Genomic DNA, 127,142 nt, shown 5'->3' on the forward strand with positions numbered 1-127,142 from the left:
CCCGCCCCCAATCTGCTTTAGCTCAGATCTCAAGTTTAATGGGGAGAGGGCACACACACATGGCCCCAGCAACCACCGGACTCTCCTGGCTCACACCCTCCCTCCCCCTGAAAACTGAACCTAAACATAAGAATCTCCCCCACACCCACACCCAGGACTAATCTATCTTGGCCTCCTGGGATTAACTGAACTCACAGGTCCATAAAACACTTCCGGCGCAGCCAGAGAGGGCCACCGATCTGCAGAAACACTTTCAAACTGTCCGACCACACCACGTGGGCCTGGAGTTGGAATGAAGCTGGTGGACAGAACTGAGAATCATGAGCTTGCCAGGCGGGAGGAGGGTGGCTTGGTTCTGGGAGATGGAGCTCAGTAAAAGAGTGCAGTTGTACTAAATGACATTGACCTAGGGGTAGATAGGTGCAGGCAGGAGCCTAGAAGATTCAACCTAGCTTCTGGCTGGCTTCAATGAGGAAGACAAATATCCTGAAATGTTGGGAAGGCGACAGCAGTCTTCCTGAGAAGCCCTATGTTAAAATACTTTGTAAGTGTGGCCCAAACCTGTCCACTTGTGTGTGGTCAATACTCAGCCTCTCTCTTTTCTGGAAAAGCCTGTGGTTTGCTGATTTCAAACCAGTAGAAAAAAAGCCCTTCCTCAAATCCTTAGAAGAATAGGAAGAGATATAAAGTATCCAAAAGTAGCTTGATACTTCAAAACCTTTTGTCTGGTACTTTTTAAAAAATTAAGTTTCTGAAACAGTGGGCAAGTCATTAGAATGTTCTTTAAAAAAAAAAAATCCCTGTCAAAAATTAGGGCTAATGCCCTGTGCTGGTGGCTCACACCAGTAATTTTAGCTACTCAGGAGGCTGAGATCTGAGGATCATGGTTCCAAGTCACCCTGAGCAGAGAAAAGTCCGTTAGACTCATCTTCAATAAACTACCAGAAGAAAACTGGAAATGGAGCTGTGGCTCAAGTGGTAGAGCACTAGCCTTGAGCACAAAGAGCCTCAGGACAGCACTGAGTTCTAGCCCCAAGACCGACAAAACAATAATAATAATAATGGTAACAGGAACTGTAAGGGTCATTGAAAATAGGTCAAATTACATTTTAAGAAGAGGGAAGAAGAATATAAATTCAAAGTAGCTTCCCGGAGATGTTCCCTTCTGTTAGTCTAGAGAACAGATGCCAGTAGGTAGACCCCCCCACACACACACACGCATGAGTGCACACACACACACACACACACACACACACAGAACCCCTTAAGTAGGCCCCACTTAGTCAGCTAAGTGCAGGTGATGTTGGTGGGTGTGGACAGTAAAGAAGGGAGACCATTTACTTGCTTGCAGTGAATATAAAAAAAACAGGCCTAGGTCTGCCACAGACCCTCGGCCCGGCACCGCTTAAACAGTACACCACCCATTATGACAGCCCCCAGGTGGTGCCCAGGCATGGAGGCCTAGGCTGGGCACTCACCCAGCCTTGGAGATTTCCATCAGTGAGAGTAGGAGGGGAGTGGCTGGGTTGCAGCGCCAGGCCACCCACCAGCCTTCTTCTCCCCTACCTGGCTCTTGGGCCTTCGGCTTAGGTTAACCAGCTTCCACCCCACTGGGCCCTTGGTGCTTCACCCTCCCTGCCCCGGTACCCAGGCTAGATCCCAAGCAGTCCAGGTGCTTCTCCCGTGTCATTCATTTCGCCGCTGTGCAGAAAGCCTGTTTACCTCCCCGGCCCATGGAGACTTGATCAGCGTAAAAAGCCCCTACGCCAGCGCCGACCAGTAGGGGGGGATTGTCCTATAGATTATGTCTCCTGGTTTTTGTTTTGTTTTGTTTTGTGTTTTTTAAGCCAGAAGGCTTGGTTGGAGTGGGGGGTGGGGTGGCGCGTTGCTGCCGTTTTTTTTTTTTTTAAACCCCGTATTCGAAAGAGAAACAAAAGCCTTTTAGGAGGGAACAAGGCTGTTTTTACATATAAAAAGTGCAGCGAAATACCAAGGGGCTCCCAGCCCTGATAAACTAAGTGGTTGGCTGATTTCAACAATTAGCTGTTAATCTGTTATCTCTGATCAGCAAACAAGTTTGGAGGCTCTGAAGACACTGAATTCCTATTCCTGTCCACCCACTGTCTAGGGCTGAGACCAGTGGGACATTTGTGGTGCTCTTGCTCTCTCCCAGTGCGAATCCAGCTGTGCAAATATGGGTCTCCCAAGTTGAAGCGCAGGCTTGAACCACAGAAGATTGTCTCTCTTCATCATCCTTTGGAGCCTAGGCTTGTCTGGTTCCGATTTCTCCAAATTGGCGTGCATCCCCTGAGTTAGCAGACCTCCTGATCTTACATTTAGTGGGCCTCCAATAAATGTGCAATGAAATGAAAGTGAGGTCTGTAACGCAGCCTGATGTGCGGTCTCGCCCTTGGAAGCCCGTTCAGGTGCCCAGAGCCCCTGGGCTGCTGTAGCCTCGTAGGCAGCTTCGCCCTGAGTGGGCCAGGGCGGGCGGGGGAGGCCAGGAGGCACGAATCGCCTGGAGCCTGCACGATGATAAATATTGCGCAGACAGCCCATAAATAATTTGCATTATGTTCAGCTGACAACGCAGGGCGATTAATTTTAATAGCTACATATTTGCCTGGGCTGCTGCTTTCGTAGGCCCGGTAATGAAAGGCGAGAGGCTGCCCTGGCTCTGTGCTTATGGTCTCAGAAGGCAGCCAGGAGGATCGGTAAGGCCCAATTCAGTGTCCTCTCCAGGCAGCGCCCCCTCCCATCCCCCTCCTCTCCCCTTCATGCAGTGTAGAGGTGGGGTGGGCATCTGAGCACACCTCCCTCACCCAGGCCTGGAGCAACAGGAGCCATCATAATGACACTGCACATTTACCTTGGTGGGGAGTGCCACTTGTGGACAGACAGACCCTCCCCGCAGCAATGGCTCCCATCCAGACTTAAGCCAGAATTTGGGAAAGGATTTCAGGGTCCACTTTGATTTGCGGGCATTTATCGCAGCCAATTCACCAGTGGGCCGCAGCTTCCCTGGGGGCTCCCCCCATCCTCCCCCGTTGGGGCAAGAGACTAAACAAAGCCCAGCCTGTCCAAGAGTCTGATCGAGAGTGGTCTTTCTGTGGGACACCCCCCCCCCACACACACACCCTAAAAATGCTTCCACTAAAATGTTTCTACTTGCAAAAGACGGCACGGGAAGAAGGGAATGGTTTGGGGAGGCTCTTTTAAAGCGGGGGGAGGGGAAACGCAGCGAACGAGGCTTCATTCGCTCAGCGGCCCGCCGCGGTCCCGTGGTGGTCGGGTGCGCGCGTGTGCGTGTTTGTGTGTGCGTTCCGATGACAAAGCCCCGCCACCGCCAGCGAAGCTCCCCGCTGCTGGAGCCCTGGTGGGGGAGGGGATCGAGAGGATCGCAGCCCTCGCCGGCGTAGGTGGGGAATCAAAGCTATCCTGGAGAAAGAGTTCATTCATGAGCCATAGGAGGCTCCCCGGCCCGGCCAGGTGGAGCCTGCCGAAGCCAACACCTGTGTATTTGCCTTTTTGGAAACAGGAGAATGCATCGATCATTACCATATTTTAATTGCCTCTCTCAAAGGTCATCTCTAATTATGGGTTGCGAGGAGGGTTGGCCAAGGGGTCTGTAGCCCTTTATTATCCGTGTGTCTGTGTCTCTGTGTGTGCGCCGGGCGCGCGCGCGTGTGCACGCGCGCGCGTCGCCGTTGAGACAATGCTCTCAGCTCTTATCGAAATGCCAATTCGAGGGTGTCCCTGCGCGCCTGCGAGACGATCACGACGTGCTGGATCCACGCAGACCTGGCACAATGAAAGGCAAACAGGCGGCGCAGGACCGCACAGACCCACGGGTTTTCTTTTTAGATACAGTCGTGCGAACGAGACGACAATAATAAATAACGCGCAGCAGGATTAAAACGCATTTTCATTTCTAGGACTACGGATTGTATTGAGCCCATTCGATTCCCCAAGACCTTTCTGTGCTCACGTGAAGTTCTGCATAGGGACAGGTGCAGGCCACAGAGCGGCTTGGGACTGCCCGGATTAGCAATGTTATTTTCATATTAATCTCTTCCCTGGGTTCAGCCTGGTTGTCAATTATAGCGATGTGGGATATCTTTAATGATGTCTGTTTTATGGGAACCAATACCAGGCTAGTTGAAAAAGAAAAAGAAAACAGAGGGTCTTTTTTGAACTTTTAAAAGTCTGCATTTCCTTAAGCTTTTGTTGTTATTGATGATGATGATTTGTTTTGGTTTTGGTGCTAGGGCTTGAACTCGGGGTCTCAGCACTGTCTGTGAGCTTTTTCTTTTTTTCTCCAAGCTAGCCCTCCACCACTTAAGCCACAGCTCCACTTCTACTTTTCTGGTGGTTAATTGAAAATAAGAGTCTCATGGACTTTCCTTGCCTGGGCTGGCTTTGAACTATGATCTCAGCCTCCTGAATAGCTAGGATTACAGGCATGAGCCACGGGGTGGCTAGCTAGTTTGTTGTTGTTTGTTTGTTTTAAAATCACTTTTAGAAAGTTGCTGCAAAAGCCTGATTGAGAGCAGTTGGAAAGTAGATGGAGGGTCAGGGGTTTTATTTAAGAAGGTATCTTGGAGACGACGGGGGTGGAGCTCAGTGAAGAACTGTTGGACTGGGGTGGGCAGCAGCCTCTGTGAACTTGATTTTCTCAAAGGAGACTGACTGGCCTCTCTGAGCCACCAAGCCTTTCTTTGTTTCTGGGAGTCTGGTACAAGGGAACTAGGGGTCAGGCGCCTTGGAGAGTTGGAGGGTTTTGTACTGGCTCTGCTTCCTGCCTGCCCCCCACACCTGGCCTCCTGGTCTGACCAGCAGCCAGCTCTGCCTGGAGGAAGGCAGAGCCAGATGACTGGTCCAACCCCCCAGAGACTGCCTGGCTTTCTCCTCCCCTGTAATCATAACCAGATGCGCTTGAGCGCCTTTCATCAGAGGAAGCCCGAAGCCCTTTAACAGGCTTCAATGAAAGCCTTGAAGGGCCTACTAGCCTGCTCAGTCCAGGTTCTGTGCCCATTTCCCAGCTGAATCAGCCAGGGGCTGCTGGGAAGGTCTAGCTCCTCCCCTAGTATGCCAGAGGCCAAAGAAGTCTACCAACCAAGACAGCCTGTCCATGGCAGATTGGGGTGCCAGCCAGGTCCGACATCTGTTAACAAGAGGAAAAAAGATGCTAGGCACCCGTGGCTCACACTTGTAATCCTAGCTACTCAGGAGGCTGAGATCTGAAGATCATAGTTCAAAGCCAGCTCGGGCAGGTAAGCCTGTGATACTCTTACCTCCAATGTACTACCAAAAAGCTGGAAGTGGAGTTGTAGTTCAAGTGATAGAGCGCTAGCCTTGAGCACAAAATATCAGGGGAGATCATAGGTCTACTAGAAAGTTCTGGAGCCAGCTATATTTGGGCTGAAGATAGGAGCTCTGTTCCAATGGATATTTAGCCTTTGTGAGTCTGGGTTTCCTGATCTGTAAAATGGACACGAGAATGCCTGTGGCATAAGATTAGGTAGAGATGAGATGACAGCATCGCATGGAAAGCACCAGGAAGGGAAATAAGCTTTTAGCAAATGTGCCAGATTTGGAAGATTTGGACTGGTATTATGTGAAATGTTGGAAGAAGATCTGTGTAAGGCTCTAGCTTGGCACAGGTGTTGCTGACCTGGAATATGGGTCAGAAGAAAGACTTGCTTCAAGGGCTGGGAATATGGCCTAGTGGTAGAGTGCTTGCCTCACATACATAAAGCCCTGGGTTCGATTCCTCAGCACCGCATATATAGAAAAAGCCAGAAGGGGCGCTGTGGCTCAAGTGGCAGAGTGCTAGCCTTGAGCAAAAAAGAAGCCAGGGACAGTGCCCAGGCCCTGAGTCAAGCCCCAGGACTGGTGCAAAAGAAAAAAAGAAAGAAAGAAAGAAAGAAATAAAAAGAAAAAGAAAAAGAAAGAGAGAAAGACTTGCTTCAAGACTAGTGATGTGGCCAGGCTCAGGTGTCTCATGCCTATAATCCTTGTTACTCAGGAGACTGAGATCTGAAAATCGCAGCTTGAAGCCAGCCTGGGCAGGAAAAGTCTGGGAGACTCTCCTCTCCAATTAACCACCCAAAAGCTAGAAATGAAGCTGTGGTGCAAGTGGTAGAGCACTAGCCTTGAGCAAAAGAGCTCTGAGACAACTCACAGGCTTGGAGTCTAAGCCTTACCACTAGAAGAAGAAACAAAAAACCTCGGGATGTGTGGCTCAGTGGTGGAGTGCTTGCCTAGCATGCATGAGAGAGGCCCTGGGTTCAACCCCCAAACCAGCAAAAGAAGACTCCTAAAATGTGTGAGTTGGAGCCACAGGACCTCACTGTCCAACCAACAGGCATTTAGCCTCAAAGCTGTAAACTTGTGAAACTCTGCTAGCCTTCGGTCTCAGCCTCTGGAGAAGAAGACAGAACCCAGGCCCTTGGATTTCTTCCTACAAGGCAGAGTTGTGGCTAGGCCCTAGTAGTACACTCAGGGCCAAGCTGCAGGAGATAATCCCAGTGGGTATTTGCTGTCTGTGCTCTGGGAAAGAAGTGGCCCCTTTAACCTTGACCTCTGTTTGGTATGGCTATATTTTACCTTTGGCAAATCCATCCTGTGACATTTAGAAGGGCAGGGAGGGCCTTGGGGGCTGCCTGATTCTCTTTACTGCTTCTAGTCAGGCTTACTCAACAGTCTCCCCACCTATCCTTCCTCTCCCCATACTCCATTCATTCTCACCCCTATGCCTACCTCTACTGTTTGATGGGTTGTTTTTTTTGTTCAGTACTGCAGGCTGCTTTATTGCCAGTATTGGGGATTGATCCTAGGGCCTGTGTATTACACAAAGCAAAAACTAGCATTCCAAGCCCCCCCCCCACTTCTTTTTAAACAGATAAGATATATCTCTATGTTGCCCAGGTTGGTCTTGGACTCCTGGGTTTGAAAGATCTTCCTGCATCAGCCTCATGAGTAGCTAGATTTACAAGTGTACACCATCAAGCCTACTTTGTTCTTCTTTACTCCTTAGCTGTCCTTCCTTCTAGTCTTTGCCTGGGCTGGCTTCAGACTGTGATCCTCCTACCTCGCCTCCCAAGTACCTGGGATTATAGGAGTACACCACTGTGCCCAGCTCTAGCTACGGTGTGTGTGCGCGTGAGCCCATGTGCTGATACTGGGGCTTGAACTCAGGACCTGGGCACTGTCTCTTAGCTTTTTCACTCAAGACAGCCATTTTACTACTGCCTGAGTCACAGCTCCCCTATGGTATTTTAGTGTTTAATTAGAGATAAGACTCTCAGGTACTTTCTTGTCTAGACTGGTTTTGAACCTTGCCCCTCATATCTCAGTCTCCTGAGTAGCTAGGATTACAGGTATGAGCCGCCAGTGCCCAGCTCTGGCTGCTCTTCTTATGTTTTGGTTTTGCTTTGTTGTTTGTTTGGAGGGGAAGAACCTGGACTCTTGCTTTTCCTTCTTCAGTTTCACATCCCAGATATCCTGCAGCCCCTCTTCAGGTCTTAGCCAAGAGGGAAGATTGAAGGTCAGTGTGGCTGGACACCAGGGCCTAGGGGCCGGAAGTGTCTTTCTCTGAGATGGAAAAAAAGATCAGGATCCAGAGCAGACAGACCTGCCTGGAAGTTGTGCAGATAAACCTAGTAGTATAGTAATGTGAATGGAAAGTCAAGAGCCAAGAGTGTGAAGAGTCAGACTATTGGAGGCAAGGAATTTTTTTTTTTTTAAGTATGGGACTTCTAGAGGAAGAAAAGAAAGCTGCCAAGCCTTCCACTTCCCATTCCTCCCTATTGCTGATGAGAACCCTTAAGGAGAGGCAAGAGACATGTGGAGAGGAAAAGAATAGATGGGAGAGCAAAAGCAGCTGGTGGAAATGCTTGGCCCCTCTGTTGCTCCCTTGTGCATCTGATGTAGGCCAGTTGGAACAACAAATAAAAGCCTTGTAGCTGATCCATCTGGGGAGAGGGAGGGAAGTGTGAGGTTGGATTTGAAGCTGTGACAATAAAACAGCAATGGGTGGGGTCCTGTGGTAGTGCACATCTGTAATCCCCTGGGGCACTGAGGAGGCTCAGGCTGGAGGACTGAGAGGGAGGCCAGCCTGGGCTACATAATGAATTACAGGCCAGTCTGGGATATGTAACAAGATCAGTCTCAACAAAACAAACAAAAACCCATTGTGTTACCGAAGGTAGAGGGTTTGAGTCATGTTCACAAATTTCCTGCCCTCCATTTTGTTTTTTCCCAGTATTAAGGATGGAACCAAGGGCCTGACATGTACTAAGGCAAGCACTGTATTGCTGAGCCACACTCCATCACCACCACCACACTTGATTCTTCACTTAGTTCACCTTCCTTCATGCTACCAAAAAACCGAAACAAACAAACCAACAAAAAAGATCTCCCTCTGGGCTCTGGTGGCTCAGGCCTATAATCCTAGCTACTCAGAAGGCTGAGATCTGAAGATCATGGTTTGAAGCCAGCCCAGGTGGGAAAATAACTGAGATACTTATCTCCAATTGGCCAACAAAAAGCTGGAAGGGGAGCAGTGGCTCAAGTGGTAGAGCACCAGTCTTGAGTGAAAAAGCTAAGGGAGCCAGGCACCATGAGGCTCATGCCTATAATCCTAGCTACTCAGGAGGCTGAGATCTGAGGATCATGGTTCAAAGCCAGCCGGGGCAGGAAAGTCTGTGAGACTCTTATCTCCAATTAACCACCACCACCACCACCACAAACAAAAACAACCAGAAATGGTGCTGGTAGAGCACTAACCTTGAGCAGAAGAGCTCAGGGACAGCACCCAGGCCCTGACCATGACTGACCAAAACAACAAAACAGCTAAGGGACAGTTACCAAATCCTAAATTCCAGCCCCTGATCTACCTATAGTATGTCAGCGACAAGGGAAGATTCTAGCAATTTAGTTCTTCACATGGACTTTGTGAGTGTGGAATTTGATGCAAAGACTCAACAGCTGGAGGCTTTCAGTCAGCTTGAAGCTTCTTCACCTATTTGTCCAGCTGCTGGCTGGGTCTTGAGCTAAGTCCCAAGGCATAAGCCCAGGACTCTTGTGGGCTCAGGCTTGCTCATATAAAGATGTCTTTGGGACACCAAAAGCAAATGCTCCAGCCACTGAGGCCTACCTAACCCACTCTCAGAAGGCATGCCCCATCACTGGTGCCACATTCACTGGATGTTAACTGTGGTCACCACCCACTGAGATTCAAGAGGAAGGAAAGGCTCCACCCCTCTTGGGAGGAGCTTGTGGACATTGGCCAGTGGGAGGAGTTATGCCTGGCACTCTTGAGAGCTAAGCTTAATTAGCAGTGGCGCTAAACAGAATACTCTCTGTTATAATAAACGCTTATACCCTCAAGAGACCTCATAAATTATATGGGGGCCAAGGGGAAGCAGAGAGCTAAAATTAGGCCAGGGTAAAAGAAATAGAGCTATAAGGCAAATATAGATTTTTATGAAAAATAGAAAATATCAAAAGACAGCTCTCTCAGGGACCTTGTCAAGAATAAGCAAGACTTTGGAAGAACTGAGCAGTGGAATCAGATGGGTTTTCCACTCTTTAGCATTGAAAGGGAAATGGGGAACAGATGAGACTGTAGATTTGTCTGCCACCATCCTTCACCTGCCGTTTTGGGGGGCAATCTACTGCAAACCTCCATTTTTCCGGACAGTGCTATTCACACTATTGCTTTACTACACAGGTGCCCTACCACCTGAACTATATATACACCTAGCCTCATTCCTGCTTTACAAATTACTTTTCTGCCCCCTCCCCCATCAAATACACAAATATCTTTATAGAGTACATAAGAAGGAATGTAACCAGTGCATTTCCAAAAGTAAGTGTGTGGGGGGGGGGGAGGGTAGAAATGATTTGAATATGGAATCTTTGTGCCCTACCCCCAGATGCAGTTTAAAATATCCAGCAGACATAGTGTTGTGACTAAAAGGGGCCACTACATCTCTAGAACCCCAGTTTCTTATTATCCTTGTCTCTAACCCCTGAATGGAGAGTTTGACTTCTAATTTCATGCTAGGGGTTTCACAGGCAACATAATTGTATTTGCCTCTGCCTTTGATCTATTTGATCTGCTATTTCATTGTGGCTCAACTAGGAGACAGAGATAGAAACGTGGTGGAAAAACATGATTTTGTTTGGCTTTGGAATTGGCCGTTATTATTTCTCTGGCTCTCTTAAGATGACGCACCTTCCCTAAATCTGAAATCAAATCATTTCCTCCACTTTCCATGTCCAAAAGGTAGTCATGTCTCCTTTAGGTCTTTCTCATCTTCCCTCATGAAGATTATATTTCAGCAAGGCTTTGGGGGGCTGCTCACATTTTACAAGACAAGTTGTAATCCCAGAATGAGTGGAGAACCCCTGGGTAAATACTGTCCTCAACTTTCCCTTGCCAGAACATACATGGTTCACCCTAGCCTCCCCTCAGTATTTCAGACCAGCCAAGAGGAATCCTAGGCTAGAAACCTAGATTAAACAGGAATCTTGTGGAGCAGAACTAAGCAGTACTCAGGGAGTAACCCCTGAAAATAAGCTTGCTTCCCAGGAAGGCTTACCATGTCGGGTTGTGCCGCTGGTACACTGTACAAAGATCCCCAGCCAAGACAGAGGGTGAAGGCTGGAGACCAGGCCAGTGGTATCACCTCTCTTTCCCACAAAGCCATCAGATAGGCTAGTGGCAGCTTGATTCTCAGGGCAAAGGAAAAACAGATGCTTCCTTTGATCAAGAAGCCAGGAGCCAGTGGCTCATAGCTGTCATCTTAGCTACTTAGGAGGCTGAGATTTTAGGATTATGGTTCAAAGCCAGCTGGAGCAGGGAAGTCTATGACACCTTTGTCTCCAATTAAACACACACACACATACACACACACACCACACACACACACACACACACACACACAGAGCGCCAGAAATGGAGCTGTGGCTCAAAGAGTGCTAGCCTTGAGCACAAAAAGCTCAGAGACAGTGCCCAGACCCTCAAGACTGGCATCAAAAAAAAAAGGGGGGGGGGACTAAAAGAAGAACAGAGAAGGTGACACAGAGGCTTGAGGTCAAAGGGGCATCTTGAGAGCACTGTGGCCAGCTCAAGGCTACAAAGCAAGAGGCTCAGATACTTGTTCTTTGTTTTGTCATCTTGAATCTGCAGGTGCTAGTGTTTTCAAGTTACCAGGCCATTCCCCAGGCTTTATTTGGAGTGTCACCCTACCTATGTGTCTTGTTTAAACAGCAGAATGAGATACTGCGGGGGGGGGGGGGGGGGGTCCAGTTCTTTGACTTTGAATGTGAGGAGTTTAAGGTACATTGTTAACTACCAGCCTTTCTGTACCTGGTATGGGTTTATGACTGTAATACTGTAATGGGTAGTACATCCTCATAAGCTACCTATGAGCTAAAAATAACACAAAAAGCTGGGCACCCGTGACTCATGCCCATAATCCTAGCTACTTAGGAGACGATATCTGAGGACTGTGGTTCAAAGCCAGCCCTTGAGCAAAAGAGCTCTGCAACTATGGCCAGGCCTTGAGTTCAAGCCCCACTACAACAACTACTACAAAAACACCGAAGAGCTAGAGCTAGGGGTGTAGCTCAGTGGTAGAATATTTGTCTACCTTGTTCAAGGTCCTGGGTTCCATTGCTAACAGGTATGGAGCAAAAGGACTAATATTTAAAATACTTTGAGAAGTATTTTCACAGTAAAGTCCTAACTGCCTTGTCTCCTGAGAGGAGCAAAGCGAGATGACTGCTTTATCCTTTATAAGCAGGAATCGGCCAGGAGCCAGGAATTCATTCATCTTCCTCCCTGTTTGGTGACTCTTTTTTGAATTCCTTTGTACTGAGGGTGGAACCCCAAGGCTTTCTGTATGCTTAGCAGGCACTTTACCCAGCCTATCACCCTGTTTACTTCTTCAGTGTGGACTATCCCTCCTCCTCCAGGACTTTGGGCAAGTTGGATTGAGTATCTTGAAAAGACATTATAGTGATGGGGAAATCTCTGTTTTACTCTAAGTGTTCTGTCTGTGTCTGTGTGTGCACGCATGTGTGCATGCTGGGGCTTGAACTCGGGCCTAGGGGCTGTCCCTGAGCTTTTTTGCTCAAGGTTAGCACTCCACCAACTTCAGCCACAATTCTATTTCTGGATTTTTTTTTTGGTAGTTTATTGAAGATAAGCATTTCATAGGTGTTCCTGCCTGGGCTGGCTTTGAACTATGACCCTCAGATCTCAGCCTCCTGAATAGCTAGTATTATAGGCATGGACCAGTGGTGCCCAGCTTCCCAGAGTTTCTTTTCTAATCACATATGTATCATTCACTGTTGAAGTAAATGAGCTTCAGTGATTGTATTTCCTTTTGTATGATTCTTTTTCTCCTTGGTGTTAATAATTGCCTCTTTTTTCTTTCTTTCTTGTTTTTGTGTGTGAGAGGGAAGTATTGGGGATTGAATTGAGGGCCTTGCAATTGCCAGACAGGTGCTCTACCAATTGAGCCCCACCCAGTGCATTGGGGAGCCAGGTTTAGTGATGCATTTCCACACATGTATATAAAGTAGAGTCATGTTTTATACCTTCTACTTGTGCTTCCTCCTTGGCTGGGATAGCAGGCACAAGTCAAACTGCCAGCCATGAATTGGGATGGAATCTCAGGAAATTCCTTTTACAAGGGCAGGCCCGGAACTTCTATTCCTCCATTACTTGAGCACTATCCCTGGTTTGTTCGTATGCACTTTTTTTCTTTCTTTCTTTCTTTCTTGGCACAAGTACTGGGACCACAAACTGTTGCTCAGCTTTCCTATTCATGTCTGGTGCTCTACCATTTGCATCACTGGTTAATTGGAGATGGAGTCTTGCCAATTTTTCTGCCCAAGATAGCTTTGAACCTAGATCCTCAGGACCTCAGCCTCCAGAGTATCTTGAATTGCAAGCAAGGCCCCTGCCTTTGGAGGGCTTCTCTGGTTTTCTTTTCTTTTTTCTTTCTTTTTCTTTTTTGCCAGTCCTGGGGCTTGAACTCAAGGCCTAAGCACTGTCCCTGGCTTCTTTTTGCTCAAGGCTAGCACTCTACCACTTGAGCCATAGTGCCACTTCTGGCTTTTTCTATATATGTGGTGCTGAGGAATCAAACCCAGGGCTTCATGTGTAAGAGGCAAGCACTCTACCACTAGGCCATATTCTCAGCCCTTGTCTGGTTTTCTTAAACTTTTAATGAAGCCTGGCTCTGGTGGATCACGCTTGTAATCCTAACTACTCAGGAGGCTGAGATCTGAGGATCCTGGTTCAAAGCTAGCCCAGGCAGGAAAGTCGGTAAGACTCTTACCTCCAATTAATCACCAGAAAAGCTGCAAGTGGCACTGTGGCTGAAGTGGTAGAGCACTAGCCTTGAGCTGAAAAGCTCAGGGACTGCGCCCAGGCCCAGAGTTCAAGCTCTATGAAAATTTTTAATGAAATGTGGTGGCAGTTTTTACTGATTTTGAATAAAATTCTATTTGGATGGTAACTTGCATCTGTACCACCTAGCTAATCTCAGGAACTAAGAAGTGAATCTGGAGTGTATGATTTGGGGTATTTTACTTGAATTAAATGAACTTTCACCATTTTCTTCATAACAGTCCATTAGAAGTAATGATCTGGATGTTTGGAACTATCCAGCATTAGGAATTTTTTTTTTTGCCAGTCCTGGGGCTTGAACTCAGGGCCTGGGCACTGTCCCTGGCTTCTTTTTGCTCAAGGCTAGCACTCTGCCACTTTGAGCCACAGCGCCCCTTCTGGCTTTTTCTATATATGTGGTGCTGAGGAATCGAACCCAGGGCTTCCTGTATCTGAGGTAAGCACTCTACCACTAGGCCATATTCCCAGCCCCTAGGAAATTTTTATCCTCTCCTCTCAGAACCAAACCTACATTTTTAGAAATAAAAGTTATTTAAAAAAATTGACCCTGGGGCTGGGGATATGGCCTAGTGGCAAGAGCGCTTGCCTCACATACATGAAGCCCTGGGTTCGATTCCCCAGCACCACATATACAAAAAATGGCCAGAAGTGGTGCTGTGACTCCAGTGGCAGAGTGCTAGCCTTGAGCAAAAAAGAAGCCAGGGACAGTGCTCAGGCCCTGAGTCCAAGGCCCAGGACTGGCAAAATAAATAAATAAATAAATAAAAATAAATTGACCCTTCTCCAGGTCATTTACTGTAGGAATTTTTTCTTTGATTTAGGTTGATCTCATATTGTCTTTGAGTTTTAGTCACTTGAAAATCTGCTCTTCTACCAAGACTGTAAACCACTTGAGGGACAGAGGTATGGGTGTGGGTGTGGGTGTGGGCGCCCACTGGTACTGAGCTTTGAACTCAGAGCCTGGGCACTGTTCCTGAGCTTCCCCTTCCTCCTCAAAGCTAGCGCTCTACCACTGAGCTACAGCTCCACTTCAGTTTTCTGGTGGTTAATTGGAGACAAGAGTCTCCTGGACTTTCCTGTGACAGCCGGCTTGGAACTGGGACTCAGATCTCGGCCTCCTGAGTAGTTAGGATTACAGATGTGAGTCACTTGCGCTGGGCCAGAGATGTTAGGAAAATGGAGGCGAACAGAAAAGGAATAGGCCGGACTGGATCATCAATAGGGGAGGACTGTTTATTGAGGAACAGCTAGGGGGCACGGACCTTCCGGCAGGGCAGGATTAGAGGTTCTGTGAGGGGGTGAATTTGGCTTATATGGGGTCTGAGCAAGGAGGCAGAGGTTAATGAAGGAGCCACTAGGTCTAGGAAGTTGGTGGCTTTTCCATTTGGCCCACAAAGGGTTGTTTACAGCTGGGCCCAGGTGAATTGCCCTGCCTGCATATCAAGGCAGGCGCATATTGAGGTTTTGCCAGGTGTCTGTATGGCCTGGGACAATAGGGTGGGGGTCAGTCCTTCATATTCCATCTTTGGATACATAGAAAAAAATGGGCCTAGAGGGGAGAGGCAAGTCCTTCAAGAGGTATCTTAAAATAAAGAAAAAAAAACAATCACTTAACGTTTGGATGCCCCAAGGTCCTAACCCAGTGCTTTGTCTTTAGGAAGCTTCCCCTAAATTCATGCGAAATTTTGTATTTAAGGGGAAAAAAAAAAAAGAAAAAGTGGACAAATGAAGTTGCAGTCATTTCCAATCCCGCCTTGAGAAGCTCCCTAGAGCTGCCTCTGTTTACTGCAGTTGGGGAGAGCAAGCTCCAGTTTCGGGGCTGTGATAATACATTGACCATCCCGGGAGTCTGAGAACAAGAGATTGTTTCCCGGAATTCAAATCCCCTTTGGCGATTCGGAGAGACGACTGCAGGCCGCGCTTTTCCCCAAGGATGATCGCTCTGCTAGCCCCAGCCCGGGATCAGCGCAGCCCGCAGCAGGGAAAGGGAGCTCCGGAGAGAGCGGGCGCGGCGCTCAGCGCGCCCCCGACGAGCCTAGGAAAGGCCACCACTGGCAGGCCTGCGGCTCCACGGTGCCACCGCCGGGGGCAGCGCCGCCCGCGTCGTCCGGGTAAGATGGCGGCTGTCCACGCTTGAGCGAGAGGCGGCAGTGGCGGCGGCGGCGGCGGCAGCCTCCAGGGATCCCCGGCTGGGGGATGGGGGCAGGCGGGAAACGTGTGCTCCCTTGGCCCACAGGGATCCTGGTGGCACAGTCTGATCGTGTTCCCAGGCAAACCTCGTGCCCAGCGACCCACCTGGACCAGTCTTGAAAGAATATTTCATCAGCCCTCACACTCCAAGCTTCCCATCTCTAGGTGGTGGGGACCAGCCCAGGCTGAGATTAAGGCTTTAGCCGGGATGTGTTCTGGACTAGACATGGGGGATGGACGACCTACAGGGACCACTGACTGACCTCAACCCAAGCCATTTTTCTTCCAGCCTTGGGACACCTTTGGCACACAATTCCCGCATACCAGTTGGTGCAGGGAGGGTTTCATGGTCTATTTAGATACAAGGGTCAGAGCTCTTGAAGACAGGAATGTGTTGGGAAAATCTGGTGTGCCTGCTTGTGAAATCCCTAGTATTACTTAGTAAAGGCTACAGAATGTGTGCGGGGAGGGGCATTGCGGGGGCGCTTTACTTTTGCAGACATCGGTATGCACACTGTGTTAGGCTGCCTTCCTCCTAGGACACTCCGAAACCTTAGGTCCAATTTACCAGAAATGGCATTGATGAATGCAGTGCATTCTGAGTGATCTCCCGCAGGGCTGCGGTTGAGAGGTCAGTAGAACCCCCCACCCCTCCCCAAGGGAGCAACTGATGCAGGTAGAATCACAATGGTGAGAACAGAGAAGTACCCAGAAAAGCTTCCCCTTTACCCTTTGTTTAAAAAAAAGTGTGGGCTGACACCTCCCACCCACTCCAGGATCCAACTAAAGTTTTCGTGTTGCAGAGCAGCTCAGCTTGAAAGACTGAATGTGAACTTTTGGGTTTTGTTTTGGTGCAATGAAATCGTTCTGCATAACATTTACACCCGCATGTAATTCTCCAAGAAAACACTTCCACTATCCTCCGGAGCAACAGCCATACCAGCCACTCTTTCTGCAACCTTTCTTTTAATTACTTCTCTCCATCCCCAGTAGAAGCAGTGTGCCCCCCACCCCATATACACATTTTGTTCAAGTACTGCAATAAACCCGAGGCTAAGCCTAATCCTCCATGGGCCTGACCTTCCCCAAAGTGAGCCTGGAGCCTGGTGGACCCTCTAGGTCTCCTAACTAATTCCAGCCACAGATGCTTGGTTTGTTTCATGTGTGCTTTCTGCCATTTTCTGTATACTTTGTGATTTTCAGACCCAGTGCTTCACTCCCCCCAAAAAAAATCATATACGAGAAAAAGTTCAAAAACAGCCCCTTGGAGCCAGGCTTTTGTGGGGCTTGGTTCATCCCACCACCAGAGGTTACCACTCATCAAATCCTCTTCTAGGGCCAGCTGGGATGGTCTGAGTTGCACCCACTTTCAGCCCCCACGCCCCTCGGGGAAGCGCAGTAACCTTAAACAGCACGGCAGGCGGCTGGCCGAGCTGGTTCAGCGACGAGTCCCTGGAGACAGTGCCGGGAGCAGCAGGCCCCATCTGCATGGCAGCTGAACGAGTTAAGCTGCCCCAGGCAGGAGGAACAAGCGGTCTGGGCTGAGGCCTAGATGAGAAAGAAACGGCAGGAACCCTGGGAAGCCTATTCTTTAGGAACCCCTAGATGGCACGATCTGAATCCCTCATCTCAAAGTGCTGCCAGAAGTCCTGAAGACTCCTATTAAGGACTGGGGAGATGAGGGCTCCGAGTGAAGCTTGTGCTAGAAAGGTGTTGGAGCTTTTTTTTTTTTGGGGGGGGGGGTGGACAGGACTGGTCTAGGGCTTCCCAGTGAAGGTGCCCCAGAGCCAACCTGAAGCTAAGGCACTCCATCCTAGGGCTCTAGTTAGCCAAGATGGATACTGGCAGGCATAGGAGAGGCCGATCTCCGAATAGCCCCTGCTACGCTAAGGCTACATACTACTTCCCCCATTTGCTGTGCTGCTTGATTCTCGGTCTCATGTGGACCAGAATCTGGGCTGTGTGGGCCACTGCTCCCTGGACAGCTGGGCTCAGCCACACCCAATCCTGCCTTGGCTTCACAAAGGCCTTGTGCGGCCTGGGCCGACTAAGAGCGGCCAGGACTCTCAGATCTTTAATTACGCTTGGAGCCCCTACTCTTCCCCTCCCCTCCCCATCTCCTGCTTCCAGCCCTTTAATCAATTTCACGATATTAAATATTAATTTCCCGCCAGCTACGCTTTCTCAGAGGAGGGGGAAGGGACAGGCAGGGCAGTCCAAGGAAGGGATGGCTTTGCAAAGGGTGTGATCAGGGTTAACTGGACACGGGGGACACGTGGACTGTGACCCACACGTAGAGCTCAGAAGCCCAGGGTTTGTACTCTGCAGCTCGTTGAACTTGGAGACTTATGAACGTGAGGGTGCAGGCTTTCAGGAGGGGCATTGAGGTGCACAGAGTCAGGGTGTGCTGGGAGACTACTTCCTGCTCTTCGCCTCCCCCCCACCCCAGCCGCGAGTCAGCCTCACGCGGGCCGCAGCGCGCAGCGATGATGGATCGCGCCTGGCGGGGGTGATTTGGTGTTGATCGCACATTATCACTGGCAGGTTAGACTGGTTGCTGATGGACGACTTCTAGCGGCGGCGGCAGCAGCGTCTTCAAACACCGTGCCTGGGACTTGCACGTTCTTCGAGGGTTCCCCCCCCCCCCCCCCGCCCACCACACCGTACACCTCCACTTCCCCCACATCGAGAGACTCTGGGGTCGCTCTGTGCCTGAGGCTGCCCACCATAGTGTTGAGCTGATACACGGGCCGCAGGCCAGGAGAGAAGGGGAATCAGGACGCCTTTCCCACTTCCTCCCATTTATTTTTCCCTGGCCGCCTGCTCCCCCACCCCTTTCCTGCTTCCAGATCGAAACCTGAAGGGCTTAGGTTACTCTGCCAGTGATTTCCTGGTGGCCCGGCCTAGGCCGCGGGAGTGCAGACAGCCATCTCCGCCGTTCCCAACCCCGATCCCCAGGCTCGCGGCAAGCCACGGTGCTGCGGTGCGCCCCTCCTCGCTTCTTTTTCTAAAGTGCCTGCAGATACAAAAGCGGTTTCGTAATGCCTTCCGTCTGCGAGAGCCGGAGGACCTTGGCTGACCTTTCGGAAACTGATTGCAACTGCCTGTTAACAGCCCCTACTGACCGCACTGAGCGGAGCGGAGGACAATCATTTAAGTGACAGACGGCGAGGTGGCCCCGGCTCAGTCGAGCGGCCTGGTTAAGCTCGCCCCTCCCCCTATCCCCCCAACGACTCCCCCAGCCTCGGGTGCACTGCGGGCCGTGCCGGGCGCTCGGGCGAGTTGGGAGGGCGCCCCGCGCGCGTGCGTGGTGTGTGTGTGTGTGTGTGTGTGTGTGTGTGTGTGTGTGTGTGTGTGCCGGCGATTACCGGCCGGCGGGTTAACCCTTGGCGGAGCAGCCGGCCCTTTGAGGCCGAGCGCTACCGTCTTAATATGCCATCTGCAGAAGAGGAATTAAAGGGCCGCCTTCTCTGACTTTGCCTAATGGGTAAACTGTCCCCCCTTGGCGTGACCGGAGCAGCGCCCCTGCTGCTTCGGGAGGGGGGTGTAGGTGGAGAGATCGCTACTCTCCGATCTTCTGCCTGGCCCTGTGTCCCCTCCCAGCGCTTCCCTCCTTTCCCTGCACAGACATAAGGAACAGCCAGGGGATCGCGTAGACGGTTCAAAGGCTCCGGGAGATTCGCGGTGCGGTGGACGTGGGTGTTCCTGGTGTTTTCTGTTTGGGAAACTAGAGAAAGGGAGGTGGGCCCACAGAGAGAAGACGAGGGGAGGCTGATAGGGCACCTCGGGTTTCTCTCTCTCTCTCTCTCTCTTTCTCTCTCGGGAGAGATCGCCAGCTGCTCTCCAACAGGCAGCGCCCTGAAATCTATTTAAAGAGAGGGAAAGGGGAGGAGAACAAAGGGGGAGGAGGGGGGCGGCGAGCGGAGCCTGGGCGAGAGCGAGCGAGCAGGGAGGATCCGCCGCTCCGCGGGCACATCAAGCGCTCACATCTGTACACTCCGCGATCGATGGGGAGAATGGATAATATTTGTCAGCTGCAGACCTTTCTCTTCCCGGTTCCCGGGGAGGGGAGGGGGCGCGGGAGGGGGAGGGGCGAGCAGGCCTGGAGAGAGGCCGCCTCAAGGACAGCGCACTTCCCGCGGCAGCCACACGGAAACCCAGAGCCACGGAAGCCAAGGGGATTTTCTCCCCCCCTCCACTTATTATCATTATTAATTATTTTTTATTATTCCACAGCAGCCAGCGAACGCTCCGCGGCGCCCCTCCCCCGCTCGCCTGCCGCCTCCCTTTGTTGATTCTCAGCTGCGAGCGCGGCGGGCCCGAGCCGCCGCCGCCGCCGAGCACGATCTGCTCTTGCGCCCTCGGTCGCAGCTGCGGCCCAGGAAGCCCGGGCTGCGTCCCCGCCCCCGCCCCCCACGGCGCGGCAGCCCCCCCCCCCCCCGCTCCCCGCCCGCCTGCTCGCCCGCCCGCCCGCCCGCCCGCCCGCTCCTCCTCCCCTCCGCCCGCCACAAGGCCAGCCCATTCTCTCCACCGCCTCTCGCTTCGGCTCTGCGTCCCCAGCACCGAGCCGAAGCGCTGGCTGCTGCTGCGACCCGGAGCCTCGGGCCGTGCGGGGGCCTTCGCCACCCCCTTCCCCCCACGACTGCACTCTTGATGCCGCACACATGGTCTTCATTTCGCACACTAGAGGCTTGCTTCCTCTCGGCTCCTATCCTCGGGGCTTTTTGGAGTGAGGAGGGAGGTTTAGAGGAAGTTAGAAACCCAGCGAGCCCTGGGGAAAGGGGGGAAAACCCTAGTTGGCAGTCGAAGTTTCGAGGCGGAGGGGAGCACCCTGCGGAGGATGGGGCAGGGCCAGGGCCTTCGATGCCCTTTCTTGCCTGGGATGCTGGAGGGTGAAATGGGAGGGAGGTGGCAATAGAAGAAACGATCGCAAATTTCCATTCGCTCGTCTTCCTGCTTGCTCCTAACCGTGAAGGCAGCACCGATCGGGAGTCCTAAGCTGGGCAGAGGTCGGATGGGGGCCGATGGCAAAGGTAGTCATCAGATGAAACCAAAGATATTTCAGTGCCCCCCCCCCAACCCTGGGGCCTTTGCCCCTCACCCCAGGCTGAAAGCTCGGAACTCTCACCCTCACAGATCCTACGGGCCAGCTTCACTGCGTACAGAAAGCTCTAGTTGGGGGCTTACAAGCTTCTTGCCCTCCCTCCCTCAGCTCCCCCCCCCCCCACGATGTCCTGCGATTCCGGGCCAGCCTGCGGCGGCGTCCCCGACTGCTCCGCGGTCTTGGGCAGGGCAGGAAGCTGGCACGGCCGCCGGCTGGGCAGGCGCCACTTGGCCTGGCCGGCTTCTCGCTGGAACTGGCGCGGCACCTTCGCGCCGAGTTGGGTTCCCGAGTCTCCGGCCCGGTCACCCTGAGCTGCTTTCTCTAGGCCCCCCACCCCCCACCCCGACTTTGTCCATCGGCCACTCTCGGAAGTCTCTCGGTGTCCTCCCTCCCTCTTGGCTTTTCCCCTCCTTGCTCAGTCTCTAGAGCTCCGTAATGTAGTCAACCGCCCTTCCCGAGATTCAAAAAGAAGTTTTGTGTTTCCCCGGGGGCAGCAGCCTAATGCTTCCCTTGTTTTCCCGAACAAAGCAGACATTCAGTGGGGAGGGGACAGGCTGATTATTCTTTCTTCTCCCCCATAGCACCCCGCTTCTCCCCAGGTTCAGAAAACTCGCTTCAGGCCCAGGTGGCCAGGCGGGGGTGGGGGTGGGGGGAGTGCAGGGTGATGATGTTTTGGTGAGGTTCCCACCGCGAGCTGGGAGGGCGCGCACGCGGCTGTTTACTGGACAGCGTGGGCCACCAACGGGCTGCCAATCCCTGGGAGGTGCGAGGTGGCCTCAAACCCAAGGCCTCCAATCTCCATCCGAAGGAGGAACCCAGCCCCACAGATCGTTCATCCACCCCCACCCCCACCCCCACCCCCCCAGCGATTGTGTATCCAAGGGACTTGGAGGGGGGAGGTGGTGAAGAGATCACTAGGGGCGCTCCAGGCAGTCCGTGAGCCTGGGTACCGAACACGAACACCCCGCCGATCCCTCCCTCGTTCTAGTTCTCCCGCCCGAGTGAGCACGGGACTCCACGCTGGATCTCGGAGGCGCGTCTCCCTCTGGATAGTGCTGTGCAGACGCACCTTGCCCTCGCCAACCTCCCTGGTGGGGCTTCTTCCCACCCCACTCTACAGAGACCGCGACTACACTAGGTGTGCCCCACGCGCTCCTGGCCTTGTCGGCGGCGCGGCGCTGCCTTTAGATCCCGCTCCAGTTCTTCCCCTCTCCCCGGCCTGTGGCCGGCTCCCGGCGCCTCCAGCGCGGCCTGAAACTTGATCCCGTGTCGGAAGGACAGTGTGTAAACACCAGGCGCGCTCCTAGAGCCCGCGGGAGGGGCCAGGCCTGGGCCGCCCGAGCTGCTCGCAGGCCCCGTGCCTCCGCCCACCCCTCCTGCTCTCCCTGGGCACGATCCGGCCCGACTGCCGGCTCGATCTCTGTCTTTCCAGTTGGCTCAGCTAATTGGAGCCGCCGCCACTGCGGCGGCTTCTTGTTGAATTTTCTCGATCGCTAGCGTTCAGTTGTGGCTGCCTGTGGCTCCCCTTCTCCCCTGCCACGGCTGTTATCTTGGCCAGCAACTTGTTGGTGATGGGACAGTCCCTTCGCTGACCCTGGCCTTAGGCTCTATGTTTACCCCAGCAGTGAGTGGGGGTGGTGTTCTGCGGGGGCGTGAGGGGGCAAGTAGAGTCTGATCAGAACTGTGAGGATTCTGGCCAGGATCTGAGGTTCCTGGTCTTAGCCTGTATTCTTCAGGCACGAAGCCCTTTTTCCTCATAGGCTTGCACTGGAGGTAGTGACTGTTGAAAAGAGCTCCAAGAATAACTCCACTAGTAACTTGAGTTTGTTCCCGGAACACATTACAGAAGGAAGAGGTGGTAAAGGCAAGAACATCTCCACATCTGGGTCTCCCATCCCTGTCTCTACTTCAGCATTTGAGACTTGGTGTCTAGGTCATTCCTGTGGCAGAAGTCTTCCTCCCTTGAGTCTTTCCACCCAAATGGCACAAGGTCCCCCCCCCCCCCACCCCCTTTGGTTCAAGTACCAGGTATATCTGGGAGATGAATTACCTCCAGTGATTTCTGGAGATACAACTCCATCCACCAAGCTAGTTTCTCTCCCAGAATTCTCTCCCATTGGCTGTAGCTTTTGAAACTATTGTGTAAGATGTACGTCGGCTGGGAGTTTTGATAGTGGGTTTTCAGGTCCAGGGTTCAATGTTGTCAATGTAGCCGCAACACCACTTACCTCCCCAACTCACCTCCCATCTCCCCGGCCCCCATCCCCCATCCCCCTCCCCATCTGGGAATACACACACACACACACACACACACACACACACAATGCAAACTGCCAGAGGGCTAGACCTGTGCTTTACCAGAAGATCTGCCATAGGCAGAGAGTGGCTGCTTTTCTCTGTAGGTCCTGAGAAGGATGTCTCTTTGCTTCTCTGACAGCTGGTAGGAGACCACAGAGAGGAGGCCATAGGCTCCCATTAACTGTCATTTCCCAACACCTCTCTTCTTCACTTCTTTTACCCAAATGAGTACTATATGGTTTTTGTAAAGTGTCCTTCCAATCTATTTATACCAGAGCAAGATTTCTCACTCAGTCCATATTGATTTAAGCTATGATGAAAAGGAAATCTATAAAATTAATAGTTTAACCTGGTGTCTAGCATGGCACTTTAGTAGGTCAAGTTCAGCTAGTTTTTTTTGGGGGGGGGGGGGGGTTTGGCTTCTGAAGTCCTCTAGGCCCTTCCAATCAGATAACCTAAGCATGTCTCGCATTGTCAATTCCTTTTTCTTTCTGTAGCAAAAAAAAAAAAAAAAAGATTCCTCAGAAAGATGTTATACCCCTGCCCTGTCGGTCTGCAAGAGCCTAGTTCTGTTTAGGGTAAAGTGTATTTCTATGTTTTGATAAAGAAGAGTAATTTGTGCTCCTCTTCAGGCCTGAAAAGATAATTATGCATCCCGAGAGCTTGCTGTCTCCTGACAGTTTAACAGACAATCAGGATCCTGGCTCTGGAACAGAGGTGCTTCAGCTTCTCAGTCTCCTTCTTGCCCTTTGCCCTCCATATCTCCCTCCTCCCAGCCACCCATCATTAAGCCTGAAGGTTTTCCTTCTGAAGGCTTGGTGGTGCCTCAGAAAACCCTGAGAGTCAGGCATTTTCATTTCTGTTACTGTGTAAAGAGTATCCTGAGCCACTGGGATTCCAGCTTCATCTCCCTAAAAGCTTATGCCAGCATAGCTCCCTATGGGAGCTGTGGTGATGGATGTCCTGAGGCCTAGGGGAAGGAGCCATCATGGTGGGAAAAGTGTTGAGTGCCTGTATATGCTAGTCCAGAACCAAACCAAAGTACGAACAACACAAGCGAAAGTAAAAACATGGCAAAGATGGCTCATATCTGCCATCCTAGTTACGCAGGAGGCTGACAGCTGAGGATCAAGGTTCAAAGCTAGCTCAGACAGGAAAGTCCATGAGATTCTCATCTCCAAGTAAACTACCCAAAAAGCCAGAAGTGGCACTGTGGCTCAAGTGGTAGAGCAAAAGAAACTTCAAGTGATAGAGCACTGGTCTTGAGCACAAAAAGCTCAGGGAAGGCATCCAGGCCCTGAGTTCAGGCCCCAGGACACACAGACACAGACAGACAGATAGACACACACGTGCACCTGATTGGTAGCCTGTTTAAAAATGAGTACTCATCTCCCCCCCCCCCCATGCCTTTGGCTTGCCTTTAGCTTAACTTAAGAACAGTGCCATTAGCCGGGTGCTAGTGGCTTGTGCATGTAATCATAGTTACTCAGGAGGCTGAGATCTCAGGATCACTCTTCGAAGCCAGCCAGAGCAGTAAAACAACCATGAGCCTCTTATTTCCAATAAACTACTCAGAAAAAGCCAGAAGTGGCACTGTGGCTCAAGTGGTAGAACAAAAGAAACTTAGAGACAGCGCCCAGGCCACAAGTTCAAGCCTCAGGGCTAGGGGGAAAAAGCCAGTGCCATTAAGCAGATCAGGAAGCTGAGATGTATCCACTCTTGCTCACGTCCCCTGGCGCCAGGCTCAGCTTGGCTGAACTTGCCATTCTAGTCTTTTTAGAGGAGCTGGTTGTGTTCCAAAGCAAGCAGGATTGCACTGTGCCACCTCCCCAGGGGTCCCCAGCTATTGATTTTTAATATCCGTATTCAATATTGTGTATTAAATATTGAATCCACGCACGAGAGGATGTGATGCAAATCACCAGCCGTGCCTGAGACTTTAATAGTTGTTTTATTGCCCGGAAACCACAGTTGGACTCAAGGCATCCTGCAGCCGAATTGGGGAGGGGGGGGGGGGGTGACAGCTGGGAGGAGAGCTGAGCAGAATTGGGCTCTGCTGAAGGCCCAGGGAGGCACTTGACAGGCCTGCATCCCAGCACGCCAGTAAGGGGGGGGAGGGGTCAGCAGTTCCAAGCTGCTGTATAAAGAGCAAGGACTGCTGTACAAGGCCTGGGCAGAGGAAGAGGTGTGGGGCTGGGTCCTTCCTTCCCGGACTTCCCTAACTAGACCCTCCATGCAGATACTCACCCAGATGCACACACGTAGCATTGAACAGGAAAAGTGAACTTTGGCAGGAAACCCCAGACCTTAGGCCTCCTTCACCAGCTGAGCAGTGTGGCCTCCATACAGATCTCCCTTAACCTCTGGGCCCCTTGTCTCCCCCTTTGTTGGTGGAGGTAATGCTATCTGCTCTACCTCCCCCACAGCTGGGTGGTGAGGCTGGCGCACAGGAGATAATATTCAGGGAAAGGCTTTTGTCAACTGTCAGCCCCACGTAGTAAACAGGCTGAGGGATTAGTGCTGGCTTTCCCATTATGCTCCCCCTCTCCTGCAGGCCACGTTTCCTAGCTGCCTTCTTTTCCAACCACAGCCCCTTCCCCATGAAGGACTATGCCCCCCAACTCCCCTTGGTCACCTCAGCATTGCCTCCAGGTTCCCTGCTCTGCAGCTGTTCAGCCCTTTGGCGAGACAGTCATATTTGGAAGATACCCAGCAGAGTGCAGGGAAGGCTAGAATAGGCTGTTGTGTATGTGTGCATGAGGGGGGTAAAGGAGTGTGTGCAGAGCCAACAGCAGTGGGGAGGGAGGGTGGGGCAGGATGTTTAGCTTCATTTGAGGGAGGAGACCCCCCCCTTTCCGTGGCTGCTGCCTGGGGGCTGCAGAAGAGAGCAAAGGCTGGGGGGGGGGGGGAGCATCGATGGGCCCAGTGTCCAAGTGGTGGAAGAAGCTGAGGAAAAGCTGTGTGATTCCTGTGCTTCTCCCTGTGGAAAAGCCAGCTTGGTTCCTGATTGCTGTGAGGTCAGAGGTGGGTAGTGCCCGAAAGGTGTTGCCATGAGGAAAGCCCAGAAGAAATTCAGTGGGCCGTGGCCATACTCTAGAGCCTGAGGACACAAGACTAGAGACATTCGCTGCCTGTAGTGTGCCTTGCTCCAGCTCAGAGGAAGTGTGAACTCCTCTCAATCTACTACCTTTGTCCAGAGCTCTGGCAACTGTGGATATCTAAGAAGTCTGGACCTGGGGAGCCTGCCCCCCCTCAACTGCCCCAATCTGCAGGAAAGACCCAAACAGACACTCCTGACCCGCCCCAACGGGACAGAGAGCAGTTTCTGGAAGCAAGCCCTGCCGAGTCAGTGTGCGCGTCCCTAAGGCACAAGCATGGCCTATGGCAGGCAGGGCCTGGCTGCGCACGCCAGCCTGGGCGCTGGGGCTCAGGCGGCGGCGGCTGCTGCCTGCGTTTCCGGGTCTGCGGCTGAGCCTCGCTGGCTCTCTCCGCTGGCTTTGTCTTGCTGCCAGCTTCTTGCCTGTCCTCGCCAGTCTCCTGGGTCGACTGTGCTTGCTTTCTGTCTTCCCCAAATGTGCCTTTGCGTGCGTGTGGTCGTCTTCCCGCAAGACCTGGCCTCTTCCCTTGGGTTAGGGTCTCTGTGTGTCCACGTTTTGCAACCCCCCCCCCCCCAGCTGATGCATCCAGAATTATGGGGACTCCCTGGGACAGAAACATCTCGGAGGTTCTGATTTTCGTTCCATCAAAACAAACTCTAGAGAGCTTGAGGATAGATGTCTCAAGACGTTCCTGCCTGCTTTCGGCCCTAGAACACAACTGGACACAGGGGTCTCTTTGCAGAGTGGGGGGGGGGTAAACACTTGGGCCGCTGACCTCATGGTTTGTGGCGCTGTCCCAACTATCAAGAGACCTTTGTCAACTGCCGAGGAGAATTTGAACACACGGTTCTACCGATGGCCTGAAAGTTGGCATGACACGTGGGGTGGGGTGGGGGTACCCAGGGCATACAAGCGCTACTGCCAAACGCAGAGTCTCGATGAATTATAGCTGCCACAAAACGGAGGTGGGATGGGGGAGGGGATCGGAGCCTGAAAGCCAGTGTGTGTGTGTGGGGGGGGGCATAGAACACCCTAGGCCTCAGAGCAGATGAAGACACCCTTCTGAGCCCATCCTCTGTTACCCTCTCCCACCCTCACCCGCTCGCCGCCGGCGTCGGCCTTTGCAGGCGGAAACACGGTCCAACTCCTTGAAAGTAAACTTGCCGCGAGGGGCGAGGGGAGCGTACGAGGGAGCGAGCTGGTGGGGGGTGTCTGCAATCGGGGAGGCCGAGAAAGCTAGTGTCAAGTTTCAGCCCCTAATGACACTCGTTGGCAAGGTGCCAAGGCCCTGGGAACAGCAGTGGGGGCCGGGGACGTCGCGGGGGGGGGCAGGGGGGGAGCGGCGTTCGGTGAGAGAAGGGACCACGGCGCGGGGCCCAACTTGCGGAACCACGAGGCGCCCACAAGGGCTGGGGGGGGGGGGAGGCTGCGGGGGCGGGGGGCAGCGGGCGGGGAAGCGGTGGGGGGGGGTGCTCCGAGAGCCGCCAGAGCCGATCGGAGCGCAGGCATCTTCCGCAATCCATTCATGCACTGAAGCGCGTGCAGAGCTGCTGCTCGCTGCCATTGTTACTCGCGGGCGGTGTGGGAGCCGAGCCTCCACTCTGGCGAGAGATAAATGGCCTCTGACAGCCCCTCCTCGCCAAGAGAGCTCCTCGGATTTCACCGCGCGGGCGGCTCTCAGGTCTGTGCCTCGCTTGCTTCCCGGTGAGAACCTTTAAATCAGCCTCCCTGCCCTCCCTCCTCCCGGACGCTGCCCCCCCCCCCCCCACAGCTTCTTGCCAGCTCAGGCCCGGTCAGGCCCCCCCCCCCCCGGCGATCGGAGCGCAATCTTGGGTCTCCTCCCCACCCGGAGGGGAGGGGACGAGGTGGGGGCTCCGGGAGGACCCAACGGCCGTTGGGGAGGGAGGGGGGGAGAGAAAGCAGCTAGCGCCCCCCCCCCCCTCCGCTCCGGCTCCGCGCCTCCGCTGAGCGGAACCCCGCGCCCCGCCTCCGCGCCCACAAGATGGATCAGGCTACCGTGCGGAGAGCGGGCTGTAAATATTTAAAAAGTCTCTCGCGCGCCGCCGGTAATGGCTTTCGCAGTCGGAATGTGTGCTGGGGGAAGAGGAAGGGCGACGTGTGTGCTGTGTTAGGGAATTGTTCCTATGCTTCCTCTTTAGAGCTGGGGTGGGTTGCCTGCCAGGCTGCCCGATTTCCCGCCGATCGTCTCTCCGCCGTCGTGGCCCCATCGTAGCATCCAGAAACCACTGGTCGATTGGGGAACTTGACGGAGGCCCAGTGGAGGTGACCCCAGAGCCCTCCTCCCTCTCCGATGTCTCCCAAGGTCTTTGGGGGTGGGGGGGGGGCTGAGACTACCTTGAAATCGCGGGTTGCAGGTCCGCTTCTCAGAATGAACGGGGGGGGGGAGAGCGGGGAAACTGCCCTCCCCCGAGAAAACTCGAGGGGTTGGGGCCCCTCGAGTTTCCGTGGTCACTAAAACCTGAACTGGGGTTTCTGCTGCGGGGACACCTGGGCCCTGTAGGTGCTTCTGCTACCCTCCCCCCCAAGTCCTTAACAAGCCTTGATCTACTCTAAAGGAGCCCCCCTTCCCCTATCTGAATCTGAAAGTAGCATTGTGACTACTGGACGAGGAGGTGCAGAAAGATTGGGGTGCGGAGAGGCAAAGCGCCTAGGCATAGTGGAGGTCACATGTGGACGTGGAGCGGGTCGTCCGCTTCCCTGGTTAGTGTTGGGCCTGGGATCTTTAAAGGCCGAGCCTAGCCGATGGGAGAGAGAGGTAGGGGAGGAGTACCTAGGCTTCTCTGCTGGGTGAGGCTTAATGGCCCACCACTGAGTGTATGCAGGGGTGAGGTTGTCGCCTTTGGCCGCGGCTGCTTCCTGGGAAGGGGGAGGGGCGGGGGCCACCAGTCGCTCCGAGGTGGGGGCGGGCCCGTGCCTGGGGTTCTCATCGGGGAAGGTTGGAGGGGTGTGGGCCAAGACTAGGGCTGCCCCCTCTGCCACTCCCTATTCTGCCAAACTCTGAGACCCGCCAAAGTGTGGGTTCGGATTGCGTGTCCGGGCGCGTCAGGCTGCCCTCCACGTCCCAGCGCGTGGAGTACCAGATTCTGGCAGCTCGGGCACTCCGCTTCCAGGGGCTTGTGTTGCGTCCTTCTCGCTTGTTTGTCTCGTGTGAGCCTCGTAAACCGCCCTGATTTATTACCCAGACTAAATGCTTAATTTGTGAATATGAAACAGATTAAAAAGGGCGGGGGGGGAGGGGACTTGAGGTCGGCATATTTTAGCAATCAGACCAAAGCAGCCCGGCAGATGTTTCAAATTTGTCGACATTTTCAGGCTCATGTGGAAAGCCAGCCAGAATGGTCAAGAGGTCCTTTCTCCTTCCTTCAATCTGAGAACTTGGCAGTGATCAAAAGGATGTGATTAGTAGCTACAGAAAAAAGACACCAGCAGGCAAGGAGTTAACAGACCGGGCCCTTTACCACCAAGATTGGGCTAGGGGGTGGGGTCACAAAGGCAAACTGGTCACAAAGGCTTGGAGGGGGCCTAGCTAAAGAGGCTCAAGACTTCAGAGCCAACTCCGAAGAACAAAGTAGAGGGTCCATTAAAAGTTAATTCAGTAAATAAACTTTAGGGGTGATAAACCAAAATAAGAAAGATGTCCATTTCAGCTTAAAATAGCCATCAGATAATAGAAATAGATAGCTTTGATGTGGTGTAAACTTGCTTTGGTCACCACAGTGAACTACCCACAGCAGCCTCAGGAGTACCCGGCCCTTTGAAAAGACCCACGTGTGCAGGCCATGCTTTGGGGGCGTTTGTTTTTTGGGGGGCAACTTCACACATCAAAGGCAAAGGCCAGCACAGTCTCCTTTCCAGGTGCTCAGTGAAGCAGATACAATTTCTATAAATTGGCCTTCTCCTCTAGGTTTTGATTGATCATCACCATATGAGATTATTGAAAGTCTAATGTCTTATTTCACTTTCTCCAAGGGGTGAGGAGGGGAACAGTTTATTGGAAGTCAGGCCACGTGAAGACTCCGTGTTGTGCAATAGCAATTTCCATTAGCCTGGATTTATCAGCCTCCTGAAACTCCCATGCTTCTCTTGCCAGTGCCTTGTACCTCCTCCCCTCCCCCTCCAAGGCTCATCTTCTGTCGCTTTTAACAGGTACAGTCTCAACTCGAGCCTTCTGGAACCTTCCTAGTGGGAAAGAGAACAAATGTGGCTGTTGACTGAGCAGAAGGCAACAAAAGATGTATTTTTTAACATATTTATTGTAATGCAGGAGTCTTCCTTGGCCTTTATTTCGTACTCCAAATTTTTTAGTTCCCCTTTGGCCTCAAGACCATCTTTCATTTTATTAAAGTTGATTATGGTTCCTCTGTCTTGTCCCATGCCAGACAAAGGCTTAGGGAAAGTCAAAGAACGCGTTAATTATATGTTTCTTGTAAACTGACTTTTCATTTCCCCCTAACACATTTAGTTGGCTTAGTGTTTAGTTTAACACTCAATTGCTGCAAATATGCTGCTTAAAAAATGCTGTCTTTATTAAAACAAATAAATGAATTCAAAGACCTTTCTAATTTCAACTCGCATGGACTATGGAAACGGAAGAGAAAAACGGAAAGCCAGAGCAAGTAAGAGGGAAAGGTGGCAGGGGAGGCTCCAGAGAAGAAAGAGACCAGGAAACACACACACACACACACACACACACACACACACACACACACACACACCCCCCATTCCTCTGCCATCCCTCCCACAGTCCCGTTAAACTGGTCCATACAATTGTCCCTGGCTGCGCCCCGCAGCTCACCAGCCTGCCTGGATTTTCCATCACTTGGTGCCTAAGGCGATCATTAACTGAGGATGGACAACCTCCTCTACCTGCTGGCAGCCCTTCACTTACCAGCCAGGGGAGCTGGCTGCAGGCTTCTGCATTGGGCCTGGGCCCCATTTGCTCAACCCAAGAGGGGTCCTTGAGTTTTTGCCCCTGGGTGCATTGGTGCCTAATTAAAGTCTATCCAGAGCGCAACGTGCAGTAAATATACGTAAGCTGAGAGGAAGCTGTGAGGAAAAGGCAATCATTACCTAGGCAGAGAAAGTGACTTCTGAGAGAGGGGAGAAAAGGACCCCTCTGATCATTTTGTTTACCTTAAGCAGAGCCCGGGCGCACATTAATGCTGGGGCTGAATGAAATCAAGGAGCAATGGAAATCAAGGGATGGGAGGGGGCGATGCTTAAGCCTACACAGAGCCAATGGCACTATAGGTAAGAGTGCTGTCTACCATAGCTCCAGACAATGCTGGCTGCTGAAAAATGACCTGGATCTCCTTGTGGCCTTAGGGTTCTTGCTTGTGTGCAGTACCATTGCGTGCCTGAACTGGAGTTGTATGAATGGGTGTGAGGACAGAAAGAAACAGATGTGTTCAGAGCCCAAAGACTAGGTGTGTGTTTGAAAGCTAATCAGATCACAGAGGCACAGAAAAGCAGCAGCTGAATACTTGGGCTCCAGCAGGATGGGGGTAAAGTACCAGCTTGCAAAAAAGACTGCATGTGTCATAGAAGACTTCTCCTTCCCCATATGTATTGAGTCCCCCATTGAGTGCAATGGGGGAAATTGGTTAAGAGGCAGAGAACAGTAGCTTTAGCAGTCAGAGAAGAAAGTGACTTCCTTTTTTTTTTTTTCAGCCTGTCCTGGGGCTTGAACTCAGGGACTGGACACTGTCTCTGAGCTTCTTTTGCTCAATTCTACCACTTGAGCCACAGCGCCACTTCTGGCTTTTTCTGTGTATGTGGCACTGAGGAATCGAACCCAGGGCTTCACGCCCGCTAGACAAGCACTCTACCACTAAGCCACATTCCCAGACCTTGGGGTCCCCTTTTGCCCACAGCCTGCATGTGGGCTTATAGGAAGGAGGTCCCTGTTAGCCTCACCCCCTCAACCAAGCCTGGCCTGAGCCAAGTACTTTTCTTTCAGATTGTGGTCCCTCCATCTATTCTCCAGTCCTTGGAAAAAAAATCTGACTTTGTTTTTCAGGCAGGCCTGGAAGATTATTCTGATGCAAATTAAGGAGACAGTTTTTGGGTTTTTTGTTTTGTTTTGTTTTAAAGCCCAAACCCACCCTGCTGTTCTTTCTAGCCCTGGACAAACAGAAGAGTAGAGCTTAGCTCCCCAAGTTCCTGGACCAACGCAGCCTCTCTGGGGGACCTGGTCTCCCTTAACAAAACAAACCCGAGTCTCTCCAAGGTTTAGCACTGCAAGGGGAGTCTACCAACAAGGGGGGGGGGGGTGCTGACTTAAGTGGCTCCCCTGTTGCAAGCCCCTCCCCTGGATTCCACCTGTCCCATGGGGTAGTCATTCAGTGTGATCACAGGTGCCCTCCCTCTAGCCATCTGGCCTGGGCCCAGCCTCTACTCTCTCTGGAACCTTCAAAGCACATTCCTAAACACTAAGGGAGCACTGTGGGGGAATGAAAACAAAGAGGCCCAGGAGCACTGCAGCAGTTCAGCTTACAGAGTCTGTGGGCCAACAGGGCTGGCCCAAGTTCAGTCAGACTTCCTGGCTCAAGGCCAGCCAAAGCTGGCAGCATGCCCTCTCCAGTCCACTGCTCAGGCCCCCTCACCCCCCAAACCTGAGCACCCCTTCCCTAGCTAGTCCAAGCCCCAGGAAGCCCGACTGCCCCTCAACAGCTCTCTGTCTTTTTTCCATTCAAGTTCAGGTGACATCGTTCAGAAACGAGTGAATGGCCCCTGAAATCCTTTCACCCAGAACTTTCTAAGAGTGAGTGATAAGTTGCCAGTCGTCCCAGAGAGAGCTTCAGCCCCTCTGAGTGGCCTGGTGAGCCTAGGAGAATAGCCTAAGTTCCCTGCCAGGGAGCTTGAGGCCTTGGGTAGCCATGTTGGGCAATTGTCAACACTTAGTCACTATCCTTTCGTACTGTAAAAGTATAATTGATCACAAGACTGAGCATGGTGATGCATGCCTCCAGTTACAGGTCACTCTAGGCTACATAGTAAGTTCAAGGCCAAACCTAGGCTACATGGAGAGACCTTATATGAAGATTGAAAGTCTTTTGGATTTTTATGCCCTAGCTGATTTTCCCCTATCTTCACCTCCCTGGTGATTTTTATGCCTATGCTGATTTTCCCCTATCTTCACCTCCCTGGTGACTAGAATTACAGGCTTAAGCCACCTTGCCTGGATTTGCTCAGTTTCTTGCTTATCATTCCCCAAATGTCTAATTCAGGCTAATTGAATTTTTTTTCCACTACTGAGGTTTGAACTCAGGTCCTGGGCACTGTCCCTGAGCTTCCTTTGCTCAAGGCTAGCACTCTACCACTTGAGCACAGAGCCACTTCTGGATTTTTCTGAGGAGTTCATTAAAGATAAGAGTCTCACAGACTTTCCTACCTGGGCTGGTTTCAAACCATGATCCAGATCTCAGGTGCTGTCCCTGGATTTTTGTACTCAAGTCTATTGCTCTACTACTTGAACCACAGTTCCATTTCTGACTTTTTGATGGAAAATTGGAGATAAGAATCTCATGGACTTTCCTGCCCTGGTTGGCTTTAAACCACAAACCTCAGATCTCAGCCTCCTAAGTAGTTAGGATTATAAGCGTGAGCCACTGGCGCCTGACTTTGTTTTAAATTAAAAATGTTTATCTGCAAAAAGTTCAAACCCACCAAAAAAAATGGAAAGACCAGTACAATGAGCATCTGTATTTGAAGGCAGATTTTCAAAAGCACTATATTTATTCAATACGCCTACCATTGGCAACAACTCAAAAACCCTTGAAAGATTGAAATTAGTTTAACTTCATTTTAAACTAGTACTTAGAAATAGTTTACCCTCATATATAGTTGTGTATCACCCTTCCAGCCCCTAACATCTTATCTATGTGCCTTGTACATAACAGGCATTCAGTAAAGCTGCTATCTTCCACAGGGAGACTATGTGGCAGTTAGTGTGGAGGAAATAGAGGACCTGGATTCAAAACCTGCTTCCACCACTTGAAGAACTATGCAACTTTAGGTGGTTGCTATCAATCTGGATTGCTCTGTCTTTATTCTGAAAGGGAGGCTAATAATACAACCTACTTCTTAATGTTAGGAAGAATAAATTTGTTGGTGGCTACAAAGCACTTAAAATAGTACCTTGTATTATACAGAAAGTGTTTCTTAAGAGTTGGTATCAAGCTAGCTGTAGTGGTTGTACAAATAAGATATTGGGCTTCTTTTTTTTTTAATTTCTTGTTTTGTGCCAGTCACTGAATGGTTTTTTTTGGCCAGTCCTAGGCCGTGAACTCAGGGCCTGAGCGCTGTCCCTGGCTTCTTTTTGCTCAAGGCTAGCACTCTGCCACTTGAGCCACAGCGCCACTTCTGGCCATTTTCTGTATATGTGGTGCTGGGGAATCGAACCCAGGGCCTCATGTATACGAGGCAAGTGCTCTTGCCACTAGGCCATATCCCCAGCCCCATCACTGAATGTTTTTGCTCAAGGCTAGCACTTTACCACTTGAACCATAGCTCCACTTCTGGCATTTTGAAGAGTTGATTAGGTATAAGAGTCACATGGACTGTCCTGCTTAGGCTTGACTTTGAACCAAGATCCTCAAAGCTCGGCTTCTGAGTAGCTAGTATTATAGGCATGAGTCCGTGCCTGGCTTGTTTTTTGTTTTTGTCTTGGTGTTGGTGGTGCTGCTGGTTCTGGGGCTTGAACTCAGGGCCAGGAGGCTGTTCCTGAGCCTTTTTTTTTTCAAATCTGCTCAAGGTTGGTGTTCTACTACCTGAGCCACAACTCCATTTCTGGCTTTTTTGGTAGCTAATTAGAGATTAAGAGTCTCATGGACTTCCCTGTTCATGCCTGGCTTCAAACCATGATCCACAGATGTCAGCCCTACTGGGTAGTCAGGTGAGCCACCAGTACCTGGCAATCTTGGAATTTTTAGAGGAGACTGGAAGAACCCAGGAATGTAGCTTGCATTTGTGTGTGGTCCTGGTTTTCATCCCCAGAACCCTAGACTCAGGCGCTGGGGGGGAGGAGATGAGGACACAACATCCATGAGGAAAGTCCCTTGCCCCACATTTTCTGACTAGTTGAATACTCTGCTGATTAAATAATCTTAGAACTGGTCAGCTAGGTGCCTGTGGCTCATGCCTGTAATCCCAGCTACTCAGAAGGCTGAAATCTGAGGATCACAATTTTTTTTTTATTAATTGGACATAAATTTTTTTACAAGGTGTTGTGCAAAGAGGGTGCAGTTACATAGTAGGGAAGTGTGTACATTTCTTATGATATCTTACGACCTGTTTTTCTATCCCTTGTCTAGGTCAGGTAGATATACAATACAATGTATCAAGAACATATACAGTATTCACAGACTTGGTCTCTACTGTCTCTCCATCTCCCTTTGTTAACAGTCATATATCAGGGAGATCATGCCCCTTTGTTTTCTGTGTTCTAGGCTTGTCTCACTCAACATTATTTGTTCGAGTTCTGACCATTTCCCTGCGAATAACAGTATTTCACCATTCCTAATCGCTATGTAGTATTCCATTGTGTATAAGTACCATATTTTTTGGATCCATTCGTCTGTGGAGGGTGAGGATCACAATTTGAAGCCACTGTGGGCAGGCAAGTTTGTGAGAGTCTTTTATCACTAATTAACAACAAAAAGCTGGAAGTGGAGCTGTGCCTCAAGTGGTAGAGTGCTAGCTTTGAGCCCCAAAGCTCAGGAATGGTGCCTAGACCCTGAGTTTGAGCCATAGGACCAGTGTGGCACATGCGTGAGTGCACATGCGCGCGCACACACACACAGAGAACTGGCTGTGGATTTTTTTTTTTATTGTCTTTTCTCTTTTGGTACTTAGGATGGAACCCAGGATGTTGCACTTGCTAGGCAAGCACTTTGCCACTGAGCTCTGGCTGTGGCTTTTATATGCAGTTCTAGAATGTTCTTCATGGGGAAGCTTGGCCACACAAAGGCCCAAGGCACAAAGTGAAGGCTCAGGTGGGACAAGCAGGTGGGTCCTCCAAGATTTCCCACTGTCTAGCAAGCCAGAGGGTCTTGTGGAGCCCCTCCTCACCCCCCAACAACGTTGTTCAGGATGCTCTTCAAATGGGAAGCGTGGACTGGTGGATTTCTTAAGCGCCAGAGGCAAGAGAGGCTTAGGAAAGATAAAGGAATTTGTTTGAAGGTATACTTTGCTCTATACTATAAAATACCGCGCCTAATGTTAGGCTTTGACGGCTGTAATATCTGACCTTGACATTGTGGTGTTTCTGCCATATAATTTAATTAACGTGTGATGCCGGCACAATGCCAGAGTCAAACGTTCTGTCAGTTCTTGGAAACCACATAAGTCCTTTGAAGTCCTTTCCCCTCCCCCCCTCCCAGGGAGCTGACACATGGACCCCACTGGCCAAGCTTGAAGATAGCCCCGGATGCTATGCGCAGAAATCACATTCCTTTGCACTTAGATTGCACATCCCTGGCCACCCGACGTGGTGGTTTGTCACCATTCTGGAGGCCCGCTGTGCTGTCTGAGGGATCCGGCCACCCTTAGTGCTCCTTGGGGAAGAGGAACTCATGTTTCACCAGGAACAACATTCAGAGATATCCTGTTGGTAGAGATTTCTCGACAAAATGTGTTCGGATTGGGCTTGGTTGTCATGCCTGTAGTGCCAGCTATGGGGCGGTGAGGCAGGATCTTGGGGGCTAACCAGGGCAGCATAAAAGACAAGAATAAAAAGAACAGTTTCTACTTTTTTATTAGGCACATAATTATTTAATAAACTCAACACACTCCTACCAATGGTTTGGGCAGTGAACAATGTCTTGGACGCCATAAAAACTGCATTTTACTGCCAGGTGTGGTAGTGCACACTTGTAATCTCAACCAGATAGGGGGTTGACACAGGAAGATCCTGTGTTTGAGACCATCCTTAGTTATGTAGTAAGACCCTATGTTATTACTGTTTTTAGTTGTTGTGGTTATCATGATTACTTTTCCTCCCTCCCTCCCTCCCTCCCTCCCTCCCTCTCTCTCGTTCTTTCTTTCTTTCTTTCAGTATGGGGAATTAAAATCAGAGCCTTTTACTTGATAGACAAGTGCACTTGAGCCACATCCCCAATTCAAAACTCTGTTTCAATAAGATAAAGACAAAAAGGCTGGGATGGCTCAAGTAGGAGTCAAAGGTAGAAGCCTCAGGTTAAGCCCTGGTACTGGACACACAAAAAACAAAAGCCTCCATCACAGAAGAGAAGAAAAATATATACCCGTTGTGTGTCATACCCATAATCCTAGTTACCCACAAGGCTGAGATCTGAGAATCATAGCTCAAAACCAGGTTGGGCAGGAAAAGTCATGAGACCCTTCTCTCCAATTAACTACCACCAAAAAACAAAACACCCCCAAAAAGCTGACTTAGAGCTGTGGCTCAGGTGGTAGAACACGAGTCTTGAGCTAAAGAAGCCCAAGGCCCTGAGTTCAAGTCCAGAACACACACACACACTCTCTCTCTCTCTCTCTCCCCCAGACTCTCTCTCTCACTCATACACACACACACACACACACACACACACACACACACACACACACACAAAGGTACATGAGAAGCAAGAGTGCAAACACAGGGACTCTTAGGTCGGACTCAACTTGTCCTTGTTACTTCTTCCTGCCTCTCCATGGCTAAGAGAAGCTTTGCAAAGCTCCCCTCCCCCTCCAGAAGGGCAAACTGAACTGTTGTCTCTGCACAATAGATATGGGTGCTGGGCAGGGCAGGAATTGGGAAGAGTAATAAAATAGATCTTTACCTATGACATTTATGCATACAAATACATATTTCAAATGATAAAACCCCCTTCAGTGGAATCTTCTGTTTAGATTAAATTTTTATAAATCTAGGCAATAATGACATATCAGCATCCCTGAAATGGCTTCTTTTTATACCAGAGGCTTCTGGATCATTGCTACCAACCTCAGTGAATGTAGGAAGATGGGCTACAAGCCATCCCTCATCCTAGGAGAGACCCTGGAACGTTGGTGGATAGAATCTGTCTTCCCTTTGAGCTTCCTAGGCAGAGACGGGTGCAGGTAGGAAGAGTAAAAGCGATGCCACACCTAGCAAGGGTATGTTTTTTATTTTGCTGGCCCCTGAATATACCTTGGATGGCACAACTCTGAGCCTTGCTTTGCTGCCAATGAGTCCTTCAGCTTATCTCCCTGTTTCACGTGGATCCATCACAACATTGTATCAGGGAGTTGAAGATTCCAAGTCCTCTTCATAACTTTGTGCCTTGTGTGTGCGTGCGTGCGTGCGTGCGCATGTGCAAGCGTGCATGTGTCCACACTAGTACTCGGGGCTTAGACTCAGGGCCTGGGCACTGTCCTTTAGTGCTGGCACTCTGTGGCTTGAGGTACAGCTCTACTTCTAGCTTTTTGCTGGTTAATTGGAGAGAAGAGTCTCTCTGATTTGTTTCCCTATTCTGGCTTCAATTCGTGATCCTCAGAGTTCATTCTCTGTAGTAACTAGGATTATAAGGGTAAATCACCAGCACCTTGCTTGGAGATTGTCATTATTTGTGTGTGTGTGTGTGTGTGTGTGTGTGTGTGTTGTCTGTGTATACTAGTGGTACTAAGGCTTGAACTCAGGGCCTTGTTTTCACTTAGCTATTTTTGCTCAAGGTTGGCACTCTACCACTTGAGCCATACCTTCACTTCTGGCTTCTTGCTGGTTGATTGGAGTAAGAGTCTCAGCAACTTTTCTGCTCAAGCTGATTTTTGAATGAAGCTCCTCAGATCTCAGCCTCCCCGAGTAGCTGGGATTATGGGCATGAACCTCCAGTGCCTGGCTTGTCTTTCCCCACACCCACCCCCATGCTGGTCCTGATTTAAACTCAGGCCTGGGCACTGTTGCTGAACTTTTTTCACTCAAGGCTAGCACTCTACCACTTTGAGCCACAGCTCCGTTTCTAGGTTTTTGGTAGTTTGAGGTAAAAGTCTCACAGAGTTCCTGCCTGGGCTGGCTTCAAACTGTGATCTTCAGATTTCAGCCTCCTGAGTAGCTAGGATTATGGGAGTGAGCCACCAGCACTGGCTTGCCGCGTCTTTTTTTTTTTTTTTTTTTGGGAGATAGGTTTCACTTATAGCTCAGGCTAACCTCAAACTGGTACCCTTCTGTCTCACCTTCTCTCAGGTGCTGAGCTCACAGGCATATCTCCTTTTCTTACCCGGACTTTCTCTTCCTGTCATTGTATACTGTAGAAAAGATCTCTGAGTGTCTCCTCTCATTCTGGACCTCCCTTCAAAATGAATTCCTCCTGGGCTCTGCAGTCAGCCAAGTACTGGATCCTGGCCCTTCCCTTTAGGAAGGAAAGCTTGCTGTTCAATTGATTCCGACAGTTAATGGAATGTAATCACCATTGCCCAGAGTGATTGCAATCAAAGGAATGGACTGTGAAAATGTAAGGTGGGAGAATGCAGGTATACATACACCTTGTAAGCGGGGAGAATTGGGCATTGGGACAGATGTGGGCTTTGGAGAGACCCTGTTGCGGGGGGGGGGGGGGGGGCGGTGGTCAGGACACTGATGTAGGAGACTTTGGACTCCCATATTCTCCAAAGGTGTGTGAGGTGACCCTTCTGGTACAGTTTACCCTAGCCTAGAACTGGAAAGGGAGCTAGCTTTTACACCTTCAACCGGGGATGGAGGGTGGCTGGCTATTTCTGAAATTGCAGCTTGGTTTCCCATCCCATTGCTAATCCCTCAGATTTTACTGGGTCCAATTTGAATTTATGGGTGAATTTCATGTTTGTTTCAATTCTTCCCTAAGGTTTCAGCCTGCCTGCTTGCTTGCTTGTCTGCCTCCCTCCCTTCCCTCCCTTCCTTCCACTTTCTTCTCTCCTCCTCCTCCTCTTCTTCCTCCTCCTCCACCTCCTCCTCCTCCTCCTCCTCCTCCTCCTCCTCCTCCTCCTCCTTTTCCTCCTCCTCCTCCTCCTCCTCCTCCTCCTCCTCCTCCTCCTCCTCCTCTTCTTTTTCTTCTCCTTTTGGTTTGGTCCCAGGGCTTGAACTCAGGGCCTGGATGCTGTCTCTGACCTCTTTTGCTCAAGGCTCCAGAGTTGTACTACTTTGAGCCACAGTTCCACTTCCACTTTTCTGGTGGTTAATTGGAGATAGGAGTCTCATGGACTTAACTGCCTGGGATGGCTTTGAATTTCCACCCTCAAATCTTAGCCTCCTGAGTAGCTAGGATCATAGGCATGAGCCACCAGCTCCCAGCAGCTCTAAGTGTTGAGTAGCTAGAGTACAAGCATAATCCATGGTGCCTAGCTTTTTTTTCTTTCTTTAGTGGTGCTGGTGATGAAACTGGGCTTTGTCATGCTTGCTAAATACATTACCACTGAGTTACCTCTCTATCATAATTTTTTTAGTGTGTGTGCCAGTACTGGAGCTAGAACTCAGTGCTGTTCCTTAGCTTTTTCACTCAAAGCTGGTGCTCTACCACTTGAGCTACAACTCCACTTCTGACTTCTTGGGAATTAATTGGAGGTAAGAGTCTCAAAGACTTTCCTGCCTGGCTGGCTTCGAACCATAATCCTCAGATCTCAATCTCCAGAGTAGTTAGTATTAGAGGCGTGAGCCACTGATTCTTGAGTGAAAAAGCTAAGGGACAGTGCCTAGGCCCTAAGTTCAAGCTCCAGTACTGACACAAGAATAAAGAAAACAAAAAAGACTTCTCTGATATTTGGGACAAGAAAGTCTCATTTTTGCTGGGCATGGTGCTAGGGGCTTCAGTCTGTCATTCAGGAGACTGAGGCAAGATCACTGGAGCCCAGGAATTTGGAACCTGCTTGGGCAATGTAGGGGAAGATACTATATTAAAGGGGTGGGGGTGGGGAGGAAAGTCTAACTTAAATGCAGCCTGGTGCTGGGCTCATGCCTGTAACTCTAGCTCCTCAGGAGGGCTGAGATCTGAGGATGGCAGTTCAAAGCCAGCCTGGGCAGAAAAGTCCTTATGAGACTCTTATCTCCAACTAACCACTCAAAAACCAGAAGTGTTGCTGTGGCTCAAGTGGTAGAATGCTAGCCTTGAGCACAAAGAGGCTCAGGGACAGTGCCCAGACCCTGAATTCAAGCCCCGGGAAATAAAATAAAATTTAATGCAATGTGTGTATATCCGTGGTAGTGTTCTTAGTTTGGGGGGGGGGGGCACTTCTGGTCCTTTCTGGTTGTCTTAGAATAGCCTGGCTTAGCAACAGGTTCAGTGACTGGTTCACAGACCATGGCCACAGGGTTGCCTGGGGTGCTAGTCCAGAATGCGGAGCCCTGCTCCAAGCCTGAAAAATTCTGACTCAGTAGGCCTGGGGTGGGGCCTGGAAATCTCTTTGACATTGAACACAGCTGACTCTTGATTGCACGCGCAGGTTTGGAAACTAATGGAATCTGAAGAGAATGTTCTCTTCTTGGAAGTGAAGCAATGTCAGGGGCACAGTGAGAGGGGCTGTGATTTCGATTCAAGAGACCCAGGTATGAGGCTCACCGATCTCATTTTCCAAGTATATGACTTCGGCACATACACACCTCAAGCCTCAGTTCCCCCTTCTGGGAAGTGGGAACAGCACATGATCTGTTTCAGTTGCCAGTGCCCATATTACAAATTGTCCCATAACTCACCACTTAAAGCAACTGTTCATTTTATTCATATTTCTGTGGGTTAGGAATCCTGGTAGTTGTCAAAGGCATGTTTTATGTGGTTGCAGTCTGGTATCAGCAGGTGCTGCAGTACCTTGAAGGATGTCCAAGATGGCTGGTGACTTGGAGCTATGTTGGGCTGTTGACTAGAGCAGTTCCTTTTGACTTCCTGCCTTGGCAGTTGATTTTTTGTAGTTGTTGTTGAAGGGAGGGGATTGACGGGTCCTGGGGCTTGAATTTAGGGCCTGGGCACTGCCTCTGAACTTTTAGCCATGATGGGTAGATTTGGCAAACAGGGTACCCTATGAAGTGAAGGCAGCAAAGAGAGGAGTTGCTCTGTGTCTGCCATATTTGCTGGATCCTGACTTCTCATATTCTGTTAAAAAATTATTTATTTATTTGAACTCAGGGCCTGGGTGCTGTTTCTGAGCTTTTTTGCTCAAGGCTAGCACTCTACCACTTGAGCCACAACTCTACTTCTGGCTTGTTTTGGTAGTTTAGTGGAGATAAGAGTTTCGTGAACTTTCCTGCCTGAGTAGTTAAGATTACAGTTGTGAGCTATGGTACCTGGCTTGAACTTTCTTTACTGCTTGAGCCATTCCACCGGTCTCATTTTTTTTTGCAGTGGTTATTTTTTAAACTAATTAATTTTTTTGTTCATCTGGTACCAAGGAATTGAACCCAGGGCCTCATGCATGCCAAGCAAGCACTCTACCACGAAGCCACATTCCTAGCACCTGCAATGGTTATTTGAAAGATAAGAGTCTAGATTTATGCCCTGGCTGGATTATGGTCTGATTCTCTTACTTCAATTCCCCATTTCACTAGGATAGCAGGTATACACAATTGTACCCAGCCATTGTTTGAGATGGAATTTCGAACAATTTTATGCCTTTGGTTGCCTGGAACTGTGGTATCCAACTCACTCATGTTGTTATTCCAGAAATGGACAACTTGGCTTATGTTTGGTAGTCTGAAAAAACTGGAATCTGATCCTTTTGCTTTTCCTTCTGGGTTTCCTGAATCTCCCCGTCAGTGCCCTCCGCGAGGTCTTCAGTAGTCTCGTGGTCAGCAACTGTCTTGGGCAGAGTAGATGTGGGAAGGCTTGGAGCTGCCCAGTAAAGCAAAAGTTTAGCCTGTAGAGTACAGATGATAGGTTCTTTCTGTTCCTGACCCACTGCTGAGGGCTATAGTCACATGCTTTCATGATGTCACTGATGGACCCACAACAAGTGATGATGGGAATATAAGCACCTCAGTTATCTACAGCAGGTTGAGTCTCAGGTGATGGCCAGGCCGGAAGAGACCTCAGAAGATGAATGCCACATTTCAGGCCACCTGTACTCTTGCATTCCTGTGCCTTAGTTTCCTCATCTGTAAAATGAGGCTAAAGAGGTGCCCACCTTGTAGTTTAGCCATGAAGGAGGAAGTGAAGGAGTGTCATTACTCAGGTTGCTCTCTACCTGTTAGGGATTGGGACAAACTGAGGGCGTGGCTCAAGTGGTAGAGTGCCTACTTAGCAAGCAGGAAACTCTGAGTTCAAACCCCAGTACACACACACACACACACACACACACACATATAAGAAAAGAAGAGAAGGGAAGCCAGGCACCTGTAATCCTAACAACTCAGGAGGCTGAGATCTGAGGATCGTGGTTCAAAGCCAGCCCACGCAGCAATGTCTGTGAGACTCTTATCTCCAATTAACCATCAGAAAGACAGAAGTAGAAGTGGTGCTGTGGCTCAAGTGGTAGAGTGCTAGCCTTGAGCTGAAGAGCTCAGGGATAGCGGCCAGGCCCAGAGTTCAAGCCCCATGACTGACCAAAAAAAGAAGAAGAAGGAGAAGGAGAAGAAGAAGAGGAAGAGTAAGAAAAAGGACAAGATCATCTACAAGAAGCGAGGAGGCCAGAAGGAAGGTGCTAGAAGGTCAATTTAGCCTGAGGTGTGGTCTGTACTTAGCCACTGACCCTACCTTGGCCTCCTCAAACCCTCCTAGCTGCTCCCTCTTTTTTTGTTGTTTTGTTTTGTGCTGATCCTGGGGCTTGAACTCAGGGCCTGTGCACTGCTCCTTAGCTTTTGTGCTCAAGGCTAGCACTCTACCACTTAAGCCACAGTTCGACTTCTGGATTTTTTTTTTTGCTTGTGCATAGTTAATTGGACATAAGAATCTCACAAACTTTCCTGCCCAGGCTGGCTTTGAATTGTGATTCTCAGATCTCAGACAGGAGTAGCTAGGATTACAGGTGTGGGCTACCAGTGCCCAGCCTTCGCCCTCCTTCTTCTTCTTCTTTTTTTTTTTTTTTGGCCAGTCCTGGGCCTTGGACTCAGGGCCTGAGCACTGTCCCTGGCTTCTTTTTGCTCAAGGCTAGCACTCTGCCACCTGAGCCACAGCGCCCTTCTGGCCGTTTTCCATATATGTGGTGCTGGGGAATCGAACCTAGAGCTTCATGTGTAGGAGGCAAGCACTCTTGCCACTAGGCCATATTCCCAGCCCCTCGCCCTCCTTCTTGACTCTGTCTCTTGGGCACATTTCCTGCTGGTTCAGCCCTCCCATATTTCTTTTACTTTTTTTTTTTCCTTCTGTACCTGGCCTGCACTCACCTCCACTAATGCGTCCTTGCCTCCCATTCTATGACCAACTTCCCTTATTTCTATTGACTAGGGTAGAAATCCTTCCTCTTTACATCAATCTCTTTAAGTGTCACACGTTAAGGGAGTGGAAATCCTGTCCATTTGGCTGTTACATTCGTTCTTTACTTTGGTTGAGCTACTAAACCTCTCTGAGTCTCCAGTTTCTTTGTTTACTTTTGAGGTAAGATTGGTGTAGCCCAGGGCTGGTCTTGGAACATGCAATCCTCCTGCCTCAGCCTCCCAAGTGCCAGAATTACAAGTGTGCATTACCCTGCCTGGCCTTAAGTCTTAATTTCATCATCTATGAAATATGGTCAGAGATCTGTTCAGTCCCTTCTTTTGATCATACATCCATGAGGATTAAATAAGGAACTGCATTAGCTATGCACCTAATACTTAGTAGGGACATAATAAATTGTGACCCAAAAAAGTAAACAAATATATTGTTCTGTTTCCATAGTGATTATACAACTGCGAATCCAGAGGGTGTGAATCCAGAGGGGAGTGTTGTTGCTGTCATGGTTTGTAGCTTGTGCTAGAGATAGAGCCCAGGGCCTATGTATACTACCAACTGCTCTACATCTGAGCTACAGCCCCAGCCCAACAGAGGATGTTTGATGACTAGACACCTGGGGATTTAACTTGTATTGGTGGCTGCTTCTTATTAGAGGCAGATAAAAGAAATGGAGGGCTGGGGATATGGCCTAGTGGCAAGAGAGCTTGCCTCGTATACATGAGGCCCTGGGTTCGATTCCCCAGCACCACATATACAGAAAACGGCCAGAAGTGGCGCTGTGGCTCAGGTGGCAGAGTGCTAGCCTTGAGCAAAAGGAAGCCAGGGACAGTGCTCAGGCCCTGAGTCCAAGGCCCAGGACTGGCCAAAAAAAAAAAAAAAAATGGAGACATTTCTTTCTTTCCCTTGATGATTTGGAGAGGACTATCCCTGTCTCTATTTACCTCTTGAAATTTTCCTCTGTGCTGTGCCCCAGAATTGAAAACCAAGAGCATCTATGCAGGCAGTGAGGGGACCTGGGGGTACCGGGACGTTCTCAAGGAAGAAATGATTGTATATAAAGGCTTTCCTCATTTTTTTGAGGGCCTTTACCAATAGTCACAGAAACATACTTGATTCAAACAGTTTTGGATGGGCTGAGTGTTGAGCTGCCAGTGGCTCATGCCTGTGATCCTAGCTACTCAGGAGGCTGACATCTGAGGATCACAGGTTGAAACCAGCCCAGGAAGGAAAGTCCATGAGACTCTTTCTCCAATTAACCACCTAAAAACTGGAAGTGGTACTGTGGCTCCAAGTGGTAGAGTGCTAGCCTTAAGCAAAATAACCATAACAACAACAACAACAAATACAGGAACAGCCCAGGTTCTGATTCAAGCCCCATGACTGAAAAAAAAAGGTTCTGGATGGAAACCTGTTTGAGTAAGATTGATTAGTTATGATTGTGTCTCCCACAATTTAATGGATTGGAAGTCTTCAAAGAACAAGAGAAACACGAGCTAGCACACTTCCTCGATGTTATGTGTTGCCTCTGCTGTGTTATGATACAGCATCACAGGAGGCTGGCACAATGTTCTTAAACTTTGTAGCCTTTAAAACTATGAGCTAGATAAATTTCTTTATAAGTTACCTAGTCTCAGGTATTTTGTTATGGCAACAGAAAATGGACTAAGACCATCTTAAATAATGGTGGTGGTTGACTGGGCAGTTCCTCTGCTAGTTACAATGGGGCTACTCAAGCAGCTGGAGTCAGCCACAGGACAGTTGTATGGGGTGAGGGGCTATGGAGGGGTTCAAGATGGCTTCTCAAACAGTCCGACAGTTTGCTGTCTGCTGCCAGCTTGGATGCACAGTGGCTCTTCTGCTCCTCTCCCTATGGCCTGTGGTCCTCTAGTGTGTGAGACTGGCTTGCTTACATGGCACCCTCAGAACTCCCTTAAAGGAATAACATAGCCTGGTGCCAGTGACTCATATCTATAATCCTAACTACTCAGAAGGCTGAGATCTGTGGATCATGGTTCAAAGCCAGCCCAGGCAGGAAAGTCCATGAGACCTTTATGTCCAATTAACCAGCAAAAAGGAAAAAGTGAAGGTGTGGTTCAAGTGGTAGAGAGATAAGCTAGCCTTGACTGAAAAAGCTGAGATAGCACCCAGTCTCTAAGTTCAAAGTGGCCCAAAAAGAAAGGAAAGGAAAGGAAAGGAAAGGAAGGAAGAAAGGAAGGAAGGAAAGAAGGAAGGAAGGAAGGAAGGAAGGAAGGAAGGAAAGAAGGAAGGAAGGAAGGAAAGAAGGAAGGAAGGAAGGAAGGAAGGAAGGAAGGAAGGAAGGAAGGAAGGAAGGAAGGAAGGAAGGAAGGGAGAAAGAGAGACGGGAGAGGGAGAAGGAGAGAGACTGCATGGCTTATTAGGACTCCACCACAGAAGTCACACAGCACCCCTTCTGGGCCATTCTGTTGGCTAGAGCAAGGCACTAGGCTACTTCAGCTCTGCCCAGATTCTAGGTGAGGAGCCATAGGTTTACAGCCTGGATTAGTCCACTAGAGCTTCTGGGACAAGGCCTCTGGGACTATGGGACCAGAGTGTCAGTAGGGTTGGTTCCTTCTGAGCTCTCTGTCCTGGGCCACCTCGTGGCTGTCTTCTCCATTCTCACATGCATGGTCTTTGCTGTGTGTGTTTGTGTCCTTGCCTCCTATTTATTTAATTTTTGTTAGTTTTTTTTTTTTTTTGTGCTGGTCCTAGGGCTTGAATAAAGGGCCTAGACACTATCCTCAAGCTTTTGTGCTCAAGGTTAACATTCTACCACTTGAGCCACAGTTCCACTTTCAGCTTTTTTGGTTAATTGGAGATAAGAGTCTTACGGACTTGCCTGCCTGGGCTAGTTTTAACCCCCCATCTTGAGATCTCAGCCTCCTAAGTAGCTAGGATTACAGATGTGAGCCACTGATGCCGGGCCCTCATCTCCTCTTAGGAGTCAATCAGGACCCAACCTTATGACCTCATTTTAACTTAATCACCTCTTTCAGGGCCCAATTTCCAAACAAGAGGTTAAGAGTTCAACATAGGAATGGGGGGAGGTTGCACAATTCAGCACACAACAACCTTACCCCACTCTTGATGAGAATACAGACAAGAACCTGTAGCTGTGCTTAAGGGCCTCTGGGAAATTACCCAGTGTCCCACATCAGCACGTGCACTTGGGCCTTCTGCTTTAGCTTGATTTTTTATTTTATTTTATTATTTTATTTTATTTTTGCTGGCAGTTGGCACTCTACCACTTGAGCTAAACCTTCCCTTCCAGCCTTTTGGTAGCGCACATTGGAGATAACGGTGTGTTGGATTTGTCTGCCCACGCTGGCGTCTAAGAATGATCCTCAGATCTCAGCCTCCTGAATAAGTAAGATTATTAGGCATGAGCCAAGGGAGCCTACATGGTCTTGTTTCTCATTGGCCCATTGGCAGATTAAGCAAGGGAACTCTCCAACTAGGCCTTCCACTCTATGCTGTTTCTCACACAATCAGCTACCTCCTCTGAGTGGCTGTTGCCCTTACTGTATCACTGCTGGATTCTCTCTCTCTCTCTCTCTCTCTCTCTCTCTCTCTCTCTCTCTCTCTCTCTCTCACACACACACACACACACACACACACACACACACACACACACATCAGGTTTCCAGATCTGCCTTTACCACCTTTAAAAAAAATATCTTTATTGTTATACTAAAGTGATGTACAGAGAGGTTCCCGTTACATAAGTCACGTAAAGAGTACATTTCTTTTTGGACAGTGTCGCCCCTTCCCTTGCTCTCTCCCTTTGCCACCTTTTGTCCCATGGGTTCCGCTGCCTTTGGGGACTGTGTGGGTGGAGAACAGCTAACTGGGGCTTTGTCCATCTCCCCCCAGCAACATCCTTCACCTTTCATCTCACGTAGCTCTCCCCCAAGGCTGCCTTTCCCAGGACATTTTGCCCAGAGCCGGATTTTACCAATAAGCCTGTCAGAGCACCTGACTTAGTCTTAGGACGTGTGTGTGTGTGTGTGTGTGTGTGTGTGTGTGTGTGTGTGTGTGTGTGTCCACAGTAGATTTGAAACCATGCCTAGGCACTGTCCCTTAGCTTTTTCACTCAAGGCTGGCACTCTAGCACTTGAGCCACTTCTCCACTTTCAACTTTTTGGTGATTCATTGGCGATAAGAGTCTCACTGCTATTCCTGCCTGGGCTGGCTTCAAGCCATTGATCCTCATACCTCAGCCTACTGAGTAGCTAGGATTACAGGTGTGTGTTATCAGTGCCAGGCCATCGGGCTGAATGATATGCATTTGCCAAGCTGCATTGCTTTCAGAATCTTGGTCCTCTTTATCCCCAGTTCGTCAAATCCCTGGAGCCCTCAACTCCCCAAGTTATAAAGAGACCCATGAGGATTCTGAAGGTTTTCTTGGGCTTATTCCCTTTTATAAGAGGCCCCAAGTTTCCCCTAAAATCCAGCCCACAGCTGCCCTTCCTTACCACGTGGCACCCTTGAAGATCAGATTTTGACATTGTTCTTTTGTTTGTTTAACAAAGTATTTTAATTTCATTGTCAAGGATGTACAGAGCGGTTACAGTTAAATACATAAGGTACTAAATACATTTCTTGTCCAACTTGTTACCTCTTCCCTCATTTTTCTCCCACCTTTCTGCCTCCCCAATTCCCCTTGACATTGATCGTGACTTTTGCCTGACTTTTGACTGAAAAACCCCTGGTATTCCCTCCCTCACTGCCCCACCCCTCCCTCCCACCCCAGTATTGTCTCTTAGCTTTTTCCTCTACCAGTTGAGCCACAGCTCCACTAACAGCTTTTTTTTCTTTTTTGTCTTGGAGCTTGAACTCAGGGCCTGGGCTCTGTCCCTGAGCTTTCTCACTCAAGGCTAGCTAGCACTCTACCCCGTGAAGCCACAGTTCCATTTCTGGTTTTCTGCTTGTTAATTGGAAATAAGGGCCGAGCTGACAGAGCCAGCTTCCCACGGGCAACCCCACTTTACCTCTTTCTCTCAACTCCCTTGGGTTAGTGCAAAAACCCATCACCTTAAGACAGGCTTAGCTAGCGGGGTGCCAATGGCTCACACCTGTAATCCTAGCTTCTCAGGAGGCTCAGATCTGAGGATCCTAGCTAGAAGCCAGCCAGACTAGGAAAGTCCAAGACACTTTTAACTCCAATTAACCACCAAAAAGCCAGAAGGGGAGCTGCAGCCCAAAATGGTAGAGCACTAGCCTTGAGCACTAAAGCTCAGGGCAAGCCCCAGGCCTGGCACCCACACATTAAAAAATGCTTTAACTGACTAGAACAAGCTACCATCCTCACCCCCATTCCCCCTCTCCTTTTCCTTGCCTTCCATGGTGTTTGGAGAGTCCCACCTCTGCTACCGTGCAGGCAGCTTGGTGGCAGCCACACATGAAATCCCCCTGACAATAGGTGACAAAGTTCCTTGCAGAAGGGGAGTTCACTCAGGGACTTAAGGACAAGCCCTTACTAATCTCCACACACCCTCCTGCAGTGAATATCTTTAAGGGAAGATTACTAAGAGTCCAAGACACCAAACAGCCCTAAGAGTTGCCTCAGGCCCCAGGAATGAGGTCAGATGTGATGGCCTCTGTGCTGGGGCGCAAAGCTCCCACCATGGAGCTCTGTAGCTGTGGAAAAGCAGAACATGTTTTCCAAATGCTTGAGCCAGCCAGCTAGGCCCTGGGCAGTGGTGGGGAGCTTGAGCCTTTTAAACAAGCCTCCACCGGGTCTCTGATCACTATCCCTGCCCTGGTCCCAGTGAAGGGTGCTTCAATTCTTGAAAAGGATGACCCAAGGCTGCTAAGCTCATCCAGCCATAGGCCTGACCACAAGCCAGATAAGGCCCTCCATGTGGTAGCTTTTGAGGGAGTCCTTTGGGCTTGCAGGGAGCTGCTGACTCAAATCCCTCCACTGAATGTGGATAGACATGTGAAGAGTGAAGTGACATGAAAACTAGCCACCCTTAGCCAGGTGCTGGTGGCTCATGCCTGCAATCTTAGCTATTCAGGAGGATGAGATCTGAGGATTGTGGTTCAAAGCCAGCCAGGACAAGAAAGTCCCTGAGACTCTCCTCTCCAATGAACCACCAGAAAACTGGAAGTGGTGCTGTGGCCCAAAGTGGTAGAGTCCTAGCCTTGAGCACAAAAGCTCAGGGACAGTGCCAAGGCACTGAATTCAAGCCTCATGACTGACTAAATAAATAAATAAGCACCCTTAGTGGCTCACACTATAATTAATCTTAGCTACTCAGGGGGCTGAGATCTGAAGATCACAGTTCAAAGCCAGCCCAGGCAGGAAAGTCTACTACCAAAACAACAAAAAAAAAGAGGCCCGAAGTGGAGCTGTGGCTCAAGTGGTAGAGAGCTAGCCTTAAACACAAAAGCTCTGAGATAGCACCCAGGCCCTGAGTTCAATCCCCAGGATCATCACAAACATACAAAAGCCACCCTTGCTTTGCACTGGCAGCTCACGCCTGTAATGCTAGCTACTCAGTAGGCTGAGATGCGAGGATCACCATTCAAAGCCAGTCCTGGGATGACAAATATCCAACAGATTCTTACCTCCAATTAACCAGAAAAGAATGGAAGTGGAGGTGGGGCTCAAGTGGTAGTCAGCCTTGAGGAAAAAAGCCAAGAGAGCTAATTCAAGCCCCAGTAACCATCACAAAGACAAAAACTACCACCACAACAAAACATCCTCCCAACTGTACCTCAAGAAAAACTTAATCTAAAAAGACATCTACCTACCACAAGATATTTATGTCAGTTTACAGTTAAAGGCAAGGACAAGGGGGAAACAAAAAAAAAAAAGACCAGAAGCAGTAGCACAACAAATGCCAGGAGATCTTGCGGAAACTTCTTTTTTTTTTTTTTTTTTTTTTTGGCCAGTCCTGGGCCTTGGACTCAGGGCCCGAGCACCGTCCCTGGCTTCTTCCCGCTCAAGGCTAGCACTCTGCCACTTGAGCCACAGCGCCGCTTCTGGCCGTTTTCTGTATATGTGGTGCTGGGGAATCGAACCTAGGGCCTCGTGTATCTGAGGCAGGCACTCTTGCCACTAGGCTATATCCCCAGCCCTTGCGGAAACTTCTTGACATAGGATAGAGTCTATGGCTTAGGGGCTGGCAGCCTCACGAGGAGCAGGCAGGCACCAGAAATGCCCTCCCACCTCTAGTCCTGTTTCTTCCTCGGGGAAGGGAGTTAGGGTTAGCACATCAGTGGCCTCTCCCACACTTCAAGGCTGATGCTGGCACTGCTAGGGGGAAAAAATGGATGGATGCCCAGAACCACTATCTTCACCCCCATCGCCAGAGGCTGTCCAGCCACTAGGAGACAGTCCAAGGATGTCAAGCAAAGGGGCTGAGGTGTAAGGGTAGCGGAGAAGGGTCTGAAAAGACTTCATGCAGAGAGTGGAAGAAGAGCAGTGGGTACAGGCCTCCAATTCCAGCTACTCAGGAGGCACAAGCTAGAGGGAGACCCCTATCTAGAAACACACTCAAAACAAAAGGGCTATGGGTGTGGCTCACAAGGTAGAGTATCTGCCTAGCGAGGGTGAGGTCCTGAATACTAAGCCCATTAGTGGGGGGGGGGGGTGGAGAGGAGGGAGGAGAGAAAGCAAACTGGAAGATCCGCCAAACAATATCGAAGCCTTTGGGGCCCTAAGCCCTGGGTCATATCTGTCTGTCTGTCTGTCTGTCTGTCTGTCCCTTCCTTCCTTCCTTCCTTCCTTCCTTCCTTCCTTCCTTCCTTCCTTCCTTCCTCCCTTTTCTTTCCTTCCCTCCCTCCCTCCTTCCCTCTCTCCCTTCCTTCCTTCCTTCTTGCCCGCCTGCCTGTCTTCTTTCTTCCTCCTCCTCCTCTTCTTCTTCTTCTTCTTCTTCTTCTTCTTCTTCTTCTTCTTCTTCTTCTTCTTCTTCTTCTTCTTCTTCATTTTTGGTGCTGGTTCATGGCTTGAACTCAGGCCTTTGGTGCTGTCCCTGAGCTTCTTTTGCTCAAGGCTACCCACTGCCACTTGAGCCACAGTGCCATTTCTGGCCTTTTCTGTTTGTATGGGACTGAGGACCGAGGAATCGAACCTCGGGCCAAGTTGCCTTTTTATTTGCTTTGTGTAGGACCCAGCTGGCAGACGGCAGGGATCTTGGCAGCCTTATTTTCTCCATAGGGCCCCTGGCCCCCAGGCCAAGAGGAAAACAGTATGAACTGATCACAGACTCAGTGCTGGGTCACTGTGTCCTGAAGAGAAGTGGGCTGTTGGGGGTGGGGTGGGGTTGAGACTAATCTGGGGTAGAGATGGCACTCTGGGAAGATGTCTTGGGAGAAGTCTGCTGTCTGACCAGAACTCTGAATGACTAGGCAAAGAGTAAGGCGGGAAAGTGAATCTGGTCTTCTGGAAAGATCTTGATATGGAAAGAGATTATAAACTGAATTCCAGGAGGAAGGTCCGTAATGCAACCCAGTGGAGCCTGGTGGGCTGGCTGAGGGCTTTCATCTTTATCTTTACTGTGAAAGCCCTGCAGCACCATTGCTCTGCTTTCAGAACTTGTCCCCCTTTAGCCCTGTCTAGCCTCCCATTATCTTGATAATCCAGATAGTTCCTAACAACAGCATGCACTCTCATCTGCCACAGGGCCTTTGCACTGGACGTGCTTTAGCCTGTTACTGCTCTTGCTTCCAAATCTGATCAGCTCACCTCCTTTAAGCATTTGATTATATCTCGGCTGCCCAAAGAGCTCTCTCTCCTGACTCCCTCTGAATCCCGCCAAATTCTCTCCACAGTCTGCTTTCCTGATACTCCTTACGTGCTCTCTCCTTTCTTCCCATAGTAGAAATACTCTCAGCATCTAAGGTCATTTGTGACCTGTTACCTTGATCGTTTGCAGCCCATGTGGCCTGCTGGAATCCCAGGGCCCCACAGGGCAACTATCTGGTTTGTTCCCTCCTGTGTCAAGTGCCTGGAAGGGGTGGCCTCTGGCCCCCAGCATCAGGAGATGTTCTCAGAGTGTGGCTGTGATAGCTAGGGGAGAGGTTGAGGCAGAGCAGCTGTAGTAGATGAGGAGGCCCAGTCAGGCTGGGTCACCTCCATGGCCTAGGCGGGAGCCTGTGCTGGCTCTGAGGAGAGAGAAGAAAAGGGGAGCTGACAATAGGTTGGATGGGGTATAGTGACTCGATGAGGCCAAGGAGTCCTGACTAGTCCCATTTGGGTGGTACTGGGTAAAGCAGCAACTTCAGGGGAGGATAGGAAAGGGATGCTTCTAGAAGGAGCCTGGGCACTTGTAGGGAGGGGAGGGGCCCGAGCAGGATAAGGTCAGGCCAATGTCTTGGCCATCGGTAGGAATTCAGGAGGAGCTGGGTGCCCGTGGCTCACACCTATCATCCTAGCTACTCAGGAGGATGAGCTCTGAACATGGCGGTTCGAAGCCAGCCCTGGGCAGAAAAGTCCTTGTGAGACTCTTTTTGGGGGGTTGGGTGTGGGGCTAGAACTCAGGGCCTGGGCCTTGTCCCAGAGCTCTTGAGCTCAAGGCTAGCACTCTACCAATTTGAGCCACAGCGCCTCTTCCAGTTTTCTAGTGGTTCATTGGAGATAAGAGTTTCACGGACTTTCCTGCCCGGGCCGGGCTTTGAACTATCCATCCTCCTGCCTCTGCCTCTTGAGTGCTGGGATTACAGGTACGTGCAGCCATACCTGGTTTAATTACATGTTTTAAGTAAGTAACATGCTAAGCATGGTGCTAGGTACAGCATGAAATTAAAAAAAGAAAAGAAAATGGAGAATGTCAGCTAAGTTATTAAGTGTCTGAACAGGCCAGAGAAAAGAAAGTAGTGTATATTTGAGGAGGAGGGAGGGAAGGGTCTGAAGGGCAAGACTTACTGCCTCTTCTAGGGACTTCCTCCTTGCTACCCAAGCCTCTCTCCTGAATGACTAGATTGGATGGGGGAATCATTGCCTTGGGAGAAGAGACAATTCAAGTTTTGTTACCATCCAGGAAGATTTCTGTGTGAAAGAAGGAGGGGAATGAGGGAGGAAGGGAAGTGGTATGGTCAGATCAAAGGAAGAAAGAAGAGAGAGAAAGAAAAGACACACACACACACACACACACACACACACACACACACACAGTGAGATGCCCTAAAAGCCATTTTCCAAGTTCCTAGGGGCCTTGAGAATTTCACAATGCAGGGTACAGAGAGGGTACAGTGCTATGGCATAGACATGGTATCTCTTCCCCTCCTCCAAGCTTTCATATGCTGGAAGCTTGGTCGTAAGTGTGGCAGTGTTGTGAAGGAACTTCAAGAGGTAGAACCTAGGAGCCTGGACGCCGATGGTTCATGCCTGTAATCCTAGCTATTCAGGAGGCTGAGATCTGAGGATCATGGTTCAAAGCCAGTCTAGGCAGGAAAGTCTGTGAGACTCTAATATCCAATTAACCACCAAAAGAAAAGCCAGAAGTGGAACTGTGGCTCAACTGGCAGAGCACAAGCAAAAAAAAGCACAGGGACAGCCCCTCCATAAAAAAAGGGGGGGGAGCCTAGGATCAAGGAGAGTGGCTCAAGTGAGGCCCTGAATTTAATCTCCAGAGGTGGGGGTGATTGTGTAATGTCAGCTCTTGTGAAGGGATTCCTGTAGGTCTCACAGGAGTGGCTTAGCTCTTATAAGACTGGGTTACTATTAAGCCACTACTGAATTGTCTTGGCCCCCTCTGAATAGGGCTGGTTCCCTCTTCACTTCTCTGTCATGTTGTGATACAGCTACAGGGCCCTGACCAAGATGCTAGCCTATGCTGCTTGGACTTTCTAGCCACCACAGTTATGAGTGAAATAAACCTCTTTAACATAAAATACCCAGTCTCAGATATTTATTTATAGCAGCACAAAACAGAGTTACCAAGTGACTTGCCCAAGATCATACAATGTAGGGAGCCAGCATAAGAAACCAGGCTCACGCCTGTAATCCTAGCTACTCAGGAAGCTGAGATCTGAGGATCATGGTTTGAAGTCAGCCCAGGCAGAACAGTCCCCGTGAGACCCTTATCTCCAATAAGCTACTCAGAAAAAGTTGGTAGTGGTGCTGTGACTCAAGTGGTAGAGTGCTACCTTTGAGCACAAAGAAGCTCAGGGATAGCTCTCAGGCCCTGAGTTCAAGCCCCAGGACCAACAAAAATCAATAAATAAGAAAGGAAAAAGAAACCAATCTCTTGTCCCCCTCCATGATTTTCCCCATTACTGTGTTCCAACCTCTTCCTTTACAAAGAGGCTAGTGTTGCCACCAAAACAGCTGAATTGCCTCATTTCTAAAAGGCGTTATGAATTCGGTTATATTATGTAGCATGAGGTAAAGATGTTGAGAGCTGGCATAACATTGTAATTCATGTCCCACTTATATATTTATCTTTGCTGGGGTTTGTAAATCTTTGGAAACAGCCTTAAATCATTATTGGAACAAAGTAGGGAGGAAAAAAATAATCATAATACTATATAATTACAAGTGAGGAATAGACCTATGATCCTATTAATTGCCTTCCCTGCAATCTTTATTTTTAGTATTTCGAGACTAATTAAAGGATTAGCCTGCCATTCGTAGAGGAGGTGGGTTCGCCTTAAACTCTCAACTAACAGCACCTATTCCAAGAGTGGCCTGATGTCACCTGCTACCTGGGATGCCAAGAGAGGCACACCGGTGCTGTGTGCTCTGTAGTTACTCTCTTCTGACAAGAAACTCCTGCAATGGCTGGAAAATAAACCCCCAGCAAGGAAGAAGCGGAGAGGAGCGGAGAGGCATTAATCATCTCGGCAGACTTAGAGCAGAGGACAATGGCTGGTTCGAGGAAGACAGAACCTAAATTATCTTGGAGATTGATCTTCTCTCCTCCCCGTTCCCTGTGCCAGCAAGCAGGCTAGAAAAGGTCCCAGTGCAGCAGCCGCTGGCATTGAACCCACGAGGGCATCCGCTGACTGCCAGTGTGCTTTGTCAACGAGCAGGGCAGGGCTTCCCACCCTCTTTCCATGGTTCATCCCTGTTTCCCACCGCCCTTGATCGGCTCTGTCTCACAAAGCTATGAGGGCGGGGAAGGGGGGTGGGGAGCCTCTCAGAGGGATAGACAGGATAAATTTGCTGCAGGACAATGATGGCCTCATGGGACATCATTTGCATGCCAGGATGCAGCAAGGCTATTTGCCTTCAGATCCGAATAAAACATCCAATTATGACTGAGCCAGGGGAATTGGCAGAATAATGAAGCTGACCACAGGTGCCTAGGATGTGAAAATTTTAGTTGCCAAGTGTCCCACCACGGTGGCCTTGGGAATCAGGGGATAGCTGTCCAGGGCATGTGAATTGTCCTAGATGCCTCTGTTTCCACATCTGTGAAATGGAGATAATACTACTTAAGACTTGTAGTAGAGTCCTTTTCTAAAGGAAAGGAGAGTCTCGGTGTTTATAAACTGTTTAGAAAGCCAGACAGGATGGCTCATGTCTATAATTCCAGACTTAGGAGACTGAAGAAGGCAGATAGAGAATTTGAGGCTAGCCTGGGCTTCATAGGAAGCTTCTGTTTCAAAAAAAAAAAACACAACAATCAAATAAAGTACCCATGGCTCATGCCTATAATCCTAGCCATTTAGGAAGGCTGACATCTTCAGATCATGGTTTGAAGCTAACCCAGGTAGGAAAGTCTGTGAGCCGCTTATCTTCAATAAACTACCAAAAAGCTGGAAGTGGAGCTGTGGCTCAGAGTGATAGAGTGCTAGCCTTGAGCAAAAAGAAACTCAGAGACAGGACCCAGGCTCTGAGTTCTTCTAAGAGCTAAAGAAAGCTGTTGCTCCTCCCAAATCTCTAGTGTCAGGAGCGTTTTAGGAGGAGTGGTAGAAGGAGTGCTCCAGCATCTCTTTCTGTATGCTCACTTTCCCTTCCATGATTTATTTTGGGGTTGCTGGTGCCATGGTTTGAATGCAAAGCCTCGTGCTTACTGGGCTGTCTTGCTTTACTGGTGCTCTACTGCCTGAACCATGCCTTCATCCCTGGGAGTGGGAGCCAGGTGTTGGTGGCTCACACCTGTAATCCTAGCTACTCTGGAGGCTGAGATTTGAGAATCTCTGCACAAAGCCAACCTCAGTAGACAAATCTGAGTTTCTTACCTCTAGTTAACCAGTAACAAGCCAGAAGTGGAGGTATGGTTCAAGAGGTAGAGCACCAACCTTAAGCTGAGATGTCAAGTGAGAGTGTGAGGTCGCTGAGGTCAAGCCCCCAGTATCAGCCCCTCTAAAAACAAACACAAAACCCCACAGGTGTGGGAATGTTGTATAATCTTGCCAACACAAGCACTGACCACAATTGAATACTGCTAGAGGTACAAAACTTTGCAAGCACAGCTTCGGAATCTACTTGTTCAGGAAGGAACTCCTTGCCTTGAACCTCCTGGCCCCAGACGTTTTCAAGGCTTACCTGGGAGGAAAGCATCCCTTCGTGCAGATGATAAAATCCTTATGTTCCTATAGTGAACACAACCCATCAGCTGAGACCTGCTGATCGCACAAAGAAAGAGAATCCTTTTTTTTTTTTTTTGCCAGTCCTGGGGCTTGAACTCAGGCCCTGAGCACTGTCCCTGGCTTCTTTTTGCTCCAGGCTAGTACCCTGCCACTTGAGCCACAGTGCCTCTTCTGGCCTTTTTCTATATATGTGGTGCTGGGAATCGAACCCAGGGCTTCATGTATATGAGGCAAGCACTCTACCACTAGGTCATATTCCCAGCCGGAGAGAATCCTTTTTATGATATTTACTGCAGTTGGCAAGTGGCCAGGATGACCCCAGGGGAACGCGATTGGAGAAGCTATGAAGGATCTAGTTCTAGAAATACCTTAAAGTTGGGGAGTACCAGTGCAAAACGTTGAGAGCCAAATACTCTGGCAAAGCAAGGAGTTTGGAGTCAGTCATTCATTATATATATGGGGGAGGGGGTGCAAGGAAGCAATCCTTCCTTCCTTCCTTTCTTACCTTCTTTCTTTCTTCCTGACAGTCTTGAGCCACAGCTCCACTTCCTGCTCTTTGCTGGTTAATTGGAGATAAAATCTGAATGGACTTTCCTACCAGGACTGGCTTTGAATGCTTTGATTCTTACATCTCAACCTCCTGAGTAACTAGGATTACAGGCATGAGCCATTGGTGCCTGGCATTTGGAGGAGCAATTCTAAGAGCTCTCGTTAGCTTAACCATAAAATGCAAATAGTAATGTCTAACGTATAGGGTTATTTTGGGGCATGAGATAACTTGGAAATGTACCTAATAAAGTAACTGACGAGAGCGAAGGTCCTCAATAAACAGTAGCTATTTTTATCCAGTAGAAATTATTCCTCCTTAACACAGATTGGCTTTGCTATGAAATGCAGTGTGGGGGCTGGCTGCCGTTAGGAGGTCCACCGGAATTGGGAGATAGACGTGGAACCATGCCTCTCCAACTCCCATGAGCCTCCACAGGAGGTGAAGGCTCACCTAGACGCATGCTTCCCTTTTCTAGGTTTTTTTTTTTTTTTCTGCTTCAATCTGCACCCCATCTACAGAGTCACTGCCTGGCAGGCTTGGACTTGCTTTCTTCTCTGCCTATGATACAGGTTATTAATGTATTAAGCCTTCACTCATTTACTGCTTATCAAATATATCTTTTCTAAACCCTGCCCCCCTTCACTGGTCCTGGGACTTGAACTTGGGGCTTGAGCACTGTCCTTGAGCTTGTTTGCTCAAGGCTAGGGCTCTATCACTTGAGCCACACCTCTATTTCTGGCGTTTTGGTGGTTAATTGGAGATAAGAGTTTCACAGACACTGAACCATGATCCTCAGACCTGAGTCTCCTGAATAGCTAGGATTACAGATGTGAGCCATTGGTGCCTGGCTCAAATAGATATTTTAGCATCTCTGTACACAAAGCACCATGCTAGGCTCTGGGACATATAGCCAAGTACAACACTCTGAGTCCAGGTTATGCATGTTCATTGCTGGATTGGTGCAAACTTAGTAATAAGTGGCAATGAGAAAAGCCCTGCTCTCATGGAGCACACAGTCTTGTGTGGGAGACAAGACTAATCAGAGCGGAAGTCACAGAGTCTATTCAAATGCTGGCCAGAGCCGGCCAGCCCCTAGTAGCTCACACCTGTAATCCTAGCTACTCTGGAGGCTGAGATCTGAGGATTGCAGTTTAAAACCAGCCCGAGCACCTAAACACCAGAGCCGTGACTCAAAGTAGTAGGGTGCTAACCTTGAGCCAAAAGCACAGGGACAGCACTCAGACCCTAAGTTCAAGTCCTATGACCAACAAAAGAAAACAAACAAAAAAAAACAACAAAAAGACAACCCTCCAAAGACCCTATTTATGGAGCTGTCAACAGGACTGTGTCTCTGGCCCTCAGGGAATAAGGTAGACAGCAGCAGGCAGCTAAGTGGTTAAAGAGATTTTGTTGTTTCCCTTTTTTTGTTTTGAGATTTGAGATGAGGTCTCCCTGTGTAGCCTAGGTTGGTCTTAAAACTTAATCCTTCCTTCCTTCCTTCCTTCCTTCCTTCCTTCCTTCCTTCCTTCCTTCCTTCCTTCTTTGTGTGTGTGTGTGCCAGTACACAGACTTGAACCCAGGGCACAGAGATTTGAACTCAGGACTTAGGCACCGTCCCTTAGCTTTTTTACTCTGGCTGGCATTCTACTACTTGAGCTATACTTTACTTCCCCTGTTTTGGTGGTGAATAGGAGATAAACATCTCAAGGACTTTCCTGCCCCAACTGGCTTTGAACCCTAATCCTTAGATCTCAGCCTCCTGAGTAGCCAGGATTACAGGTGTGAGCCAGGAGCACCTGCCACGTCCTGAACTTCTGGTCCTCCTAACTCAGCCTCCTGAGTGCTAGGATTGCAGGTGTATACTGCCATATCCATCTGTGACATATTTTTTTGTTTCTGTATTTTCATTAGCATCCATTAGTTGTGCAAGGAGGGGGTTCACTGTGACATTTCCACACATGTATACAATATATCCCCATCAACCTCATCCCTTATCCTACCATTAAGACAATTTCAACAGGCTTCATTGTTCAATGTTCATACAAGCAAACAAAATACTTCAACCATATTCATCTTCATTCACCCTCTTTGTTAGCCCTCCTGAATATACTCACCCCCCAAGAGAGCCTGTTTTACTTTCCTGTCATTCCTCTTTTTTTTAAAGTGTGTATTAATTGCACCAAGGGGTTTCACTGTAGTATTTCAGATGTGCATATATTATGTTTTGTTCAGAATAATCCTCTGTATTGCTTTCTCTTTCCCCACCCCCTACTTATCAACAGCTTTCATTGAGATTCCTTATGCCATCCTCACACATAGTTGCAATATATTTCAAAATTATTCACCCTCCATCTTTCTTTTTCCCTCTCTCCCTTCCCCAACTCCCCCTGAATTGTTCCAGTTATAATCATGCTCTGTGTGTGTGTGTGTGTGTGTGTGTGTTTGTGTAAGTGTACTGGGGCTTGAACCTATGACCCCCATGTGTTGCTCAGCTTTCTTTCTGAGCCACTTCTGCAGCCTGGCTTTTTTGCTGATTATTTTTGGAGATGGAGTCTCATAGACTTTTCTTCTACATGCACATACTTCAAATCTATAGTGATACTGCAGGTTTTAGCCTCTTGAGTAGCTAGGATGACATGCATGAGCCACTGATGGTTAGCATGGTTTCTTTTTTGCAAAGATTTATATTTTTACCAGAGCATGCTTTAAAAATACCTTTCTAGCTGCCATGTAGAGGACAGATTGTTGGAGAGTGGGAATGAGGGGACAGGGACCAACTGGAATAATAATCCTGGAAAAAAATAATCTCAGCCCAACCTAACAGCAATGCAGGAGAAAGAAAAGAAGTGGACTTACTGGATAGAATGGTTGGACAGAGAATCAGCTTTGCTAGTGGACTGGAGGTAGGTGTGCTAGGAGATGACTAGGTGGTATAAGGAGACTAGTTGAGAAGATAGACTAGCTGAACACTGGTGGCTCATGCCTGTAATCCTAGCTACTCAGGAGGCTGAGATCTGAGGATGGCGATTCCAAGACAGTCAGAGCAGGAAAGTCCATGAGACTCTTATCTGGAATTAACCACCAAAAGGTCAGAAGTGGAGCTGTGCCTTAAGTGGTCGAGCTGCCTGCCTGTTTATTTCCAGCACTCAGGAAACTAAGGAGGGGTGGGGGTGGCTTGAACCCAGGTGTTTGAGGCCAGTCTGAACAACATGGTAAGACATTGTGTCCAAAGAAAAGAACAAGTGAGGCGGTGGGTATAGAAATGATGGGGCAAAAGGTAAACAAATTCAGCAGTGGTACTCAGTTGACACTATGTTGAAAATGAGATACAAGTTATAGGCGGAGAAGAGATGGGAGTGAAAAACCTAGGAGAGAATGAGAAGGAAGGGGTAACATTGACCAAAAAGAAATGTGCTCATTACCTGACTTATAAACTACTAAAAGGTCAGAGGTAGCTTGAGCCAAAGAAGCTCGGGGACAGAGCCTAGTCCCTGAGTTCAAGCCCCAGTACACACACACACACACACACACATATACACACACACACAGAAAAAGTAATAAGTTTCATACATAAACTACATTTAATCATGAGTAGTGCAGATACATTATGTTGTTACAAAGATGTGCAGGCAGAGGTACTCACCAGAAAGGCTGGGGATGTTTACAAGGAAAATGTGTTTCTGTTTCTCTTTACTTGGTTTTGTTTTTGCAAGGCTGGGAGGGGGGGGGGTCAAACTTCCATGCATGCTAGGAATTGTGCTTTACCTTCTGAGCTACATCCCCAACCCTCTCCTTTTGTTTTTACATAAACTGTAACAACTGTGCTTGCATCTGTTTTCCTTGCTTCACCATAGACCCTGGGGGTCGTTCCCTATCAGTACACAGAGCAGACCTTTTCTTTTAAAATAGCTACAAAAGTTCCATTGTGTGCTTTTTGCTGGACATCTCTGTTTGATTGTTTCTAATCCTATGCTATTATATAAACAAAGCAGTATTTAGCCAATAACTTAAAAATAACTTCAAGACTAGCTGATATTTGGAAGTGAACCCAGGCTAAGGGAATGGAAATGCCACAAGGATGTGTACAGCTCTTTCAAGTGCAGCTGTCAGGGAAACATAAGATGGGTTAAGAATGGACATTCTAGCTGGGCGCCAGTGGCTCATGACTGTAATCCTAACTACATGGGAGGGTGAGATCTGAGAACCAAAGTTCGAAGCTAGCCCAAGCAGACGAATTCGAGAGACACTTCAATTAACCAGCAAAAGTACTGGCAGTGATGGTGTGGCTCATGTGGTAGAGTGTCTTGAGCAGGAAATCTAAGTGAGAACAAGAGATCCTGAGTTCAAGCCCCAGTGGAGTTGACATTCTCAGGATGAGAGATGTCTAGTGGCTTATGGCTTTAATCATAAGTACTCAGGCACCTGAGATCTGACATCAAGGTTGGAAGCCAGCTTGGGCAGACAAACCTAAAAGATTTGTATCTTCATTTAATCAATGACAACAACAAAAAGAAGGAAGTGGAGACATGGCTCAAGTGGTAAATAGAGCACCAGCCTTGAGCCAGGAAGTCGAAGGAGAGTGTGAGGCTGAGTTCAAACCTCAGAACCAGCAAGCTAGTGTGCATGCATGTGTGTACGTGTGTACGTGTGCACATGCGCGTGCACACACACTAAAAGGGCTGGGTGTCCATGACTCATGCCTGTCACCCTAGCTACGCAAAAAGCTGAAATCTGAGAACTGAGGTTCAAAGCCAGCCTGGGTAGACAAACTCAAGAAACTCCAATTAATCACCAAAAAGCTGGACATGGAGCCTGTGGCTCAACTAATAGAGTGCCAGCCTTGACCTTAAAAGCTAAAATTCAGTGTCCAAGCTCCCCTGAGTTCAAATCTCAGTACCAGCACTAGATAGATAGATAGTTGCTTCAATCCAAGGTCTGCAATGTGCATTCAAGAAAGTCCCTGGGGCTGGGACCTGAGGCAGTCAAGAAGAGCCTGTTTACAGCAGGTGTACAATGATGACTTAAAACAGCGAAAGGCCCAGTGCTGGCTGTTGTGGGGGCACCAGGGTGATTGCTTGGACACAAGCCTTCCAGAACATTCCACTCCAGCAGGGAAACCAAGCTGTGTCACAGTCAGCTGCAATATTGTTAGAAAGTGGTTGCTTCTGTCATTGAGGTACAGCCCCAAACAACCTTCCCTCCGGGGGACTTGCTGCTGGAGTTTGCTCACTGTTGCTGAGGTTCCCTGGGTTCCAGAGAACATATTAACTAGGGGAGAGGAAAATGATATCTTGCCTGAAATTTGCAGATTTCCCCCACCCATGGTGGGTTTAAATGACATATATGTCCTAGAAGGCTTTATAAAAATTGGAAAGAAATAAAAATCCCAAGAAGAATTTATATTCCTGATGGCTTTGCTGATGGTCTTGTAAACTGTATATTTAATCAAAGACACTCAAATGCCCTTTTTTTAACTATTGAAGAGCCATTTAAATGTCAACATAAGTGATTCCCTCCCAAATACTGATGTTTATACATTACTTCCTCTAATAGACCATAATGACTCATAAGGAGGCATTTCGTGCTTCTAAATTGTAGGCCTATTGAAATATAAATTAAGATGATAAATAATTTGACCTTACCTGAGAGTACTAAGTATTTACATGTGTCAAATACGAAATTACCCTGAATACCAGAGTCCCTAAAAAGGCAGTCTTCCTCTCCTGGTTGAATTCAATAAATAAAACGGGGTTTATAAAAATATCTCTTAGAGTGAGCAAGAGAAAGAGGGGAGAACACACAAAAGATCGGGCTCGGAGACCCGTCCTTTCGGATCCTTCAGACTTCCCCTGGAGGCTGGGAGGGGTCGCGGAGCCCCACCCCGAAACCGAAAGGCGGGTGCAGGCAGCCCCCGCGTGCTTCGCGCTCCCCTCTCCTTCCGCGACACTACTGGAGTTTGAAAACATGGAGTTTCCCTAGGAACTTCGCCAGGCCGAGCTCGCAGCCCTCCCGGGTCCCCGCAGCGGGATTCGCCGAATCGGCGGCGCGGTGCGGCTTCCCCGCCCCCACCTCCCCGGAGGAATCGCTGACCCGGCAGCCACTGGCAGCTCCACAAAATCGCCCAACGGGCTTCACAACCCCAGAAAGCTGCGGGGTTCTCCTGATCTCCGAGACACCCCCACCCGATCCTCCCCCGACCTGGATGGTTAGCAGCCCGGCGCCCTTCTGGGGGCCGGAGCCGACCCCGTCCCTTAAGGCAGTGTTGGTAGCCGCCGGGGCTGCCCTGCTCAGGACTTGGGTCGCCGAACCCTCCGTTCCGGGGAGGAGGGGCCCACCGTGGCGACGGAGGGGGATCAGACCCGGCGGGGCTTCGGCTGGGCGCGCTAGGCGCTCGCGCTAGGGTTTTGTTTTGTTTTGTTTTGAAGCTGGCGTGGGGGGGGGGGGATGGGCTGCACCTTGTCAATGAGAAATTTCCTGTTCGCAAGACTCGGCTTGCAGAGTTTCTGTCCTGCCCTTGAACTGACAAGTGGATCTCGGCTGCGAGAGTCCCCGAGAGTCAATCCAGCCGCGCTAGGCGCGCAAGGGGGTGGGAGTGGAGGCGGGGGCATCGGCGCCGAGGGCCCCGGGAGCCCGGCTGATCGGGGCCGACGCCTGCCCTCCCGGTTCTCGGGCACACCCGTGAGCGCCGAGCCGAGCGGTGACTAATCTGTGGCTCCGGGCCTCTTGGCGCGCAGCCCGGGCTCGCCTCCCGCCCCCTCGCCCCTCCTCCTCCCCCGCCGTCTTCCCGGCCCCGGCGCTCGCGCCGCGGGTCGCGCGATTGCGTTCCCGGGAGTGTGGGAAGCGGGTCGAGGCGGGAGGCTCCAAAGCCCTCTCCAGTCAGCCTCCTTCGACCCGGCCCCAATGTGCGTGTGTTTCCTTCCTCGTAGGCACTTTGATCAGCATTTCCTCCACGCCGCTGAGCTAGAGAGAAATGGGGCTGTTTAACCCCTTGTGTGCCGGCTCCATCGAAGGCGGAGTGGGAGGTTGCTGCTGGGAGACTGATCAAGAGGTGCTAAAATCAGTTTGGAGTCAGTTTGGACCAGTTCAGGCTCCAGGGGGAGCCCAGCCGGATTGGAGAAGCTTGCCCAAGCGCGGCACGCTCTCCTGGGGAGAGCAGGCCGCGAAGCCCGAGGCGGCTCGTTAATGTTGAAGCCCGCCTAGGGGCTGTGTAGTAACCCGACCTGCCCCGCGAGGCGCGGTGCGGGTTTGGAAGGCCCCGCGGGCGGAAGCTTCAAAAGGAGGGACCAAGAGGCCCTGGCGGGACCAGCCTTCACGTACCCTTGTGCACCCTGTTTGGTGGCGGGTGGGCATCCCCAAAGTGGGGGTAAGGAGATTGTGATCCCTCTGCGGACTCGGCTGTGGCCGTCGCCCCTTCCATTGCCCCGGCCTCGCTGGGGAGTTAATGATTGATTTACTGGCTCCGCGAGGCCGGCGCCCTCCCAGCTGTTTGTCCAAACTGGGGAGTTGCTGGCGAGCTGCGCTAAGGCTGTGAACAGGGGGTCCCCTAAGAAGGGGAAGCCGGGCTATCGACGAGAAGGAGCAGCCACTTGATTAGCTCCCACTGGGTAGCTCTAAGTAGTGTCCAGGGCAAACCCGCGGGAGGCCCAGCCTGGGCGAAGGGAGCATTGGGAAGAGCCACATGTAAATGGATTGGCAGCTGGTGATTAGGCCGCCCGGTTTTATGAGTCATAATGGGCCGCCGCCTGGCCCTCAACCTGCTCCTTGTGGACTCGGCGCATTGGGGCCCAGGTCTTGCACCGTTCCCAGCTGCGCGGGGGGCGGGGGGGATGCTGGGGGTAGGAGGGGGCGCCCAAGCGTTGCGCAGGATTTCCTCTCATTCCTCGTAGAAAGCAACACAAACACCCTAAATCAAACCACTCCGACAACCGAAGGCTCCACACAGACACATCAATAAGGATTTCGCCTCCCGCGTTCGAACGTACTGAAACACTTGTCCTATTTTTATGCAAATGACACCACACAAATAGATCTAGCTGGCCCGGGAGAGGGGCGGGAGAAGGAGGGGCGCCGCAGCCCTCAGCCAGGGAGGGGGGGGCGCCCAGCCCGCACCTCGGGGCCCGCGCTGGCTCAGGCACAGTGGTGCTGGCATTGGCCAGGAGGCCCGCCCCGCGTGCTGTGGCTCCTTGCCAGCGCCGCCAAGTCGGCCGCGTCCCCAGGCTGCCTGCAGAGGCGGATTAGGGAAGGAGCGAAGCGAGCCTGTGACTAATCGCGGGGCCTCGGACGGAGCACCAAGGCCATGTGCGACTGACAGGATCGACACTAGCAGAGGACACGGCGACGCCTCGCTTAATTGCAGGCTTAAAAAATTGCCGCCTGAGCAGCTCCGGTGCGAAGAGCCACGGCGTACCCATCGGCCTGGGAGTATGCCGGGGTAGGGGACCCAGATCTTTTTCGCCCTAACAGAGGGAGGTTTGGCGTCTCCTGAATCGAGGTGCCTGGCCCTCTGGTCCCCAACTGTGCAGGGTCTTCCCACTCCGCATACAGATTGAATGTGGCTGAGCCAGTAGAATACGATCCAGCCTGCTTTCCTGTAGAGTTCTCGTTCTCCTCCTCTAACCCTAGATCCATAAAGGAGGGGGCTTTGCAGTGGGGAGTGAGCGATCACACACACAAAAAAAACCTTAAAAAATAAAAGCCACCCTCACTAAACACTTTCTCTTCCCTCTTCCTTTTCCACCGACTGAGATCTAAAACCCAGTGACCAAGAGGAAGCAGAGACTACTAGTCAAGGTTGCAAGGAGCAAGGTCATAAGTGCCCAAAAGTCTGGGCTCACCGACACGCACCCTGGACTGTTGGCCCAAGATCACAGTCTCTGTGGGCCAGACCTTCCTGGAGCGCTTGGGGCCTCTTGGGGTGTGTGCGGGGCTGGCGGGGGTGGGGGGGAGAGAAGCGTCGGCAGGGCAGCTGAGCTGAATGGGGGTGGGGTTAGGAAGGCGGGGTGATGGGGAACACAGCGAAAGAAGTTTCCACCAAGCTCTGGTCTACTGCTGCCAAAATCCCCGGGCCCCTCCCCGCCCGCACTGCCTTCCGTTGCCACCACAAGTTTGGTTTAACGAGAGCTCGGGACAAAAGCAAACGTTTTCTATAGACCCCCGAAAACAAAGGGGGGAAAGAGACGCGCGGGGCCGCGGAGAAGCGGCTGCTAGCGTCATGGTGCCAGGCCGAAAGCAGAGCATTAGAACTGCAAAAGCCGAGCGGGCGGGAGGAAGTGCTAGGCGGGAGGCGGGAGGGAGCGCGGGGAGGGCGGGCGGGGGAGAGGCGCTGCGCCATGTTTCCGTGTCACCCGCCGAGTCGCCAGCGTTGGGCTCGGCCGCCGGCTCCCGCCTGCCTCTGTAACAGCAGAAAGCGTGCGATTAGCAGCCAGACAGGCGGGGACTCCGGGCCCGCGGGGCCGCCGCACACGCCGCCCGCGGCCCGGGCCCGCGCCCCCTCCCGCCCGCCGGGTAATCATCCTCCTCGCTGCAGCGCTGTGTGCACTCTCATTAGAGCAAGGAGGCTTTTCTCCGCGCACTCGCTCGGCTCCCGCTGGCAAAACAACGCCTTCCCTGGCCGGGCCCTGGGCCAGGAGAGTTGGGGAGGGTTGGCTGTGGGGGTGGGGTGCGGAGGTGAGACAGGGCCAGCCACGCAGGTTAGATCGGCCGCAGGATCACCTCGGGGTACAGAGGAGATGGAAGATGGATAGGGTCCATCTTTCCTCACCCACACGGAGTGGCAAAGTCAGAAATCGCTACCAGACTCTAGGTCCCTCTGGGGAAACGGGGAGGAGGTGCTGGTGCCGCCTTGACCTACTCCCGTTCCCCCGCACGAGGCATGAGTGGGACCGAGGGGCAGCTGAGCGGGTGGACTCTAGGAAGGCTCCCAAGACAGGCTTTGCTCTCTCTTGCGAACGAGATCTTAAGGCTAGAAGCTGGATCCCAGGGATTGTGGTCCTCCTAGGGAGATCCGGTGACCGCCCCCCTCCCCTCCCCGCGCAGTAGGCCTACTGGCTTAGGGCAAGGCCTCCCAGAGCGGGTAGGAGATGAGGAAGGCCGAGGTTCTGCTGGCTCGGGGCCCTGAGCTTCGGAGCCCCATTTTCGCTTCCGCGATCTCTACACACAACAGTAGGCAATCTCTCCCAGCACCACGCGCCCAGCTGCAGGGCCCGAGAGCAGGTGTTCCTGCCCGGCCGGAGTGGCGGCTCCGCGCCCCTCCCGTCCCAGCTGCAGGGCTGGGAGAGGAAGAAGGGGACGTGTTTATGGCAGTAGCAGAGGGACCTCTCTTCGGACCGCGAGTAGGGTCCTCTGGGCTTCAGTAGGGGTACCCTGGGGTGCGGATAGTCTCCTAGAGTCTGGAGAGATCGGGGGTGACGTGCGGCCAGCTCTCGTCTGGAACAGCCCTTGGGGGCCAGCGGAGGCCGCTCGGGGCGGCGCGAGGGCTTCCGGTCCCCGTGACTGCGGCGGCGGGGCGGTCGGGAAGTTCCCGGGGCGGCCGCGAGGAGCACCCTCCCCTGGCTGCCGCCGCCGCCGCCGCCGCCGCCGCCGCCGCCGCCGCCGCCGCCGCCGTGCAACGCCCGGAGCGGCGCCCCTAAGAGCCTCTGGGCGTCTGGCAACGCAGCTCTCGATTTGTGCTAGGATCGTGGCTGCGGGGTGGTCCCGACTCAGCCCTGGGTGGGGGTGGGGCTGGGGCCCGGAGACCCCCGCGGGAGCGGCCGCGCGCCTCCCAGCCCCCTCCTCGCCGCCACTGCTGATATGGCGGGCACGTGAAGCGCAGCTCGGCGCCCCGGCGCCAGCCAGGGAGCGGCCTGCCCCGCCGGCTTAGCTTACCCGCGGGTCCAGGAACGCGGAACCGAGCTCAGCCGGGCCCCTCGGAGTCCGATCCGCACCCCCCCCACCTCACCCCACCCCCCAACTCCCTGGGGCCCCCGCATCCTGAGCCTTGGGGCCACGCCAGACGGCACGCCCGAGGGGAACTCGGGTGGACTGTTGGGACGCGTGTGGGCCGTAAGCGAGGCCTGGCTGTCAGCGGATGCCCGCTCGCTAGGCGCTAATACCGCGGCCAGGCTTTTCGGGGAAGGGCTAGAGGTGGGGTTTCCCCACTTGGCGGTTTCAGCTCCCCGGGGACGATCCGGCAGCGGCTGGCCCAGGGCTTTGGGTCTGGCAGCCTGGCCCGGAGGAGGAAGACTCGGGGTGTCTGGCTCCTTGATGCCGACCTCAGATGGAGGTTGAGGGTGGTAAGGAGCTTCAAAGCTCTGAGCCGGTGGCGAACTGGCTTGGTGAGCTTGGCCTGGGGTCCCAGCCTGCCTGGATGTTTGCAATCTGGGGCCAGCAGCTGAGCTAGAGGGAATTTGCAAACGGCCTTGTGGGCCTAGAGTTGGATACCCAAGCCTTCCTGAATAAATACAATCCTGAAATCCCTTAGTGAGATTCGTGTGCGGGGTGAAGGGCAAGGATTTCCAAAACTCCCGGAGAGTCCAGTCCGGCTAAAGAATTCTCGGGTTCTTTTTCTTCATTTACAGAGGCCTGTAAAAATGAGCCGAGTTTCTTATTATTTCGAATTAACAATCACCTCATGTTGACATTGTTATATGACCCTTCCAGATAAAACTACCTGTTTAGTTTCAACATGAGCTTGATGGTGAAACACAAACATCGACCAGTAACTAAGAAGGAAAACACCACTGCGATCTTGGGTTGGATGCAAAATAAATCCTCATCATGCATCCGTGGTTTTATTCAGCCTAATTACACAAGTAATCCTGCCCTCCACGAGAAAGCCTGAAACCCTGCAGTAGAGGTGCGACTTTTCCCGGGTAGCCTCGCCAATGGGGAGGGGGTTGCTAGTGGAGGGGAGGTGAGTTTTAAATGTCACTTCCAAATGAAAATGCTTTCCTTCAGCCTTTTTCTTTTTTTTTGATGCAGTTTTCGAAAGGAGCATTTTTGCGAGATAAGAAGTGACCGATCAAAATCGCTGAGGGGAGGTTGTAAGCAGCCGCTTTGCCCCAGCTTAGCCTTATCTTATCTTTCACACTTGCATGGCAGAAAAAAAAATTGGCTTATCTTTATCCCCACCCCCTTCTCGCCTTAATTGCTAAAAAACACTGGAGTGTTAAACGGGCAGGAAGGAGGTCTCAGGATTGTCAGAATAGGAAGATTAAAAAAAAGTGGGTTCCAGGGTGAGGAAGGGTGGAAGGTTTATTCTTTTCCCCAGGTCTTTCCAGTACACCACAGTGGGCCCAGTTTGGGCCATTAGGCCCTTGACCAGGTCTGTCTGTATGTCTTTCGTTTCTTTCTTTCTTCCTTCCTTTCTTGCTTTCCTTTGCTTTCTTCTTGCTTTCCTTTTTTCAGGAGGGCCTTGATTTGGGCGGCTTCTCTGGGCCTCCGTTTCCCAGCACTGTGTTTATCAACCTCTTTCCCCTTCATCTTTCAAAAACTGGCGGTAGGTCTCTGATTGAGGCCTTCATCCCTCCTCCCCTACACACATTCCCCTTTTGGGGAGGGGGGATGCAAGGCTGGGACGCATAGCCTGCTGGAAATCATTAAAATATATGCGAGTGTCTGCAAACACACACACTTTTAAATCATGGCGTTTCCCCTCCACGCTGGTATATTTAAACTCCAGAGCGAGCTGGATCTCCTCCCTCTCAGTCGTTTGTCTGTGTCACCGACAGGCCGCTAATGGCCGGGCTTCCAGGCGCTGTGCATTATGCATTAGCCTCCTCCCTCCGCCGCACACAGAAGGTTCTGTCAAGCCTCGAAACGCAAACCACCCTGCAGCCCTCCCCCGCGTCCCGCATTCGCGGCCGGGGGCTGTAAGACTGCTAACGCTCTGGCAACGCAGGGCTGAGGAGGGAGAGGGGTGGGCTAGAGGCACAGCAGAGTGAAATGGGGGTGGGTAAAATGTGCCACAGATTAAGCCGTTTGGAATTCCCAGCTCAGCACGAACCCTATCTTAGCTCGGAGCTGCGACCTTCCCAAGACAACCACCCCGTATCACTCTCCCCTGTTCCCGACTTGGGGCCTGGGAAGGGGGTATTTAAAGAGATCCGTGCCCTGTTTTCTTCTGCTGAGCTCTACCCGCCTCCTTCTTGCGGTGGGTGAGGAACTGGAGAACCCTCTGAACCCCACCCCTGACCCTGGGTGGTGCCCTTGGAGAAGGGCTTGGAGTGGTGGGTTTCCACAGGGGTCATGGGAAGTGGGGGAGCTTCGAAGCTGGTGATACAAAATGGCTGGGGCAGGAGGCAGACATGCTTGGTCTCTGGGCGACAAGTTGGGCGTTTAGGCTCCCTTCCCTTCGGTTCCTGCTCACTGCCCCCCAGCTGGGTAAAATATGTGCTGGAGGCGCCTTGCTAAGTAAGCAGTACTGAAGGGGACATGGCGTCCTGGGTTTATCTGCGGGAGCATCCGGCCAGCACAGCCGCTTCAAGGGCTCTTAAACTGGGGGCAGACCAAGCAGGAGTCCGGCTCCCAAAAGCCTCTTGTAAATACGATGTTGCCATTCGATCAACATTCAACCACCCTGTGGCCCTTCCGCGTAGATATGCCTGAAACCTCTTAGTCCAGAGTCCTGACCAGAAATTTGGAGAGATTGTTGCTAAAACCGTGTTGTTTCTGCTCTTTGGGCCTTCTTCCTCCAAACACCCAATAACCAGCTCTCCGAAGGCTCTGCAGAAGAGTTACCCTCTTTTAACTTGGTGAGCCCCAAGACCAGCAGTCTTTTTGCCCTGGAAATCAACTTTTAGATGTTCCCTGGTAAGTAAAATCCTTGGGACAAAAATAGGTCTCCAATTGTTTTTTCTTTTGAATTTTGGAGAAGCAACGGGGTATACATGTTCCGTGCTCGAACTACACATTTTTCAAACAACGCCATTGGGAGCTAGGCACTGGTGGCTCACACTTGTAATCCTAGCTATTCAAAAAGCTGAGATCTGAGGATCATGGTTTGAAGCCAGCCAGGACAGGAAAGTCTGCGAAGACTCTTATCTCCAATTAACCACCAAAAAGCCACCTAGAAGTGAAGTTTTAGCTCAAGTGGTAGAGCGCTAGCCTGGAGAGAAAACAAACAAACAACGGAAGCACAAGAACAGTGCCCAGGTCCTGAGTTCAAGCCCTAAGATTGGCGCACACACAAAAAAAGTGTCATTGGGTAAGCCTGGGAGATTTCCCCCACAAAGTGACTCCAAGACTGTTTGTGTGTTTACAAGTGCCCTGCCCTCCCCAACACACACAATGTTGGGAGCCTAGGGTCTCTCCTAAACCTTACCACAGGATAGAGGGCTTGTCTCCTAGGCCTGGGCATGACTGAGGTATGGAAGAGGCCCTGGCAGGTTTTATTGTCAGCCTGATCTCAAAGGGGCAGGCTTGTTCAGTTGCAGAACCTGGTTAGAATCTGCAGTGGGAGAAAGCCCTGGAGCTTGAGGTCCAGCCCTATGTTATAACCACAGAACCCTTTCACAGAGATGGTGGGGGGAGTGGAGGAGGAGCAGCGCCCCCTCCCCCCTTGCGCTGCTTCATCTCTGAGCACTTATTTCTGTGCCTATTTCTTTATTTTTCAGCTGGCTACAGCAGCCTTGCCTCCCTTGTGTTCCACTAGCTTGCTTGCTCACTCGCCCTCTCCACCTCCTCTGCTTTTATTGAAACCCTCCCCTTGCTGAGTGCCCAGTATAGCTGCCTGACCCCCAGGTCAGCTCCCGAGGGGCTCGTGGGAGGACAGAGGAGGAGGAGGAGGGAACAAGGGGAAGAGCCAGATCGCCTGCACACACGTTACAGACCCCACAGACCCCGTGTGTCCCCAGCTCCTAAAGCGCCTTCCTGAGTGAGAACACATGATGGGACAGCTGCCCTTTGACAGATTTCTTTTTAACCTCTTTTCCTCGGAACCATTCCAATTCATCAGGCCAATAGGTAGAATCCTGCCCTCCTCTCCATTTTAGGACACCTAGGGGAAAAAAATCCACATTTTAATTCCCAGGGAGGCATGAACTCCTCTGCACTCATGCCTCTTAGGATTCTCTTAATAAGATACATTTTAAATCCCACGGAGTTGGAAAAATGGATCCCTAGGAGATGGAAGAGAAACACTTTATAATCCCACCAGCCTGCAGGAGGGTACCTTGGAAGCAAGAGACTCCCCCCCCCCCAAGGGGGAGGGGTAAGTGCTGCAAATGACGTCAAAGGCGAATTTCCTGGCCTGTTTGTCTCCAGCATCAAATTTCTTCCTCAGTCAGCCCTCTCTGCGGCCCCTACTCCTTTACAGCACCCCCCCCCCATTCATTTTAACGCTAGGACCTAAAGTTAGACAAACAGGCCCTTTTGTCTGCAGCCCTGGGAGGCCAGAGGACTCCAAGAGTCAGCCAGCTCCATGCTCCACACAGGATTTTCCGAAAGTTCTGGACAGTCCTCTATACATGACTCGGACTTGGGGGCGGGGGGGGGGGGGAGCAACTTATGTCTGGGAGGAGAGTTGGGAAGATGAGAAGAGGGGAGGAGAGTTGGGAAGATGAGAAGAGGGGAGAGAAGGTGGCTGGGCACTGAGCCAGGGCCTCTGCCTTGGGGCCTAACTGAGCCGGAAGAGCCTGGCACGGCTCCTTGCTCACCCAGGCCAGCTCTCCCGCCCAGCCCACAGCCGCACAGTGTGGCCTAAGCCTGGAACCGCGTTCAGCGAGTTTCTCCACAAATGCCCCACTCCAGCCTTCCGGGTTTATTTTAGGTTTGTTTTTGAATAAAGGAGTCACTTCAAACAGAAACCTTACAACACACAACCAGCGGCCTTTTCTCCAGCTGTGTCTGTAACTTGCATGCGTTCAGTCTAATAATTTTTAATGTCTGGCCCTAAAATGTCTTTATAAAAAATAGCTTTACAGCATAAGAGTCCAGGTGTCTTTCTGCTTGTTACCGGAGATTAAAAAAATGTGTAGGTTAGCTTTCCGAGAGACATTCACCTCCTGAAAGGCCAGGAAGAAAAAGGCATGCATTCCATCCTGTGAGATTGGGCTCTGGAAGCTTCCAGACACTGCTGGGGGGTGAGGGGGGGCACTTGCCTGCCTGTCTTGCATCGGTTGTTACTAGCAGCTTTGGAGCATGAAGATTTAATTCTGCCCGAAGTTTCGGGTTTCAAACGGTAGAGATGTTTCACTTCTGCTTTGAGAAGAGCTGTTTTTATAACTAAAACAGAATGAAAAAAAATTGCACCTAATACCCACCCCACGGTCAGTAGTGGATCTCATTTTTAAAAGGCCAAATATCTGCTAGCTCTAGCTGGGTTTGGCCTTGACCTTGACTTATTAATCAACTTGAGATGCTTTTGATTATTTTTGGCATGGGGACACTACAGGGTATTTTAGAAGTTTCTGCGTGGATTTTATTAGCCACCTCCATTTCGGATTTATAGTCTCATCAAGCCTGAACCATCTTGTCCTTAGGAAGAAGATACCCCACCCCCTTCCCAGTATAAAAAGACCAGACCCCAGCAAGCAGCCCTTTGAGATTGCCTTTGGCCACGATGTTTGAGCCCTCAGTCTGAGTGAGGTTAGGCTTTGAACACCCCACCCCACCCCTCTTTAGGGCTCTCAGCTCGCCCTTGAGGGGCTGGGCTCAGGGAGGTGGGAATCTCACTTCTCCGATTCTCCCCTCCCGCCTGCCTCCCCCCCCCCTCTCCTCCCGCGCCGCGCCGGGTGCGCGTTGGAGAAGCTCAATACATGTCAATTGAATTGAACTGCTGCGGGCGCAAGCTGTATGCCGCCGCCGAGCAACGATCAGCACGACGTTACCGAGTGGAAATTTATGGGCCGACGGTGTAAGCCAAAAGTTGCTCCCTGCCAAGGAAAATAAAACGCGGGAGATAATCTCCCGGGGCCGAGGTGAGGGACCAGGGCAGACCCCTCCAACCACCTGAGGCGGACCATGAAATACTCGAGAATTGGGAGAAAAACAGGCGGATCCTCGCTTTCTTACGGCCCCCTCCCCCCACTGTCCCCTGGTGCCACCAAGAGTTACCCCTCCCCCTCCTCCAAACAATTCTCACAGAATTGAAATGTCCAAGGAAATCGGGCACAGACTTGGGGCGCACCGGCCACTCTCGCCCTGGGTGGTGTTTTCAGGTAGCTCTGGACACTGAAACGGGAAGAAACTCTTCCGTGAAGAAGAGGCGATCTGGGATCGGGGTGGGTGCGGACACACACTGTTAGGTTCTGCTGGACTGGGTCTTGGAGAGGACGCGAGGCCGAGAGAGCGCAGCGCTGGTGGCGAAAACCGACAGTGGCGGCTGCCACTGGGGTTTGACAGCTTTGGCTGAGCGAAGTGCGAGGCGCTTTATGGTAATTGCGGTCCTCCACCACTGGCCTTCTGGGTAGCCAGGGGAGTCTCGGCGCGCGGCTGGGAAAGCTGCCCCCGCCGTCCCCCCACCCCCACCCCCATCCCCTGGGCTCCGGATCTGCTGGCTGCCCTCGCCGCCGCCGCCCAAGTCGGTCTCCAGGACGTGCGCCCAGGCTCGGCGTGGCGTGTGCAGCTAACTCAGGCCGGAGCTGGGGAGGAGACAGCCGGAGACGGGGGGAGGGGGGGCACCCAGGTGGTCCGGGGTTCAGACAGTGGGGCTAAAACACGTCCGGCTGGGAATAGATGACGGCAAGGGAAACTCGCTCAAACCTTTCATGGGGAATCACCCCTCCCGAAACCCCACCGCGGAGGCGCCGCAGCGGAGGGTGATCGGAGACTAGGGGAGCTCAAACTTGCGAGAGCTGGAGGCGGCGGCGGGCGGGCGGCTGTCGCCCGAGCGCTGCGCCTGCGGGGGGAGGGGAGGCGGCTGCTGGGAGGGAGGGAGGAAGGGCGGGCGGAGGGAGGGGGAGGAGGAAGAGGAGGGAACGAGGGAGGGGGGACGCGCTGGGATCGCGGCGTGCGGCGGCAGACGGAGCCCGGGCTCCCAGCAGCAAGGTGAGGCGGAGCTGCGCTCCTGGGTGAACGCGGGCGGAGCTCCGCGGCTGCGGGGGAGACTGCGATCGAGAGCGGGAGCGAGGCGGACAGCGGAGGGGGAGCCCGCGAGCCGCCGGGCGGAAAGCCCAAGCCGCGCTGTCGCCGCGCAGGGACGACTTGGCCAACACACTCACACACACACACACACACACATACACACACACACACCCAGCCCGAGCGGGCGCTCGCGGCGAACCGTCAACATGGCGCTGGGGCTCTTGCCCGAGCGCGGGCGGCAGCGGCGGCGCGGGAGCTGCTGAGCCTGGCCGAGCCCAGTCCAGCTGCGGGAACCCAGAAGATCGCGTGGAGCTGTCGCCACCTGCCCTGAGGCTCCGATCCCGCTCCGCTCCGCCCCGCCCCACCCCCACGCGGCCCTGAGCCCACCCCTCCACTGGGCCGACCCCGAGGGCAGCCGGCTGGCAGCAGACGGCGAGGGAGGCGAGCGAGAACGGCGCCTGGAGCGGGCTGCGGGCAGCCGGGGACGGCAAACTTTGCTGCTCGCCGCGCTTCCCCGGTCCGGCTCCTTCTCCGCTCGTTAACTTAGCCCTCCCTCCCCCACCCCAACCCTGCACACCTCTCCCGATCTACCCAGCCGCCCCCCGCTCCTTTTCGCCGCCTCGACTCTGCTCGAAGGAAAACTTCAAAGCGTCGGATCGAAAGCTCCCAGCCTGCTCCCCGATTGGGGATTTCAGGTCAGTGCCGGGGAGCACCTTTTCCCGGGGAGGCCGCAAGCGGGCTTGGCGGGTGGCGGGCGCCTGCGATCGACCCCCTTCCCCCGTGGCCCCCCGCCCGCCGCGGGTTTCTTCGACTCTTCGCGTCCCCCGCAATGGATTTGCCTGGCGCTTTAGCTGCCTTGCTCGCTTTCGTTTTTATTTCATAGCTGTAAGTTATTAGGAATGCAGTCAACCTAAGCGGCCCCGCGTGGGCATGGGGGGGGACGCAGCGAGGGGCCTGCTGTTTGCCGGGGGGGGGGGCGCCTGGAGGAGATCGGGGAGTTCGGCGAGTGGAAGTTTGCAGCCTTGTGTGTGTCTGCGCGGGAGCGCGGTCGCCGCTGAGCGCCGGGAGTCAGGCGCGGGGTGTGGGGGGGTGGGGTGGGGGAGAACTGGGCTGGAAGCTGGAAAGCTCGGCTCGGCGTTAGCCTCCCTAGCAGGAAGGGGAGGGCGGCGGGTTCCCGTCTGCTTTCTTTTTCGACTCGGGAAAGAACTGTAAAAAAAAAAAAAAAATCAGCCGCCGCCTCGTCTCGCCTCTCCGGGGGCCGGTCGTTCTTCCAAGTGGAACGACAGCGTGTGCGTGCGCGAGGGTGTGTGGCGGGCGCCTCGGGCCGAGCCGAGCTCGCCCTGCTGCCGCCGCGCAACTAAAGGGGAGTCCCGGCTTTTTTTTTTTTTTTTCCCTTGGCTTGCCCCAAAGCTCGCATCACGTGGATTTGAAAAAAATAATAAAAACTACTAGGAAATCGTGCAGAGGCTGAGGTTCGGACTCCGCGGGTCCGCCCGCTCGCCAGGTCAGACGCTTTGTTTTATAAATGTTCTTTGAAAATTGCTGTGAGCTACTCTCTCCCCCTCCCCTTCCCCCCTACAGTGTGGGGGTTGGCTTTAAGTTCGGAACCCCCCCAGGGGTGGGTGTAGATTGCTGGTGTGGTAGCGGGAAGGGAGGGGGGTGGCGAGACCTGGGCTCTCCGCTGGGCAGCGGGGAGTCTGGTGGGAAGCCTTGATGGGCGTGTGAAAGTCTACGGCCGGAGGAAGTTGCTCCCACTCCCCAGGGCTGTGGGATCCAAGGGTCGGGGCGAAGAGGAACTTGCGCACCGGGGCGCGATCCTAGACAGAAGCGGGGAGGGGTGAGGCGCGGTGGCGCCGCGGGGCCCGCGCTTGGATCGGGAGGGAGGCTGCGCTGCAGAGCCTCCGCTAACTCGGGGGCTCGGGGCGGCGGCGAGCGCCTGCTGTTTACGACGGGAGCCTTGGGGCGCCGTGTATGGAGTTGGACGACTCGTGGCACATGTGGCTCGGACGGACTTCCCGCGGCCGCAACGCTCCTGGGGGTACGTACCCCGATCGCGAAGACTACCGACGCTGGGCGAGGCTTAATTTGCTGTTAATGAATCTTTTCCAGAAAGTCCGCGATCTCCAGCTAGAGCCTGTGAGTGCCCGCGCGCGAGGGCGCGCGCGGCCGGCGTCTACCGAGTGGGGGTTGGGGAGCGGATGGAAAGGCGAAGAAGGAAGGAGGAGGGTTATGTGTATTTAAAAACAAACCTTAAAAAGAAACTGGCGCGCTTCAAATTGGTATTCGTACAGCTTCGATGCGTCTAGACTAAGACAGCCCGGGGTTTTTCTGTGTGGTTTCCTACCTTTTCTCTAGTGGAGGATAGGCGTAGGGTGTTGTATTTGGTGCTAAGGGTAGCCCCTTGGAGAAAAATCCTCAAGACGGCCGAGGAGTAAAACGGAGGAGGAAATGGCCCACCCCAGAAGGTGGTGGGTGGTGAGCACAGACAGTCGGGTATTTCTAGCCATCTGACTGTGGCATCTTTCCTGTGGCACTGGAAAAGGACACCGGTGGCCGAAATCTTGCGAGGTGCTGAATTCGGTTTTTGCCAACAGAATTGCTTATGTGGAAGGTATTTTAATTGTTGGCCTCAAAGACTGCCCTGTACGTGGACACTTGGAGAAATATGCTTGCTTCTCTATCCCTTCCCATTCCGCCTCCGACCTGTTATCTGGTCTTGGGCTTTGCAGTTTGGGTTCTCGTGTTTTATTTTGGGCACGATTTTGCCGCGTAGGGGAAGGGGGAGGGAGACGATCGTTAATATGCGGTCCAGGTTTAATCCGGGGCTGGCCTTCACCGTGCCGGTAGACGCTGCCACGCACACCAATTGCCTTGGGGTGCTCGGGGCGGGCGGGCGAGGGGGGGGGCGCACGGGGTTTCAGACGCCGGGCGTTCGGCCGGTAGGTCGGGCTAGGGCTCTGCCGGCCCCAGCGCTGTCCTTTGAGGCGCTGTCACCAGTAGGTGACTGAGAGTTAATTAGGAAGTGTTCTCTGGATCAATGGGCCGCACAGCTCATTAGCGATTCTCTCCAGCCCTTTGCAGGGCCGGCCTGGCCTCCGCCTCCCACACAGGCCGGGGCCCCGCGGTCCCAACTGCGGGGAGCGCCACTGGGAAATGGGGAGGGGCGGGCAGTGAGGGACCACGGGGAGGCCAGTGTAACTTTGCGGGGCGGCGCGTTTAGTGCGGCGCCGCCAGGCCCGCGCAGCCCGCTCTTTTCTTCCTGCTCGCGGTGGCCTCCTCTGTGTCTTTAACTCGCTCCCGCTCGCGTCGCTGCCTGGCTGCTCCTCCCCGCCTCCCTCGCCTATCTCTTGTTCTCGAAGCACGACGCCTGTGCTCCCCGCCCAGTTTGGGATTAGACAAGATAAAAATAGGACTGCCCAGCGAGCAGAGCTGTGACTGTGCCCCAGCAGCCGGGCTGGTGAAGAGCGCAGGAGACCGGGGCTCCGAAGGACCCCGCGGGGCGTTCGGGCGCCAGGTCTTGTAGAACCCCTCCTGCCCCCACCCCGCAGGCGCCGTCACGCTCCTCGGGCTGTGTCCGCTGTGAACCGTGCGGGTCAGGGGACCTGGACCGGGTCTCCGCGCTCTCGCGGGTGTTGTTGGTGTGCGGGTGATAGATCGGTCTAGACAGGCATGCAGGCTCCCTCCCGGCTGAAGGACGGGGGGGGGGACGGGGGGAAGTGCAGTGGAGTCGACCGCAGACTCGCGTGAACAGCGAGTGAGCGAGCTAGCTTGTCCAGCGAGCGAGCTGGGTGGAAGGAAGGCTGCCCGGGGTTTCTCTTAACCCTTTCAAGGGCCGTAGAGATAGTGTGAAAGGGAGAGGGTGGGTCATGAGTCTAGTAGGAATGACTGAGGATACAGTAGCCCGTAGAGGCAGGCAATCTAGGCCTAGGGTTTTCCTCTCTGTCTCCTTCCTCCCCCTTCCCCCCCTGTTTGTGTGCGCGCGTGCGTGTGCACACGCACGCGCGTGTGGTCACATCCTGGCTCATAGGGCTTGATTTCATACACAAACCAGAAAGCACTCTGCTCAGGCTATCTAGCTTACCGAATACTTCTCAGTGGGGGAGCTATGAACACACACAATGGGCACCCCCTCATTCATTTAAGCAACTGAGCCTATGGGATGAACATGTGTTCCCAGGAAGAATTTTATTTTTCCTACTTAAAGTAAGGGAAGATCTGGGTAGAGCTTGTGACCCAGACTGCTGCAGACTAAGGACCTGAGCCTAAAATATCAAGCTAGTATGTGCAGGTATGTGTTGGAGAGAGCAGAGCAGTCCTTGTCTATAAATAAACACTTAGCTGTGAACTTGTGGGGGAGTTAGAATCAGATATGTGCAAGGAGACAGACTCCAACTAGGAGTTGGTCTGGACACTGTTATGAGATCCATCATTTGTATACACATATGGGGCTAATATTGAATTGGTTTGAAAATTTAATACAACTCTGTAGACGTTAGTCTAGTTCTTTCCAGAGCTTGAAATTGGTGGGTGGGTTCCCCTATACATAAATAACTTACTAACATTCCAAGTCTTCCCTCCTACCCCTTCAACCTTTTTTGTGGTCTTAAGGGATCTTCTGTTTACATCTGAACTTCAAACCCTAACTGGTCTGGCCTGAGAATGAGCCACATAGGTAAAGCAAAGGTCTGGTGCCGTTGGGAGGGAGGTATGTACGTGTTCCAAGGTCTCAGATTAAGATGTGCCCCTGAATGACATGTGCTGAGACAAATCGAGACACTTGGGCTCCAATGTCCTAATGGGACAAGAGATACATACGAGATAAAGAACTGGCCAAGAGGAATGTAAATATGGGCATGCAAATACAGAGATATACACTAATATTTGAAGAAAAATCCCACCCTTTGTTGGACAGAATTTTGTTAAGTGTGTTCCAGAGACAACAAACAAACAAAAAGCCCCTTTCAAGGTATGAAGAGGGTCACTTGGAAACACAAAAGCACTCATAAGCATATAGCTATGCCTAGGCAGGCTGTACTTGGCCAAGACTTCCTCCCCAGCCAGAGACGATGGGTAGGATGCATGGACCACACAACTACGTTGGCGTGCATTTGCCAGGAAATGTCTTTGACTAGACAGACGGAAAGGGCCAGGCTAGTCCACCAAAAGATTGAAGGCCCTCTGTTAACTAGGATTGCTTTTGGTCAGTTTCTGCTCTCTGGAAGAACGTGATGGCGTATGGCTGAAGCAGACAAAAGTTCTGATGAGATATTTGGAGCTCTTAAATGGCTGAACTGTGAGGGAGGAAAAAAAAAAGGAGCTTGCTACTTTGGTTGAGAGGAATGGCTATGTATCACTGGGGTGCCCTTGGCTAAGTGAGGCAGGGCTTTGGTGATCTGGGAGAGACAGCGGAAAGTACTGTGGCCTTTGGGAGACATAAAGAGAGGGAAAGCATGCTTTCATTTTGGTATGCTTTACTTTTTAAAAAAAAATAACTTTTTTTTTTCATCTGGAGGAGACCATGCTGGGCTTGCCTGTGTTGGGTGGATTAGCCGGCGCCTCGGTGACCCTAGACACGCACGTAAACTCTGGCTAGGGTTTAGTTTGCCCGAGGCGTCGATTTGCTTCGGTCCCTCTTTGTCTAAGCCCAGCCGGGAATTCCAGCTTTTATTGGGAAGACCGCACTTGGGTGGAGTCCGGATCGGGTGGGGCTAGGCTGGGCGCGAGGACTGAGGCCTGAGGAGACCGCAGGGCCACCTCCACCTTGGGAGCGGCTGGCAGCCCCTGAAGACACTTACCCTGGTGGTTCCTTGAAGTGCAAAGGGCCTAGTGACCTAGCCTCATGCAAGGGGGCAGGAAGGAGGGCTTGGATTCACTTCAGCTGTCTCACCCCAACTCTCCCCTTCAGATCTGGAGTTCAGATGGCCCTTTGTAAGCCCTCAGGGTCACATTTCTACCCCCGGGGCCACTATCCGGACCTAGGGAACTCTGCTCCCACAGAGGTGCTTGAGCCCTGGAATCCCTATGGCCCCTTCTGGTTGGAGCCTGATGGGGTGGGGCTCTCTCCTGACTACATTGGGTAGGCCTCAGCAGGACACTGCCTGCCCCCTACCTCTTTGCCAGTGTTAATGGCCAACAGGATTCCAGTTTGTTTGCTGAGCCCAGCTGTGCTGCTGAGGTCTTAGTGTGGGAGCCAGCGGAGCTCTGCTAAAGTGTGTCGCCTCCTCCGTGGTGGCTGAATTCGAGGGACCACTTGGTCCAGGAAGGGCATGGATCTCTAACCCTGCCCAATGGCTTCTTCTGCATGCTTTCCAACATTCTCATAAGGAATGGATATCTGATTTTCTTTTTGGTAGGGTAGGAGTGTATTAATAGCCCTCTTCTGTGACATTTCTGTAAAAGGTGTCCTTTTTGGACACATGCTCGTTCACTTTCACTGTTCCCAGTAGAGAGTCTCAGGGACGGTTTGGTTATTCTTTATTTATTTTAGAGCTCTTGTCCCCAGCCAGCACCCATAGTCTGGGCCGGAGAGTCCACTCAGGGAAGATCCTGACAGCATAAAATATAATTTGTGATCTAAAAGACAGTTTCCAGTATAATCTCATTATGCACCACAGACTCCCGGTGTTATTTTGTGGAAGGCGGACAATGATCAATTTACATTGACCCGGGGCTGGGCGAGCTTTTAGATGGTAATTGCCATATTGATTTGCATGCAAAAAGGAGACCTGCTAAAATTAAAGACCGGAAGCTAAATTAAACTAAATTTATTGTCTAGGTGCAAACCCGGAGAACTGATGGGGGTGGGATGGGGGAGTCTGGTCAGGTTGCCTGGGGCCGAGCAGGTAAGAGGCTCGGGAGCTTGCTTCCGGTGCTCACAACTTGGGAACTCTTTGCTTTTGATAATTTAAAATGGGGGGGAGGGGCACGTGTGCAGGGAAAAGTTATAAAAGTTATTACTACAGCAGTGAAAGCACTGGGGGCTTTTCCAGTCCTTGTGAGGGAGTGGGGAGTTTTATAGGATTTGGGGGTGCCCTCCCCCGCACCATTTCCGGCACTCGACACCCACCCCCACCCCTGCCGCCGCCATTTCTATTGTTCGGTTGGGATGTTAGTATTCCTGCGAGGGCCACTGAAAACTCTTGTACCCAAAGGGTAAAAAAGAGGGGAGAAAACAGCCCTTCCTTCCCGCTTTCCCCCTTTCCCTCGCTCCCTTTCCAGAGTGATTGTTGTTCCCCTCCCAGCTCTTCCAAGAGAACCAAACGCGCGCACACACGCGAGGCCTGGCCGGGAGGCCCACGAGGCATCTTCGGGGCTGCGAGGTCCCCTGGTCGGTTGGACAGCGACGGCGATGGCTTCTTCCTTTGGAGAAGCCCCCCGCTGGCTCCTAAGTACCCCAGGAGTTCCAAAGTAGACCCAAGGGCTGGGGGAGGCGCGTCTTCCGGGGGCTCATCTGGCTGTGGGGGGGACGGGTGTGGGCTGGCAAAGCGGCGGGTGGGCTTCTAAAAAGGATTGGGAAGCCCTGTCGGAGTTGGGTGGAGGGGGAGGGTTTGGAAACTCAGCTCGCTCGCCAAGGCTGGAAAGTTTAAAAAAGAAACAAGAAAGCCACTTGCGGAGGGCTGGCCCCGAGCCAGGGACAGCCGGGCCCGGGCTCCCGGGCCGCAGGGCCCGTTCTGCTGCGGAGCCGGGGAAAGCAGCCCGCGCAGGGCGGTTGTGGCCCGATGTCTCTGCCGATCTGGCTTCACTCGGCGGAAGATGGAACCTTTGACGACGTCAGGTGTGGAAGTTACTAGAGCATTTGAGCAGCCCAGAGCCTGGAGCACGCCGAGTAAATGGGAGAGAAGGTGAGGAGGGGATTTTAGGCCCAGTATTTCTCCGAGGAAAGAAAGGTTGGGGAAAAGATGCCACCTCCCCCACCCCCAACGTGCCTCACTTTTTGAGGCCTACCTAGCATCTTGAAGGTTTCTTGGCTTATACCTCTCCCATTTGCCTTGGTTCCTTAGCGATTCTCTCGCTCTCGCCCTCCCTCCCCCCCTCTCCCTTCCTCCCCCCCTCTCTTCCTCCCCCCCCCCTTTTTTTCTTTTTGGGAGCATGTGCTTGGACTCATCTTGGGTACTCATTTTTGAACTTTTTCTTCTCAAGGCTGGTGCTTTACCACTTCAGCCACAGCCCCCACTTCCGGCTTTCTGGTGTTAATTGGAGGCAAGAGTCTCATAGAGTTTACTATCCTGGCTAGCTTCGAACCTTGACCCTCACATCTCAGTAACCATCAGTGCTCAGCTGCTTTAGGGGTTTTCATTTAAGCCCGAGGAGAGGTAGGTGTAGGAGTTCCTTACAAAGAAGGGTTCTTGCTCTGTCTATATAATTTGATTTATTGCTTTGTGTGGCAAGACTAGGGCTGTAAGCCTAGTCCTCCTATCTCTACTCAGCACTTTTCCCTGGGCCTGTGAGGACCTGGCCCACCTACTACTACCGCTGCTATATTACAGGCTAGCAGAAGGAAATTTTTGGCCTCGTTTGGACCATGGCTTGACCCCAGGGTGTTACAGTGTAGAGAGATTGTAGGATGGAGGGGAAAATTGTAAAAGGTTTTGGGGACTCCCAGAGATAGTCTTAATGGGTGTTGGACAAACCTGGCTTGCGGCTTACTGTAGACCCAGTTACACAGGTGTTACATTCTGTCTTCTTGCCCCATAGTCAGGTAGATAAGGCCTAAGAAGCTGTTCATACTTCTTTGACAAGACAGTGTGTGAAAAAAGCAATTTCAAATGGCACAATTAGACCGATAATTGGCTCCTCTCCGAAACTCCAGGACTGAGTTTGACCATGGCCCATTTTTAACTAGCTGTGTGACCTTGGGGGGCAAGTTATTTATGGCCTCTGAGCTTTGGTAACTTACTTCATTTGTAAGACTGGGAATAATTATCCACCTTTAGGATCAAAGACAACACTTGGCACATAGTAGGCCTGGAGGAGTAATTGCTTTGAAAGAGTGGGCATACCTATATTCCTGTGAGTTACATGACCATTCTTCCACTGCCCCCACACTCTGAAAGGCCGCCCCTCCCTCCCCCAGCTGCTAGGCCAGTATCCCCAGACCTGGGTCTGCCTCTGTGTGTTTCTCCTTTGTTACAATTCTTTGCATTCTGCCTTTTAAAAGATTCCATATGAAGGGACTTGGATTGTTTTTTTTTTTTTTTTTTCTTTTCCCCTCCCTAAGTAAGATCATTAGATGGTTAGGAATTGATTCCAGAACCGGTATCTAGGTGCCCTTTAGCAAATCTTCCCGTCATTATTTCCGAGGAGGAGACAGGACCAGGAGGGGAGAGACCTGACTGACCCAGTTGGAAGAGGTGAGAGGTGGCCCACTGCTGGGGCCAGAGGTTATGTGGTTTGTTTGATAGGGATTAAGTCCGGATGTTATGAGGGCTCAGTGTGGTTTTCAATAAAGTCGGCCAGGGATTGCTTCTTTTATATCGATATGTATTTTTTTTTTCTAAATTACTAGCATGAGAAGAAAACCAGACCTGTATGGATCCAGGCCGGTAGTAAGCTACTGTGATCAGGTTTCCTACTCACTCCCAGAGGGGAAGTCAGCATTTGATTGAAGCTACACTTGGTTCTTGACTCTCAAGGGATGCCTGCTCTGAAACAGGAGCCCTCCCCACCCTTCCTTTCTCTCTTCTACTCCCCCTTCCCCTTCTTTCCCTAAAAGCCTTTGTGCTGAAAGAGCTTCAGTAGGCACGAATCCCTGCTCCCTCTCGAAAGAATGCCTTACAGCCTTTGCTGACATTGGTTTGTGAGCGGTAGGTTTTACCAGGCCAGCAGTTTCGCCCCATTTTAGCTCACTATTTTAGAGGTAGAGTGTATGGACAGGATAGGCTTAACTGTGATGATTGCCACGGTGTGTAGACTAGCCCTGCCTGGAATCTGAAGATGCCTTAACCTTTGCCCTTGGGGACTGGGGGGGGGGGGGCAGGTGGGGAGCTTGAGGACTGTTCTTGAGGGGAGTCTGTTTTCTACAGCCAGAGAAGCTGAGGGTGGCGGCAGGTAATGGAAGAGTGTTCCAGCTTTTGGGTCTGATTTTAAACTTGGTTTAATTGGAGAAAGTCCTAAGCATTTCACAGTTCTGTACAAAATGAAAACTTGAAATAGCTCGAGGCCTACGTCATTTAGGAAAGAATAAATGCAGTATAGAAATGTCCAAACGATGTAAATCCTGGCATTGTCCACCCTCCCATAAACATATGACAAGTGCAAAGGCATTTCCAGTCAAAACACCCCTGGACCCAACAGCCTCCATCATTTGTATTTATTATTTTATTAACAAGTCTTTTTACATAGCACATAACTGGCTCTCAGACCGCATTGCAATGTGACTCTTTGCAGACTAGGGTGGAAGATGGGTGGGGGTTGGGAGGCGCGTAGTCTTATCTAGAAGCGCTAGCTGGGAAAATTTCTCTAGACCTGGTGGAGGGGTGGTGGTGGTGGTGGTGGTTTCAGTGAACCCAAGAGAAGACAAAAGGAGTAAGTACTTGGGAGAGAGAGAGCCCCTTTCCCACCCCGAATGGAAGTTGTGCCCCTGTAAGTTTGTCTACACTCAGTTCTTATCCCTAAAGGTAAAACGGGGTCCGTTTCAGGCTACTCTACTCATTTGGTTATTGGTGATTTTCGAAGAACAAGTATTTGTCTGCTATCGTTATTCTATATCCTGGTGGAAAGTTTATAACGAAAAGTAATGCCTTTCTTAAGTCATAAAATGAGCCTTGTATGATTATTTAATTAAAATCTATTTAAGGACCGATTAGGCGTGTAATTTGCGCTAATAATGACGATTATGGAAATGTTCAACTTAACCAAAAATCATAAAGGAGACATTTTGATCAGTGGGGCGACCAGTAAGTATTCTGTGAGTTGGGCAATCTCCAAAAGACTTTGTACAGTGGGGCTGTACAAAGTGCAAACTTGCCTGGCCTCTGACAGTCTGGAGAGCTGTAGGCCACCCTGTTTCAACCTCAGCCTCTCGAGGGCAGACCATCCCCACCCGCCAAGTCCTTTGGGTTTCCTGGGAGTCCAAGCAAACCTCTTTTCTGATCACGCATCCCCAGGCTACCAGAAGATGCAGACTCTGGGACAGGACTGATAAAGCAGAGAGAAATCTCTGCGAAATGGCGGTGCTCTTTGGCTTTAACAACCAGCACTGACAAACGCATGCTTCCTCGGCTGGCCTTGGCTGGAGCCTGGAGGGGTAGTGGGGGAGGGAGGGGAGCGGGGGTCCCTTGTTCCGGAGAAACCTGCCAGCTGCTGGGCTTGGTGCGAAGGCGAAGGCAGACACAATGCTGCTGTTGTTGGTTTGATCTCTAACTGTGGATTGTTAGTCTGGCTTTAACTATGTGGTAAGGGGGGAATGTGAAGGCTGTTTACAGCGAGTGCAAATAATGTGACAGCTGTTGGCGCGCGCAAGCAGCGCTGCGCCTCCTCAGCACTTACACAAAGCGCGCACTATGCAGGCCGGAGAGAAGCTGCAGAGGTGGCCGCCACTCTTCTGGCCAGCTCGTCCTCTGATTCAAGAGAGCTCCGCGTCATTCCGAGTCCATTCCCCCCTCCCCGCCCCCAGCCCTAGAACACACCTTTAAGCGCTCCCAGGATGGTTCCTATGTTGTGGTTGAGGGAACTTGTTAGGCAAAGATGGCAGAAGGCCCAGGGGGTCATGAGAGTCACTAGCTGGAGGGGCTTGGCCAGGGTCCATGGACCTGGATCCTCCATTGCTGGTGACAGAGTTTGCAAGATTTGAGAAAATAACTTTGAGCCCCCAGTAAGCTTGTTGGAAAAGAATGTGCTATTACCCGAAGGCTTCTGAAGGCTGTTGTTTCTCCCTTTGCAATGGCCTTGCTCTTGAGACAAGTCAGAGACAGGCAGGCATAGTGTTCTGGGGCAGTTTCCCAGGGTGGAAATGCAATGTTGCAGGTTTGGAACCCATACAGGGAAGGAGTGTATTTCAGTAGCAAGGGGTACAGGTTGGCTTTTGATCTCTCTCTCTCTCTCTCTCTCTCTCTCTCTCTCTATCACACACACACACACACACACACACACACACTTCCCCTTCCATTCTCTGCCTTCCGCTTCAGCACTGAGAGGTACAATTCTAAGGCCTACCCTTAGCACCACCCACTCTGGGCACCAGCTAGATGCCCGCAGCCACAGGCCTACTCTGAGTTACCAGTTCTCTGCCAGGCCCTACAGGAAGGTGCCAAGGTGGGAGGGAGAGCATTGCCCATTCAGCCAGTCCTGGAAATGCATGAGTGGCTAAGAACTTGGGCCTGCCTTTGGGCTGGGCTAGGCTGGCCTTAAAACTTCACCCCTCTCTCTCAGGAATCCCAAGGTTGAAGCCTTCCAAGGCACGGCCACCCCTGGGGTTTGGAGGATCGTTAAGGGCTGACATAATTCTACATCCTGCCCTTCAGTGTGACTTTGGCCTCTGGATGTACAGCCTATACCAATATTTGTAGATAGCTCACGGCCCCCTGTCCCTTCCAGGTCCAGACTCAGAGTTTTTAACGTGGACTTCTGCATGTTAGTTGGGTTCCCTTCGGGGAGCTGGGAGATGTTTCTGGAGTGATACATGAACTTCAGTGCCAGTTCTATAAATTGGTCTCTTTTTATGACGTGTGCCATTTTTCTGTAGGAATGTTGCTTGCAAAACGAGTTTCGCCTTGGAGGAAAGGCGGAAAGATAAACAAGCCTGCAACGCCAAAACACTGGCAGTCTTTCCTTCCTTCCAGCTCTCTTAAAGCAGCCGGGCTGTATTTCCAGGATTAGACTCATGCTTGTGAAGAGGGACTTGCGTTGGCTTTTTTTCCCCCCAAGCAAATGCAAATTAGAGAAAAATAATTTTCTTTCAACGATATGCAATGTATTAGTCACTTGTTATCGTGCTCCGAGGCAGGCCTCATTTGCGCGTCTGCCAGCTCGCTCACATCTGCTCGGCACTGTTCAGGGCATTTTAACCTTGGCGGTGTCGTGTCTAGTCCCACGGATCAAGGAGGAGTAATTAAGCTCTGAACAGCTACAAAAATTCAGTGTCCCCCCCTCCCCTCTATAGCTCAGTTGTACCACGGCTTTGTTTTGGGGTACTTTGAGTTCCAATACTGAGTAGCAGACATGGGATTCCTATTGTTCTTTGTGAAGAAAGTGGGTGTTCCTCCTCCTGACCCCCATCCTCAATCTTCCCAGGACTTCCAGGCTTGGCACAAGCAGCAAGGAACATGCATATAGATCGCAGGACCCCTGTGTTTTAACACATCTTTTGCGTTAAAAGTTCCTTTGTGCTTCCTGTGTGTACTAATGATAGTCGTCATTAGCCTTAGGTATGTCGTGTTCCTTTCTGTTGAAGGGGGGGGGGTGTCATTCAATGTGCTTTACTCCTACAAATCACGGATGGGCACAGAATTGCATTGACATGGCCTTTGGAGCTTTGATGTGGAACATTTGTTTAGGATTTGTCCCCAGGTTGTATAGACTGGAGAGTGGCGGCTTGGCTCTGTAGCCAATGGAGAGGAGACATGTAAGTTTTTGAGGGTGGAATGAAGATGGCTAGCTTTTCCTTTTAAGTTTCTCATTCAGGGTGACCTGCTGTTGGGGGACTACTCCTGGCAGGGCACAGCCTGAAGGAATGTGAAAGGAACCCCAAAAAAGCCAATGTGTGGCTGTGACTGGCTCTCCTGGGAGAAAGAAGGGAGAAGGGGAAGCCGCCCCTGTCTCTGAGCTGGAAGAGACAGCAGACCTGATCCCCAGTGGCTGGGCTCTGTCGTGGGGAGGAGGGGTGCATGGCAGACTAACCCAGTGTGTAGCAGCATACTCTCCAGGTCCATTTCGGCTAGTGTCTCCCCTTTCCCAACCCGGGGTCCCACACCCCTTTATAGTGCACATCTGTCTGCGGGTGGTATCCAGAGGAGCCACGGTCTAGTTTGATGGGAAGGGAGCCTAGAAGGAAGAGTTGGAGGGGTTTGTAGTGCTGACACCCCCTTGGGCTTGGCAGCATTTCCCATGAGGCCTGGGTTCTCCCACCACCCATCCAAACTTTTCCTTTTTGTCAGAGATTCAGTGGCAGGCATGGAAGGTGGGGTGGGGTAGAAGGCACACACTGGGGAGGAGGTGGGTAGAACTAGGGGTTCTGGAAGGCTTGGAAGGTCCTTGGTACCTAGAGGAGATCTAGAATTCCTGGAAGGCCCCACAGGGTTGCCTGGGGAAGGTGTGGGTGTGTGCTGTGGCAGTCGTGCGCTGCGACCTGGGTGGAGGAGGGGCAGAAGGGGGCGGGCCAGCCGTGAGCAGCTCGGGTGTGTACTGTGGGAGAGAAAATCCCTTTGTTGCCGACAGAGCTCCGAGCTGCGGAGAGGGGGTGCCCCTCCCCCTCTCACGCCGTTGCCACCGAGGGCCAAGTTCACTTCCCCACTTCCTAGTGGCTCTCTGCTCTGGCCCAGGTGCTCTGGGAGGCAGCAGCGAAAAAGGTTCTCCCGTGTTGGAAAGGTCACGACTGCATAAGTTTCCTGCCCTCACTCCCCCCCCCCCCCCCGCTCCCAGTCTCAGTCTGTTACTAATGCAACACTTGGAAATGTGAGGAAGATACTCAGAGGCTTGGAGTGTGACAAGATTGGGTACCTGGTGTACATCATCATGCTGGATCTCTCTATGGAGTGGGGGAGGGATAGGGTCAGAATCCTCTTCAGCACTCCCATAGTTTAGGATCTGCAAGCACCTGGGGATGGGGGTGTCCCACTCTCCCCAGCTATATACAATTAATACCTAGGTAAGCAGCCCAGGAGGACTTGCCCCACGTGGCACATCTGGAAAGGCTTTTTCTTCTCATTTCCCACCCCCAACATCTAAAATAGGAACTTCTTCACCCCTCCCTTCCTTGACACCACGAGCGTGGTGGTGCTGCCGTGACTCAGTCTGGGTTTGGCGCAGGCTAAGGAAGGGCTGGCAGGAGCTTTGAGCTTGCGTACAATCCACACGCGTTGCTAAAGGCCAGCCTTCTTTGGCTGACCTCCTGCATCCTACCTCCTCCCCCCCCCAAGGGGGAGGCGCTGCAGCTAGGTTAGGCTCATGATGGGGGCACTTAGAATCAGATGCTGGGCAGTGGGGCTAAGTGTGGCGAGTATCAGCTATTGCCCAGCAAAACTTAAGTCCATAGTACAGTTGAAGCCTCTAGAAAACACAGCACCAAATATTTACAGAGGGGACCAAGGTTGGAGGGGTTCGGCCACCTGCCCAGAGCCACGTTGTAGGTGAAGGTAAGAGCTGGATGGCTGTGGTGACCCTGTTCTCACATGGCTGGGGTCCGTCCCTTGTTGCCTGTTGGGCCCTTTGAGCCAAATGAACCCTACAAACCTGTGCAGTCTTGCTGGCCACTGGTTGCTTAACTGCCTGATGGATGGAGGCCACGGCAGCCTAGTGAGATGAGAGAACGTAGAAGAGATGGGAAAGGGGGCAGGTATGGTTTGACTTCTGGGCTTGGCGATGGAGGGCGGGGGAGGTGTCCGTGGCAAACTTCTTTCCAGCTTTTCTTCAGCAATGTCTAAAGTGATCTGATACGAAGGAAAGGGCCAACAGAGGCCTGGGGCTGCCATGTTCTGGTGTCTGCACATCTTAGCCTTAAAGAGAGAACATGTTTTTCTGTCTGTTTCCTCAGTCCACGGCGGTATTCTTAGGGCAGGAATCAGCGCAATGGCAGGTGCTGCTTGGACCCTTAGTGTAGAGGCAGTAGTGCTTTGCCCTGGAAATGTCATGGTCAGGTGGACAGTCCCTAATCTTGGTCCCTCTGACCCCCTTTTGGAAGTCAATCAAGCAGGCCATTCTCCCCAGTACCCCAGCTGCTCTCAGCTATAACCCTTGGCTCTAGAGCAAATGATTGCTTAAAGTCTAAACAGTAAGCCAAACACTCTTACGCTTTCACCTAAGCGCTGCGCTCAGAGCTGAACCCCACACACATCATGTGTGCCTACACTGGAGACCAAGACTCCTCCGGAAGTGGGGCTCCAGGAGGCAGCCATCGCCATTCCAAGGCTGGTCTCTAGCAACCAGGCACCCTTCCTTGCCTGGCCTCTTCTCTGTGCCATCCTCACTTGGGGCCTTCCCATCCCCCACCCTTATCCCCCTCTTTCGCTCCACTGCTTGCAAAAAAGGGTTAAAACCTAGAGCCAAAGTAAAAGCCTTAGCCGCTCGCCCTGGGAACAGGTTGGTGCTTGTAAGGTGTATTTCATGAGTGACTTCACACATCTTGGCATTTCTAGAAGCAGAGCCTGTGGGGGGGGGGCAGGGGAGGGGGGGCAGTGAAAAGTGAGGGCACATGAGCCTCTCACATATATAGCACCCGAGTGACTGTAGGTGCTCTGATTATCATTGGGATTGCATCTATCCCATGGCCAAGGGTCAGCAAAGTGTTTGGAATCACTTTGTTTTAGACGTTAAAAAAGAAATAAAACCCAGCAATTTCAATGGCAGCTTCTAGAAATGGTTGGGCGAACACCTCTAAACCTTGACTTCTCCTGTTTCTTATCCTGTTCCCTTGTTGCAAATCCCAGTGGAAGCCTGAGTATAGGTGATGGTAATTCCTGTTCTTCAACAATGGCTGGTGTAAGCAGAACTGCCTCTGATGAGAATGTTCCTGCTGGGGGGGCTTGAGTCACTCTTGTTTGTCACCCTGGAGAATGGCCTCCTGTCAGGCAGGGTCACATGGCTCACTGGCTCTTTCTACTCAGGCTCATCTTTGGCCAGGCACCTGAAGAGTTAAAAGTCCTTAGCTGGTTGCAATGAAATTATGGCTGGCAGTGGCGCCGCTGTTTGTTCAACAGACCTCCACTTTTAAACAGTTCACAAAAAGTTCATGGGGCAGCTAAAGATATTGTGTGTGTGTGTGTATGTGTATACACACACTTCTTAGCAGGATCCAGCAATGTCCACTCCCCTCAATCTTTTTTATGTTCAGGCCCTTCCCCCCAAACCACACACACACACACACACACACACACACACACACACACACAGAGCCAGATGACACTGAAACAGGCTCCTGGCCTCAACCCTCTGCTTGGTCCTGTGTGTGTGAGAACACTTCATTCAGATGCCTGCTGCCATTTATCAGCATGGCATTAATATTGAAAACTCTGAAGGGCAAGCTCTGGAAAGGGGGATGTGGTGAGGAGCACAGTGCCCAGTGGTCCCAGACACTGCCAGACTACTTCTTTTCCAGAGAAGCAGCCACTAGCCTTTTGCAGGAAGAAGGGTCAAGCATTCAGTTGTGTTCTTCAGGTGCTCAGGGATCCTTGTTCCCAAAGTGACAACTGGGCGGGGGAGGAGGAGGCGGTATCTGGAGGAAGCCACTAGTTTCAAGGGAGTTTCAAGGGAAGCAGCTTTTTAAGAACTGGGACATGGGGAAGGTAGACTTTCTTGCGCCCTGCCCCCACCCGGGTTTGCTCCCTTGGGAATTTCTGCGTTTATTTCATTCGTGTGTACCATGAGGACATGGCGTAGTACAGCAAGTCCCACTGCCTCAGCCTGAGGTCCAGGATACACACACACACACACACACACACACACACACACGCACGCACGCACGCACGCACACGGACGCACGCACTAAGGAATGGTTATTCCACTTTCTCTGTTAGGCCACCCAGAGTGTCTTCCTTTTGTTGTGGGAATGAGCAGCAAGAGTCCGGGAAGGGGACACTCCATGGAATTTGTCTTGGGATCTGCCCAGCCAATGATGGGGTGGCCTTTCCCACTTGTTTAGTATATTTGGAAATGGGGGAGGGAAGAAAAAGAAGCCAATGAACCCATCCCCCAACCTTCCCTAACACCCCAGTCAGGTTTTTGTTTTTGTTTTGAGGTGCTGTAGAAATAGCGCTTAAACAAGAAAAGATGCCCAGCCTAGGGAAATCGCTTCTCAGAAGTTCAGCCTGCCCATCGCCTCTGCAGATTTCTGCTTCTTCCAGGCCCTTCCTTCCTTTCCAGCTTCATTGTTGAGCTCTGACTATGGGTGATGTGTTGGTGCCTGTGGATTCTGATTAACAGACATTCTGTGGATGGGGCTGGTGGGGGTTGCTGATGGACAAAAGACCTAGTTAGGACAAAGAAATGCACGAAGACAGCCTAGCTTTTGGATTCAATCTCCCTGGCCCTACCCCCATCCTCACCCTCACCCCCACCTCCAGTCACTGTAGACTCCCTGGACCAGGTCCCCCCCCCCCCCCCCAACCAATCGACCTGGCAGTCTGCTCCTGCTTGTGTGCTAAAGTGTAAAAGCAAGCATTTGCATATTTTCTCCTGCTAACAAAGGAAATGTGTCGACTTAAGGGAACATTTGGGCTTTAGGAAACTGTGTGGGTGGGTGTGTGCGGGAGGAGAAAGAAAAGTTCCCCTGATATCTGCACACCAGTTATTTCACACTCAGGTTTAGGTCTTGTGGAAAAATGCCGTGGCCTGTCCTGGACAAGGAAAACTAAGATGTGTGTTTGTGAGCAGGGAATTGCCGAGGGCCATCGGTCCCAGGCATTAAAGGCTCCCCTACTTATTAACCCAGCATTTAACAGCAGGATATGGGCTGAAGCGCAGTCAAAAGAAACGGCTCAACCTCCAAAGAGCAATTAAAATCCTGCACGAGGATAAATCACGCGCCGTGATAATCCTGTTAATAAAATGCAGCTTGTCCTGACCCTTCACTCATGCAGCAAACTAGAATGTGATGTGGGTGGGGGCGGGGGGCAGAGAAGGTAATGGGGGGGGGGAGGTGGTCTGGGCTCCTCTGCCTCACCAGCCATCGCCGCACCCCCCCCCCCATTGCCCTCTCATCCTGGAGGTGGAAAATGGGTGGCTTTTGCCCATGTTCTCTGTGTGCCAGCAGCTCAGAGCCCATCAGCCTGGGCTGCAAAGACTTCTGCGCTCACTAATGATTTCTTGTCCCCAGCGAGCAAGCGTCATTGAATTACTCAGCTGCCTCCCTTTGCAGCTCCCAGGCAAAACCACCCAGGCAAAACCACCCGGGTTAGGTGCTTAATCTAATCTAGGACTTGGGGTGGGGCCGCTCACCAACCCACCGACTCTTTTTCACCCTCCATTTGTGAGTTACACACACAACAGCCATAGAAATTCAGTCCTAGAAACGTACTGTAGTTTGAGTCTTAGACCCACCACCCAAGGGGCCAGTTTGTGCCCACCAGTATGGCCTTGGTCCCTATTGGTCCCTGTACCTATTGCCATTGCCTCCTCTCTTTGAATGAAAGCTTCATTCGGTAGCGAGAATGAATGATTGATTGTTTTCTGACCACTTTCCAAAGACTGGAAAGGGTGGGGTTGTGCTTGCAATGTGGGCTCTGCCTGGGCTGGGGTTGCACACTTGTTTTAAATGGCTCCCCTCCTGACACCCTGGGTCAGGTGGGTCCTTGGCTCGTTGACATCTGTAGACCATCAAGCACAGTCTGCATCCTGTATGAATTGCCTCAAAAGAGGCCTTCTCAGTCCCCCGTTTGGCTCTCCTTTACTTAACCTCCGGGGATTTTGTTTTTTTTCCTTTCTTTTTTTAAACAGACTAGACGCTTGAAGCAAAGCTGCCATCCAAGAAGACGACATGCTTTCAGCAACCCCCCTGTATGGGAACGTTCACAGCTGGATGAACAGCGAAAGGGTCCGCATGTGTGGGACGAGCGAAGACAGGTGAATATGCCAGCCTGGGCCAAGCCCGGGGAGGGAGCGCTCCTCTCTCCCATGAGCCTCCAAGCAGAGCTCCTGCCCAGGGCGGTCCTCTTCCCCCCCTTCTCACAGCCAGAGGGGACCTGAAAGGGCTGGGGGAGAGATCTCCCCAATAGCCTAGCTGGCGGCCCTTGATTTACAGTTTTAACAGGCAACCTGGCTCAGCGAAGCATTGCCGCCCTTTAAAAGATTAGCCCCTAAAGCGGCCTTTCAGTGCACTTTCGTCCTTAATTTATTATTTCATATTTATGAAGGAGAATTAATCCCAGTCTATATGCTGCTTTAACTCTAAATGTCAGGAGTGTGGGCCCAGGTGGATCTGCATTCGATGTGCTTTTAAAACAAATAGTTTGCTTAGTAATAAACGAGGAGATGGCCACCATCTCCTTCTGTGGAGCCTAGGCTTTTTTGGGTTGCCCTCTGCTGCTGGTCTCATAAGGCCCTCTATCTCCCCCCCTCCCCCAACCTCCTGTGGCCCCTTTGTTTTAGTTGCCCATCGGCTGTGATACGTTTTCTCATCAGTGATCTTGGAGAGGGGTAGGAACAGCTAAACAGTAGATGATTGAAGCTACTCTTTGGGGTAATGATGAAACTTTTTTCTCTGCTGCTTGTCAGCAACATTATTCTGGGGATTTGGAAGTTGGCACCGGGTGCTTTCTTTACCGATGCTCTCTGATAGTAAGTCCCAGGGCAGCCTCAGCAGCCTGGCACAGATGTGCAGCCCAGAGCAGCTGACATTTGTATGATACTAGTGTGTATCTCCCCTTCTCCCCCATCATTTTGATAAAGGCAGTTAAATATGACTTCATTATCACCGTGGAAACCATTTTCCTAGGACTTAGTCCCTAACTTCATTTTGGGGGAAAGTTTTGAAAACCTGGTCCTAAATGGTTAACACCAAAGTGATAGACTTGGGACTTCCAGCCTCTGCAGTCTGAGCCATTTTACTCAATGCCTCCCTTGCAGAATAGCTTTATAAGGATTGACTAGGACCTTCTAGAAAAAAAGTCCCTGCAGGAGAAGTGATCATGCTAATTTCTGATTTGCCCACTTAGGGACATGCTTATAATTCTTGAAAGGCCTGCCTCTGTTTTTCCAGGGCAAGTTGAAATGCCATTGGGGTCATGGCAAGGAGGGTTAAGGATGTTTTTATTCATGGGGTTAGAAATTCACCCCATTGGGGTGAATTCAGTGAGAAATGTTTTCATGAAGTTGATGTTTTGTTTTGTTTTAAATAGGAAAATTCCTGTAAATGATGGTGACACTTCAAAACCCAGACTGGAACTGAGGGAAGAGAATCCCTTGAATCACAACGTGGTAAGAGATTAATGATGTCTGTGGATGTGATATCTGAATATCAGCGATCTGTAGTCAATCATGCACTAATTTGCATACCATTGGCAGGATGTTTCAAGGCTGAGTAGAGAAAGCCTCTCTACAGGACAAGGTCTTCACCCAAGCTCTTCTTGGCAGTGTGTGCTTTTGACATGGGTCCCCATCCCTTAGATACTGGCAGGATTTGTGCTGCCTTGTCTTCCGTAAACTACGTGCCACATTAATGCTCTTAACTGGATATATTTCTTGCCTCTGAGTAGCCCATTTAGGCCTATCTTTCAGTAACATCTGAAATAGGACTATCCCTTTGGGTACCATGGAGGAGAAGTCAAAAGACAAAACCAATGCTGGGCACTGGTGGCTCATGCCTGTAACCTTAGCTACTCAGGAGGCTGAGATCTGAGGATCGAGGTTCAAAGCCAGCCCAGGCAGGAAAGTCCTCTTTATCTGCAATTAATCACCAGGAAACTGGAAGATGTGTGGCTTAACGTGGTATGGAGTGCTAGTCTTGAGTGAAAAAGCTCAGACAGTGCTCAGGCCCTGAGTTCAAGCCCCACCACCGATATGGGGTGGGGGGGAGGGAGACCAAAAACAAAACAAAACACAGTTTGACCTTTAGTCTCTTTGTTGATTTGGTTAGCCAAAGTCCTCCATTCCTGTTCTGTTGTCTCACCATTTCTTGTCCTGTTAAATGATATCTACCTATCTACATCCAAGAAAAAAACGGCCCTTCACTCCCACTGAACAGGCCCTGGAGGGTTAGTGTGATCGTTCTTAACCCCACGAGAATGGCCTATAGAATGTCTGTACTTGGCGTGTTGTCTGCTGCAGCAGAGAATTTTTGCTGAAAAGTTGGATTATCCAGAGTTCCTAGATGACTGAAATAATGTAAGGGGGCTTGAAACCAAAAGGATCAATGATTGATTTACTGGCTCCTAGTTGAACTGAGGCAAGAGACAGGCAGCAAGCAGGAGAAAGGGGCAGTAGAGTCTGGGAATTTGGTCTTTAACCTTTTCTGTGGGGACATCAAGGCTGAAAGTCATGTGACCTAGCTGGTCATTTCTCTTCAGGATGGGTTCTATGCCTTGTTTCGTGTCCCAAAGTAACACTACATTGTTTTTCTGCCAAGGTGGACGCCAGTAACGCCCATCGGATTGATGGCCTGGCAGCACTGAGTATGGAGCGCACTGGCCTCATCCGGGAAGGGCTCCGGGTCCCTGGAAACATCGTCTATTCTAGTTTGTGTGGACTGGGCTCGGAGAAAGGTCGGGAGGCAGCCACAAGCACTCTCAGTGGCCTTGGGTTCTCTTCCGAAAGAAATCCAGAGATTCAGTTCAAACCGAATACATCTGAGACCGTGGAAGCTTCTGCCGTCTCTGGAAAGCCCCCAAATGGCTTCAGTGCTATATACAAAACCCCACCTGGAATACAAAAAAGTGCTGTAGCCACCGCAGAAACCCTGGGCTTGGACAGGCCTACCAGTGATAAACAGAGCCCACTCAACATCAATGGTGCTAGCTATCTGCGGCTGCCCTGGGTCAACCCTTACATGGAGGGGGCCTCGCCAGCCATCTACCCTTTCCTTGATTCGCCAAATAAGTATTCACTGAACATGTACAAGGCCTTGCTACCTCAGCAGTCTTACAGCTTGGCCCAGCCGCTGTATTCTCCAGTCTGCACCAACGGGGAGCGCTTTCTCTACCTGCCACCCCCTCACTACGTCAGTCCCCATATCCCCTCATCCTTGGCTTCTCCCATGCGGCTCTCCACACCCTCAGCCTCCCCAGCCATCCCACCTCTAGTCCACTGTGCAGACAAGAGCCTCCCGTGGAAGATGGGGGTCAGCCCCGGGAACCCCGTCGATTCCCATGCCTATCCTCACATCCAGAACAGTAAACAGCCAAGGGTGCCCTCTGCCAAGGCAGTCTCCAGTGGTCTGCCAGGGGACGCAGCTCTCTTGTTGCCCCCCTCACCTCGTCCCTCACCCCGGGTTCACCTCCCCACCCAGCCCACTGCAGATACCTACTCTGAGTTCCATAAGCCCTACGCCAGGATCTCCACCTCTCCCTCGGTCACCTTGTCGAAGCCATACATGACTGTCAGCAGTGAGTTTCCCACGGCCAGGCTTTCAAACAGCAAGTATCCCAAGGCTCCAGAAGGGAGTGAGAGTGCCCAGCCAGTGTCTGGGCACCTGCGGAAGACAACGGTTCAAGACCGAAAAGATGGGGGCTCCCCTCCTCTGTTGGAAAAGCAGACGGTTACCAAAGACGTTACAGATAAGCCACTAGACTTGTCTTCTAAAGTGGTGGATGGGGACACTTCCAAAGCGGACCACATGAAAAAGATGGCTCCCACAGTCCTGGTTCATAGCAGGGCTGCAAGTGGCTTAGTGCTCTCCGGAAGTGAGATTCCAAAAGAAACCTTATCTCCTCCAGGAAATGGCTGTGCTATCTATAGATCTGAGATCATTAGCACGGCTCCTTCGTCCTGGGTGGTGCCCGGGCCAAGTCCTAATGAAGAGAACAGTGGCAAAAGCTTGTCCCTGAAAAACAAGACACTGGACTGGGCGATACCGCAGCAGCGGAGTTCCTCGTGTCCTCGCATGGGCGGCACGGAAGCCGTGATCACGAATGTTTCAGGGTCAGTGTCGAGCGCAGGCCGCCCTGCCTCTGCGTCTCCAGCCCCCAACGCCAATGCAGATGGCACCAAGACCAGCAGGAGCACCATGGACACCACACCATCGGTCATTCAGCACGTGGGCCAGCCCCCAACCACGCCTGCCAAGCACAATGGCAGTACCAGCAGCAAGGGCACCAAAGCCAGCAACCCAGAACCCAGTTTTAAGGCAAACGAGAACGGCCTTCCGCCGAGTTCATTATTTCTGTCTCCAAATGAAGCATTCAGGTCCCCACCGATTCCCTACCCCCGAAGTTACCTCCCTTACCCGGCACCTGAGGGCATTGCTATAAGCCCCCTCTCTTTACATGGCAAAGGACCTGTGTACCCTCACCCAGTCTTGTTACCCAATGGCAGTTTGTTTCCCGGGCACCTTGCTCCAAAGCCAGGCCTCCCCTATGGGCTGCCCACGGGCCGGCCAGAATTTGTGACCTACCAAGATGCCCTGGGTTTGGGCATGGTGCACCCCATGTTGATCCCACACACGCCCATGGAGATCGCTAAAGAAGAGAAACCCGAGAGGCGGTCTCGATCCCATGAGAGAGCCCGCTACGAGGAGGCAAGCCTCCGCAATCGGTTTTCTGAGATGCTGGAGGCCAACAGCACCAAGTTGCACCCCGAAGTCCCTGCTGACAAAAACCTGAAGCCGACACCTAGCTGGAACCAAGGGAAGAGTGTTGTCAAAAGTGACAAGCTTGTCTATGTGGATCTTCTTCGAGAAGAAGCCGATGCCAAGACCGAGGCAAATGTATCCAAGCCCGGCTTCACAGCCGAGAGCGTTGGCCAGAGTGCCGAGCCCACCAAACCTCCAGCCGACCTGGCCCTGCAGCAACACCGTGATTTCATCTCTCTTCGAGAGGAGCTGGGGCGCATCGGTGACTTCCATGAGGCTTACCCTTTCAAGCAGGCTACAGGCCAGCCAGTCTTCAGCTTAGGCAAGGACAATGTACCGACAGCAACCAACAAGGAGAATCTAGGGGTGCCAGTCGCAACTCCATTCTTGGAGCCAACTCTGGGGAGCGAGAGCCCTGCTGTAACTTTTGGGAAAACCCAGGAAGATCCCAAACCGTTTTGTGTGGGCGGTGGTGCCCCTGCAAGTGTGGACGTCACCCCCACCTATACCAAAGATGGATCTGAGGAGGCAGAATCCAATGATGGCAAAGTGCTGAAACCGAAGCCATCGAAGCTGGCCAAGAGAATCGCCAACTCGGCGGGTTACGTGGGTGACCGATTCAAGTGTGTCACTACCGAACTGTATGCCGATTCCAGTCAACTCAGCCGGGAGCAGAGGGCATTGCAGGTGAGCTCCCCTCCACCCCCAAATTTCACTCCCTTTGATCAGTTGTCAGTTTGCAAATGTGTAAAGAGGATTGGGGGGGAAATGTGCTAAGACAGGCAGGGCACCAGGCAGATTTGGTTAATGACGCTTGTGGTAATTTGAATGTATGAAATGTGTTCAGTAAGGGGACGTGAGGACGTCAGGATACATACTTGAAGAAGTTACTTACTCTGTAGATTATAAGAGAACTCTACTGGAATGCTGATAGCAAGTTTTAATGATTATGAGGGCTGTCTAAAGACTGCATGAGTTTACCTATCAATTTGCTTTGATTTCTCTGCCTGTTAAAACAATGTATCTAGAAAACACTGCTTAGAATGCCTTACTTGATACTTTGGTGGAGATGCCTAACAGCCGCATGTCTGGGAATAGTGCAATTTTTTTTTTTCACCAAAAAGACAGGAAAAAAGAGAACAAGCTCGCTTAAAGGGATAGAGTATGTGTTTAATTTGCTGGTGAATTATGATAGATGTTATATAGGAATTTCCTTAAGATATTTTACTTTTAATTAAAAGATGAATAAAGCCAAATTGTTTTGCAATGTTAAGAAAAAAATTGGTTTATGCTGATAAAAATGGATGAAGTTATCTAAATGATCCATTGAGTGCCCATTTTAATTACATAGATGGAAGGATTACAAGAGGACAGTATTTTATGTCTACCCGCTGCTTACTGTGAGGTCAGTTCTTCAAATTTTTATTACTAGAATCTTCCATAAACCTTTTGAGTTTAAATTTCATTTCCAAATATACAAAGGGAAGTTTGTGGGCCATGGTCGTCTTTATTCATTGTGCATTTTGTTTCTTTTCTGTTGTGTTTTTCTTTTGTTTTCTTTGCGTTGTGTTTTTGTTTTGTTTTATTTACCTTCCAAAGAGAATGTCTGTCTCTCTTGCAATAGTGTGTGTATGGCTACACATACACACTGCATCTGTATTTCTATGCACATGACTTTATGGATAAGGAATTGTGTGACTACTTACATATCCATAACTCTTAAATATTATCTGTTAAACTTTAAAATATCTGAGTTATATCTCATAAATTGTGGTTGGTTTTTGGGCAAACTTTCCTTTGAAAATAATTTCCTTTAGTGTAAGGCACATGAAGTAGCTTTTATGGTAAGGTTGTTGTGTTTTCTTTTTTTTCCGTCTCCATTCTGTTTCTAGCGTGCAATGATGCGCTTCTCAGAGTTGGAGATGAAAGAGAGAGAAGGTGGCCACCCAGCAACCAAAGACTCCGAGGTCTGCAAATTCAGCCCAGCCGACTGGGAAAGGTTGAAAGGAAATCAGGACAAAAAGCCAAAGTCGGTCGCCCTGGAGGAGGCCATTGCTGACCAGAACGACAGTGAGAGATGTGAGTAGACTCAAGCGGATTTGCTTGGCCTTGTCAGTGAGAAAGGAGCGGCGTTGCTCCCAGGACTCAGGGAGGTGAGAGGAAGTGACTCATCTAGAATGGCCTTGGGAACTTCACTACTTGGAGAAACTCTGGAATAGCGTTCTGAACGTGTGCTAGCTAGGAATTCCACACCTGTAACAGATGCCCTCTCTCCTTCAAAGAAACGCTGGGCCCTTAGTACACAATATGGTGGCATTAGGAATCATCGCTTGGTTCTATAGCAGTGGAATGCTACTTCCCAGCCACTGCCACACCCCCACAGTGACAATGGCAAGGATTTATTTTTGGGTTTCCCCGCCCCCTTCCTCAAGATCATAGTTTTGTTGAGCTGAGATAAGGTAGGATGAGGGCACCTTGAAGATGAGAGAAAGTATTTGTTAAGTCCACGCTGTTTATCATCTCTGAGAGTTGTTGGCAGAATCTGAGCAAGTGACCTATGACAAGGGGCCCCTGCCCACCAGATAAGGTGGCTTAAGTCTTGGGAGGTGAAATGTGGAGAGAAAAAAGTACCTGCCTCAGGACACTCGTTGGTCCCAACCATGAGCCACCCCCACCCCCCTACACACGAAGCCTGACTTCCAGAGCTGCTTCCTGGGTTCCCCGGGGTATAGAATGTGTCAACCAGCCAGCTGAGGAGGTATTTCTCTTGAGACAAGCTTGCCTGAGATTTGAAGATGGCTCTGGCCCTCAGAAACCTCACTGATGACCGAGAGTTAGGGTGTGCTGGTGAACATGGAAAGGCCAGTTAGTGGTGTTGAGGGACACTGCCCTTGTAGGTTTTCCATTGAAGTATGGCCACTTGGGCTGGGCGTCTCGGTGTATCTGAAGTTTCCTTCCTCTTGACCTCATGCGTGAAATGGACAAGGGCCAGTGGAGGGTCCAAACTGCTTCTTAGGTAAAGTGCGAAAAAGAAAGCCTTGTTCCGCTGATATTGTGGTCAACAAAGCCACCTCTTTTCTGACTTGCCCTAAAATGTTTTCACCAGCTCTGGAGAAAGGCTGTCAGATGATCCAAGGAGTGGGCATGTTGGGTTTTGGGGGAAGGTGTTTCTTATCTTTCAGCCCTTCTCTGGTTTTCCACTGTAGTCATTGCCCTCAAACTCAGGGATCTGGCTTCACCCGATGTGTTCCCCAAAAAGGTCTCTCTCTCTCTGTCTCTCTTTCCCCCTCCCTCCCTGCCCCTCCCCCCTCTCTATACTTCCTTTCTGTTTTTCCTGTGGAACCTAGAATGAGAACTGGGTGAGGAGGCATGGCTCTAGTGGTAGAGTGCTAGCTATAAGCAAAAAAGCCAAGTAAGAGCATGAAGCCTTGAGTTGAAGCTGTAGTAGAAAGGGGCGGGGGGATACAACCCCAGGGCAGGATGATGCATGAAGGCCCTGCCTCTTCAGCCAACCTGAAGATCCAGGACTCCACCCAGTGCTCTGCCATGACTGAGAAAAGCAGGAGAGGTGGGCAAGGCAAGTGGTTCATTTTGAAGATGATGGAGGGGTCCTCTCTAGTACCTTCAGGGGATTTGGGAGTTGCCATTAACCAGGCGGACTACTCTAAAGGAGCATTTGCCCTTTCCTGTTGCTGCCACCACCTCATTCAGGAGAGAAGAGGGGCAATGCTTGGATTCAGGCACGAGTTAACTGGGTTCTGTTTTTGTATGGGTCTCTTCATTTCCCACACATGCAACCATGGGCAAGAGTCAAAGCTGTGTGTCCTTGTGGCAGCTGGGGTGGGCGGAGTTCACCAAAGAATCCATGATGTCTCCTCTCCTCCAGTCCCTTCCCTTTCGGAGGCAGCTTTCTGCTAATAAAGTGTCAGTGGTTTGTGATGTCATAGGGTATCTTGTTGGGGAGAGGAGCTTATGTAAGGAAGTGAATGAATTTCATTTTATTCTATGGAGGCAGAGTTAGCTTTTTTGTTTGCTTATTTTTTACAGTAATGGGGTTTTTCTAGGCAGATGTCCTACCCGAGTCACAGCCCTAGTCCTTTCAAGTATGGTCTTGGTTTTTGCCCCAGGTCAGCCTCAGACCTCTAACCTCCTACCTATGCCTTCCCTGTATGTAGCTGGGGTTATAGATACATATTTGTCGAGATGGGGCTTTGGGAACTTTGTGTTAGTGAATCACTAACTGTGATCCACCTCCTCTCTGCCACCCAAGTAGCTCAGGTTACAGGTGTTAGCTACTATGCCTGGCTCCTGAGTTAAATTTTCATTGTAGAAGATGAGCGAATGAGTAAGGAGGCTCTGAACTTGAAAGTTTGTTGGGAGGAACCATGCATTTTGACCATGTGGAGAGACAAAGAAACACTGGCCTTTTATTTACTTTTTTCTTTTTTGCCTCCTGAACACAAATGACCATCTGTGTCCCGTGCCAGCCACTTGGTAGCCATAGAACCTGATCATTGGCAATGTTTGAGCAGGAGTTGGGAGGAAAGGCTGGGCAGGACTTCTTGGCTTAGGAAATTTCTCACAAGCTTTATGAACTACTTTTAATTTGGAACAGAGACAGGTGCCAGTGTTTTGGTTATAAACAGGCTACAAAAGTATCCCAGCCTACCCATGCAGGAGACAGAGCTACCTGCAGAGGGGACTTGAATTCCTCACTGACCCTCCAAAGTCTCAAACTCTGCCACGGTATTTAGGACTCACTGGGCATGGCTGTGACAGTGGCAAAGTTGCTTTGTTGCTATGGTGACATGTAAATGTTGCCATGGTGATGCCTCTGAGTTACACTGGCATAACCATGGAAAATTATGGGATGCATGCGCTGCAAGGCAGATGACCATGCTACAGGGAGCAAGTGTTCCGCCCTGAACAACATGAGGAACAGCGGGTAACAGCAGTGTGGAGTCCCTTGCTCTCCAGGGAATCCTGTAGTAGCTAGTGACTGGACTGACCTCGTTTAAGGAAGTCAAAGTCAGAGCCTGCAGGAATGGCGCTAGAGCGAGAAGGATGGGTGTTTGCTCTTTAGGAGCTTTGATGGCTCATGGTTGCCTTCATACGAGGCCTTGGGGACCTTAGCTGAAGGGAAATGGATGGAACCTTTGCCTTGAGAGACTTCCAGGTGGACGAAGGAGCAGCTACATGAGGTGTGGGGGCATGTGGGAGTCCCTAATAATGAAACCATGGGCATTGGTCTCTGGGGTTCCTCAGCATGAGATAGAAAGGGACTGAGCACAGGCATAGCTGGATGCGGAATGGTGTGCAGTGTTCCCCAGCCTTGCCTGCTAACTTCCTTGTGAATGGGGTGTGAAGTCAGCCCTTCGCACCCCAACAAGGTAGTCTTTCCCAGATTGAAGCCCCAGAAGAGACACAGGTAGCAAGACCAGGGGTCTTGGAGAGGTGCTCCTTGAGTCTGGAAGAACAAAAATTGATGCTTCACCTCTTCCAAGTACTTTTCTTGGGGGTGATACAAATCCCTTCCCCCAATGCCTTAGACAAACACATGTGACCTGAGTTCAAGTATGAGATGAAGTGAACCCCCCTCCAAAAAAAAAAAAACCAAACCACTTAGGGTTGAGAGGGTCTTGCTAATGGAGAGGGGCTGCTGATGGTGGGGGGACTGTGACATTTCAAAGTTGAAACTACAGAACTGAATTCAGATTTGAAGCATCTTTCTTAGCCTCCTGTGGCCCCTTCCTTTGCCTGAGTGGGGCAGCTAGCTGGATCATTCTGGTCTTAAAGCTGAAGGGAGCTGAGTTTCTAAAGTGGCACTGTTACTTCCCAAAGTAACAAAGCAGCCCCCTCTCTCCATCAGGCTCAGTACAGTGGCCAGTCAGCTTTCATGGGAGCGGAGGTGTCTGCAACCTGAATGTATTTGAGTGGAGGCTGCGGGCTTTGTGTGGGACTCTTCTGTGGTAGGGAGCCTGTTTGGGCCAATGTCCTTGGGTCAGGTGGCCCCACAGCTCTCAGAAGGGGCCTGGCTGCTAGGCTCTTCTTTCTCCATATGATGCACCAACATGAGAAAGGGGAGGGGTGGGTTGACATTCCTCAGTGAGAGGAGATGCAGTCTTGTGTATCTCAAGGTGACACTCGCAGCTGACCACTTCTAAATGCTGGGAGATAACCCCCTGGAGAGAAGGACAGGACATGAGCAAGCTAGTCCAATGTCGTAGTGGCACTAGAAGGAGACGTATGCTTAGCTCATCTAGAAGCTTCCTTTGGCAGATCACCTCAGTGCTACTAAGGTAGCACCCCTAGCATGGGTCGATCCATACTGCAGGGGCATTTTAGTGGGCCAAAGATGAACACGGAACCTTGCAGTGGGTTGTTGCAGTGTTGTCATTTATATTTTATCGTGTATTGGGAGAAAATGTGATTAGCACAGAAGCTGGTGAGCTATTTGTTTCTTAGGAGGTGATGTTGGGTTTGGATGATTGAAAGAACAGGTGCCTGCAGCTGCTGTGCCGCTCTCCACCCCCCCCCTTCCCCTGCAAGTGCAGGCAACAGAAGCAGCCCACACTGGGGGGGCTGCAACCAGCAGTTTTGCAAAGCTCTAGCCCGGCTACCACAGACACCAAGGGTCATGAAGGGGGTGGGGTCTTGACTGTGAGTGCTTGCATGTAGGAATGGGCTTCCCCCCCCCACCCCCCAGTGAGATGACCAACCAGAGTCCCCCGTGGAGGGCCCCCTGTTTTGGACAGGAAATAGGAACAGTCCCTTGATTCAGTGATAGGCATTTCAGTGTGCAGCCTGTGAGTAAAGCCTTTGAAGTTGTCTGTGAACTTGAACGTGAACTAGGAGTCCCTGCCTCTCTGCCTGTGCCTGGCTTCCCCCCCTCCCCCTAGCACTCTTCTGTCTTTCAGCACCACCCCACCCCCTCTCTTTCGTCATCATCTCCCCAGGGGACACAAGTGGTACCTTGGTGTAGATGCCATTTTAGAGATATTTGGTCCCCTCCCTGTATCATCCTCCCGTGTATTTCCAAATAATGACCTCAGCAAATGTTTCCATAGAGATTTTTAGGTCAGCCCAGCATGGTTGGACATTGCTGCGGAGAGAGGCCTAGAGTGCTTTAAAGAGTTCGGGTGCCTCGGCTCCTTTCTGAGTCCCCTCATGCCCCAACTACAAAAAGGGGGGGGAGCATGGCCTATGCCTGGCTTCCTGCTGCCCTTGCCGAATGGCTTCAGCCCAGCCCTTCCTTTAGAAGATTCCATTTCTGGGGGCTCTGAAGGAGCCCCGGCGTGCACACCAGCATCTGTCACACTCCCTGATCACCTTGGGCGTTCCTTCACTTTTGTGTTCTTGTCTTTCCCTCCCTTCAGGCGAGTACAGTTCTGGAAACAAACACGATTCCTTTGAAGCCCCCGAGGACAAAGATCTCCCTGTGGAGAAGTACTTCGTGGAGAGGACGCCTGGGAGCGAGCTGCCCGCTGACCAGGTGGCTGCGGACATGCCGCACAGTCCCGCCCTCCGGCTGGACAGGAAGCGCAAAGTCTCAGGTGACAGCAGCCACACCGAGACTGCTGTGGAAGAGCTGCCAGAAGACCCTCTGCTGAAAGCCAAGCGAAGACGGGTCTCCAAAGGTGAGCTCAGTCGGCTTGGGCATGCGCTTTCGCTGTCTGCTCGGGAGGCCTGTGCATGCGGCCACTGCAGGCGGGTGGGCGGATGGACAGGAGGTGTGGACTTGCGGGCGCACTGCCCCTGTAGGCAGTTGGGAGGGGAGCCAAGGGGGCGCTGCCATTCCCACTCTGCTCCCATCTCCCCTCCCTTCCAAACCCAGGGGGTGGGGTGGCCCAAGACAAATAGGCCACCTGCTTGACCAGCGAATGTGGCCACGCCCCTCCCCTCCCCCTCCCCCCATTAGTGATGTATTAAGACAGTTTGTTCCCCCCCAGGGGGCTTTTTGATTAATTTGTAGTTATTTCTCCATTAGATGACTGGCCTGAGAGGGAAATGACAAACAGTTCCTCTAACCACTTAGAAGACCCACATTATAGTGAGCTGACCAACCTGAAGGTGTGCATTGAATTAACAGGGCTCCATCCTAAAAAGCAACGCCACCTGCTACACCTTAGAGAACGGTGGGAGCAGCAGGTGTCAGCAGCAGAGAGCAAACCTGGCCGCCAAAGCAGGAAGGAAGTGACCCAGGCAGTTCAGCCTGAGGTCACAGCCCAGGGGAATAACCTCACCGAAGAGAAACCTGGCAGGAAAAGGGCAGAGGCCAAAGGCAACCGAGGCTGGTCGGAAGAGTCCCTCAAAGCCAGTGACAATGACCAAGGTATGCAGAGGCCAGGCCGGCTGTTGGAGGGCAGGAAGGGCCTTGGCATGGGGGATTTGGGCCTTGGAAGTTGATTCGACTAGGATGTGACAGGCAGGGAGTCCGTGCACTCCTGCTACCAAGTCCTTCCCGCTTCCTTCCTGGCCTCCCAAGCTCTCACCAGGTCCTGAGCACCACCAGGCCCAGTGGGTGGGGAAGCAGGAAGAGCTGGCTTCTGTCCTCTTGTCCTGGCCCTTTGAAGAAACTTGCCACTTGGCATTTTGTGGGTTAACCTATTTGCCATTTGAATGGGGGATAATTAAAATATTAATGCTTTGAAAACATAATTGGTATATCTTTAAAAACTGAAGCTCCAGTGATCAGTGCTAACAATGGGGCTTTTCTTCCTGCACTGGCTACAACTGTGTAACGCCTGCTTCTTCTCCCCTCCCCCCCCCTCCGCCATTCCCCCCCCCCCCATTTAGGCTTGCCTGTGTTCTCCGCCTCTCCGCCCATAAAGAGCCTTTCATCCACCAATGCGAGCGGCAAAAAGCAGACTCAGCCAAGCTGCACGCCAGCCTCGAGGCCGCCTGCCAAACAGCAGAAAATTAAAGAAAGCCAGAAGACAGATGTGCTGTGCACAGATGAGGAAGAGGATTACCAGGCTGCCTCCCTGCTGCAGAAATACACGGACAACGGCGAGAAGCCATCCGGGAAGAGACTGTGCAAAACCAAGCACTTGGTACCTCAAGAATCCAGGCGGAGCTTGCCAATTCCTGGGGAATACTACGTGGAAAACACGGATGGCAAGGTACCTCCTGAACCACACTTCTCTATGGCCTGTTGGGCGGCGGGGGGTGGGTGGGGTGGGTGGGAGATGACTCTTCTTTTCTGGACTCCTCCCCTGACAGCCCTGTCCCCTACAACAAAATATCTGGGGGGGGGGTGTCTTTTTCTATAGGCTTTTGTCCCTCAGGGAATAGGGCAAAAGGTATTGGAAGGGACCCTGCCTTAACTATACTGATCTTCTGACAGGTGACTGTCCGGAGATTCAGAAAGAGGCCGGAGCCCAGTTCAGAGTACGATTTGTCACCAGCCAAGCAAGAGCCCAAGCCTTTCGATCGCTTGCAACAGTTGCTACCAGCCTCCCAGGCCACACAGCTGCCACGCTCCAATTCCCCTCAAGAGGCCACCCAGTCTCGCCCCATGCCACCCGAGGCACGGAGGCTAATTGTGAACAAGAACGCCGGCGAGACCCTCCTGCAGCGAGCAGCCCGGCTGGGCTATGAGGTGAGCGTGCCAGGAGTCGGCTGCTGGCTTGAGCAGACTATAGCTGCTTCTCCAAGGCTGGGGTGGGGGTGGGGGAGGTGAGGACTGGCTGCTTTGGAGCGAAGGCCAGAGAGAACAGAGCCCACTCCCTGTACATGGGGGGGGGGTGCTGTTTGTGTGAGCCCCACTCTGGGTGCTGGGTCTGGTGTTAAGTTCATGTTGAGGCAGGTAAGCTGCTACGGCTTATCTCTGATAGAAAGGCTGACATAACCCAGGCCTTGGCAACCAGGGGAATTTTAATAAGCCTGTTTGGATTCTGATTAGTAAGGGAGGAGATATTCGATTAGCTCTATTTGGTGTTGCTTGTGCTGTGACCAGGAAAGCTCCTACTGTGTGCTACTTTAAACTCTGACTCACTTCAGTCTTCCAGTGACTAATCAATACTAGTAACTAGTAATAACCGCACTAACAGATGAGGAAACTATAAGTGCTCTCTCTCTCTCTCTCTCTCTCTCTCTCTCTCTCTCTCTCTCTCTCTCTCTCTCTCTCTCTCTCTCTCTCTCTCTCTCTCTCTCCCTCTCTCTCCCTCTCCCGCCCCTTGTAGGCAGGACTGCCTGCCATTCCAAACCTCAAACTCTCTAGAGCTAATAGATGCTTCTTTCTACCTCTGCTGCTGGAGCTCCCCCACCCCCCACTTGTTGGTTGAAATAGTGATGTAATAGCCCACAGGGCAACAGCATTTTTTTATGCTGGCATCAGCCCTCTAGAAGTTGAAAACTGCAAGCTGCATGTTGAGGTATGAAGCTGAGGAGCACCACGGTGGAGGAGCCAGACTGGCATGTGCCAAAGCTAGAGCTGGTAGTGTTTGTCAGGAGCCCTGGCTCCCACATGCCTTAATTGCTGCTTGCCCGTTGTGTCTCTTCCGGGTGGCACTACTGAGCCACAGGCTTCTCACCTTGACCCAGTGTCCAGCCCAACGCATGGCTGTAAGGTTGAGGTGCAGGAATTGGAAGTCAGTTCTTACCGCGGAGGCTACGGGTGTCTTTTGGGCTCTACATGCTCTTGTTTGTTTGAGCCAACATGTCTTTTTTTGTGTGATTACTGGATTATTTTAGAGAGAACTCACTGGAAGCATTTGGTAATTAGCTTGGTTATTTGTGGATTAACTCCAAATGGCAGTCAGTTTCCTCACTAGCTAAGGGCAGCAGCTACTACCTAGGAGAACAAGGGAGCTACTTCCCTTCTCAACTGGCAGGGCTACCCAGCGCGCATGCTGGCCAGGAGCTTCCAAGCAAACTCTGGAGTCCTGAGGAGGAGGAGAGAGGGAAGGACCTCCTAGAGAGTGGGCCAGTGTCTGGCCTTTGATCTTGGTATATTTCCACCCATCTCACTTCTTTATGACCAGAGAAGGCAAGAGTTAGGAGACCTCCTACATTCACCCACACTCCCAGACCTTATGAGTCGTCTTAAGAAACCCAGCTGTTGGATCTGAAGCCTGAACGAAGGAACACTTGATCCCACTCTTTTTTTAGGTTATAGTGTCTTTGGTAGCCAAAGCGCCTATGGCTCAAGCCTATATAATCTTAGCTATTTGAGAAGGCTGAGGTCTAAGGATCTCCAACTAACCACTAAAAAGCTGAAAGTGGTGCAAGTAGGAGAGCCCTCAGCTCAGAGACAGTGCCCAGACTTGGAGTTCAAGGCCTAAGACACCCCCCCCCCACTTGGGGGGGAGGAGAAAAAAGGAATGACTTTCTTTACTCCACCCCCAACCCTTTCAAATGTAAATTCCACAGGTCAGCAGTTTCCCTGTGGAATGTTTTAACTACTTGATAAAGCTTTTCACTGTGAATCCAACTTCCTGGAATTTCTTTAAGCAGAATTTAAAATGTTGGTATGGGGGGCCATTCAGTGTGGCAATTCAAACCTTTTAAAGTAAAGGACAATTTGCCTTCCCTATTTGCCTGTGCTGTTTGAGTGCACAGCTTTGGAAAGAGTTTTCCAGAAGTTAGTCTTTGCCATTGTTTCCTGTTTGGCTAAAGATTTCTAGGGCAATAAAAAAGCCATCCCTGTCTGAGCTTTGTTTCCTGTTACTCCTGTAGGCTTAAAACATCTTCTCTTCTGATGTGCCTTAACCCGCCTGCCCCCCACCTTCCCCTCCTGTTAAGGACGCTTCTGTTTCTGAGGCTAAATTGCCAGTGTGCAACCACATGCTTGCACATTTAGTGGTGATGGTTAAATTTTCTATGAATTGAATAAATCATGTTTTTAAAAAAGTTAATGAGGCATTTAATTAATTAACAATGTCGGTTTATGGCCTTTATGGTTACATTTTGCAGTTAATGGCATTGGGCTTATAGCTGCTTAACAGAGAATTGTCCAACAAAAACAGTTTGATTTTTGTTTGGGAATGCTTGGGCTGCCCTTCAAACGCTCCCATTTCTGGCATAGGAAATAAACCAGGAAATCTGTGAGGTAGGCATCACATCTGCACCCGTGTCTTTGATGGTGACAGCAAAGGAGAGGGTGTTCAGCCCACTTGATCCCCAAAGAAGAGCATCTAGTGGTTGGCTGCCCACAGCTGGATCAAAACACCTCCAGCCAGAGCCCTCCTTGGGCCTTCATGTGGATTGAGGGGCTTAACCCATCTAGGCCTTGATTTCCCAAAGTGTTACATGCCAGACTGCCCACTGTTTTTGCATGCTATCTCCTAGGCTCCTGGGGGATCAACTGAGACATTCCCTCGTTGGGGGGGGGGGGTAATGAATGAGTCCAATGTTAGCAATGCAGTGGAGTTAGGATGGACCATGGACCATAGCAAAGCATCTCACCTGGTTGTGAGGTTGCTCCTGCCTCTTGTGCCATTCCTCCAGAAAAAGAGAGAGTTGACTGAATCTTGGCACTTTGATGTCCTTACCATTTCTAGGTTCCCTCCCATCAGCCCTAGCAGCAATGAAGGTTTCCAGGTGAGGGCCATAATTGTCAGAACAAATAAACCCTGGGTTGAGAGGACACCAGGCAGGCCGTCGGGATCTGAGTAAATTGATCTGTGCACAGCGGTCTGGTGATGCTTTAGAGCTGATCCCAGAGTCACGTGACAGGGTTTCGCCCTGACTGGGGCACACAACTCATTAGCTTGAAACCATCCACTCGAGTCTGGCTAGTGAGGGCCTGTGAAAAGAGCAGCGGCTTCATGCGGTATCCTGGATACCGGTGCTCAGGGCAGGTGGCCTGGGGTTGCGGAGGATTGTGAGCTTCCTTGCAGGTTAGGACCTGAAAGAAGAAGGGCTGTGGGCATGCCTTCGCTCTTCCTTCCCTTGTTTTGGAAGGCAGCAGCCTTAGAGATCTAAAACTACAGGGCACGGACAGCCGGGTTTTACTAGCATGCAGCTTTAAGGCTCATGGAGTAGTGGTGGGGTGCGTAGAACATTCTAGAACATACTAGTTAGAAACCCAGGAAAATGCTCACCTTTGACTGAGCCTTCCTAAGAAAGGGCATAGGTTTCTCAGAAACACTGCATGCCTTTGGTTGGCCAGAAAAGGCCTTAATTTTTAATCTAACCGATGAATTACCTAAGAGTTGTCATGAAGAATGGCCACTGGGACCCCACCCCCCTTTTTCCCTGGTGGGACACCCACACTGTCCATCCCGTTGTCTGGGAAGCCAGTAGCTCTCGGCTGGGCATGATTCAAGAGGCAAACACTGTCACTTATTTTTCTAGTGGCAGATACTGTGCTGTGTTTGAAAACTTTCTTAATCAAGGTAATAAAACATTGAATAAATTATTGCTCTGCTTACTGGGAGCGGTTCCTATTAATATTTTAGCACGCCAAAGAAGTAAGATTAATAACAATGGTTCTGCGCACTGTTGACATAACACGTTCTACAAAGGGAGCTGGGCAGGCTTGTTTAATGTTCTTAAGATGTGTAGGTCAAAAGATGTAGTCTATCGGATTTCTGTCATTACAATGAGGATATTCTATTGATTCAGCTTCAACATGAGTTCTGTCGTCTTTCCTTGTTATTTTTCCATACTGGGGATAGAACCCAGATACCTTTGCGGGCCAAGGGCTCTACCCCTGAGCTACATCCCTAGCCCTCTTCCGTGTCATATTTGGTATATAAAAAGAGCGCTTGAATCCTAGGAATCACACAAGCTTTGCCAGCCAGGCTCCAACTCCTGGACTTTGCAAGGGTTCACCTCCTCTTAGTGGAGGCTGATTCTTTGGTTCATTCAATCCGTCACCTGCCATTGGTTGGCCCTCCCTTGATGTAAACGTGTATTATCATCCACTCTTACCATCTCATGGAGTGAGAATGCTCTAGTCCTTTGAAATAGCTATAGCCAAATCACTCTTTCCATACCAGCTCTGAACTTGTACCCTCTCAACAGCTTTCTGGGGGACTCTGGGAGCAGAGAGCAGGTTGGGTGAACTTGAAGCCTAAGTTCCTTAGTGCTAGTCAGGCAGGGCAGCATGCCAGCTTTCAAAACATAGTCACCAGCCTGCAGAGCCCTGTCTCTGTCCCCAAGCCTTTTATGTTCCATGTCTATCCCTAAGGTATTTGTTGCTGCTGGGGCCTGCGGGTATATGTTTCCAACCATATGAAAAAGTCTTGCTCATGATGTCACCGTATGATCTGAGGGTTTCCTGTCCCCTCTTGCAGGAAGTGGTCTTGTACTGCCTGGAGAACAAGATTTGCGATGTGAATCACCGTGACAACGCAGGTTACTGTGCCCTACATGAAGCTTGTGCTAGGGGATGGCTCAACATTGTTCGCCACCTCCTTGAATATGGCGCCGATGTCAACTGCAGTGCTCAGGATGGAACGAGGTCAGTGGTGTCTTGTTCTCAGCCTGGCCCTTTTGGGGCCAGGAGTTCTTGGGTATGTGGGAACCCCAGGAAGAAAGACAGAATGAACTGATCCAGTCAGTTCTAGAATGTTCCAACACCGACCTTGCTGGCAGATTCCCACATAAAAGTTCCCACCCAATTTGGGCCAGTCTTGCAGCCTTCCTCTGAAGGACCATTGCCTTTTTAGGACTCTAGATGGTCATCATGAAGTCACCATTATATATATATATATATATATATATATATATATATATTTTTTTTTTTTTTTTTTTTTTTTGGCCAGTCCTGGGGCTTGGACTCAGGGCCTGAGCACTGTCCCTGGCTTCTTCTTGCTCAAGGCTAGCACTCTGCCACTTGAGCCACAGCGCCACTTCTGGCCATTTTCTGTATATGTGGTGCTGGGGAATTGAACCCAGGGCCTCATGTATATGAGGCAAGCACTCTTGCCACTAGGCCATATCCCCAGCCCACCATTATATTTTAAACAGTGAACTGAAGGTCCCAGGAATTCAGGGTCCAGCTGGTTCTCATCCTATCCTTGACCTCACTTTACTGTCAGAGACCCCATCCGTATCAGCACCCACCTTTTCCTGATGTGTGAGAGGAAGCCAGCAGGGTGACCTAACAGGAGAAGGTTAGGAGAATCCTGAATCCTAATGGTTGTGAGGTTAGCCACTTGGAAATGTTTTGGGTCTTTCATGCTTTGCTAGCAGTATTACCTTAGGATGGAGCTATGGTAAAAGAGGGATGGAGTATGCTCTTTGCAGAGGCTTCTAGACAGAAGGGTATAGATTTATGGGAGCAGGGGTTCTAGAATCAGGCTGAGGAAAATCCTATACCAGTCAAATCCTTCACACTTGATTCCTTCTCTTCAAGAAATCAGAGGTGCCAAGCACCAGTGGCTCATGCTTAGGAAGCTGAGATCTGAGGTTCCAAGGCAGCCTGGGCAGAACTGTCCATGAGACTCTTATAGTGCTAGCCTTGAGTGAAAAAGCTCAGGGGCAGCACCCAGGCCTTGAGTTCAAGCCCCACTACTGATAAAAAAACAAATCAGATCAGCGGTTGCTTGCTTCCCCCGCACCTCCCCCCCCCCATGGCTTGTTCCATTGACTTCCGTAATTATGAAATTTCTACTGCCTATAAATTCCCTTCTCAGGATCTGTTGCTACCTACACACACAACTTCATTGAAAATACTTGCAGTTTATAGTCAAAAGTTCCTCCTATTTAGGCCTAGGAATAAGGTGAATGTGGCTTTAGGACTTAGTCCTGTAAACTCCCTTCACCTGACCTATAGAGTTAGGTGTCCACACTGCCCTTCTGTCTACAAAGGACGTCTTCTGGGTGAAATGGTACACCCAGGAGCTCAGCATATGAGGTACCCCTGTGCTCCCATTTGTGCCTATTACTTACTGCACCATGCTACTGAAAAGACCAAGGCCACAAGCTCAAGCTTAATGCCATTGTATGTCTCTTCTCAGGCCTCTGCACGATGCTGTGGAGAATGATCACTTGGAGATTGTCCGCTTGCTTCTTTCCTATGGTGCTGATCCTACTTTGGCTACTTACTCAGGTAGAACCATCATGAAAATGACCCACAGCGAACTGATGGAAAAGTTTTTAACAGGTAAGACAGAGTCCAAGGAATGGTCTTACCCAAATGTCTGAATGACCGGGACAACTTATCAAGGCTCCATCTCAAGAAAATGTACCCTTAGATTGGGGATTGGGCTGGGGTGGTGGGGCGGTTGCTCAGTGGCAGAATTTTGACCCAGCCTGTGATGTATACCAGTGGCCAGGCCTCTGGTAGCCCACAAGAAGAAAACATGTCTTGTCTCTTCAGGCACAAAGTGATTTTATAGCCTTATGTAGCCTGGTCATTCCCCTACTCCTGCTTTAAGACAATTGCCAGGAGTTTGCCCTTTTGTGTGGTGTAGCCCTATTCTAGTGAAGCTCATTGACCTCTCCATGGTAATGTTCTAAAAGATTTCTTATGGATATTTGCATTTTCAATCAATGCAATTTTCACCTATCCCACAAGTCTGCATGAAGCAACCTGAGCTTCTCCTCCCTCCTCAAACTTGCCTAGCAGTTTTGTGGTGTTTGATCATAGGATATCCTATTTCTGAAGCTCCAGGCATATTACCACAGCCTTCAAGCAGTAGCCCAAATCTTCATGACTGTACTGCTTTGGGAGTTAAATTCCTTCTCCTGGATAGTTACTGGCAAAAAGTGCCACCAACTCACTTTCCACCCATTCTCATTTACCTTAACTTATACTTAATAAGAGGAGCAGCTTAGTATACCAGAGAAGCGATACATCAAGTACAGTGCCACTTTGGGTTTGTATGGGAATGCTGAAAGGATGTTGATGGTCATGATGAATTTGTAGGAAAAAAGGATGATGGCATCTGGGTAGACTTCATCTTGGTCTCTCCCCACCCCCCCTTTCTCTGTAGATTATTTAAATGACCTGCAGGGTCAAACTGAAGATGACTCCAGTGGCGCTTGGGAGTTTTATGGCAGCTCTGTGTGTGGTAAGCAGCAGTGTTGGGTTGGGCCAGTGGGCAGAGTAGGCTGGAACAAACCATTCTGTCTGCTGGGTGAGGAAAGTGGGTGGTGGGTACTAGAAACAAGTCTCAATTGGGAAAGGGTCTTCTTTAGAGTCCCCCTCTATTGTTGGATATATGAATGGAAGTCGAATTGAAGTCTTGCCTTAGCTTACCAATTCCTCTCTCGTGTCTGCCCTCCAATAGAACCAGATGATGAAAGTGGATATGATGTTTTAGCAAACCCCCCAGGACCAGAAGACCCGGATGACGATGATGATTCCTACAGTGACATGTTTGAATTTGAGTTTTCAGAAAGCCCTCTCTTGCCATGTTATAACATCCAAGTGTCCGTCGCTCAGGGGTAAGAATGGCTGTTCTTGGGGTGGCAAGAGTTAGAAACATCCTTTAAGCATATGAGAATGGGAAGTTGCTTGCTTGCTTGCCTGCCTGCCTCCTTCTTCCTTCCTTCCTTCTTTCCTTTCTCTTCACTAGGTAAATTAACTGTAGATTTAGCCTGCCTTCCCTCCCTCCCTCCCTCCCTCCCTCCCTCCCTCCCTCCCTCCCTCCCTCCCTCCCTCCCTCCCTCCCTCCCTCCCTCCCTCTTTCCTTCCCTCTCTCTCTTTCTTTCTTTCTTCCTTCCTGTCCTCCCCCCTTCCGTCCCTCTCCCTCCTTTTTCCCTCTTTCCCTCTCTCCTCTCTTCTTCCTTTCTCCCTTGCTGTTAAGTAGGTGTACAAAGAGGCTACAATTCCACAAGTCAAGTTCTAAATACAATGCTTCTTGATCAATATCACCCCTTCCATCATGGTTCTCCCCCATTTTTGCCCCTCCCACATAAACAGCACAAAACGTGGTAGACCTTGTCTTTAAAAAAAAAAAAAAGCCTGTCCACTTGATTATATCCACCAGGGTTGTAGATGAAGCACAGCGTGGTATAAACTGCCCTCTCCAAAGACTTAGGCTCAAGTCATTCTCTAAAGCCCCGAGGGTATTGAAGTCAGTAGCTACAATTTCACAGGAGAGTCACTATCTTGAACCATGTATGTGCCTTTCCAGTGACAGAAATCATAAAGTGTGGCAGGTTGTACAAAAGGAATGAAACACCTTCCTTCTCCAGTGTCACTATCCCCAAAGAATTGACTGATGGGGTTGAAATGTAGGAAAGGAAAGGAGAAATGGGATTGTATGTTTGTGCTCTCTTAGTGAGGGTCCAAGAAGAGGTCAAAGACGTCAGGGTCCAGAGTTAATCTTCCCTCACTGATTACAGGGGGGCAACTGGGTTGTCCCATGAACCTGAGTTGTAGTCAAGTCTGGAGGATCAGGACTTTTTTTTTCCTTATTCATTTCCATAAGCAATCAGAGCAATGGGTCTTGTCCCTAGTGAGTGTCCTGTAAAACCAGATGTGTCTGAGTTTTGCAGCTGTAAGTACTCTGCCTCCCCTTTGAAGGGGATAGCAGTGGGAGAGGAGAGTAAGTATGATGAAAACAGCAGTGGGTAGGAATACACAGGAAGGGAACCAGATCGGAACTTAAGCACTAGCAGCAAGTCAGGATATGATAGTTCATAATTGGGAGCACTTTTTCCTGTGCCAGGAACCTAAGCCACTCCCCTTTCAATTTTGTAGGCCACGAAACTGGCTACTGCTTTCAGATGTGCTGAAAAAGTTGAAAATGTCCTCTCGCATATTCCGCTGCAATTTTCCCAGTATGGAAATTGTCACCATCGCAGAGGCGGAGTTTTACCGTCAGGTTTCTACAAGTCTCTTATTCTCTTGCTCCAAAGACCTGGAAGCCTTCAACCCTGAAAGCAAGGAGCTGTTAGATCTTGTGGAATTCACAAATGAGCTCCAGACACTGCTGGGCTCCACCATGGAGTGGCTCCACCCCAATGGCTCAACCTCAGAAGACTACTGGTGAGCGCACCAGCCCCGCCCAGCCCCGCCCTGCCCCGCCCCGCCCCACTGTGTACAGTGTGTTATAGTGTTAATCCTTGTGCATATGTGTCATAATACGACTATTTCTGTAAAGAAAGGACACTATTACATATGAAAATATCTCTTCTTTATATAAGAGAAATTACTCCTGTCAGAAGAACTTAGAAACCCGCTGTTTTCTTTTTAAAAATTTTAAGTCAGTTTTTACGAAATGACAATGTTCTTTTACTTTTCAATGCACATGTGCTTTGAGATATGTATGTTTGTTTTTACTTGGAACATTTGTTTCTTTTCTTTCTTAAGGAGAAAAATGGAGCTCCACACTTTGACGTAATTTCATACAAAGCTCTGGTGACAGGCCCTAAACTGTAATGTGTGGTCAGAACCATGTGGTTGGTTGTGGGAGCGAATTTGGTGGGCACTTGTGGTGGTGTACTTTTATGTTTTGTTTACAGAGTACCTGCTTGGGCCAGGTAAATGCTATTGGATGTAATCCAGTAGTGTGTAATATACATTCAAACCATGTCCACACACAACAACTAATTGTATGAAACTTTTATATCCTAATTTAAAAGCTGTGAAATTACTTTTCACGCATCAAACCGGATTGTTTATATGTTTAAACATTTTATGCTCTTATTTAAAGAAGACTTTGAGCTATTTTTTTCTGTACCCTGTAAAATATTGAAAACTAACATAATATGTTGAGGTTGCTTGAAAACTGTACATAAAACTAAAATTTTCTGAATTGTGTGTTTATGTTTGAAATCTGTGTTTTAACTTTGTAAGTAAATTCTCTGCCTTTGTATTTATATTTTACAAAAATTTTCTTAAAAGGCAATAAACCTGTTGAGGAAAGAGAAAATTGAAGTACATGGTGTCCTATATATTCCCAAAGCATCCTTGTTGACACTGGTTTCTGTTCAATGATGAATTCCCTATGGATAACTTACAAACAAGGTACTCTCTATAAACCAGAGCAAACTAGAGGATTCCAGAGGAATTACGCTCAGAATAGGATTTGAAGTCTTATTCTAAGAAGCTAATACTTACACATACATCTGTTATCTTACCCTAGGTTCTGGGGGCCAGTCCAGGGCATCAAGTTTGAGGCAAATGTTCTACCAGTGAGCCACACCCCCTTGCTTTTCCCTCTTTTTGAGATAGGATCTCTAGGTTGTCTATATGGGCTCTAATGTAACAATACACCCCACTAGCTGGGATTATAGGCTGTGCCATAATGCCTGTTTTTCTACCTCTTCAGTTCTCTGTCCTTTAAAAGAGCATTTCTCCTCCCCCCCCCCCAATCCTGGGGCTTGAACTCAGGGCCTGAGCACTGTCCCTTGCTTTTTTGCTCAAGGCTTGCACTCTACCACTTGAGCCACAGCACTGCTTCTGGCTTTTTCTGTTTGTGTAGTGCTGAGGAATCGAACCCAGGGCTTCCTGCATGCTAGGCAAGCATTCTGCCACTAAGCCACATTCCCAGCCCTAAAAGAGCTTTATCTTGAGACACTGCATTTGTTGCCAATTAACGTCCTCTAGGCCTCCTTTTTCTCCTGCTACCTTTAGCTTGTCAGCAAGGCCTATAATTCAACCTCCCTTCTGCTTTTACTTCTTTTGAGAAGAATCTTCTTTGAGTACTGTCAATTCTTTTTCCATCCCACATCCTTTTCACATCTGTCCTTCACTGCAAAGACTAAGCTGAAAACTACTTGACTCCCTTGCAGCTAAGTCTAATCTCCAGTACTGAAAGGGCTGGGGAGGGGGGTGTTTGGGGAACCTGCTAGCTAGTACTAGACCAGCATTTCAGCAGCTGGTCATCAGTATTGTAGGTGATGAGATATAATCGCAGTTATGGCAGCACCCGATTTCTAGTCCTGAATGACAATGTCAGCAGATCGTTCTTCATACTCAAAGTCCCAAAGTTGTCCCTCAGTTGTTCCTCCAACTCTTTTTCCAAAGACCTCATAAACTATGTCAACAACCATTTGTGCTCAGCATGCACTCAACACAAGGTGGAAGGGGCAGCCGGGTCAAAGCACGCTGTGTGTGAGGGAGAGGCTTGTGAATTCCTACCAAGGAAAGAAAAGCAAGACATGATTCGGAATGAGGAAATTCAGCATGCTCATGAAGGTTTAGTGAAATTGAGTGTATGTTAGAAAAACAAAGGCAGAAAGCAAGAGTTGGGTTTTTTTTCCTTTGATCTATTTAATTTTTCTCAGTTAAATAAAACAAAAATGCCAGGTGCTGGTGGCTCATGCCCATAATCCTAACTACTCAGTAGGCTGGGATCTAAGGATCATAGTTTGAAGCCAGCTTGGGCAGGAAAGTCTATGAGAGTCTTACTTATAATTAACCACCCAAAAGCCAGAAGTGGAGCTGTGGCTCAAGTGACAGAGCACCAGCCTTGAGTAAAAAAAGCTAAAGGATAACAGGCCCTGAGTTAAAGTACCAGGATGCACGCAGGTGCACGCTCGTGTGACACACACACACACACACACACACACCCCTTCTTTAAGAACAAAAGCCAGGGCTGGGAATATGGCCTAGTGGCAAGAGTGCTTGCCTCGTATACATGAAACCCTGGGTTCGATTCCCCAGCACCACATATATAGAAAATGGCCAGAAGTGGCGCTGTGTCTCAAGTGGCAGAGTGCTAGCCTTGAACAAGAAGAAGCCAGGGACAGTGCTCAGGCCCTGAGTTCAAGCCCCAGGACTGGCAAAAAGAAAAAAAAGAACAAAAGCCAGATACTGGTGGCTCTCACCCATAACCTTAGCTACTCAGGAGGCTGAGATCTGAGGATCTGGTTCAAAGCCAGAGCGGAAAAGTCCATGAGACTCCAATAAACTGCCAAAGTGGCTCAAGTGGTAGAGCATTAGTTTTGAGCACAAAGAGGCTCAGGGACAGCACCCAGGCCCAGAGTTCAAACCCCACAACCAACCAAAAAGAAAGAAAAATTCCAGAAATACAGAAGTGCAGACCACTGTTAATAATTGACTCTCAGGGTTGTGGGAAAGTGTTCTTGTGAGGAAGAGCTAAGGGGTATAGAAAAGACTACCATGGCTAAGCCCAGTGAAGCTCCCCAGGTGAGTAGAAGGGGTCACAGGTATGTACCCGATTGTCTTGATGGGGGTAGCATTCATTTTAGCTAGTAGAGGACTGGGTGAGAATATGTCTGTAGTCTCAGCTACTCACCTAGGACCAGGCAAGAAGATTGCCTGAACCCGGGAGTTAGAGGTCAGTCAATAACAACACCTTGTCTCAAAGAGAAAAACAACAAAACATGAAAGCCTTTTAGAAATTTTCAAATCACATTTGTGGTTTGTCTTTTTTAAATTGCCTTGCTAAGTCTAGAACCTAACACCATACACTTCCAGGCCCTCTCCCCGACTTGGATCTGATTTTGTTGTTGTTTTCAGTCACTGGGCTTGAACTCTGGCCCTGGGCACTGTCCCTGAGCTCTTCAGTTCAAGGTTAGTGCTCTGCCACTTTGAGCCACAGCATCACTTCCGGTTTTCTGTTGGTTAATTGGAGATAAGAGTCTCTCCTTCGAATTTTGATCCTCAGATCTCAGCCTCCAGAGTAGTTAGGATTACAGGTGTGAGCCACCAGCATAATTTCCCCACCCCCACCCCCAGTCCTGGACCTTGAACTCAGAGCCTAGGCCCTGTCCTTGAATTTGTTCAAGGTTAGCACTCTACTGCTTTGAGACACAGCTGCTCCTCTTCTGGTTTTCTAGTGGTTAATTGGAGATAAGAATCTCATGGACCCTACTGTCCGGGCTGGCTTTGATCCTCCGATCTCTGCCTCCTAAGTAGCTAGGATTACAGGTGTTAGCTTCTAGTGCCCCACTGATTGGCATAGTTTTACAAGAGGAGTTTTATTGTGACATTTTCATTGTTACATGTGTAGAATGTCTCTTGCCCTTATCCTCCTTCTTGAAGCAATTTCAAACATGTTTCATTGTTTTGTTTTTATTCTTGCAAACGAACTGCTTCCATTATATTATTCTCATTCATCTTCCTTGTTAACCCGGCTCCCTCCTGCTGGTACCCACCTCCCCAGCAGAGCTGGTGTGCCGTTTTTTTCCTTCGGGTTATTTTGTTTGTTTTTTGGCAATACTAGGGTTTTAACTCCTCGGGTCTCACCTTTACTAGGCTGTGCTATACTACTGAGCCATACCTTCAGCCTTTGATCTGCCAGTTCTGGGGCTTGAACTCAGGGCCTGAGCACTGTCCCTGGCTTCTTTTTGCTCAAGGCTAGCACTCTACCACTTGAGCCACAGCACTACTTTTTCTATATGTGTGGTGCTGAGGAATCGAACCCAGGGCTTCATGTATAAGAGACAAACACTCTACCACTAGGCCATATTCCCAACCCATGTCTTCCCAAGCTAGCTGATATTTTGTTCCTCCTATTTAGGCTTCCTGCTGTAGCTGGAATGGCAGGCATGCTTCACCAAGCCTGCTATCAGTTGAGATGGGTTCTCCAGAACTTTTTCCCCTGAGTTAGCCTCAAATGTCAATCCAACCTCTGCTTCCCAAGTGACTGGTATTACAAGCAGACGCTACCAGGGTTTGATCTTAGGGTCTGGAACTTGTCTCGCTTGCTCAGCTGCTACTCTACCTTAAGCCATGCCTCCAGTCTGGCTTTTTGTAGTTATTCTGGAGATGGAATCTCCAACAAGCTTGAGCTGGCTTTAGATGGTGATCTCAGCCTCCTGAGCAGCTAGGATCACAGGTGTGCGCTATCAGCACCTGACTGGCAATATTTTCGAAAGCAAATTAAGTAAAAATAGATGAGCAAAAGCAAATACTACATCTGCATATAAACAGGAGCAAGTGAAACGTTGTATCACATTGTTAACATTACCACAAAAACAGAATTAGCCTAAGTAATTCAAAACCAATAACAAGTATAAATCCTTAGGGGAATATATTTTAGGAACAGAATAATTGCACCAATATCTTCAACTTTATTCAGCAGATCTCTTACTAGGGTGTTAAGATGCTCAGAGTCTTTTTTTGTTTTGCCTTGTTTTGGGGTTTTGATTTTTTTTCTACTGGTACTGGGGCTTGAACTCGGGGTCTTGCACTCTCACTTGGCTTTTTTGCTCAACTCTGGCTCTCTACCCCTTGAGTCATACCTCCAGTTCTGGCTTTTTGCAAGCTATTAAATGAAGATAGGAGTCACTGATATGTCTGCCCAGGCTGGCTTTGAACCTTGACCCTCACATCTCAGCCTTCTCCTGAGTAGCTAAGATGACAGGTGTGAGCCACCAGCACCCAGCTAAAGGTATTAAGATTATGACAAAATCATGGCTGGGAAGGTGGCTTAGTAGTACAGAGTGTTTGCCTAACATGCATGAAGTTCCTGGGTTCGATTCCTCAGTACCACATAAACAGAAAAGGCTGGAAGTAGCACTGTGGCTCAAGTGGTAGAGTGCTAGCCTTGAGCAAAAGAAGCTCAGGGACAGTGCTCAGGCCCTGAGTTCAAGCCCCAAAACTGACAAAAGCAAAAACGATTATGACAAAATCCACTTCCCCCACCTCCAATCCAACTCTAAATTTAGTTGGGATTTGAAACTGGTCAGTGGAGGGAGAGGGCTCTTCTCACTGTGAAGACATTCTGGGCCCTTTACTGTGCTGATCAGAAGTCTTTCTAAGGATGAACCATTAGCCACGTCTCTCCACCTGAGTGGGTAGGGCAGGTCCTCCAAGCCCCTGCAGCCAGCAGCTGGAAGCAAGCTGCTAGTGAGTTGCTGAGCCAGCAAACGCAGGTGCCAGGCTGGCCCCGGGGAGAATCCTGTGCTCCGCTCTGTCATTAGGCCACATCTCCTTCACCCAGAGGCCACAATTCCCACTGGCTGTCTCCACCAGTGACTGCCACATTCACCTGGCTGGATGGGAGGTGATTTTGGCTGAAGAACCCCTTGCCAGACGCCCGTGGTTCACGCTTAGAATCCTATCTACTCAGGAGGCTGAGATCTGAGACTCACAGTTCAAAGTCAGCCTGGGCAGGAAAGTCAGTGAGACTCTTATCTCCAATAGACCACCAGAAATCCAGAAATGGTGCTGTGGCTCAAAGGGGGTAGAGTGCTAGCCTTGAGCAAAAGAGCTCAAGGACAGTGCCCAGACACTGAGCTCAAGCCTCACTACTGACCATAAATCAATCAACCAAAACAAAACCCTCCCCTTGTCTAGCTGACCTTTCTTGGAACTAAGTGCCTGTCCTCTGGGCTTTCTTTATCCTTCCTTCCTTCCTTCCTTCCTTCCTTCCTTCCTTCCTTCCTTCCTTCCTTCCTTCCTTCCTTTCTTCCTTTCTTCCTCCCTTCCCCCCCTTCCTTCTTTCACTCTAGTGGAGCATCATGGTCTGCAGACTCCACCCACCTTTTCTGACCCTGATCTGCCTAAGGCCATCTTGCCTTCACTCCTTGGCCAGTCCCAACATATACAGTGTCCCTCTACCCCATTTCCAATGAAAGAGCCAGTGCCAGAGGGAGTTACCGGTTTCTCTGTGTGCATGTCTACTAAAAGGTGGCAGAGGAAGAACTACCTAAGAAGTGGGGGGAGGGGGGGAGAAGAAAGGAAAAGATGAGATGTAGGTGGGTGCTGGGGCTGGGCGGGGAGGACTGCTGTGGAGAGGGGCTCTTGAGCAGGATGAGTGGATAAATAATTGGCTTAGAGCGTGACAACGGGATGTACGCTAGCTGCACCAATCAAGACAGATAAATGTCACAAACATAACATCGACCAAAAATAGAAGGCAAATTGCACAAGAATATGTATAATATGACACGGTTCTAGAAAGCTTAAAAATAGGAAAAATACCATGTTATATTCTTAATGGCTTTCTGATGAGTAAACATCTAAAAACAAGAATGATTCAGCCCAGTATTGGTGGCTCATGCCTGTAATCCTAGCTATTCAAAGAGGCTGAGATCTGAAGGTCATAGTTTGAAGCTAACCCTGGACAGGAAAGTCCCTGAGACTCTTTAACTCCAGTTAAAGCACCACAAAGCTGGAAGTGGAGCTGTGGCTCAAGTGGTAGGGGGTCAGCCTTGAGGGCAGTGACCAGGCCCTGAGATCAGGCCCCAATATTGACCCAAACATTATTTGTAAAAAGAGTGCATATTAAAAGACCTAGAATAGTCAAAGCAATTCTAGGCAAAAGAAGCAGCACAGGAGGAATCATAATATGAGACTTCAAGCACTATTATAGAGCCATCATAACAAAAACAGCCTGGTATTGGTATAAAAACAGACCTGAAGGCCAATGGAATAGAATAGAAGACCCAGAAATAAAGCCGCACTCTTACAGTCAGCTGATATTC

The 127,142-nt window shown here is 50.6% G+C and overlaps 1 protein-coding gene across 9 annotated transcripts; it reads left to right on the forward strand.

Moving 5' to 3' along the window:
- Window positions 1-27,671: 27,671 nt before the first annotated feature.
- Bcor (BCL6 corepressor) lies at window positions 27,672-120,895 on the forward strand. 9 transcript variants are annotated; one of them, XM_048335560.1, is made up of 15 exons: window positions 27,672-27,803; window positions 96,110-96,235; window positions 97,510-97,588; window positions 98,736-101,582; window positions 102,247-102,300; window positions 102,788-102,974; window positions 108,272-108,532; window positions 108,883-109,227; window positions 109,692-110,017; window positions 110,242-110,496; window positions 115,139-115,305; window positions 116,807-116,952; window positions 117,785-117,862; window positions 118,082-118,238; window positions 119,500-120,895. In XM_048335560.1, the coding sequence occupies exons 2-15, from the start codon at window positions 96,150-96,152 to the stop codon at window positions 119,789-119,791; spliced, it is 5,280 nt and encodes a 1,759-aa protein (XP_048191517.1). In that variant the 5' UTR covers window positions 27,672-27,803; window positions 96,110-96,149; the 3' UTR covers window positions 119,792-120,895. The 9 variants fall into 9 exon arrangements, with proteins under 9 accessions (XP_048191517.1, XP_048191519.1, XP_048191515.1 ...); XM_048335562.1 differs by having other exon boundaries at window positions 27,719-27,826; XM_048335558.1 differs by lacking the exon at window positions 27,672-27,803 and adding an exon at window positions 76,471-77,220.
- The last annotated feature ends 6,247 nt before the right edge of the window (window positions 120,896-127,142 follow it).

This window comes from Perognathus longimembris, chromosome 28 (genome assembly GCF_023159225.1).
Source record: "Perognathus longimembris pacificus isolate PPM17 chromosome 28, ASM2315922v1, whole genome shotgun sequence".
Classification (NCBI taxonomy): domain Eukaryota; kingdom Metazoa; phylum Chordata; class Mammalia; order Rodentia; family Heteromyidae; genus Perognathus; species Perognathus longimembris.

Coding starts and splice junctions, on each gene's coding strand:
- Bcor (XM_048335560.1), top strand. CDS start 96,150: ATGCTTTCAGCAACCCCCCTGTATGGGAACGTTCACAGCTGGATGAAC. Junction 96,236..97,509: donor TGTGGGACGAGCGAAGACAG/GTGAATATGCCA, acceptor TGTTTTAAATAG/GAAAATTCCTGTAAATGATG. Junction 97,589..98,735: donor ATCCCTTGAATCACAACGTG/GTAAGAGATTAA, acceptor TTTTCTGCCAAG/GTGGACGCCAGTAACGCCCA.